The following is a 144,179-nucleotide window of genomic DNA, read 5'->3' on the forward strand; positions in this document are numbered from 1 at the left end:
AACATAGTTTCACATGAGGAATGTACCACTTACGTACCAGACACTGTTCCCGGTGCCAGGGATTCAACAATAAACCCAACCAAAGACCACATTCCTTGCCTGCCTGCAGTTTGCATTCTAGTGGGAAGAGGAAGACGATAAAGTAAATAAGAAAAGTGTACAAACCAGTAGAAAGTACTCAGTGTTGGAGAGGAAAAACTAAATTTTGGAAAGTGGTAGAGTGTTGGAAAGAAGTTGAAATTTTAAATAAAGTGCTGGAGGAATTGAGAAGATATTTGAGCAAAGAGTTGAAGACGGTGAAGGCAAAAGCTATGCTGGTATCTAGAAGAGAGAAGAGTCAGTGCAAAGGCTCCGTGGCAGGAGCTTATGAGATATATTCTAAACGAGCACAGTCCAGTCATCAGGAGCTGATGCCCTGGACAGAGATTCAGGGGTGTTATTGACAGTAGATCATGGAGACCTTTCTAGACTGTTGTTATACTAATATTTCATCCTCTGAGTGCAACAGTGAGCTACTGGAGGTTTCTGATCAGAAAGGGAGCCCACAGGAATAATTACTTCCCCTATATTACAGTGCCAGTGCACTGGCACCTCTGTTGATCTTGGTAGCCATCCGGTTGGATAAACTTGTTTGCAGTTTTTCTACCTGGTGGGTCCAATCCCATCCAAGGAAAAGACTGCAAGAGCTCACATTCTTGGCTTGGCATGTGGGCATAATATGTCATAATTTTCAAAATTGGAGGATGACGCTGTTGATCCAGGATCTTCTCTGGCATGAAGATTAATCTTCCTGTAAAAGCTTAAGGAAGATCACCTTTGAGTCTTGCTTCTTTCTGGTTTGCTCTCTGTTGATGGCTCCCAAATGGTCCTCAGTCTGATTTCTTTAAGTAGTGGTTTTCAACTAGGGGAGATTTTGCCTCCCGGGGCTTTTGGCAATGTCTGGAGACATTTTTAGTCGTCACCACAGGAGTGGGGGCCAAGGGGGGATACTGGTATCTAGGGAGTAGAGGCCAGAGACGTCTGCCAACATCCTATAATGCATAGAATGGCACCAAGCACAGAGAATCATCCAGCCTCAGATGTCATTAGTGCTCAGTTAGAGAAACCCTGGGCTTCTGCATGAGAGACTCTATCACCTATCCCTGTGAACCTGTTATCTATCATCTATCCTTATCAACCTATTATCTATCATCTAGCTATTCATATCTATCTATCTATCTATCTATCTATCTATCTATCTATCTATCCATCCATCCACACACACATATAACTCCTGGGTCCAAGCAATCTTCCTACTGAGTAGCTAGGACTACAGGCATGCACCACCACGTCCAGCTAATTTTTTTTTTTTTTTTTTTTTTGTAGAGACAGGGTCTTACTAGGTTGCCTAATTCTAGTTTTATAAATTGTAATCAAACTGTGCAGCCCATATAACAATGACCAAAGTAGATATTGACAGAGAACTCTACACATGATTAAGTGGTTTTATTTCTGGGATATGTTTAACACTTATTGTGACAAATGCTGTAACATTTACAATATGAAATATGATAATATTTACATATTATAATATTAAAATTTTTAAATAAACCATTTAAAATATTGAGCCATCAAAATTCATTCTGTCTGGCTAGAAAGAATACATCTTATTACTCTCTGGAGCCTAGAATGAGGACCATCTGTCATTACGTAAAGAACACATTTAAAGAGCAGAAAACTAAGCTAAACTTCAGTGAACATAAAAGGACAGCAAATGTTAGCAAATCCAGTCAAGAGTAAGAAAATAAAGGTATGGGATCGATATAGAGGCAAATGGTTAAAATGGCAGGTTCTTCTACATCTTCTGTGAATCCCGAAGGAGTCGGTGCTTCAAACTGGATCCCAAGTCACTCAACTGAACTAAATTCAAAACAGGGTCAAGTGGCCATTTGCTGACAAGAGCTCACACATGTGCTCTGAGTGCCTGGAAAAACCAAATATTCTTACAACATTGAGACTTTCACAGCTGTCAGTTCCTATTCATGCAGCCTGAATCAATCAATAGATGGTGACCTGTGTTAACCAATCAGAATTCAACAAGCATCAACTAGTCAGAACTCAGTAAGTGTCAACCAGTTAGAACCCAACAAGTATCAGTGAGTCAGAGCTCATCAGGTGTCGACCCATCAGAACTCAACAAGGGTCAACCCATCAGAACTCAATATGCATCAGCCCATCAGAGGCCAACAAGTGTCAAAGAGTCATAACTCATGAGCATCAAGCAGTTGGATAGAACCCAATGAATGCCAACCCATCAGAACTCAACAAGCACCAACTAATCAGAACTCAACAAGTGTCAACCAGTCAGAATTCAACAAGCATCAACCAGTCAGAATTCAACAAGCACAAACCCATCAAGACTCAACAAGTGTCAGTGTCTGAACTCAACAAGCATCAACCCATCAGAACCAACAAGTGTTGACTCAACACGTGTCAACCAGTCAGAAGCCAACACGCATTAATCAGTCACTCAATAAGCATCAACCAGTCAGAATCAACAAGCAGCACCCAATCAGAACTACACAAGTTTGCATTCCTCAGCTGCCTAGCAAACCAGTGGGAACCTTGGGCAGGAACTCCACTAAAAAAAACAAAACAAACAAAGCCCGTCTCTTTGTTCTCCAGAACTGTAGCTCTCTGGTTTGCAAACTGTTAGCTGGAATAATGTCTCTTACCATTTTTAAAATAAAAACCTTATCAGTACATTTGTTGACACTTTGTTACTGAGACAAGATGAATTCATAAGCCTACAAAATCTAAAACTCTGATGAGAAATAGTTAAGAGTTAGACACATGCAATTCCACCACCATTTCCTTCCCCTTGGAAAAGAGAACTCCAACGTCCACCCAGATCTTTCACGAGAGTTGGCAGAGTCTCTCGAATGGACTGGCTACAGTCACTGGCCGCCAGAAGCTGACACAGATATTCCACTGCCATTAGGAAAGGAGAATCCATCCAACTGGCATCCCAAACTAGCTCCATAAAAAGTCACGGCAACCTGTAATATCAACGGCAGTTTGGGCCCAGCAGTTGTTAACAACAACAACAACAGCAGCAACAAACCAAGAAGCTGGACTAACTAGTTGTCAATGTACAAATTTACAGAATCTAGAAACGGGCTGGAGAAAAAAATTGTACCGACGTAATGCTAGAATATGATCATTCTAATAAATGTACTGCAAAATGTACATCTTAGCCAGAAAGCTGCGGTGTGCCATATTGAACAATGGAAATAAAAAGGTTGTGAGTTTTAAAATCACAGATGTCATGAGAAAGCAAGCCCCAAGTTTCCTCTCAAGACTAGCTGGCATTTGCTCCCTTGTGAAATCACCAATATTGAGTCCCGTTTTAATATGGAAAAGCAAAGAGATACGGAGTGCCGAGCAGTCACTTTTCTGTTTAATAGGAAAGTGTTTTCCAAACACTAAGCAAGACCCAAGTCAGGGTCATGGATTCACTTTCACGGGTCTCTACTCGTACTAAAAATAATTTGAAATAAAAGTGTTCTATGTAACCATGACTAATAAATTCCTATCTGATAACCCTGTTTCCACTCTATTCATATTGTAAAGTTTGGATTGCCTTGTTCGGCTCAGTTTTAGGGGCATGCGTGTGTTTGCATGTATGTGAGTCCGGGTGGTTCTATAAAATATGCACAATCTATTTTTTCACTGTGGCCACGGGAAAGGTATGAACAATATTAGCTTAGAGAATCTCTTGTTAAGCACCCTTTATTTTAAAGATCATATTCTTGAAAGAAGCAGAAGTTTCCTGTATTGGATTGTTACCAGATACTTTTCTTAGAAAAAAGGTACAGTGGGGTTGGGTGGGAAAAAAGAAAAAACCCAAGACAAAAGAAAAGGCATGGAAACATCTGTGCACAATGAAATGGATACTTCTACCGTATCCTGTACTGACTACTTGGGCTGACTTTTGCCAATAATGAACGCTGCACCTTCTCCAGCGCCAGCTTTTTCCCGCTCGACACGTTCAGGCATTCTGGTCATTCTTCATCAGTTCAGTTAAAAACAAGGCCAATGTAAAATAAATGGAAGAACTCTGTAGACCAAATTACCTTTCTTCATTCCCCACTTACTGGAATGACATCATTTTTTAAACTTTGCCTTTGGTAGATTTTTTTTTCTTTCATTTTTCCAAGGCAGTCATTTTAAACAGCCTCCGTACAAATCCTATTTCATTATAAATTGTTTTCCAGCCAGGGGGTTTCCGAGACATTGCCCCCGAGGGGATTTTAAAAGCTGAATTTGTAGCCGGCTCAAAGCCAGACATTTATAACTAGATATGAAGCCATGAATCTATTCTCTGTGATGTCCTTGAGAACTAAAAATATTTCAGATGCAAGTTAAGACCCAGGCTGCAGGCTTGCGTCTTCTCTGATTTTTGGAGTATGGGGTGGTTGATGATGGTTCCCAAGGACTGAGGAGAGGGGAGAATGGGGACTTGCCGTTTAACAGGAATAAAGTTTCAGTCATGCAAAATAAAAATTTCTGGAGATCTGCTGGAGAAGACAGAGCTCATGGTGAACAGTGCTGCAACAGGCACGTAAAAATTTGTTAAGAGGGTAGATCTCACATTGTGGTTTTTATCAGAGTTTTAAACATTGAATTGTAGCTTTACACGTGTAGAAAATGGTCTCTGTAATGGACTTCTCAAAGGCAACTTGCCTAGTAAAACAAATTTGCAAGGCCCAACATGGTGGCTCGTGAGAGCCTGTAATCCCAATACTTCGGGATGCTGAGGTGGAAGGATCACTTGAGCCCAGGAGTTTGAGACCAACCTGGGCAACATAGCAAGACCCTGTCTCTACAAAAAATTTAAACATTAGTTGGGCATGGTGGGAGTGTGCCTGTAGTCCCAGCTACTTTGGAGGCTGAGGTGGGAGGATGGCTTGAGCCCAGGAGGTCGAGACTGCAGTGAGCTGTGATTGTGCCATTGCACTCCAGCCTTGATGACACAATGAGACCCTGACTCAACAAAAATAATAAAATAAATTTACAACAGATGAATGTTTAAAGAAAATATGGCGGTCTTCAATACCCATTTTTAGACTGCACTCTAGCCTGGGCAATAAAGCAAGACTCCTGTTCTCTCTCCCTCTTTCTCTTCCTCTTTCTTTCTCTCTTTCATTCTTTTCCTTCTTTCTTTTCTTTCTTTTTTTCTCTTTTTTCCCAAAAAATTAAAAAAAAAATAAAAGAAAATATGGCAGTATATATACACTCTGGAATACTATTCAGCCATTAATGAAGATTTAAATCCTTTCATTCTCATGAACATGGATGAAACCGGAGGACTTTATGTTCCCTGAAATAAGCAGAAATGGAAAGGCAGACGCCACAGGTTCTCCGCTCACATGGAAGCTAAAAGTAGCTCTTACAGAAATAAAAAGTAGAACAGAGGATACTAGAGGCTGGGAAGGGTGGAGGGAAGAGAGGATAGAGAGAGATTTCTTAAAGGATACAAAATTCCAGCGAGACAGGAGGAATACCTTCTGGTGTTCTACAGCCCTGTAGGATGACTACAGTTAACAATCTATACATTATACAGTTCTAAATAGCTGGGAGGATACTGAATATTCCCCACACAAAGAAATGATACCAGATGGAGATGACTGACAAATTCACCAATTACCATGATCTGACCACTGTACATTATATTTACTCAAACATTGGTATGTAGCCCAAAAACATGTACCAGTATTATTTGTCAATAAAAATGTAAAGTAAAAATTTTTTTAAAAATTTGATCCACAGAAGGGTTGATGGACTACTTTTAGTACATCATGGTTTCCTGCCTTATAAGAAAACATCAAATTTCCAGTTCTCTCATCAATATACTCAGTGTAGGTCTTCAGCATTTGATGATTTCAACTGTCATCCAGTATTTTCATTGGAAAATACAGAATGCTGTTCTTTGTTTCCCTAATAAACATCTAAATATATTTATTATATATACTAAATATATAAAATAAATTCTATATGTAATACATACGAAACATATATATTATATAAATTGCATTATATAGAAATACATTATGTGCATATATATCCATATATATACATATATAAACATACATGCTATTGTTATATATATAATGTATATTTAGATATATTAAAGTGCTGTATGTGAACATATTACATGAATATCTTTATATACAGTACTTTAACATATAGTACTTTAATATACATTAATATATGAATATATTGTATAAGTTAATATATTAACATATTGTATATATTAAATATGCTACATTGTATACACATCACAAATATATATTAATATAAATTACATTAATTCAATGTTATTACATCACATTTTAATATTAATATGTAATATATCTCATTATTAATGTATATTTACATATTATATTCATCTATTTATTATACGTTATGCTTATATCACACAAATTGATTACTGAAGTGTTGTTTTGTGAGCAGGAGCAGATGGAACGGAAACCCCAGCTCTGTGACTTGGTTTCCCACTGAGTTCTTGGGCCAACAGCCTGGTCTTTCAGCAGTGGTTACGGTGGGCAGGTGTCCTGTGTGTCATGGTATTTTAAGGACTGAATGCCATCTCTGTTGCACACACATGTAACAGTGTGCATCTCACTGCCCACACAAAAGGGGTGCTTCCCAAACTGTAATTCCTCACGTCTGCAGTTCCAGTGCTCTGCAGGGCCAAGGTGGGAGGATCGCTTGAGGCCAGGAGTTTGAGACCAGCCTGGCAACACAGGGAGACCTCATCTCTACAATATAAAAATAAAAAATTAATTGGGTGTGGTGATGCACACCTGCAGTCCCGGCTACTCAGGAGGCTGAGGTGGGAGGATCGCTTGAGCAAAGGAGTTCAAAACTGCAGTGAGCTGTGATTCCATCAGGGCACTCCAGCCCGGCCAACAGAGGGAGACCCTGTCACAAAACAAAACAAAACAAAAAACTCCAGCAATTCCTTTCTGTCTCTGCAAGTGAAACCTGAGACAGCTCTTCTTAAGATGACAGGGGGTCCACCTAACTATGGTTTTCCTTCACACCCTCGGAAGTTTATCTGATCCTTTCAACGACTATGCAAGATGAGCCTGCCTTCCAGGAAAGTCAGAGAGCTCCAATGCGATGTGGCTAAATATTAACACGTATCTAAGACATATAATTGACACAACCCTGGACAATCGCTAGCAATCGTACCCCAAAGTACAAAGCATGTTTGTCCTGCCGAGAGGGCTTCAGGACCCCTCCCCTAGCCTTCCAGTAAACACACAAACACATATCCTTCCCGAATCAGACTGTCATTCACCGAGAACCTATGCTATAGAAACTCCTGAGTGGCCCCTCGCCGGATTTGGAACCAGACCCTGAAGAGCCATACCACCCCATGGGAGGACTCCCTCCCTTCCCCGGGGATTCCAAGGCAGGAACGAGGGCAGCTTGGTCATAAGTAAACAGGCTTTGTGTGTAACCCTTAGCTGGGTGTAATATTTCAGCCTCTGCTAATAGCAAGTGCTATGTGAGTGTCAAAACTTACAAATCAATTGATTTTACAACGTACAAAGGTAGGATGTTTTTAGCAAGCTGAGAGTGACTCAGAAACCTAGGTGTCATTTCATTCATTCATGATGATGAGGGCATCACAGGCTACAAGAGGAATCAGCAAATGCTGGCCCTCAGGCTAAATCTGGCCCTCTGATTATTTTTGTCAATAAAACTTCATTGGAACACAGCCATGCCCATTTGTTTACATAGTGTCTACAGGGCTTTTTGATTTTTAAGAGTCAGGTTCTTGTCCTGTCACCCAGGTTGGAGGGCAGTGGTACAAGCATAGATCAAAGCCAGCTCAAACTCCTGGGCGCAAGCGGCCCTCCCGCCTCAGCCTCCTGAGTAGTCGCAGGCTCATGCTACCACTCCCGACAAATTTTTAAATTTTTGTAGAGATGGGGGTCTTGCTACATTGCCCAGGATGGTCTCAAACTCCTGGGCTCAAGCGATCCTCCTGCCTTGGCTCCCAAAGCATTGGAATGACAGGCGTGCACCTCCGTGCCTACCTATGGCAGGTTTTTTGCACTCTGTGCAACAGAGACTGTGTGTCCTACAATGCAGAAAGTATCTGCTATCTGGCCCCTCCAGACAGCTGCCCATCCCTGGATTAGACCAAAGGAGAAAAGCCACAGCTTGTCTGGAGACAGAAGCAGACCAGACTCGGACTTCTTAAAAGATACAAAGTTTTATTAAACAAACCTGGAATCAACAGTATTATTACATAAATTAGACAGCAGTAAAATTTTCCTAGGGCATATGTACAAATCACAGTGATTTCCATTGTGCAACAAATGGACAGGATTAAAAATAGGCACTCCCTTCCCCAACCCCCCAAGAGAAGGCGGGATCACCCCACGGGGTTCCCAGTTCCGGCTTGCCAAGGGGTGCGGAACCCGCAAAGGCACTCCGCCTGTGTGCGCGGCCTCCGACGGCAGTCACGGGGTCCCAGAAGCATGTTAGCAACACGCGAGGCTGCCCAGTGTTTAGCACAAAAAAGCATTCAGCTACAACAGCTGAGCAGAGCTCAACAGCAATCTCAGAGGACAAGGACTGTGAGAAGGCTTCCAATCCTATCCGCTTAAAACACACATGTAATGCCTTTCACATACAGAACAGATGTGTCCACCATGGGAGATCAAACTAAGCCTCAACAGAACTTCCCCACACACGGTAATTTACAGAGAACTGTTACAGAGCATCCACCTTTTATCAGGAAGGACTGTTCTGCTGCGTGCAAGGCCAGAAGGTTTGCAAAGCAAACTTGATGATGAAAAGGCTTGGTAAAAATGCAGCCCCCACCTTCACCAAGACACACACACACACACACACACACACACACACACACTCCAAAGAAACTATCCAAATGCATTAAGACACCTGTCCCCGTGCTTTCTTCTTGCTCAGCGAATCCCATCCATTTAAGGTAGACTAATGAGAAGGCCTCCCGGCCTCCGTCAGCAACAGGGAAAAACAGTGCAGACAACCCCTCCAATGTGTGGAAAATGTATGCTAGGTAGACTGAAGGAAAAATGAGAGGAACCAGGCACCCCATTTCAAATCTCTACAACGGGAGAAGTCAGAGGCTGCAGGGACTGTGTAGACCCGATGCAAAATTAACTGGCAGCAAAAATACAACCCAGACCTGTGCTGTCTCACACTCTGTTCACTCCGTAGCTGGAGCGAGGAACAATCGTGACATTCTGGTGTGATATTCGTGCAGCCTGAAGTGCACCCTGGCTACAGAGTTGAGCCTTGGGGTCTTTAACAGTATTAAGCCATAGTTTCACAGTTACAATGGTCCAAAGAACTAGACATCAGGCAGGGCAAACACATCCCAAACCGCTCAACTGTTTCGTTCCACTGTAGTTTTTTTAATGGGTAGTGATTTCAAATGATTTTCTCTTTTTTTTTGCTTTCTCTTCAAAGCAAACAAATGACTTTAAGTATGGACAAAAAGAAACAACGCTGAACGAGAAATTCACTAACAAGTGATTGTAAAGTTGTTTCATGGGCATGGAGAGGGAGGGGGGTTACGCAGCATTTTGAGGGGATGAAGGGTGCACTCTTACCCCACTGCTGGGGGTTTCTGCTTCTTATTCTATCATGCTGACAGCAAACAGAATTTGCCCATCGCTGGCTATAGCTATGTTTAGGCGAAGCAGGGTTTAAGCTAAGCAGGATTTAGACTTGTGTTGCGAAGGAATCAGAAGAATTCAGTAGATAGGGTGTATACTATTTGGTTGTGAATTTTCCTTCCTGGCTTTATCATTGCCTATGAAAGCAGGCTGGTGGTATTTCCCTTCAGAAAAACAAGACTTCCCCAATATACTTCTTGTTGTGACATATGCATTTCCTTTTAAGAGAATACTGTCAACTCATAAAATCACATGAAGCAAAGTAAATCTAATTTTTTTCTGATACAAATTGTGTGATTATTATGAGTTCTCCTCCATATTTTGCACAGTGATTGTTTCATGTGATCATCTATGCAAAAATTTTGGAATGCCTGCCCAGGTAAACTATTTATTTTTATTTTTTAAGATGGAGTCTCACTCTGGTACTCAGGCTGGAGTGCAGTGGTACGATCTTGGCTCACTACAGCCTCTGCGTCCGGGTTCAAGCAATTCTCGTCTCAGCCTCCCAAGTAGCTGGGATTACAGGCGCACACCACATGCCTGGTTAATTTTTGTATTTTCAGTAGAGATGAGGTTTCACCATGTTGGCCAGGCTAGTGTTGAACTCCTGACCTCAGGTGATCTGCCTGCCTCAGCCTCCCAAAGTGCTGGGATTACAGGCATGAGCCACCGTGCCCAGCCAGGTAAACTATTTTTACACTATACATGGTGACTGTCCCATGTTTTAACTCATTTTGATTAAATTCACCTCTACATGACACTGGCCATTTAAATTCAGACACCACCCCGGGCAGTTACCACGTGGCCTGTGTCACTTCAAATGCTGAAATGCGCATGACGGTGGAAAGTGGGTTTCACACCATCTCGCGTTCTTGGAATCGCTTCTAATTTCTCATTTGTTCTGTATGGCTGGAAGCTGATTACGATGTTGTAAAGAACAAAGTCATACGTGTGCTTCTGTGTTTCATTTTCCTGTGTATCTGTTCACAATTAAGGCAAGGCATTGCAGGCTTGCCTCATGCTAACTTTCGTCTCAACGTGAAATCCTGGGTAATACAACAGACGACCTAAAACAGCATATGGACTCATGGGTCTATGTATTTTTTAAAGTGTGCTCAAGAAAAGTGTTTCATTTATTGTTTTATTAATAATTTTTAAAGTAAAACGTTCAACATTATTACTGTTATTTATTTTTTATAGTCAGTGGACATGAGACTTAACGCTTTTCCTTCTAGGTCCACATCTCAGTGCACGATGTCACAGTGTCACTTTTTTCATTGTGCAGGGGGCCGTGCTCATCTCCTGTGTCGTTCCAGCCCCAGTGTACCCGCTGTTGGTGTCGGCAGCAGTTTAACCTTTTCATGTTCATGATAAAACTGAATGGAAACTGTATGCTAAGTTTTGAGACAATGATGGTCCTCAAGTTTTAATCCAAACAGGATGGTGACTGAGCACAGGCTGAAAACAGCTGCATACAGCATTTCCACATTTCACCATCTTCAACATCATTTGCCACTGAGCTATTAATTGGAAAGAGTTTATTCTACTGAACCTATGAATTACTCTCACCTACTGAGTTGACCTCCATGGAAAGAAAAGGTCATTGATGGAAAAGGGAGGCTGTGATCTGTTTCTGCAATTTCACTGTGTTTTAACATTTTTTTTTTCTTTTTACAGAGATGGGGGTCTCACCGCTGCCCAGGTTGGTCTCGAACTCCTAGGCTCAAGCAATCTTCCTGCCTCAGCTTCGCGAAGTCCTAGGCTTACAGGAGTGAGCCACCGCTGCAGGTTCACCGCCTTTTAAAGCCTTAAGGGGGACGTTCGCTCCATTCCGCCTTCAAAACCACAATGCCATTGCCGTTTTTCGTTTGTTTCCTTGAAGACAGGGTCTTATTCTGTTACCCAGGCTGGAGTGCTGTGGCCTGGACCTCCCCGGGCTCAAGTGACCTCACACCTCAGCCTTCTGAGTAGCTGAGACTACAGGCATGCACCATCATGCCCGGCTAACTTTTTTGTATTTTGTAGAGATGAGGTCTCACCATGTTTCCCAGACTGGTCTCAAACTCCTGGGCTCAAGCAATCCTCTCGCCTCAGGCTCCCAAAGTGTTAGGATTACAGGCATGAGCCACCACGCCTGACCCAGTGCCTTTCTATTTGTAGGTGAACTCTGGTCAAATCTGATTATATTTCCCTCACCATTTTGCTACTTTTTAAAAAATGTATGGCTTTGCCCAAGAGAAGCTCTCCACAGTACTAGATGTGTGTGCCAAAGACAGGCAGCAAGTGCTACAGGGAGAAATCTCTTCCCAGACCCTGCTTGGAAAAACGGCTCCAACAGCAAGAAACACACCCAGCAGCTCCAGAGACCCGGAGCTATTGAGTTTTGAGACGAGATCAGGAACCACGGGGCGCCCAGGTGTCTTCTCTCTGCATCCATTTTCACCTACACGTGCCGAGGACACTCGGCTCCCATTCTGGGTGTGGAAGGAGCTGGATGAAGGCGGACATGAGAAAGAAAACATGTGGAGAAGGTCTTGGAGGTCTGTGTGGGTATATCCCTGCTGTCCCCGGGGCATCGCTGGAAGGCTCCAGAACCTACTTCTTCAATGCACCGGCCCCTACCGCAGCTGGGCCCTGTGACCTCACGCACAGCAGATTTCAGCAATGCCATACTCGGGCAGGAACAGGTGAGGTTCCTTTCGACTCTGCCACCCACGCACATCCTACAGATCCTCTGTTTTTCACTTTTCCCAAAACTAAAGGTGAAATAAAATCTCTGCATGAAGGTCGGCCTTCTAGGTGGGCTGATCTGAAAATTATTTGTGAACTATGGGAAGTGCATTTTGTTCAAAAAGTTTCAACTGGAATTTTAACAGGGAACCACCTCCCTGTGAAGGATAAATTTTTTTTTAAGACAAGGTCTTGCGCTGTTATCCAGACTGGTGTACAGTGGAGCAATCACGGCTCTCTGCAGCCTCAACATCCTGAGCTCAAGCCAGCCTCCCACCACAGGCTCCTGAATAGCTGGGACTACAGGCATGTACCACTACACCAACTGATTTTTGGTAAATTTTGTAGAGACAGGGTTTCCCTATGTTGCCCAGGCTGCTCTGAAACTCCTGGCCTTAAGCAATCCACCCACCTCAGCCTCCCCAAGTACTGGGACTACAGGAACAAGCCACTGCACACAGCTCACATGAAATTTTTGGATGTGACACAGAAGGTTTTTTGAATACAGTACATTCCTCCAAAAACTTCGATGTCCTTGTAGATTCTCGGAATAAAATTCACTCCCGTATCTTCTCTCAGTTTCTTCTTTGAAAGTCTCAAGTTACCAGGTAGGAAGCACTAAAGATACTGAAGGTAGATCTCCCCAGGATATTTTCTTCCCCCAAACTACAAAATGCATATGAGATGATTTTTTTTTTTTTAAATGCATGCAACATACCCTTCAGATGTTGTCCCCAAGAGATTGTTGAAAAAACAAATTGAAAAATAATAATTATAGGCTCTGTGAAGTATGAACATTTATATCACTGCACAATTTCTGTGCATCTGCCACAATGACTTCTATATATACACACAGGCACGCACACGCACACAAACACACACACAAAATGTGGTTATAATTGAACAAGTCCAGTTCAAACTTATAAACAAGTCTATGAGAAAAACCAAGACATCACAGTAGGAGCACGACACTAAAGGATAAGATCAAATCTACAACGAGTTTTCAAACCCTTCCTACAGTGTGGAATTCCAGTTGCTTAAATTAACGACCGTTCCATTCATTTCAACTGTGCTCTGATGTTTCTATACATACGGGCACACAAGAAACTGGAAATGTCCTTGTCACATGAAGAAGACATTTCTTCTGGTCTGCTTAGGTGCAGTTCTTCGTTCCAGGCACATTCCAATCTTCCTGTTTCTAGCATGAAATAGGATGAAAGATTTTGTGAGTTTCTCAGTAACTGGACGAATTTTGTAATCACCATCATCTCAACGAGACCACCAGGTTTCCTTTTCCTAATAACACAGAAAACTCCCCTTTGTAATTCTTTTTGCAAGGATCCACAAGCCTGAATTCTAAGAGGAAAGGCTGTCTAATAAAAAGAAACTGAAGAATGTTTTAAAGATAAGGGTTTTTTGTTGTTGTTGTTTATTTTGAAATGGAGTTTTGCTCTTGTTGCCCAGGCTGGAGTGCAGTGGCGCAAACTCAGCTCACTGCAACCTCCGCCTCCTGGGTTCAAGCGATTCTTCTGCCTCAGCCTCCTGAGTAGCTGGGATTACATGTACCCGCCACCACGCCTGGCTAATTTTTGGTATTTTTAGTAGAGACGGGGTTTCACCATGTTGGCCAGGCTGGTCTCTAACTCCCAACCTCAGATGATCCACCCACCTCGGCCTCCTAAAGTGCTGGGATTACAGGTGTGAGGTACCGCACCCAGCCGTGTTTTTGTTTTTGAGATAAGGTCTAACAACTCACTGCAGCCTCAACTTCCCAGGCCCAAGCAAACCCCCTACTTCAGCCTCTCAAGGAGCTGGGACAAGTATGTATCACCACGCCTGGCTAACTTTTTTACTTTTTGTAGAGATGGGGTCTCACTGTGTTGCCCAGGCTTGATCTCAAACTCCTGACCTCAAGTGAGCCTCGCACTTCAGCCTCCCAAAGTGCCGGGACTATAGGTAGGGGTCACCACACCCAGCCTAAAGGTAGATTTTTAAATGTTCTATCATATGCTTATCCATAAATAGATACATGTATTCACCAGTAGATGATGAATTGCACAAGCAAAATGAAATCCCCCATTCAACATGCTTCCTCAGAGAACCTTACAGCAAGACAGAAAATATTTTCTTCCAAAGTAAAATAAAAGACATAGTGAGCCAGGTGTCCTAAATTCCTCCTCCACATTCAGAAAGGCATGTGCGGCGATTCAAACAAAGATGAGCAGCTAATGCATAGTTTTCAAGCTGTCCTCAAGTGCAGTGATTCATCCTAACTGGTGTCTACTTTACAGGAGAAGATTTGACTTCATGAAGAAGTATCTTCCTGCATGAAATTCCTGAACCTAATCCCTCTTCGCTGAAAATGCCAGGGATTGTTTGGCGTGCAAATTACTTTCAATAAAATTACTGAGATGGATTAAAATATCGCATCTGGGCTGGGCACAGTGACACACGCCTGTCATCCCAGCACTGTGGGAAGCCAAGGTGGGCGGATTGCCTGAGCTCAGGAGTTCAAGACCAGCCCGGCCAACATGGCAAAACGCTGTCTCTACTAAAAATAAAAAAATTAGCCTGGCGTGGTAGCGGGCACCTGTAATCCCAGCTACTCGAGAGGCTGAGACACGAGAATCACTTGACCCCAGGAGGCAGAGGTTGCAGTGAGCCGAGACCGCACCACTGGGCAACAGAGTGAGACTGTCTCAAAAAGGAAAAAAAAAAAAAATCATTAAACAAAGTCACAACCACTAGCCAAACTATATTAAAAATGATTCCACTTAGCAAAAATAATACTTACACATACTTTCTCAAGAATACACACCAAATTGAGAAAGGTTATTCCTATGTGTGGAGTATTTTTCAGGGACAGTAGGGCTGGCTGGGGACAAGATGTAATGAAAATTCACTAATTATAAGACAAAAATCCATCAAACGGAAGCTTTTTGGTTATTTACGTAAATTTTACACTTGAGGGGTCTCTGCTAGAGAAGTTCTATTCTTGTAGCTTATCCGTTAGGGGTCCTGCATACTAAAGCAAATCAAGTCTTTACGTCATCTTAAAGATTTCCGGGAGAGACATCATTTGTAAAATGTTATGGGGGAAAGTCAGACCAAATGAAAGCCCCACAGCAGACCAGAGAAATAAAAAGAAGTCAACGCATTCATGAACATCATCTGATTTCCACAACCTGCAACTGGATGTCATGAGCATTTATGAAGTTGATCAAGTTACATGCTCTCATGTTAATTCAAACCCGTCAGCACGGTAAAAATGTTCAGCACACACTGAGAGGTAAAGTGATGCCATGGAGACACATTACGTTCTCACGCTCACAGCACCGATTCCTCTAGCGTTTTGTTCTCTCTTATTTCAATCTTTATCCAGTTTTCCTCTTGGTACATCCATGGAAATGCCCTCACAGGATGGAGGTTTCTCATTCAGCCTGCCTTTCAGCAGGCTGGTTCCTCGCTCCCAAATCAGCAATTGTGACATTTGGTGTCTGTTTCAAATGGTGTCGGTTAGCCAATTGGCTTTCCACTTCACATAACTGGGAAGACTACAGGAAAATTATGGGAATGGAAACCAAAATGGGAAAAACGAGCTATGTCAACAAATAGGCAAATCACTGATAATATTTTGCTTCACTGGGTATTTTTCTTGCTTGTATGTTACAGGAAGAAAGAGCTAATTGAAGCCATATAACCAAGCAATTTAGAATTGAGGAGGAACTGAAAGCTCTTTCTAATCCATATTTCAAAACTAATAATAGACTTTCAAAGGCTCAAGGAAATAACAGAGTCAAAACCCTTTTTCAGTCATCTTAAATTAAAACTTAGCAAATTTCATGAGGGATTCAGAAAAATATTATTATTATTTAAAAACTAATAATAGATCTTCAAAGGCTTAAAGAAGTAAGAGACTCAACATCCTTTACCAGTCATCTTGAATTAAGCTTAGCAAGTTTCCTATGATGGTACAATTATTATTATTATTTTTTAACCAAAAAGGACCTAGAAAGACTTTTGAAAATACTTGTCAATTATTGTAAGGAAGTTCGCCTGTCACTCAGGGTTTCCGATCAGGGACCCGAAGAGCTGTACTTCTCCAATGTTCAGGCACACACAAATCGCCTAGGGGTCCCATGTAGATGTGCTCGTTCTGACCCAGGAGATGGGTTCGGGACTGTGATGCTGATGTCTCTGACCACACGCCAACCTGGAGTCACAGGCATAGCTGTGTTTATGTCGCTGGCTCTGGGAACCATTCCCCTTGGCTCTGCTGCACCGCTGACCTCTGAGTGCATGCGCTAAGTCCCACTCAGTAAACACAGCCTCATCTGGATGCGGGGTCGAGTCAGTCTCATTTTCCAGTAATTTCTAAATAGAAAGGTATACCTTCCAGATGTGAGCTCCTGTCCTCAGAAATTCTTGAAGATTTCTAAATCCTTCTGCGGCACGGGAGCGGCTTCGTCCCAGTCATTCTCGGGATACGTTTCGAAGTTGGAGGTATCGCCGTCGCCAGAGATCTTGGGCACAATGGGAGGCTGTGAGAACGGCCGAAACGCAAAGGCACGGTTAGAAAGGAACAGTGGACGCTTGGACCCTGCACACGCCCCTTCACTTCTGTCACTGTACCTAACAGTGACAGTGATTTGGAAAACACTAAAGCTGTCCTCCCATCGTTTATGAACACGGCAATCTTGGAATTAAAATATTGTGAAGGAGGCCGGGTGTAGGGGCTCACGCCTGTAATCCTAACACTTTAAGAAACCTTGGCAGGAGGACTGCTTGAGCCTCACAAGTTTGAGACCAGCCTGGGGAACATAGCGAGTCCCCTGTCTCTACAAAAAATGCATAAACTTAGCTGCCTGTGGTACAGTGCGCCTGCACTTCCAGCTACTTAACAAGCTAAGGTGGGAGAATTGCCTGAGCCCAGGAGGTCGAGGCTTCAGTGAGCCATGATTGCACCACTGCATTCCAGCCCGAGCGACAGAGTGAGATCCTGTCTCAAAATATATACATACATAGTATTAAGTAAGCTAAGGTACAGTCACGTGATGGAATACAATACACTTTTTTAAAAATGAGGAAGCTATCCAGGTATGCAGACAGGTCTCCAGATTATATAGTCAGGTGCAAAAAGCAAGACCACAAGAATGTACGTACTTTGCTACTCTAGATTTTTTATAAAGGAGTGGCAAAAATAAGAATGCACATATCCGTGTGGGTTTTTATCAGCACAAAGAAACTCTGGAAGGATACACAGAAAAGTCTAATGAAAGGTGATTACCTACAGGTGGCTTGGAGTGGGTGAGAGGGAGACTTGGTAATGTATATGTTTTAATATTGACTTGGTTTTTGACCCAAGTGGACAGATAAAATGTATTCAAACTGATTTGCTAAAATGCAATTTAATACAATAAAGTATTTGAAAAGGTAAAACTTTGATTAAAATGATGCACATCAGGCCAGGCCCGGTGGCTCCCGCCTGTGATCCCAGCACTTTGGGAGGCTGAGGCGGGTGGATCATTTGAGGTCATGAGTTTGAGACTAGCCTGGCCAACATAGTGAAACCCCGCCTCTTCTGAAAATACAAAAAAAAAATAGCTGGGTGTGGTGGTGCACATCTGTAATCCCAGCTACTTCGGAGGCTGAGACAGGAGAATCGCTGAAACCCAAGAGGCAGAGACTGCAGTGAGTTGAGATCGCTCCACTGTACTCCAGCCTGAGCGACAAAGTGAGACTCCATCTCAAAAAAAGAAAAAGTGTAGCCGGGCGCGGTGGCTCAAGCCTGTAATCCCAGCACTTTGGGAAGCCGAGGCGGGTGGATCACAAGGTCGAGAGATCGAGACCAACCTGGTCAACATGGTGAAACCCCGTCTCTACTAAAAATACAAAAAATTAGCTGGGCATGGTGGTGCGTGCCTGTAATCCCAGCTACTCAGGAGGCTGAGGCAGGAGAATTGCCTGAACCCAGGAGGCGGAGGTTGCAGTGAGCCGAGATCGCGCCATTGCACTCCAGCCTGGGTAACAAGAGCGAAACTCCGTCTCCAAAAAAAGAAAAAGTGTATCCTTGGGTCTGAGTTGAGGCCTGGAAATAAGCATTTCTAAGGGTTCTCCATTCCTTTGACTCTGAAGTGCAAAGGTGAAAACGCTACCACTGAACACTCCAATCAGTAGCACATGCAGTTCAGACTGTTCACGACAGCCAAGATATGGAATCCACCTCAGTATCCACCAATGGATGAACGGATAACGAAAACTCAGGAAGCAAATGTTGCCTGACACAGAAAGACAAACACCAGGGAGACGGTCAGCACTAAGACACTCACAGAGTAGGGAACTCTGCTTATGAACAGTTTTAGACAAATGTTTGTATTACATAAATTAATTGCATGTCAGCCATCAATAAAGAAGGCCCAGGATTCAGAGGCTGTCCCTCCTAACGGGAGAGCTGGGGCGTGCCGAGTGACCCACGGATATTGCTTACCTTCAGTTTTCTCTGCGGAACAGCTTCCCAGTCCACGGACCGGAACCACCGATGGCGCTTCACGTCATTCGCCCCGTTCTTCAAAAGAAACAACACGTGTCGTCAGTGTGAGGAATTTTGACAGGGCAGGAAAGAAAAACACCCCCAAAGAATCTCTGCATTATTTTAGTATCGAAACGAACAGAACAAGTTTGCTGCATTTTGTGTAACTGTGCCCGGAGGGTGAGCTGCTAGGAAAACCTGCGAGCAAAGCCCTTGGTGTTTCGTTCGCCCTTTTTTATGGCAGAAGCAGGTCCAGTCGTTCCGCTCCTGTGCAATGCCTTTGCGCTCCAGACCAAAGACTAAAAAGATAAACACGATTTCATCTCTCGACATTAAAATTGGACACCCGTTCGTTTCTCAGTCTGTCTCCTGTTTTCATCCTGGCAAACTTACTCAGTATTTTTACAGACAGAGAAATTAGGGTTCACTGAAAGATGTTCATTTGCTTAGTATGATCCAGCAAGTCAACAAGACTGAGAACTCAAACCAAGGACGCCCAATTTAAGAGATCTTAGAACCCACACTGCACGGCCTTGCAATTAACAGTGTGTGTTTAAGTCGGCCTACTTCATGCTCAAGGGCAGCACCAGGCATCAGCTGGCTCACACTGCGGCCATCACGACCTCTGAAACCCCTCCCTTAAACCTCGCTCAGCCTGAAATCTCACTCTGCTTCCTTGTTTTTAACTTGTAGTGATGTTGTTATCAATTCAATGTGGGACAGCAGAAGAAATAAACATGTGGGTTCCATGAAATAGACGCCAGTACGTATGAATTTAACACGTCCGTCAGCATTTTTGTAGTTTTAAATTTCTTATTCTTAAAGAGGAGTATGTCCATGACTGTATCTTCAAAAGCAATCAGTGATGCGAATTTTTCCTACTGTTTTCCATCCAGTTGTTTTGACAACTTCTTTTTTTATTGCAAAACAGGTATTTTTTATCTACAGCTAAGTCAGGCAACAAACAGCTATTGAGTTTTACCTTTAGCAATGCTGTGAATAAGAGTAAATAAGAGTGCTGTGAATAAAATAAGAGAATAAAATAAATTTTATCCATCAGATAAAATTCTAATTTGGATACTAAAGGATGTGTGTGTCTGTATATACTTGCATGCATATATAATATATACACACAAACATATTTTTATATATACACGTATATTTATATATACACACACTTACATACACGTTTATATATACATGCATATATTTACATATACACACACATACACACTTCATAAATACTTTATATGTAAAATATAAAGTATCTGTATATACCAAGAATCACACTGGTATCCAAACTACTGAGTGTGTGTGTGTTTGTCTGTCTGTTTGTTATATGAAGTCGGGGTGGGGGGTGTTGGGAGCAATGGCTCACATTTCTATTCCAGCACTTTGGGAGTTTGAGACTAACCTGTGCAACAAAGTGAGACCTGGTTCTCTCCAAAAATATAAAAAACCAGCCAGGCATGGTGGTGCATGCATGTAGTCCCAGCTACCTGGGAGGCTGAGGTGGGAGGATCACTTGAGTCTAGGAGGTCAAGGCTACGATGAGCTGTGATCATACCACTGAACTCCGGCCTGGGTGACAGAGCAAGACCGTTTTGAGAAAAAAAAGAAGTGTGTGTGTGGGTGTGTGTCTACAGTCATGAGCCTCAAAATGACGTTTCAGTCAACAACGAATGACACATACAGTGGTGCTCCCATAAGATTATAACGAACTGAAAAACTCCTATCCCCTAGTGACATCTCGCCACCACACCCAGCTAATTTTTGTATTTTTAGTAGAGACAGAGTTTCACCATGTTTGCCAGGCTGGTCTTGAACTCCTAATCTCAGGTGATCTGCCTGCCTCAGCCTCCCAAAGTGTTGGGATTACAGGTGTGAGCCACCGTGCCTGGCATCACACTTTATATCTACATACCTGTATTATATATCTATATATAGGCATACATATATATCTATTATATAGATTTATAGACAAATCTACATATATGTCCAATTATCTATTTATATAATATATAAATTCCTTTGACCTTTTTGTATGATGGTTTGTAAAGTGTATAAAAATGTGATGTGTGTATACGGATACACACTTTATATTATATAAATAAATCTGTATATATCTCTGTATATAAATCTCTGTATATTGTTTGTATTATATAGAATTGCCATGGCTCTATTAGCTGCTTGAAGGGGAGGGGAGGCAAGGTGTAGACCCAGTGTGACGTTGTGTGCCCAGGACCCCAGATTTCATAGAGCTTTCCTGGCGGTTTCAAGTAAAATAAATAAATAAATAAACAAAACGCCGGATTTGAAATTTGGGCAGTGATGACATGCGACCACTAGGCCTTGGTTTCTATCTGCACGTGTCAATGCTGGTGTTAAGATGACAGACACGCACATCGAGTGCCACTTAATACTCACGGGATCAAACGCTCACCTTCATGTTTCCTAACCGCCTTGTTCTGTCAACCACGAGCAGCTTCTTAATGAGGTCTCTATTTAGGGGAAGGAGACAAGAAAAAAAAGTGCACAGATTACATTATCAACATCAGCAAACAAGGGCCACAGAGATAACGTGTACACACGATGAGAACCAATACTTTCTAGTGCTTATTTCCTACTGTCGGCAGCTCTTAAATAACTTACGCAAGGCAGGGTTGCCCACGCACTGCTGAAGCTGAGGGAATAGGGTTGATCACATCTTTGTAAAAAAAATACACCTGTGAGTAGGAAAGGGTGAAGTTGACATGTGACTGGCAGGCTGTCCCTGCAAAATAGAAGACATCTGCTTCCACAGCCACTCGGTGCCCTGGGGGGCTGCTTGTTTATGGGGTTCCTGTTTGAAAAGGCTGGCTTTCCCATAAGCACACAAATATCCAAGGATGAGTCTCTTCAGTCTGCTTCTTTACTCATCATCTTCCTTTTAAGCAACAGACCATCTCAGAAGTACAGCAAGCAGGAGGCCAAGCACACTGGCTCACATCTGTATTTCCAGCACTTTGAGAGGTCGAGGTTAAGTGGATCACTTGATGTTAGGAGTTCGAGACCAGCCTAGTCAACATGGTAAAACCCCATCTTTACAAAAAAAAAAATTAGCTGGGCATGCTGGCACATGCCTGTAGTCCCAGCCACTTGGGAGGCCGAGGCACAAGAACCACTTGAACTCAGGAAGCAAAGGTTGTAGTGAGCTGAGATTGAGCCACTGTACTCCAGCCTGGGCAACAGGGCTAGACTCCATCTCAAAAATAAATAAATAAATAAATAATAATAATAATAATAATACAGCAAACTGGTTCAATTAGGATGGGTAGTTGGAGATGATGCTGAAGATTTTCCCAGGAGATTAGGCAAGTTCTAAGATGTATATTTATAGAAGTAGAAATGATAATGTGTGTCTGTGTGTACACATGTAACACACAGAGTATATCATGTGCAATAATATACATAGTATGATGTAATAATGTAATATATTGAAGTCTCCCAAAACAATCCAATACCCATGACCCCAGTTTAAGTGGCTAGGCTTTCCTGGCATAAACTATGCCCCAGGGCGAGTAGCACAAACTTGGACTGGGTCACTCCTGGGTTCTGTGATGGACTGCAGAGTCTCCCACAAGCCAGGTGATGCCCCGGGTCAGACTCCACCATCAAGACTGCGAATCTTGCCAGTCCTGTCTAATCGGAAATTCTGGCAAGCAGTACCTATAGCCAGAGTCTCCTAAAGCCATGCTTCCTGAATTACGATGGGATGCTTGTCAAAGTTTACTGCTTCTCTGCCTCAAAGTAAAACTCAGAGACCATCTGTCCGCCCAGCTAAGGCTGAGCTTTTGTATCCATCCTGTAAGGCTGAAAAGCTTTGAGCAGGGTGTAGAATATAACAATCACTGAAAAGGTAGAAACCTGTCCACTACCTAGTGAGTTTCTCCTTCATTATTTTGACATGCTCCCCTCTGCCAAAAAAAAAATCAAGGTCATCAAACACTGTACCCCCAAAACATTCCCAAATAAATGTGGGGCTTTTCCCCCATATGATTTACACCACTGCCCACCCCCTTAGCGCACACACTTAAAGCTCACTGGAGTAGACTATAAGAAAGGTTTATTTATGCTTTCATATTTTAAATAAACCTCTGTTTTCTTATAATCCCAGTTTTAAGTGTGTACGCTAATGGGGCAGGCAATGTTGTAAATTATGGGGAGGAAAAATCCACGTTTATTTCAGAATGTTTTGGGGATCACCTTAATAAACTTCTATTTTATTTATTTATTTATTTATTTTTGGAGACGGAGTTTCCCTCTCGTTGCCCAGGCTGGAGTGCAATGGTGTGATCTCGGCTCACCGCAAACTCCACCTCCCGGGTTCAAGCAATTACCTTGCCTCAGCCTCCTGAGTAGCTGGGATTACAGGCGCCCGCCACCGCGCCCGGCTAATATTTTTGAATTTTTAGTAGAGACGGGGTTTCTCCACGTTGGTCAGGCTGGTCTCGAACTCCCAACCTCAGGTGATCCACCCGCTTCGGCCTCCCAAAGTGCTGGGATTATAGGCGCCCCCAAGCCACCGCACCAGGTCAACTTCGCTTTTATTTATTTACTTTTTTGGGGCAGGAGAAGAGGGCTGTTTGGCATGTAAGAAAGCAAAGTGTTTGATGACCTCGAATTTTTTTAAAAAGTTTTTTGGTGTTTGGCATCTAAGAAAATCAAGATTTATTTAAGATATAGGGCACAATGGCTTGTAGTCCCAGCTATGCAGGGGGCTGAAGTGGGAAGATCACTTGAGACCAAGAGTTCAAGACCAGCGGGGGCAACAGAGTAAGACCCCGTCTCTACAAAAGGTCAAAGCATTAGCCAGGCATGGTGGTGCATGCCTGTAGCACCTGCTACTCGGGAGGTGAGTTGGGGGCATCACGTGAGCCCAGGACATCAAGGCTGAAGTGATCTCTGATTATGCCACTACACTCCAGCCTGGGTGACAGAGCAAGACACCCGTCTCTTTAAAAAAGAAAAAAAAAAAAAAGTAAAATACCAAAGCAAACTCTTATAAAGCAGTTTAGAAAGTTTAGAAAGTAACGAGTGTGGCTGAGAAGGGCCCCCCAAAGACGCAAAGCCCTATAAAGGAACAACAGAAGTGTCCACAGCTGTAGATGGGTCCACGGACCCTGCCAGGATAGGCGACACATCTGCTGGAACTCTCTCGATATACTACAGTGAAAATTCTAAGTTGTACTTATGATCCTGGCGCCAGCTGGCCGCTCTCGGATGCAGGTACTTTCAGGCGTGAAAAAAACACCAGCAGATAACCTCTACTGAATTGGCAACCAGTCCCAGAGCTTTGTTTTGGCGTTTTTCTTTTCTTTTAAATGATATTTATTTCTATAAGAAATCCCAATTTTGACGTGCCATTTGCCCAGGCGACGTGCTTAGCTGGTCAAAAGTTGCAGAAACCAACATATGACTTTAAAAAGCTAAGAATCAAAATTCTAGCCTCATGGACAACCAGGACGGTGATTTGGATAAGAAAATGCATCTTTACGGCCAAGTGCAGTGGCTCACGCCTGTAATCCCAACACTTGGGAAGGATGATCACTTGAGCTCAGGAGTTCAAGACCAGCCTGGGCAACGCAGAAAGACCCCCATACTAATCTCTACCAAAAAGAGGAAAGATAACGAGTCACTGAGATCTTGCTTCCCAGCCAATTTGATAACATTCAACAAATAATGGGAAGAAGTGAAGTTTTACTCAATTAACACTGTTCCTGCTCTTGGTGGACCCACACTGGGTATGTGAAGACACAGGGGCGTTGTGGGAACACTGGAAGGGGCTGCGAGCTGCGTAAAGAGAGGCACGTGACATCAGACAGTACCAAGATGGCCACTGCTGGTTCCCTACTCTCAACGAAGGTACACTAGGAGACGAAGAAAGAAAAGTGGCAAGAGACCAGATTGATCACGCTTCTCGTTTCTTCTATTTCTGTAATTCACGTTTTTTTTTTGTTTCCACAGAACACTGGAAACCTCTCTCTATATCTATATATGTACGCACACACATATACACACACATACATATGCATACACATGTATATATACACACAGTACGTGTATATATATTTACATATATATAAATATAGGTAGCCAATATACATAGATATATTTATGTGTATATTTATTTTTTAATTCTAATTTTTTTTTTGAGACGGGGTCTCACTCTTTCACCCAGTCTGGAGTGCAGTGGCATAATCACAGCTCGCTGCAGCCTCGACTTCCTGGGCTCAAGGAGTCCTCCCACCTCAGCCTCCCTAGTAGCTGGGACCACAGGCCATGCTACCGTGCCCAGCTAATTTTTTAATTTTTTTGTAGACATGGGGTCTTGCTACATTGTCCAGGCTGGCCTCAAACCACTGGCCCCAAGCAATCCTGCCACCTCAGCCCCGTGAAGTGCTGGGATTACAGGCATGAGCCTCTCACCTGGCCAAACTCGATCATGAAAGTGCTTTGCCATCCACTTGATATAATGTCACTCAACTCAGATGGGATTTGGGGCCTGGGAGAGAAGGTCTATATAAGCTTTCTATTTCCTTTCAGAGCAGCTGGCTTCTGAAGCGCTGTTTCCCCTGCCTTCCCATTCGCTGGACAGGGTGTCCCTTCTAGGTGACTCATCGTTAAGCAGAGCCTCGTTTTCTCGCTAAAGCATTTTAAAGCTTGCCTCTAGCGTGTCAAAGCACAACAAAAGCTCAAGCCAATAAAAACACGACCCTATCTTCTATTCAGACTAAGAAGCTCTGCTTAGGATGCGGAACATTCGCCACCAAGAAACTCAACTGAAGGGAGCCAGGGGCCCCATAAGGGCATATTCAAAACAGCCTGGTCCAGTGCCCCGCCCGGAAACAAGTCTTCTCTGAACTGAACTTCCACCAGCTCCTAAACAAATAGCCCATGGAAAAGAAGAGTTTAATTCTCAACTAGATGCCTTTAGCTCTTGTTTGTGCCTGGGGGGCTGGTGCACACATCAACTCATCTGAAAAATACCGTGAAACAAACAGAAATCAGTGCTTATTACAGCAAAATTGGCTTCCAGGTGACCACATTGAGTAGGGTAGACAGAAAACCAAAACCATTCTTTTTTTTGAGATGAAGTCTCACTGTGTCGCCCAGGCTGGAGTGCAGTGGCACCATCTCAGTTCACAGCAACTTCCACCTCCCGGGCTCAAGCTATTCCCTTCTCAGCTTCCTGAGTAGCTGGACTTAACGGGTATGTGCCACCCTGCCCAGCTAATTGTTTGTATTTTTAGTAGAGACAGGGTTTCACCATGTTAGCCAGGATGGTCTTGATCTCCTGACCCCGTGATCCGCCCACCTCGGCTTCCCAAAGTGCTGGGATTACAGGTGTGAGCCACTGCACCCGGCCGCATTTTTATATTTAAGATATAAGCTGTTATCTTATATCTTGTACAAAATATAAGAAAAAGATATTATTTTCTTAAACATAATATCTTCTTTCTCTACTGCCACAACCATAATAAAATGTGCATCCAAAGTTGCCAATATCCAGCAACTGTAAATGTTCCTGAAGCAACATGCTCAGAATTGAACATGTTGACATTAAAAAGTACTTAGGCTGAGCATAATGAAAGCAGGAGAAGAGAAAGCATAAGACTCTGCTAAATCCATCAACAGTTCTGCTAGCCACAGAACTAGGAGGATCCTGCTTGTCAAATTCCAAAACTGCTCTCTTATAAAATTCGATGACAAATTTGTTCATTGGCTCATTTTAAATATAACATATTACCAAAAGAATGAAATACGGCCCAGAGTCATAAAAATATGAAGTTATCATTAAAGTTGAATACTTAAAATCTTTTTCTTTTTTTGTGGAAAAGACAACTGTCCAAAAGAGTTTATGCGCAGCACATTTAATAATGCAATATGGTATCCTGCTGAGTGCGTGTTTTCATGGTGATTTTAGACACTTTAAAAATAAACACACCCCATGACGAGGCAAATGGTTTACTTACTTTACGCTGAAATCCAAATGTCTGGGGAAATCTATTTTGCCTGCAAGAATTTTCTGATAAATGCCAAATGGGTTGTCATCAAAAAATGGAGGAAACCTGTTAGAAAAACAAACACGTATTTTTAGTGGGGAGGAAGCATGGAAAAAATCCCTGCTTTGCAACGATAGCTATTTCTGCTTAACACAGGCAGGAGATAATCTATTCCACATGCACTCCTCCCCCGCACATTGAAGTCGGCCCGATCTGAAAGCACGTGACAGTCAGATGTTCTGCCAGCAAGGCACCGTGTGCTGCACCCCAGTGCAGGGCAAGCTCCCTTGGAGAGGACAGAAAGACCATTTGAGGGGCGGCTGCTGAGCAGAAGGCAACTCCTTCGGGCATCTTATTCAGAGAGGCCACCAGCCCATTCCTTACCTGTGTGTTAACACTGGAGAGAAAGGCTCTCATGTTTATCCGGGTGAATCCACCACCATGACCAAGCATGGAAATCAAACGTCTCAATCGCAAAGTCAAGCAGTCCAATTAAAAAACGGACAGGTGGTCTTAACAGACATTTCTCCAAAGAAGACATGGGAAAGGCCAACATGTATATGAAAAAAATGCTCAACTCGCTAATCATCAGGGAAATGCAAATCAAAACCCCAGTGAGGTAGCAATCATCTCATCCCAGTTAAGATGGCTATTATGAAGAAGACACTGTAATCCCAGCACTTTGGGATGCTGAGGCGGGCGGATCACCCGAGGTCAGGAATTCGAGATCAGTCTCGCCAACATGGTGAAACCCAATCTCTACTAAAAATACAAAAATTAGCCAGGTATGGTAGCGCATGCCTGTAATCCCAGCAACTCTGGAGGCTGAGGCAGAAAAATCACTTGAACTTGGGAGGTGGAAGTTCCAGTGAGCCGAGATTGCACCATTGCACTCCAGCCTGGGTGACAAGAGTGAAACTCCATTTCAAGAAAAAAAAAAAAAAAAAGACACATGCACACAAAAATAACAATTGCTGGTGAGGATGTGGAGAAAAGGGAACTCTTTTTTTTTTTTTCGAGACAGGGTCTTGCTCAGCTCACTGCAACCTCTGCCTCCCAGGCTCGAGCAATGGACCTGCCTCAGCCTTCTAAGTAGCTGGAACCACAGGCGCCCACCACCATGCTGGCTAATTTTTGTATTTTTTGTAGAAGTGTGGTTTCGCCATGTTGCCCAGACTGGTCTTGAAGTCCTGGGCTCAATCGATCCACCCAGCTTGGTCTCCCAAACTGCTAGGATTACCAGCGTGAGCCACTGTGCCTGGCCGAAGAGGGAACTCTTATGCAATGCTGGTGGGAATGCAAACTAGTAGAGCCACCATGGAGAGCAGTATGGAGGTTCCTCAAAAACTAGAAATAGAACTCCCATATGACCTAGCCATCACATCACAAGGTATTTATCCAAAGGAGAGGAAGCCATGATATCAGACAGACGGGAGCACGCCCATGTTTACCAAAGCACTATTCACAACAGCCAAGATAGGGAATCAGCCTGGTGTCTATCAACAGATGAACAGATAGGTAAAGAAAGGGAGGTATCTGTATAGTAGAATACTATTCAGCCATAAAAAAGAAAATCCTCTGATTGGCAGCAACATGGATGAAACCGAAGGACATTACGTTAGGTGAAATAAGCCAGGAACAGAACATTAAACACCACTTGGGCTTACTCATACGTGGAAGCTAAAACAATGCTGATCTCCTGGAAGGATAAAGAGGAACAGAGGATACTAGAGGCTGGGAGGGAAGAACTGAGACATAGAGATACGTTTGTTAAAGGATACAAAATTACAACCAGATAGGAGGAGTACAGTTCCAGCACTTTATAGCCCTGTAGGATGACTATAATTAGCAATAATATATCGTATGGTCTCAAACAGGTAGAAAGATACGGAATGTTCCTAACACAAAGAAATGGTAAATGACTGAGATGATGGATATGCTCATTACCCTGATCTGATTACTCCGTTCTTTGTATCAAAGCATCACTGTGTACCCCATGAATATGTACAATTATTATGTGTCAATTTAAAAAATAAGCCTGGAAAATATGACAAAACCCAGTCTTTAAAAAAAACACCCACCTGGGTGTGGCAATACACACGTGTGGTCCCAGCTACTTGGGAGGCTGAGGTGGGAGGTCAAGGCTGCGATGAGCTGTGATCAAGTCACTGCACTCCAGCCTGGGTGACAGAGTAAGACCTTGTCTCAGGCTGGGCGCGGTGGCTCAAGCCTGTAATCCCAGCACTTTGGGAGGCCGAGGCGGGTGGATCAGGAGGTCAAGAGATTGAGACCATCCTGGTCAACATGGTGAAACCCCGTCTCTACTAAAAATATAAAAATTAGCTGGCCATGGTGGTGCGTGCCTATAATCCCGGCTACTCAGGAGCCTGAGGCAGGAGAATTGCTTGAATCCAGGAGGCGGAGGTTGCGGTGAGCCGAGATTGTGCCATTGCACTCCAGCTTGGGTAACAAGAGCGAAACTCCATCTCAAAAAAAAAAAAAAAAAAAAAAAAAAAAAAGACCTTGTCTCAAAATAAAATAAAACATAAAATACGCCGGGCGCTGTGGCTCATGCCTGCAATCCCGTACTTTGAGAGGCCGAGGCAGGCAGGCCACTTGAGGTCAGGAGTTCCAGACCAGCCTGGCCAACATGGTGAAACCCATCTCTACTAAAAATACAATAATTAGCTGGGCATGCTTGCAGGTGCCTGTAATCTCAGCTACTCAGGAGGTTGAGGCAGGAGAATCGCTTGAACCTGCGAGGCAGAGGTTGCAGTGAGCTGAGATCACGCCACTGCACTCCAGCCTGGGCAAAAGAGCCAGATGGAGTAAATAAATAAATTAAATTAATCATAAAATAATTGTTCAAGTTTATGTGGTGAATACGCCACTATATCCAAAAACAGGACACTTAAGGCTTTCTTCTGTCTACAGTACAAGCAATACCTAATAGACTCCACCTTAGAGAGCTCGGTATTGAGCCTGCTTACATAGCAGTATAAACGGCACCCTCAATAAACTGCACGTGAATGTCAGTGAACTACTTTTGTTTGAGCCAGGGTCTTGCTCTGCTGCCCAGGCTGGAGTACGGCAGTGTGATCTTGGCTCGCTGCACTGAACATACCTCCAGGGCTCAAGCTTTGCTCCCACCTCGGCCTCCTGAGCAGCAGGGGCTACAGGTGTATACCATCATGCCAGGCTGCTTTTTCGTTTTTAAATTTTTGGTAGAGATGAGGTCTCACTATGTTGCCCAGGCTGGTGTCAAACTCTTGGGCTCAAGGGATCCTCCCACTTCAGTCTTCCAAAATACTGGGACTACAGACATGAGCCACCACACCCAGCAGTGAACTTTTTTACATTCCTCATTCACGGAACATTATGTGGCACACAACAGGTGCTCAATAAACGTGTATAGGCCAAATCAAAGAGCCTGAATTATACTAGACCATATTTTTCTTTCTTTTTTGAGACAGGTTTTGACTCTGTCACCCAGGCTGGAGTGCAGTGGTGCAATCATAGCTCGCTGTAGCCTTGACCTCCTCCAGGAGGTGACCCCCCTCACCTCTGCCTTCCAGGTAGCTGGGACCACAGGTGTGTGTCACCATGCCTGGCTAATTTTTTGACTTTATGTAGGGATGCGGTCTCACTGTGTGACTACTTTTAAGGTGCACGAGCAGAGTCCATACTTGGAACTGAGACTGGATGGTCTGCAAAGCTGACCAAATCTCTTTACCCAAAGAAAACCATTTCTTGACACCTGGAGACCAGAAGAAAGGTGGAAATACATGCAAATACAGCCTTGAAAGTAGTGGTATAAAAAAATGAGATTGTCATACTATGCTTTCTTGACTGTAGTAAAAAGATCGTAGTCCTGCTGCAGAAACCAACAGACTTATCTTTAGTAATATCTAGAAATTTTAAAAATATGTGAAATAAACTAAAAATATATATATATACCTAAAACTGCAAAGACCAAGCTAAATCCAAGAAAATCTAGAAGTCAACTGTATTAGTCCACTTTCAGTCTGCTATAAAGAACTACCTGAGACTGGGTAATTTATAAAGAAAAGAGATTTAATTGACTCACTGTTCCACAAGGCTGGGGAGGCCTCAGGAAACTTACAATCATGGTGGAAGGTGAAGGGGAGGCAAGGCACACCTTACATGGTGGCAGATGAGGAAGAGCGAGCAAAGGGGAAAGTGCTACACTCCTATACCCGCAGATCTTCTAACTCCATCACAAGGCAGTACTAGGGGGTGTGGCTAAACCACCAGAAACCACTCCCATGATCCCATCACCTCTCACCAGGTCCCTCCTCCAACACTGGGGATGACACTGGAACATGAGATTTGCGTGGGGACACAAATCCAAACCATATCAACAACCAGTGAACGTATACTAGATACCTACATGTCCAAGGCACAAGTTGTACTTCTGAGATTTTCTCATATTGACCAGAACAAAGACTCATATTGACTCAAAGTCATGCTTTCTATTTAGGCTTCTTTTGACTTGGATATTCTAATTCAGGGATGCTAGCAACGGAAATACCTTATAAAATGGAGCTTTCAAATGACACACTCATTGATGATCAGAAATGTCAATGAGCAAAAATAATTCTCCTGTAGATTTCAGATCACTTCCTGACCTAAACAAAATTCAGTGGAGTGGGTGGAATGAGACGTCCCCAAAAAGATACATCCGTGATTTTGCCCTAACAACCTGTGAATGGGACCTTACTGGCAAATAGGGTCTTTTCAGATAGAAATTAACTCGAGGAGTTTCAGATGAGATCATCCCGGAATCGGGTAGGCCCAAATCCAATGGCAGGTGTCCTCATAAGAGACTGAAGCAGACACGCACACAGGAGAAAGCCACATGGAGGCGGAGGCAGAGACTACAGTGACGCGGCCACAAGTCCAGAGACGCCTGGAAGGACCCAGGAGCTGGGACAGGCAGGGGGGACCCTCCCCCAAAGCCTCCAGAGGGAAGTAGATACATTTGCAGTGGATTCAACTGTGGCTCCAGAAATATCTGTCCAGGTCCTAATGCCCAGACCTGGAATGAGAACTTATTCAGCAAGAGGATCTCTGCAGATGTGATTAAGTGAGATGAGATCGTCCTGGAGTAAGATGGCCCTAAATCCAATGGCAGGTGTCCTCATAAGAGAATGCAGATGAGATACAGACACAGAGAAGAAAGCCACGTGGAGGCGGAGGCAGAGACCACAGTGACGCGGCCACAAGTCCAGGGATGCTGGAGCCCCCAGGAGCCGGGAGATGCAGGAAGAAGCGTTCCCTGCAGCGCAGTCCTGAGACACTTTGATCTCAAACTTCCAGTCTCCAGGACTGGGAGAGGATAATTTCTCTTGTTTAAACCTTCCCACCTGTGGCAATCTCTAACAGCGGTGCCAAGACATTCATACCTAGAACCACACACATGAACTGTCCAATCCACTGCAGTGAAGAAAAATTCAAAGACAAACTAGAGAAACGCGAACTATAAAAATGGAAATGAATGGGAGAGGTCACAGAGAAGCAGTGAGTTACATGAGGAAATGAAAGACACTGAACGAACGTAAAGCATTAGGTGTGTGCGATGTGGCCCTAACACAGCACTTGTTCCTTCTGAAACAACATTTCAGTTGCTAAGTTTTGCTCTTCAGCATGAAGGTGGCTTTTCCATTAGAGCACCTCTCTGGGCGGCTAGTTCTGGAGTTACAAGCCATCACATATTGAAAAACCACCCAGGCCAGGCTGGAAGCAGAGCTCCGAGTACAGACACTCATCTGATCCTCGCCAACACTGATACCTCAGATGTTAACTACCCCGCAAGCCCGTCCTCCCTCATCCGCCAGCAGCGTTCCCTATAACGGTAGCTGGGGGAGATGCATTCCCGTTTCTTTCTCGGTTTGGATGGCGACCCTGTCTGAATACATTCAGCTGTGTGATTTCATTGGGGAAATGTACAGATACAGGACTGGAACATTAAACTCCAGGAGGAAATGTGTCATAGACACCTAAAAACATTTATGGAGAATAATAAATGAAATGCTCTTGGTCAGTAGACATTACATGACAAGATCATGCAAAAGATATTTAATATGTAGAAACAAATAAATAATAGGTGAGCACTAAACTGATCATCTTGCCCAAAAGAAAAAGCACAGAGACAGAGAGAGAGTCTGTGCGTGAGTGTGTGTGTGTGTGTGTGTGTGTGTGAGAAACACACTCCCCGGTGTGTATGTGTGTGTCTGAGAAACACACTCCCCGGGGTGTGTGTGGGGTGGGGGGTATGTGTGAGAAACAGCACTCCCTGGATGCCTGGGCAGCGCCCTCTCAAACCCTCACATTTCTGTCTCTAAATATAGAGACTGCTTCCAATTCTTACCAAGTGAGGAATAAATTCTCATTATATGGCATTCGGCATATTAAGCAAGTTAAACTGATTGGTGGTGACAGCTCTACTTGCAAGGGTGATCTGCTAATCAGCATGAATGCAAGCTCAAGATTTTCACCTTAAAAATGCATGCCCAAGCTAGGCATAGTGGCTCATGCCTGTCATCCCAGCACCTGGAGAGGCCAAGGTGGGAGGGCTGCTTAAGCCCAGGAGTTCAAGGTCAGCCTGGACAACATAGCAAGATCTCATCTCTATAAAAAATTAAAAACTAGCTAGGTGTAATGATGTGCACCTGTGGTCCCAGCTACTCAAGAAGCTGAAGCGGGAGAATCACTTGAGCCCAGGAGGTGGGGGCTTCGATGAGCTGATTGTGCCACTGCGCTCCAGCCTCTCGCTCCTGGCAACAGTTAAGTGAGAGCCTGCCTCAAAACGAAAAACACTGGACACAGTGGTGCATGCCTGTAATCGCAGCGCTTTGAGAGACCAAGGCAGGAGAACTGCTTGAGCCTAGGAGTTCAAGACCAGCCTTGACAACACAGTGAGACCAAAAACTTTAAAAATCAGTTGGACGTGCTGGTATGTGCCTGTGTTCCCAGAGACAGCTTTCTGTAGTCCCAGGAGGCTGAGGCAGGAGGATCGCTTGAGCCCAGGAGGTGGAGGTTTCAGTGAGCTATGACTGTGCCACTGCAGTCGTCTGGACACAGAACAAGAACCTGTCTCAAAAGAAAAAAAAACACTCACGCAGTGGGTCATGGCTGGAAAAAAAAAAACACTCACGCAGTGGGTCATGGCTCTCTCATCCCAGCACTTTGGGAGGCCAAGGCAGGTGGATCTGTTGAGCCCAGGAATGTGAAACCAGCCTGGGTAACATAGCAAAACCCTATCTCTACAAAATATTTTTAAGAAGTTAGACAGGTACAGTGATGTGTGCCTGTCATTCCAGCTACTCAGGACGCAGAGGCGGGGGGTTTGCTTGAGCCCAGGAGGTCGAGGCTGCAGTGAGCCGTGATTGCACCACTGCACTCCTGACGGCAACAGAGCAGGACTGTCTGCCAGAAAGAAAAAAAAAAGAAGAAAATGCATGCCAATTGTGCCCCTAGCTCTATTATCTGCCAGTAAAATTTTAATGTAACCATTAAATTTAATGCAACCATGTAATATAACCATCAATTTTAATGTAACCATGTACAGGCTCATAACTGTAATTCCAGAACTTTGGGAGGCCAAGGCAGGTGAACCACTTGAGGTCAGGAGTTCAAGACCATCCTGGCCAACACGGTGAAACCCCATGTCTACTAAAAATACAAAAAGCCAGGTGTCGTGACACGCACCCGTAATTCCAGCTACTCAGGAGGCTGAGGCAGGAGAATCGCTTGAACCTGGGAGGCGGACGTTGCAGTGAGCTGACATCGTGCCACTGCACTCCAGCCTGGGTGACAGAGCAAGAGTCCCTCTAAAATAATAATAATAATAAATGAAGTGTGTGCTCCTCAGATGAAGCAGACTGAGGTGGAAGATGAGAAGGGGAAGTGGAGGGCCAGGAAGCGGAAGCGGCAGCACACGGGGCGGAGTGGAGGGTGAAAATAGTCCTGGGGCCCCTCGCCTGGGCCATCACAGCAGTGGCTCTCAAAGTGCAGTCCCAGGATGGTTTCCGACCTCAATTCAGGGATGGGTGAAGTCGTTTTTCTGACCCCAGTTCTGAATAGTGACACATTTTCTTCCTATGCCTCAGCTAAACAACACGCTACGCAGCACGGCAGACAAAGGGAGAAGCCAGCAGCCCTTGTGAAAGCTGGACGCTAAAGAGATTCGAAAAACGCAGAAGATGTGGCCAACCTCCTCAAGAATGTTTTTCTCTCTTTTTAGAGACAGGGTCTCTGTCACCCAGGCTGGAGTGCAGTGGTGAGACCACAGCTCACTGCAGCCTTGACCTCCCAGCCTTGAGTGATCCTCCTGCCTCAGCCTCCCAAAGTACCCGGACCACAGGCATGCAACACCACCACACCCAGCTAATTGGTCTAGTTCTTTCATTTTATTTTTTGTAGAGATGGGGGTCTCACTATGTTGCCCAGGCTGGCCTCCAACTCCTGGGCTCAAGTGATCCTCCCGCCTCAGCCTCCTGAAGTGCTGGGATTATGGTGTGAGCCACTTTGCCCAGCCTGAATGGTTTTATTTCTACAACTGTGGTTACACATTTTTTTTTCATTTAAAAATGCTATTTATGTTCACCTCTGTGACTATCATTTAACTTCTCATATAATTTATGTATTCTGTTTGTTTATATTTCAGTCTCCACTTTAATTTCAAGTGCAGTCAGTGTGGAAGTTCTGTGGCTTGTTAATAACTCTGAGGTGTGTGTTGAAGGGGTCCCGAGGCCAGCATGTTTGAGAACCACTGCACAGTGCCCAACGCTCCCCGTGGAAGGGGCTCCATTCGCAGACAGATTCCGCCTTCCGTAGAATCTTCTGCACCCTGTGTGCTATGCTGTATTGTTTTAGTTGATGCCCATAAAGAAAATTCATCACTATTGGAAAAATGATCTCACTCATCTGCTAAAACACACTTTAGGAACCCCAGGGTCCCCTGGATGCCACTTTGAGAATCACTGCTGTCATAACCAAGACAGGACGCCCTGGGGGCTTTCTCTTACCCTACACTGTGCTCTACGCCTTGTGTGCCCGTGTTTTATTCTTTACGCTTTAGCTGATTTTTGTTTTCTTTTTCTGAGACAGTGTCTTGCTCTGTTGTCCAAGCTAATGTGCACTGGTGCATCTCAGCTCACCACAGCCTCAACTTCCTGGGCTGAAGCAATCCTCCCACCTTAGCCTCCTGAGCAGCTGGGACTACAGGCTCATACAACCACACTCAGCTAGTTTTATTTTTATCTTCTGTAGAGATGGGGGTCCCACTACATTGCCTAGGCTGGTCTTGAACTCTTGGGCATAAGCAATTTTTCGGCCTCAGCCTCCCGAAGTGCTAGGCTGACAGGGATGAGCCACCATGCCCAGGCTTTACCTGACTCTTGAATTAAACTCTCTGGGAGATAAGAGAAGAGAACAGGATGGGAGAGATTGGAGCAGAGCTTGGGCCCAGGGCAAGTGCATGAGTGATTTTATTCCAGAACGTGCCACACAATTTTCATCTGACCGAAACATGTCTCAGTCCGTGAAAATAAAACCTGCATGATGATATGATCTCCTTCCTAATCACATGGCAGATTTTACCAAACAGACGGTTTTCCTTGTACTTGGTGGAAGACTGAGATAATCGGTAGAAGCAATAAAACAGACAAGGCCCAGCCTCACTTGACCCGCTAAGAGTGAGAACACAGCAAACGGAGCTGTCACAGGGAAGGTGCAGCCGGGCCGGGGAAGGAGGCAGGAGGACCCCTGACTGCAGGCCATCTCCATGCGTGTGTGTTGCAACGCCTCCTTCCAGCCACCAGAAGCTTCTGGTGAGGAGAGCAGCTTGGGGTGTTGGTTTTAGAGGCAGTCAACACAACACAAAATCAAGATGGTTTCAGAGCTGCTAAGCGGTATAAATAAAACAGATGGGCTGGTCAGACAGGGGGTGACCAGGAGAACAGGGGAGGCCCCAGAGGGCTCTGGGAGCAGGTGGCAGATGACCCTGCAGCATGTGCAGTGGCAGAGAAAGGGCCAGCCTGGCTGAGTGCGGTGGGTCATGCCTGTCAGCCCAGCACTTTGGGAGGCCAAGGCAGGCAGATCACTAGAGGTCAGGAGTTTGAGACCAGCCTGGCCAATATGGTGAAACCCTGTCTCTATTAAAAATACAAAAATTAGCTGGGCATGCTGGCACACACCTGTAATCCCAGCTACTCGGGAGGCTGAGGCAGGAGAATTGCTTGAACCTGGGAAGCAGAGGTTGCAGTGAGCCAAGATTGCACTCCAACCTCAGCGACAGAGTGAGACCCTGTCTTTAAAAAAAAAAAAAAAAAAAGGGCCAGCCCTGGGGGTGCCTGCGGGCAGGGGACAGGTCAGGCTTCCTGGCATGTTAAAAAAGCGGTAGAAAGAAACAGCTCGGCTGCTGTTTAAGGAGGTGGATCACCCACAGACAGTCTCAGAACCTCATATGAAAACGAGCCTCCGATTCCGCTCGGCACCCGGGAAGCAAGAAGTGGGCTCCCAGGGAAGAGAGACACAGCTGGTGGGGACATGGGTGAGACGCCTGCAGCTGCTTCCAAGGAAACGTACTGTAGGCAGGAGTGGGTGCAGGAGACAGTGAGAAAGCCTGGGGTGGAGCAGGCGGGAGCTCAGGCCAGAGGGGCTGGGGAAGAGCATGGAAACCCCTGGGGAGAGCTGGGGCTGGAGAGGCAGGCCACTCCCGAAACACAGCCATGGGAAAAGAGAGCGCGCTGCTGAGAAACTGAAAACGCAACATTCACCCAGAAAGACTCCAATTAGAGAAAAGGAAAATAAAAATAGGCTGTGAATCAATAGCTCCCTGCCTCACGAAATGCACACATCAGCAGACTGGGCTTTAATTAGGAAACCATTGTTCATTTAATTATTCATTTGCTTTTTTTTTTTTTTTTTGAGATGGAGTCTCACTCTCTTGCCCAGGCTGGAGTGCAGTGGCACAATCTTGGCTCACTGCAACCTCTGCCTCTTGGGTTCAAGCAATTCTCGTGCCTTAGCCTCTCAAGTAGCTGGGATTACAGGCACGCACCACCATGTCCAGCTAATTTTTCTGTATTTTTAGTAGAGATGGGGTTTCACCATGTTGGCCAGGCTGGTCTTGAACTCCTGACCTCAGGTGATCCGCCTGCCTTGGCCTCCCAAAGTGCTGGGATTACAGGTGTGAGCCACCGTGCCTGGCCTAATTATTCATTTTCAATTAGCCTAATGATATATTCCGTTATAATTAGGTTATTTTCTATTCTATTATATTCTAATATATCAAATATTCCAATATGTTACAGCCTACTAACAATTCTGATAACTTTAGATAATAACTGTAATACAGTCATTTTGAGTGTAATATTCTATTCTTTTAAAATTTATTTTTATGTATTTTTAACTTCAGCATGCCCTGAGACTAATACTGTTTTAATTATATTCTAATAAGTCTATGTTATATTCTAACAATATTATGTTCTAATAGCATATTGTATTCTCTATCCTATCATCAATAAAATTTGGGGTACATGAACCTCACTCTATTTAAAAGTATTAGACTCCAGGATACAAAGATCCTCAGGCAATGCTGCCCTCGTGTGGTCAGTGTTACCACCGACGGAAAATGTGCTTTTCCTTGGGTAGACACCGATCAATATGCCTCAGTTGTTTTTAACCTTTTGGGTTTACCTAGGACATCACAGGCGAGGGTGCATATTGAGAAGTTTGGTTCTATGTGATTTGCAGGCATTTCTCAGCAAACAGTAATGGAAAAATCAAAACACCAACAGGTAGATAGGTAGGTAGATGACTGATAGCTAGATAGAAAAGTAGATAGATACGTAGGTAGGTAGGTAGGCAGGCAGGCAGATGATTGATAAATAGGTAGATAGATATATAGAAAAGCAGATAGATGAATAGGTAGATAGATGACTGACAGATGGATAGGTAGGTAGGTAAACAGTTACACAGAAAGACAGATGGTAAGTAGATGGATAGGCAAATAGAAAGCTAGAAGAATAGGAAGTAGATAGATGGATACATGAATGACAGATTATAGGTATATACACAGATGACAGGTAGCTAACGAGATAAAAAGATCACAGAGATAGAGAGATGGATATATAAATATATAAATGACAGCTAGCCTTAAACAGATGACAGATAAGGATAAATGGATAAACAGATACATACATAACAGGTAGACAGACCACAGAGACAAAAAGGGATAGGTGTGTGGGTGGGTGGGTGGATGAATAGATGGATGTGTAGATAGACAGATGGATGAAGGGGTGGGTGGGTGGGTGGATGGATGGATGAAGGGGTGGGTGGGTGGATGGACGGATGAAGGGGTGGGTGGGTGGGTAGACAGATCAAGGGGTGGGTGGGTGGGTGGACGGATGGATGAAGGGGTGGGTGGGTGGGTGGGTGGATGGATGGATGGATGGATGGATGAAGGGGTGGGTGGGTGGATGGATGGATGAAGGGGTGGATGAAGGGGTGGGTGGGTGGATGGATGGATGAAGGGGTGGGTGGGTGGATGCATAGATGGATGAAGGGGTAGGCAGGTGGAGGATGGATGGATGGATGGATGAAGGGGTGGGTGGTTGGATGGATAGATGGATGAAGGGGTGGGTGGATGGATGGATGGATGGATGGATGGACAGATGGATGAAGGGGTGGGTGGATGGATGGATGGATGGATGGATGGATGAAGGGGTGGGTGGATGGATGGATGGATGGATGGATGAAGGGGTGGGTGGGTGGATGGACAGATGGATGAAGGGGTGGGTGGATGGATGGATGGATGGATGGATGGATGGATGAAGGGGTGGGTGGGTGGATAGACAGATGAAGGGGTGGGTGAATGGATGGATGGATGGATGGATGGATGAAGGGGTAGGTGGGTGGATGGATGGATGGATGGATGGATGAAGGGGTGGGTGGGTGGATGGATGGATGGATGAAGGGGTGGGTGGGTGGATACATAGATGGATGAAGGGGTAGGCAGGTGGAGGATGGACGGATGGATGGATGAAGGGGTGGGTGGGTGGATGGATAGATGGATGAAGGGGTGGGTGGATGGATGGATGGATGGATGGATGAAGGGGTGGGTGGGTGGATGGACAGATGGATGAAGGGGTAGGTAGGTGGAGGATGGATGGATGGATAACATACAGACATAGACAGACAGGTGGGTAGACGGATGGATGACAAACGACATACATGGATAGCCAGACAATGAAATACAGGTTTTCACGGGCTCCACTCTCCTCCTCTGGAATCTCATGCTCCAGTTTTGTGCTGGAATTCTTCGGCAGTGCTTGTTCAACACCGCTCTGATCCCTAGACTAGTGTGAGAATTAAAGGATTTGCTTTCTTTATCAAAGACAGCAGAGATAAGCACTTGGGAAAATGACCCCTGCCTGCTCCCCAACCAAAGTCAGTGACCTACTGGATTTCCTAAGGCAGATGTCAGAATGTTCCATGCCCCACACCCCCAGGAACAAGCATTTGGTGCTCCCCACCAGCAAGATCCGGCTTAGACACGCCTTCCCGGCAGGAGAACACCTGTCTTCCTTCCCTCCTTTGTTTCCAACTGAAAGGGAAGGTTTCCCAGAGAAAACCTGTGGTCTTTACCCCCTGCAGGGAATCAGAGATGTGACAGAGGATCTGGCTTATGTTCTGACAACGGGGAGCACTCAGAGGATACGCTGGTGTCTGTCTTTGAGACTCAGAGGCAAGCAGAAGATGGACGCACACAGGAAAAGAGAGACCTAGGAGGCAGCGTCGGCGGTGGCGAAGCACGGCAGAGGATCCCCTAGTGGTGTTCTGGGCCTTCCTCTCATCTTCATCCTGTCTAGAGGCACACAGTACAACACCTTCTCTGCACACATGGCTCACTCCTTCCTACGGGTTCCTATCTGGAAAAGCGGCACGCTACTGAGTTGTCCTAGGGAATTAACAGGCACGCCAGGTACTAACAACCGAACGAGGAGGACACCAGCGTCCTGGGCTTCCAAGTGCTGCATGCTTCCTTTGTGTCCTGGGCAAGTCATGGTGGAGCTGTCTCAGGCATACGCTGGCCTTCAACACCGAATCATGCTGACATCCCGACGGATGACTGACCTCTCTGTTCTGTGGTCACAGGGAGGATGGCACCTCCCCTGACTTCCAAATCTCTCCCAACACAGGTATCACGGGCACTGGAACCAGGGCAACTCCATCTTGAACAGGGACTGGGTAAAATGAGGCTGAGACCTACTGGGATGCATTCCCAATGCTGAAGTCATTCTAAGGATGACACAGGAGGATGTCATTAAGGATGACATTCTAAGTCATTAAGGATGACACAGGAGGTCAGCACAAGATACAGGTGACAAAGACCTTGCTGATGAAACAGGCTGCGGTAAAACTGGCCGAATCCCATCAAAATCAAGGTGGAGACAATGGTGACCTCTGACTGACCTCACAGCTCATTAGACATTAATTATAACGCAGTAGGTACTAAAGGACACAGTGCCATGACAGTTTACAAACGCCATGACACTGTCAGGAAGTTACTCTCTATCGTCTAAAAGGGGAGGAACCCTGGGCTCCAGGAATTGCTCACCCCTTTCCCAGAAAACTCACAGAAAATCCACCCCCTGTTTAGCATAAAATGAAGAAATAGCCATCAAAATAGCCAACCAGTATCCTGGGGGCTGCCCTGCCTATGGAGTAGCCGTATTTTTATTCTTTTACTTTATTTTTAATAAACTTGTTTTCACTTTACTCTATGGACTTTCCCCAAATTCTTTTTTGCAAGAGATCCAAGAACCCTCTCTTGGGGTCTGGATCAGGACCCCTTTCCATAACACAGGTATGGGGTTTTAGAAGAAAAACACATTCTCGCCTTCTTTGCACGATGTTCATCAGTAAATCAATTGTATTTGGCTGATTTACCTTGACTCGACCTGTGCCCTCCTGAGCTCTGCAGGTTACTTCAGAAAGGCTGTGTGCGGAAGATTTATTTAATTTTTAAATTCATGAAGTGCAGAAGTGAGAAGCACGGGAAAGAGTGGAGCAAAGAGTTCAACCTGTAACTATGGAAATCGACTGAGATAACTCGCTACCTTCAGACCAGCCCAGAACGTGAATTTTAATTTAAGGAAGATATAGATATTTAGACGTAAAAATCTCAGCAGGCATGCGTGGGTGGCTCCTTCACAACTTTGTGATTTTTGCCTCTTATTCAAACAAGCTCAACTGCCAATTCACACTGCCAGCCTCAGCAGAGCAGCGGATGTGTGTGCGGCCACACTGTGTGTTTGCGACACTCACGGACTGTTTTCAAGACTGCAAAAATGCCGAGGGATGAATGGATGGGGGAAGGGGTGCTGGCCTGTAAGATGAAGATTCTCTACGGAGACTCTACTTACCCCGAGAGCATCTCGAATATCAGGATGCCGAGGGCCCACCAGTCCACGGCCCTCCCGTGGCCCTTGCTCTGAATGACTTCGGGGGCCAGGTACTCGGGTGTTCCGCACAGGGTCCACGTCCTACATGGGCGACAGAGACAGGGCCCACAAAATTCAGTGGTGCTTGGCTCATGAGCCACCTTAGAAGCTTTAATTGTTGCAATAACTTAGTTGAGTAACACCATGCCCCCTTTCCCTCCTGTGCAGTATTTGACTGGACAGAGACAGTAACATTGTTTTCGCTGATTCCTTTCCACAGAAATAATTCTTAACGGGCTTGGAAACTAAGAATTGGTTTTCTCATCCTTGCTACTGTGGCTGGTATTGTTACCATTGCTCCTCAGAAGCAAAAAAACTCTGGTTTTTTGAGTTACATATACCTGCCTTAGTATAAATCATAAAGAATAAAATTAAAATTAAAGGAAAAAGAAGATCATGCCCCAGGCAGCAACATAGATGGAGGTGGAGAGGCCGTTCTCCTAAGTGCACTTACATGCCAAGCACCACGTTCCCACTTGCATGTAGGAGCTAAACACTGGCTACACGTGGACACACAGACGGAAACAAGGGACACCGGTGCCAGAGGGTGGAGGGTGCGGACACAGAGAGGGGGAACCACACACACCGGGCACCGGAGGGTAGAGGGGGGCGGACCCAGAAAGAGGGAGAACCAGACACCGGGCACCGGAAGGTCGGGGGGCGGACACAGAGAGAGGGGGAACCACACACACCGGGCACCGGAGAGTAGAGGGGGGCGGACCCAGAAACAGGGAGAACCAGACACCGGGCACCGGAAGGTCGGGGGGCGGACACAGAGAGAGGGGGAACCACACACACCGGGCACCGGAAGGTGGGGGGGGGAGCGGACACGGAGAGAGGGGGAACCACAGACACCGGGCACCGGAAGGTCGGGAGGCGGACACAGAGACAGGGGGAACCACAGACACCGGGCACCGGAAGGTCGGGGGGCGGACACAGAGAGAGGGGGAACCACAGATACCGGTGCCGGAGGGTAGAGGGGGGCGGACACACAGAGGGGGAACCACAGACACGAGGCACCGGAAGGTCGGGGGCGTACAGAGAGAGGGAGAACCACAGATAGTGGACCCCGGAGAGTGGAGGGTGTGGACACAGAGAGAGGGGGAACCACACACACCGGGCACCGGAAGGTCGCGGGGGGCGGACACAGAGAGAAGGGTAACCACAGACACCGGGCACCGGAAGGTCGGAGGGGGAGAGCGGACACGGGGGGGGTACCACAGACACCGGGCCCCCGAGGGTGGAGGGTGCGGACACGGACACAGAGAGAGGGGGAACCACAGACACCGGGCACCGGAAGGTCGGGTGGCGGATAGAGAGACGGGGAACCACAGACAGTGGGCCCGGGAGGGTCGGGGGGGCGGAAACAGAGGAGGGGGGAACCACAGACAGCGGGCCCCGGATGGTGGAGGGTGCGGACACAGAGAGAGGGGGAACCACAGACACCGGGCGCCGGAGGTTGGAGAGAGGTGGAGAGAGGGGGAACCACAGACACCGGGCACCGGAAGGTCGGGGGGGCGGATACAGAGAGGAGGAACCACAGACAGCCCGCCCCGGAGGGTCGGGGGGGCGGACACAGAGCGGGAACCACAGACATCAGGCACCGGAAGGTCGGGGGGCGGATACAGAGAGGGAACCACAGACAGCGGGCCCCGGAGGGTGGAGGGTGCGGACACGGAGAGAAGGGGAACCACAGACACCGGGCCCTGGAGGGTGGAGGGGGGGCGGACACGGAGAGAGGGGAAACCACAGACACCGGGCGCCGGAGGGTGGAGGGGGGTGGAGAGAGGGGGAACCACAGACACCAGCACCGGAAGTTGGGGGGCGGACACAGAGGGAGAACCACAGACACCGGGCCCCGGAGGGTAGAGGGGGGCGGACCCAGAGAGGGAACCACAGACACCGGGCCCCGGAAGGTGGAGGGTGTGGACACCGGGCGCCGGACACAGAGAGGGAACCACAGACACAGGTGCCGGAGGGTGGAAGGGGGCGGACACCTGGCCGGAGGGTGGAGGGTGGAGGGGGAACCACAGACACCAGGCGCCGGAGGGTGGGAGTAGGGGCGGATAGAGGAAGAACCACAGACACCGCGCTCCGGAGGGTGGAGGGGGGTGGACACAGAGAGGGGGGGAACCACAGACACGGGGCGCCAGAGGGTGAAAGGGGGCGGACAGAGGGGGAACCACAGACACCGTGCACTGGAAGGTGGGGAGGGGCGGACAGAGTGAGGAGAACCACAGACACCGCGCGCCGGAGGGTGGAAGGGGGCCGACACAGAGGGGAACCACAGACACCAGGCGCCGGACAGGGAGAGAGAGGGAACCACAGCCACAGGTGCCCGAGGGTGGAAGGGGGCAGACACCGGGCCCGGAGGGTGGAGGAGAGAGGGGGAACCACAGACACCAGGCTCCGGAGGGTGGAGTGGGGGCGGATAGAGGGAGAATCACAGACACCGCGCCGGAGGGTGGAGGGGGGCGGACACAGAGGGGAACCACAGACACGGGGCGCCAGAGGGTTAAAGGGGGCTGATAGAGGGGGGAACCACAGACGCCGGAGGGCGGAGGGGGCGGACACAGAGAGGGGGGGAAACCACAGACACCGGGCACCGGAAGGTCGGGGGGCGGACACAGAGAGAACCACAGACACCGTGCCCCGGAGGGTGCGGACCCGGGGGTGGGGGGAACCACAGACACCGGGCACCGGAAGGTCGGGGGGCGGACACACAGAGAGGGAGAACCACAGACACCGGGCGCCGGAAGGTCGGGGGGCGGACACACAGAGAGGGAGAACCACAGACACCGGGCGCCGGAAGGTCGGGGGGCGGACACAGAGAGAGGGAGAACCACAGACACCGGGCGCCGGAAGGTCGGGGGGCGGACACAGAGAGAGGGAGAACCACAGACACCGGGCGCCGGAAGGTCGGGGGGCGGACACACACAGAGGGAGAACCACAAACACCGGGCGCCGGAGGGTGAAGGGGCGCAGACACAGAGAGAGGGGGAACCAGAGACACCGAGCTCCGGAGGGTGGAGTTGGGGGGCGGATAGAGGGAGAACCACAGACACCGCGCGCCGGAGGGTGGAGGGGGACTGACACAGAGAGAGGAGGAACCACAGACGCCGGGCCGGTGGGTGGAGGGGGACGGATATAGAGAGGGGGATCCACAGACACCCGACGCTGGAGAGTGAAGGGGGGCGGACACCGGAAGAGAAGGAACGAGACACCGGGCGCCGGAAGGTGAGGGGGCAGACACGGAGAGGGGGAACCACAGGCACCAGACGCCGGAGGGTGGAGGGGGGGCGGATATGGGGGGGAACCACAGACACGGGGCGCCGGAGGGTGGAAGGGGGAGGACACAGAGAGGGGGAACCCCAGACACTGGGCGCTGGAGGGTGGAGGGGGGGGGCGGACACAGAGAGAGGGGAAACCACAGACAGCAGGCGCCGGAGGCTGGAGTGGGGGTGGATAGAGAGGGGGGAACCACAAACACTGGGCGCCGGAAGGTGGCGGATAGAGAAGGCGGGGAACCACAAACACCGAGTCCCGGAGGGTGGAGGGGGGCGGATACAGAGAGGGGGGAACCATAGACACCGGGTGCCGGAGGGTGGAGGGGGCGGACACAGAGGGCGGATCCATAGGCACCTGACGCATGAAGTTAGAGGGGGCGGACGCAGGGAGGGGGAACCACAGACACGAGGCGCCGGAGGGTGCAGGGAGGCAAATACAGAGAGCAGGGGAACCACAGAAACCACAGACACCCGGTGCGGGAGGTGGAAGGGGATGGACACAGAAAGAAGGGGAACCAGAGACGGCGCCGGAAGGTGGAGGGGGTGGACACAGAGGGGGGATCCATAGGCACCCAGATGCATGAAGTTAGAGGGGGCAGACACAGGGAAGGGGAACCACAGACACCGGGCACTAGAAGGTGGAGGGGGGACGGGGACGGGAAGGGGACAACAGACACCGGGGACTGAAAGGAGGAAGTGGGGAGTAGAATGAGGATGGGAAATCTACCTGTCACGTATGATGCTTACTATCTGGGTGGCAAAATCGGTTCACCAAGTGGCATGCAGTTTGCCCATGTAACAAACCTCCAAAGGTACCCCTGAACCTAAAATAGAAGTTTTTAAACAAAAAGAAAATTCTTTATACCTCAAAAAGGAAAAAAAAATGGCACTGAAAAGAATAATTCAAGAACTCATTTAGGCCACGCGCGGTGGCTCACGCTACTCATCCCAGGACTTTGGGAAGCCAAGGCGGGCAGATCACTTGAGACCAGGAGCTCAAGACTAGCCTGGCCAACATGGTGAAATCCCATCTCTACTAAAAATACAAAATTAGCCAGGTGTGGTGATGCGTGCCTATAGTCCCAGCTACTCTGGAGGCTGAGGCAAGAGAATTGCTTGAACCCAGGAGGCGAAGGTTACAGTGAGCTAAGAATGTGCCACTGCACTCCAGCCTGGGTGACGGTGGGAGACGCTCTCAAAAAAATAAAATAAAATGTGCAAGAGCAGAGTCTATACTTGTAACTGAGACTAGATGGTCTGCAAAGCTTACATATGTTCTCTGGCTCTTTACCACCCCCTGCAAAAAAAACATATCTTGACCCCTGGAAACCAGTGGAAAGACGGAAATACACTTCCTGCCCTGTCTGGCATTTTCCTTTAAAAGTACCTGCTTTCTGCTCCAAAAGCAAAGTGGCAGCCTCCAGCAGGAAGCCTGTACTTCTTCCCCTAAGAAACCTTTGAAATAAACAATCGTTTATTCTTTATACCAGACCTCGCTCTTGCTAATTGCACTCTGCACATGGTGAGAGCTGAACCTGCATACAGAAGTATCTGCTAAACAAAGTCAAGGCAAGATAACAAGGACTGCAGCAGAAGTTGGAGACTCATAGGCTTGGAAAGGAGCTGAGGAGTATCAGTGACCCTAGAGCGGGGCCAGGTCTGGGCGATACTCCATTGGCGGTCTGCTGCTGGGTAGAATGTCACTTCAGGCTTTCAGCAATTCAGAGCGGTAGCACACCTCCAAACCACATCCACCCTTCCTGCCAAGTGCTGTCCTGGTGTATGGAGCCTGTCTGTAGACAGGAAGAAAGAAGCAATACCCTTGGAAGAGAAAAAATCTAGATGCTTTGCAAAAGACCCTTCTCTCCTACCACTCAAATCAATGAAAGAAAAAAACTGTAAGTTGGATGTAAAGAGAACAAAAAACGAGTTACATAGATTCTGGTAATGTACATGTTTATCCACTCTCAAGTGCTTTGCACAACGTATCACATGCATAAAGTCTGTTTTATACCCAGCACACCTTGCCTGAGTCTGCCCTGTTTGCAGTGTTGTGGGCCTACATTTTGGCTTCAGCTCAGCTTCCTGCTTGCAGGAACCCATCCAAAATGCTGTTACTGTTATCTTTCCTTCCCTTCCTTACCACACCCCCATACCCACACCTCTTTCCGTGTGACAGACTTTTCCACATTAATATGTAAAGCCGTGGGATAACAACAAACTGGTTGCCATCCACATTTCAAATTCTGTCGTCCATCCATAAAATAAAAGTACCACAAGGTCAGGCATGGTGGTTCACACCTGTAATCCCAGTACTTTGGGAGGTTGAGGCAGGAGGATTGCTTGAGGCTAGGAGTTTCAGACCAGCTTGGGCAACATAGCCAGACCACTTCTTTACCAAAAAAAAGAAAAAAGTCAAGTGTGCTCAAGTATGCCTGTAGTGACAGCTAGTCAGGAGACTAAGATGGGAGGATCACTTGAGCCCAGGAGATCAAGGCTGCTGGGAGCATGATAGTGCCACTGCATCGCAGCCTAGGCAACTGAGCAAGACACTGTCTCAAAAAAAAAAAACAAACCAAAAACAACAAAAAAAAAAACTGCAGGCTCTAGCAGATACAGTCAGGAAAACAGGGAAGACGACAAGGGGAGAAAATGCGTTCTATTCCCACGAAGAATGTGGAAGGGAGTGACTCTGCAGGTCTCTGAAGTTAGAGCTAAGTATGGAACAAGGATCACCTTGCGGTCCTATTAAGTGCTTCTCACTCATTAGACTGAAGTCTGCAAATGGAAAGTACAATGCACACTATTTTAGAAACTTCCTCCCCACTGCCTCGCCCAGCAGAATCAACTCCAAGTACATGCTGGCTGTGTCGATGCAGGACGCTTCTGTCATTCTGCAAGACGATCGAGTTACTGGCCTGCTAGTTTTGTATTTCCACCTTGCTAGCCCATCCAAAGTGGCCTGAAAGTAGCTAAAAGCCTCGATCTTAGCTGATACGAAGCCCAAGCAGCGGCGGCCACAGGTCATCCTATAGGCCTTAGCTGCAGCTTCTCCGCTTACCCTTTGAAAGACGAGGCTCTTTTTGGCTTTGTGTTAGGGTAAGCACACATACCTAAGGTTGTATACATTTCCGGGTTCTAATTTGCCTCAGGAAGACATCTGTCCTGTTGGTCACTCCTGCAAAAAGCCCCAGTGCCTAGCTGGATGGACAAAGCGACACACAAGCCGCTGCAGAGAGACGTAGAGTGCCGTGAACAGGAGATGACACAGCCTGAGTGTTATGCCGAGACCACTGGTCCGGCAGGGAGTGATCCACTTCCTGTTCCTGTCTCCTTGTGCTCACCTGGCTTTGGGGTAGAAGGAAGGTCACACCTGCTGCTCTCTGTTTTCTCACGGCTCTCGTTTCACTATGGCCGGGGGGAGGGGAGGGAGGAGGCCATGTTAACGCAGGAGAAACAGAGCCAAGAGGAGGATTCTCTGAAGTAGAGATATCCAATGACTCCTGTGTTCCTAATGCCCCGCCTTCCACCACACCTGCACTGGGCTGAACTGTGCGCCCACCAAAGTCGTAAACCCGGTATTTGTGAATGGGACCTTATGTGCAAACAGGGTCTCTGCGGCCGCCGTCAAGTTCAGATGAGATCATTCTGGCTCAGGACAGGGAATAATTGCTTAACAGGTGCAGGGTCTCTTTGGGGATGATGAAGTGTTCTGAACTAGAGACAGGTGATGGCCACAGACATGGTCAATGTAGTAAATGCCCCCCAACTATGCACGTTAGAATGGCTCCAACAGGCTGGCTACGGCGGCTCATGCCCATCATCTCAACGCTTTGGGAGGCCAAGGCAGGTGGCCCGGGCAACATAGCAAGTCCCTGTCTGTACAAAAATATTTAAAAATTAGCCAGGCATGGTGGCTCATACCTCTAGTCCCAGGTACTCAGGAGGCTGAGGCAGAAGGATTGCTTAAGCCCAGGAGTGGAAAGCTGCAGTGAGCTATGATCACACCACTGCACTCTAGCCTGGCTGACAGCAAGGCTCCGTTCCAAAAAATAAAAAATGTAAATAGGTACATTTTAAGTGTAGTTTACCACAATAAAAAGAGAAACAGAGGTGGGCACGTAGCTCACGCCTGCAATCCCAGCACTTTGGGAGGCCAAGGCGGAAAGATCACGAAATCAGGAGTTCAAGACCAGCCTGGCCAAGATGGTGAAACCCTGTCTCTACTAAAAATACAAAAATTAGCAGGGCACAGTGGCAGGTGCCTATAATCCCAGCTACTCGGGAGGCTGAGGCAGGAGAATCGCTTGAACCCATGTGGTGAAGGTTGCAGTGAGCAGAGATTGTGCCACTGCATTCCAGCCTGGGTAACAAAGTGAGACTCTGTCTCAAAAAAAAAAAAAAAAAAAAAAAAAAGAGAGAGAGAGAGAACTGGATGACATCTCCAAGTTGGGTATGAGTCAAGTCCCTCTTCGGTCCTTCCTAGCAGCATCACTTTCTGTCTCTTCTCATGGCTGTGTTTATGACGTGGTGAGCATGTCACTCAGCTAACAGGGGCACGGTGGGGCTCAGCAGGAAGGACAGCTGATGAAAGAGGTTTTACACAAGTACAGAAACAAACGCAGTTTTTTTCCTTTTTATCAGAAAAGTATGAGACAGTGTTGCGTGTAGGTTTGGTAATGCAGGAATAGATGTTAGCTTTGTACTCATGGTGAAAATCCTACATTGCCTTTCCTTATGGGATCTTGGGCTACAATCAAGAAGCAAGGTGTGGGGTTTTTCATAAAAAGGGAAGTTTTTTGTCATTGTTTTTTCGGGGGACACAATCACAGTTCCTAGAACTGTCGGATGGGAGCAAACAGTTGAGAATTTCAGGCCTGTCAAAGGAGAAGGTGCATGTCTGCGAGCACGGGACAGCTTCTGATGGCCAGCCCAAGCCCAGCAAGGGGTTTCCTCGGTGACAATGGCTCCTAGACACAACTGACCAACCTCGGCACAGGAATAACCACCTCCCGTATGAAATCCAGCAAAATTAAACAGGGCGCAAGGGAAAGTAATGATGCCACCTACAAACAGTCTTTAAGACTTGACACCTCAGGTCCTCCTGGGCTTCTGTGAAATACTCAAAGTACGAAGCTGAGGGAAAAGGTCTGAAGTAACTAGAAACATTTTTCTGGTATTACCAAATATACAGAAAACAATTAGGTATTTATAAATATATACATTTAAGTTTGAATTTACAATCTAAACAGTAAATGGGTAACACATACTAATATATAAATTTAAATATTATATATATAAAACTATGGATAATAATGTATAATTATAGCTACATATAACTTTCTAAATATATGTTTATATCATAATTTAGGAGCATACATAATTTGGAAGTTACGTTTATTATATAAATATGTAATATTAAGTTTAAAATTATTTCAGTTTATTATATATTTAATTGTATTAAATATGACTTATTTTTAAATTATGTTTAATTAAAAATTGTTATATTTATCATAATCCTAATATGTTATATTAATATATTAATGATTATATATTAATATATACATACATTACATTAGTAAATAACATTACATTGATATCCTTATATATTAAATTTATATGTGAACATATTAAAATATTTAATGTATTAAAGAGATAAATATATTTAAATATATAAATTTAATATATTTATGTATAATGAAATATTACAATTATATAGTTATTTGTAATTATATACATAATTACGATTTTATATGTATAATTTGCTATTGTAGTAAAACACACAATCATAGCATTTTCCATTTGAGCATTTTTAATTGTGTGGTTTGGTGGCAGTAAGTATCAACCTCAGTGTTCAACCCTCCCCTCCATCCGCTGCTGGAACTTCATTAGCAGACACACAGCTTTATTCACAGACACACAGCAGGCTGGAATACTTAATTACAACATGCTTAAGTATGTTTTTACCCCATGCTTATGAGAAAAATGAGAAACACACTTCTTTCTGGGATACATTCGAAAATGTTACTCAAGGCCAGGCGCGGTGGCTCACACCTGTAATCTCAACGCTTTGGAAAGTCGAGGCAGGTGGATCTCTTGAGGCCAGCTGTTTAAGACCAGCCTGGGTAACATGGGGAAACCAGATCTCTACTAAAAATACAAAAATCAGCCAGGTGTGGTGGTGAATGCCTGTAATCCTAGTTACTCGGAAGGCTGAAATCGGAGGATCACTTGATCCCAGGGGGCCGAGGTTGCAGTGAGCCAAGATCCCACCACTGTACTCCAAAAAAAAAAAAAAAAAAGCTATTCAAGATGAAGCCTCCCTGTTTAGGTCCATCTATTCGGTAGTGGTCCACAGTACAGTGAATTTCCTTGAAGTTTTATTCAAAAAGCATAGGTATTGTTTGAATCCTGAACCAGAGGCAGGGCCATGTCTCTGCCCCCATGAATACAACTTCCCTGGGGCCAGGCTAGAAGAGAGGCTCATAAGGTCAAAAGAAAAGGAGAAAAAAGCAGCACAAAAAACAGTTTTCAGAAGCTGCACTACCCATACAGGGTGAGATGCAGTTCTCTGTAAAAGCAATATATCAAGATGGTAATGAGGCATTTCCTAGGATTTTCACAAGTTCATGAAATAAAATAATTGCTACATGTTATACACGAAACCATTTTCATCCATTTAATCTTTTTTTTTTTTTTTTTTTTTGAGACGGAGTTTCGCTCTTGTCACCCAGGCTGGAGTGCAATGGCGCGATCTCGGCTCACCGCAACCTCCGCCTCCTGGGTTCAGGCAATTCTCCTGCCTCAGCCTCCTGAGTAGCTGGGATTACAGGCATGCGCCACCACGCCCAGCTAATTTTTTGTATTTTTAGTAGAGACGGGGTTTCACCATGTTGACCAGGATGGTCTCGATCTCTGGACCCCGTGATCCACCCGCCTCGGCCTCCCAAAGTGCTGGGATGACAGGCTTGAGCCACCGCGCCCGGCTCATTTAATCTTAAATAGGCATCATGAATTCACTGGACACCAATATGGTTTGTCAAACTTATAAACAAATAAATATATAAAATATTTTATCTCTGTTTTGTTTGAATTAGACTTGCAAATAAAATGACTTACAAAGAATGTACTAATATACCGTGTGCTGCCAAGAGGGGGCAGCACGGATGCTAGAAACCACTATTTAAAAACTCCTGCGCCTTTCCTATTCCATGTAAAATGCACCTAATTTTCATGTGCCTTATTTTTGGAAATGTAACACAAGAAATTCTCCAGGGGAAAATCAGATGAAATTTAAATGCATCATAAGATTTTCCTAGGAAAGCCCTTTTCTAAAAGCCACCAGAGAAGAGAGTCATTTAGTGTGAGACTGTCCCCATATCAAGTTTCTCAAAAATGCAGACGGTTCTACAATGTGAGGAGTATAATTAGTGTAATTATCACCTTACCCAACCCCACCACATCAAAGAATACGAAAACAGAAGATGCTTTTCTAGGCTTGCCTGACCAAGACAGAAGCCGCTAGCCATGTGCGATCCTGGGTGTCTGAAATGTAGCCTGTCTACAGAGGAACTGATGTCACTATCTAATTCTACCTTAATTGATGTAATCTAATAGAAAAACTGACAGTGTAGTTACCAAAAATCTTTCTGAGTATTTTTCAGGAGCTTGGGCGTGTGAATTTGCTTTTTATGAATGTCGATTTTATGAATGTCAGTTAAAGATCCACTGGGAGCTAAGCTATGAGGACGCTGAGGCATAAGAATGATACAAGAGACTGCAAGGACTTGGCGGAAAGGGTGGGAGGGGGTCAAAGATACAAGACGACACACTGGGGCCAGGCACGGTGGCTCACGCCCGTCATCCCAGCACTTTGGGAGGCTGAGGTGGATGGATCACCTGAGGTCAGGAGTTTGAGACCAGCCTGGCCAACATGGTGAAACCCCATCTCCACTAAAAATACAAAAATCAGCCAGGCATGGTGGCGGGTGCCTATAATCCCAGCTACTGGGAGGCTGACGATGGAGAATCACTTGAACCCGGGAGGTGGAGGTTGTAGTGAGCCGAGATCACACCACTGCATTCCAGCCTGGGTGACAAGAGCAAGAGTTCGTCCAAAAAAGCAAACAAACAAACAAAACAGAAGGATAACTGTTTTCTCCTCAGTGGAGTATACGCATGTATGGAAACATATCTATATATAATTGTTCAAGGCCGAAATGTGTCCCCTTAAACCTTATATGTATAATAGTATAATAATATATAGCATGCCTATATGATACTGTATAATACATAGTATAATGTATTCTATACATATATAATAGCATATCATATGTATATAAAATATACTTTATCTTGTTATATAAAATAATATAGTATTAGATATATTTCTATTTAATATACATATAAAATGGAAATATATATATACATAATAGAAATATAGATACCAGAAAAAAGTAAATGCCTGTGTATGAGCAGTTATGTGTGAAATATTCAATTTGGTTTTTTTTTTTTTTTTTTTTGGAGACAGGATCTTGCTCTTTCACTCAGGCTGGAGTGCAGTGATGTGATCACGGCTCACTGCAGCCTCGACTTCCTGGGCTCAAATGATCCTCCAACCTCATCCTTACAAGTAGGTGGGAGTACAGGGATGTACCACCATGCCAAACCCTTTTATTTATTTATTTTTTCTGTAGAGGCGGGGGTCTCACTATGTTGTCCAGACTGGTCTCAAACTCCTGGGCTGAAGTGATTGTCCCACCTCAGCGTCCCAAAGTGCTGAGCGACGGCACCCGGCCTTTCATTTTCAGAGATAGTGCATGCTAATCAGTGCAGACCTATTTCATACTCGGGGCAACTCAAACTTGCATATCATTTATTTCCTCATCATTTCGGATCAGCAACGGAAGTGTGTCGTTCCGGTTTCCTCCACAGTGGGGGTGAGGGAGAGTGACCTGGTATTCACCGGCGCCTTGCCAGCAATCACAGCCCACCTAGAGACAGGGGTGGGTGACACCCGGCTCTCTCAGCCCTGCTCGCCGGTGTCCCCACACGTGGGAGTGAAACTCTGGTTCCCGAGCTTTCCCTGCCTGCCCTGCCGCCAGTCCCATGACCTCTGTCCTTGCCAAGCGGCGCAGATCCCCCCGCAGTCCGCGTTCCTCCTACCTGTCTACCAGCTTCTTGGCGAAGCCGAAGTCCGTGAGCTTGATGTGGCCATCCCTGTCCAGCAGGATATTCTCCGGCTTCAAATCCCTGTAGACGATCTCCTTGGAGTGCAGGTACTCGATGGCACAGATGATCTCCGCTGAGTAGAAGAGCCCCGCGCTGCTGGAGAAGCGGCCCCGGTTGCGCAGGTAGCTGAAGAGCTCGCCGCCCGGCACGTACTCCATGAGCATGTAGAGGAAGCGCTCGTCATGCCACGTCCAGAACCTGTGGGGACGGCACACGCTCAGGGCCCCGCCAGGCCGGGGCAGCGCGCACCACACTGCCTGGGGGTCAGCACACGCTCAGGGCCCCGCCAGGGCGGGGCAGGGGGAACGCTGTGAGGTACATGTTGGGATACAGGTACACCTACACACCAACATGTGTGTACAGACAGAGTAATAGCTCCCGACACATGTCAGGACATGGAGCACACACATAGCGGCACACGGGTAAAGGCAGATGGTAACATACAGGTATACGCAGGTGTCACAATGCACGCACACCTAGATGTTACAATGTGCTTAGAGACAGATGTCAGGACGTGGGTAGAGATGGGGGCTGATACACAGGTGTAAACAGCGTTACAACATGGTATTGAATATGAATACAGATATGTTAGCATATATGTGTAGAAAGATGTTCATATGTAGTTATAGAAAGATGTTAGGATATGGGTGTAGATGGATATTACAACACGGATATAGACAAATGTTAGAATATAGTGTAGGCAGATGTTAATATGCAGGTACAGAGAGATGTTAGGATATGGGTGTAGACAGGTGTGGACAGATGTTAATATATGGGTGTAGATGGTTGGGATATGAGTGTAGACAGATGTTAATGTATGGGTGTAGATGGATGTTAGGATATGGGTGTAGACGGGTGTAGACAAGTGTTAATATATGGGTATAGATGGATGTTAGGATATGGGTGTAGATGAGTGTAGACAGGTGTTAATATACGGGTGTAGATGGATGTTAGGATATGGGTGTAGACGGGTGTAGACAAGTGTTAATATATGGGTGTAGATGGATGTTAGGATATGGGTGTAGAAGGGTGTAGACAGGTGTTAATATATGGGTGTAGATGGATGTTAGGATATGGGTGTAGAAGGGTGTAGACAGGTGTTAATATATGGGTGTAGATGGATGCTAGGATATGGGTGTAGACGGGTGTAGACAAGTGTTAATATATGGGTGTAGATGGATGTTAGGATATGGGTGTAGATGGGTGTAGACAGGTGTTAATATACGGGTGTAGATGGATGTTAGGATATGGGTGTAGAAGGGTGTAGACAGGTGTTAATATATGGGGGTAGATGGATGTTAGGATATGGGTGTAGACAGATGTTAATATACACGTAAAGATGGCTGTTAGAATATGAATGTAGACAGACATTCTCATAGCGGTACAGAGAGATGTTAGGATATGGGTGTAGACAGATGTAGACTAGTGTTGCTCTGTGGGTGTAGATAGATATTTCGATATGGTTATAGGTAGATGTTGATATACAGGTGTAGACAGATGCTAATGTATGCGTTAGATGGTAAGCTGTGCATACAGACAGATGTTAGGCTATGCGGTGTGTAGCTGTTACTCTGTGGGTATAGGCAGGTGCTGAGGTCTGCATATAGCCAGATGGTAATCCGTCGGTACAGGTAGATGCTAAGACACGTGTACATGTTAAGATAGGTGTATTATCAGGTATTAGGATAAGCATATAGATGGATATTAAAATATAAACTACATAGATGTTACATAGATGTCTTAGTCCATTCTGGCTGCTATCACAAAAATACCATATACTAGGGGGCCTGACAAACAGGAAACACGTATTCCTCTCACTTCCGGTGGCTGAAGTCCAAGGTCAGGGTGCGTGCTGATGAAGTGTGTGGCGAGGGCGCATTCCTGAGGGAAGGGGGGTCCTCGCCGTGTCGTCCCATGGACCAGGGGATCAAGCTCCCTCAGCCCCTTCACCGAGGAGGGCACTAGTCTCATTCGCCAGCTTCACCCTCACGATCTCATCGCTTCCCCCAAGGCTCCCCCTTTTAATTCCATAGCTTTGGGGGTTACTGTCTCAATACATGAATTTGGAAGGGACACATTCAGACAACAGATGTTACAGTATGTGCAGCCTGGGAAATGGATAAAGGTCTCATTGTCTTGGAATGAATGAAGAGTCAATATCATGGTCTCGCAATAAACCAGCGAACAGAGTGCTATGGGACGAACTATGTCCTCCCATATTCATATGCAGAAGTCCAAACCCTCAGGATCTCAGAATGTGAGTGCATTTGGAGACGGGGCATATAAAGTGGTGAGTAAGGTCAAATGTGGTCACTAGAGTGGGCCCTAGTCCAACAGGACTGGAGTCCTTCTGAGAGGAGGGCACAGACACACACAGCGGGACAACTACGTGAGAACACAGGAAGGCAGCATCTACAGGCCACGGACAGAGGCCTCGGGAGGCCCCGGCCCTGTCAATACGTTCTTCTCAGAATTGTAGCCTCAAGAATTGTAAAATAAATAAATAAATAAATAAATCAACGTTGTTTAACTTACCCAGTCTATGCTGTTACGGCAGCCTTAACTAGCTAACCTACAACACACAGATCAGCGATCACACCCGATTCGGTAACCTGGAACTATCACTAAGCCCGGGAATTAACAATAAACTAGCAGGCTGCATCCCAAACCTGCTGGGAAAAGGCAGCCCTTTCAAAACGCCCCAAATGAGGTATTCCTAAGCACTTGCTCGTGGGAGCTTGCCCGAGTGCTTCTCCTTACAGAGGTGTTGATTAATAGAAGAAAACGCAGTAATGAGAGACTGAGGAAGAGGGAGGGGTAGGGAGGAAAGAAGGAACGCCAAGACACTGGAGTGGGTCTGCGCATTCAACATTCCAGGACAAGTTATAAATAAGGTCTGCAGAGATACACACTGATGATGAAAGAGTGTTTTCACCTAAAGATGTCAGGGGAAAGGGCAAGATTTGGAACTAAGAGCCTTGGATTTTTTTGTTCATTTGGGGTGCGTCTTTGCTTAGTTTTGAGACGGGGTTTTGCTCTTGTTCAGGCTGGAATGCAATGGTGTGATCTCGGCGCACTGCAACCTCCACCTCCGGGGTTCAAGCGATTCTTTTGCCTTAGCCTCCCGAGTAGCTGGGACTACAGGCATGCGCCACCATGCCCAGCTAATTTTTGTATTTTTAGTAGAGACAGGGCTTCACCATGTTGGCCAGGCTGTTCTCGAACTCCCGACCGCAGGTGATCCACCTATCTCAGCCTCCCAAAGTGCTAGGATTACAGATGTTAGCCACTATGCCCGACCTGTTTGTTTTTGAAACAAGCTCTTATTCTGCCTGCCAGGCCGGAGTGCAGTGGTGCCATCGCAGCTCATGCAGCCTCAACTTCCTGGGCTCAAGCAATCTTACCACCTCAGCCTCCCAAGACTATGGATGCACGCCACCACGCCTGGCTAATTTTTTTTTTTATTACTATTACTATTATTTGTAGAGATGGGGTCTCACTGGGTTGCCCAGTCTGGTCTTGAACTTCAGGGCTCAAGCAATCCTCCCGCCTCATCCTCCCAAAGTGCTGGGATTACAAACATGAGTCACCGTAGCTGACCTGGGCTCTGTTTTTGCAGAGGACTTAGAAGACACCAGCAAGCCCATGTTTCCATAAGTGCATAGCCGTCACCAGGAGAAGGCACCCAGCGGAATCAGGAGCATAAAGGTCCTTAACCGTGACCAGGACCCATGCCCGTTACGTCTCATCTGATCATGATGCTATCACAGATGCTCCCTTGCAAACTCGTTCCAGTGAGCTGCACCGTGCCGGTGTATAAAGAAAACGAGGCAATGCCCAGGAAACCTTCCCTGCAGACAGGAAGGGACACTCAAGGTCGACCAGATGGTGCTGTCTGCTAGCACGGGCCATTCCACCAAAACAACGCAGAATGAAGGCAAGGACGTGAGAGGCAGCTTGCAATGACAGAGATTAATGCTAAGAAAAGTCGTAGGCTGGGCACGGCAGTTCAATGCCTGTCAAGCCCGCGCTTCGAGAAGCCAAGGCAGGAGGATCACTTGAGGCCAGGTGTTTGAAAGCAGCATGAGTAACATAGCAAGATCCTGTCCCTACAATAAAAGAATCAGCCAGGCATGGTGGCATCCCAGCAATTCAGGAGGCTGAGGTGGGAGGATTGCTTGGGTTCAGGAGTTGGAGGCTACAGTGAGCTATGATCACACCGCTGCACTCCAACCTGGGTGACAGAGCAAGACCCCATTTCTAAAAGAAAAAAAAAAAAGGATAACATGCTACTACTATGAATTTTAAATAAGCGTTTATTTGACTAATCACTAATACTAATATATGTATCAGCAAAATATGGAACATTTCTATAAAAGGCTCTTAACCTAATGCAGTTTTCAATTTGCAGCTTCTGCAGCGCTGCTAGAGTTGGGAGAGGAAGGACCCACAAGCGCAGGCTGTAGGAACGCTTCCCCTCTCCACCTGTGCTGGTGGCTGAAGGGAGCTCAGGAGGCTCAGGCTGACATTTCTTTTTCTCTTTCTCTCAGTGACTGAAGGCTGCGCATCTGCGTCCCACCTCGCCACTGACTTCTGACAGCTCGGCAAGCTCAAAACGTGTGGTCTTAAGGCATAAAGGATGCAGGAGAGTGCACGGGGGGAGAAGGGTTTGGTTGGAGTGGGTTTTTGTTTGTTTGTTTCTTTTTTGTTTTTGAGATCGTCTTGTTCTGTCACCCAGGCTGGAATGCAGTGGTGCGATCTTGGCTCACTGCAACCTCCGCCTCCCGGGTTCAAGTACCTGTCCTGCCTCAGCCTCCCGAGTAGCTGGATTACAGGCGCCCGCCACCACAGGCATTCTGGTTGTTACCTGTGTAGTGGTTGTTTTCTAGAGCAACCTGTTGGTGTTCTAAAGACCTACCACATACCCACCTCCTTCCACCTCACAGTTGCATCTATAGCCATTTTCTTGCAGCTAAATGCCCTACGTTTCTGCTTTGCACCATTACTGGTGGGCAAGAGTGTTCGTCTCAGTCATATCTCATGATACGCGCATGGTCTCTCAAATGCATGACAGTCAAACTGTACTCTGTGGATGAGCTTAGAAGACAACCATGATTTCACTGTTCTGGTGGGGAAATATTTTCCAAGGTCCAAATACTATCTTACCAGTGAACTTTTACAGTAAACTTCTGTGTCAGCTGCTGACTTTCTAAACTTCTTCAGGGCACAAGGTGGAAGGAAAATTTAGCTACGACTGACCAGCCGAGGTGTGGTATTGAAGATTCGGGGGTTAACACTAAGCTCTTGAAAATACCATAAATGGTCAAAGCAATAGCAAGACCACTGTCTACAACTGTCAATCTGGCTGAAGAGAAGATACACAGCTCCATCAGCTATATTTCCCTATGGCTCAAATATGCAAGGAAAAGACGCATGCCTACACACACACACACACACAGACACACAGACACACACACGCACTCAAATATGCAAGGAAAAGACACATGCCTACACACACACACACACACACACACATAGACACACAGACACACACACACTCAAGTATGCAAGGAAAAGATGCGTGCCTACACACACACACACACACACACACACTCACTCAAATATGCAAGGAAAAGATGCGTGCCTACACACACACACACACACACAGACACACAGACACACACACACACTCAAGTATGCAAGGAAAAGATGCGTGCCTACACACACACACACACACACACACACACACATAGACACACAGACACACACACACTCAAGTATGCAAGGAAAAGATGCGTGCCTACACACACACACACACTCAAATATGCAAGGAAAAGACGCATGCCTACACACACACAGACACACACTCTCTCTCTCTCTCTCTCTCTCTCTCTCTCTCTCTTTTTCCCTCCTCCCCACATCAAATAGTTTGCAACACATTCTTTGGATATATCCTGTATCTTCTCCCATCTACCCCCCTCTAGGATAATAATCTGCACAGATCTTCTTAAGAACAATGCCTCACCTTGCCACAATGCGGCAGCAGCTCACCCTTCAGGGACATCAGAGATAATCAACCGAGGTGGGAGATTACGAGGATTTGGGGAGGCTCGAAGCAAGGAACGAAAGAACTTGCAGGACTAAGCAGGTATCTGGAATATGCCAGCCCCTGACAGCACAAAAATCTCCACTTCGGTCACCTGGCTTGCCGGGGAAGCTGCAATCTCAACTTCAGCTAGGACGAGCTGCAGTGCAAGACAATTAGGGCTTTGTATCAAATGAGAGGCGGGGGGAGGGGAAAAGGGGAGGAGTGGAGGGGGGAAGAGGTGGGAAGAGGAAGAGGGAAGGGAGGGGAGAAGAAGGTACTGAATGAGAGGGAAAGCTACTGTGATGTGTAAGGCTGTATGAAAATACATTTGTTCCACAAGTGCCTCAGGAAAATCAACATCCACAAACCACAAGGCTTAAGAAAGTCACCTAACCAGTGTGTATGAAGTGGACACATCATTTTTGCCTATACCCATCAGCACCTATACGAAGTAACAGTTTACAAAGAGAGGTAAGCAAGCAAAAACATATTCCTATAAGAAAAACAAACATCTAGAAAATTGGGATTCCCTCGTCCTTCCCCAAATCCGTAAGATTAAGTAAATACTATAAGAAAAAAAACAGTTCTCTTGACACATCCTTGCTTCAAATCTTTATCACTAAGTCAGATTTTGCAGGAGAGTGTGGTAGCTTACACCTGCAATCACAGCACTTTTGCGAGACTGAGGCAGGAGGATCGCTTGAGACCAGGAGTTTGAGAGCAGCCCGAGCAACCTAGGGAGACCCTGTCTCTGCAAAAAACAAAAAGATTAGCCAGGTGTGGTTGCGCAGGCCTGTAGTCCCAAGTACGTGAGAGGCTGAGGCAGGAGGATAGCCTGAGCCCAGGAGTTCAAGGCTGCAGTGAGCTCTGACTGAACCTCTGTACTCCAGCCTGGGTGACAGAGCGAGACCTTATCAGGGGGAAAAAAAAAAAAGAGAGAGAGAGAAAGAGACTTTGCTTACATGGACAGAATTTGTACAGAGCGGGGTATCACCAGCGATAAGTAACAAAATGTTTAAAGAGATAGTGACTTCACTATCTCAGAAAAACATTTACAAAACTGAAGTCATCATGCGCGGGGATTGTGGGATGGATGACAGGACGGAGTCTACTGACCACAGATGATTCCAAATCTAGTTTAGAAAATAAGAAGCCAATGCATCGGTTCAATGTATCCAGTTAACTGCAGGACTCTGCCCCAGCAGCAAGTCTATAAAAGTTCAGAGGCAATGAAAGACAAGAGGGTTTCTCACTGTGGCTTTGAGAAGCATGGTCAAGATCTAGCCCTCACCGTGCGTACCAGCCTCAGGAATCGATGAATTCATCAACACATTAACCTGTAACTCACCGGCCACGTTCTTACTGGTTTCCACGTGTTCTGGACAAGGGCACCTAATGTGCCAAGCAATGTCCTGGGTAGATGATAACAGGAAGGGCAGATCTTGTGACTGCCGTGAGCTTTGCAGGCTTGATGGGGAACAGACATTACGCAGTCACTTGGAAGGATGGCTGGAGGGGGTCGTGCAAGAGCAGGTAGAAGGTGGGGACAGGGAGGCAGGGGGCATCTCTGTCCCCAGAGCTGAAGGCCAAAGGAAGACTGGGGAGGCACTTAAATAAGGCTGGAGGCCAGGTGCCGTGGCTCACATCTGTAATTCTGGCACTTGGTGCGGCAGATCACTTGAGCCCTGGAGCTCAAGACCAGTCTAGGCGACAAAGCAAGACCATGTCTCTACAAAAAAATTCAACATGAGGTGGGCCTGTACTAGCTACTTGAGAGACTGAGTAGGAAAATCACTTGTGCCCAGGAGTTCAAGATCAGCCTGGGCAACACAGCAGGACCCCTAAAATTTAAAAATTAGCCAGGCTTGGTATTGCAGGCTTGCAGTTCTAGCTACACGGGAGGCTGAGGAGAGAGGATCACATGAGCCCAGGAGAATGAGGCTGCAGTGAACTATGACGGCACCACTGCACTCCAGCCTGCGCAACAGAGAAAGGCCCTGTCTTTAAAAAACGATTAGAGAAGGGGTCGCACTATGATGCCCCGGTTGGTCTCAAACTCCTGGCTTCAAGCAGTCCTCCCACCTCAGCCTCCGAAACTGCTGAGATTACAGGCATGAGCCACTGTGCCCAGCCTGTTTTCACGTCAGAAAGGTTTGGGCTGATAGGGGAGGAAGGGACGAGCTCTGCAGAGCTGGGAGACCCATGGAGAGACGTGGCGGGAATCTAGCTGAGCTCTGGTGGCTGCTGTGAAGACAGTGTTGGCGTGGATGGGCTCTGGAGATGTGTTTTACATTTGGCAAGGGGCAAAGCATGGGGTAATCTTAACTCCTTAGGAGGCCAAGGCAGGAGAATCGCTTCAAATTGGGAGTTTGAGACCAACCTGAGCAACAGAGTGAGACCCTGTCCCTAGACAAAAAATTTTGAATTAGCTGGACATAGTGGTGCACACTTGTGGTGTCAGCTACTTGGGAGGCTGAGGTGGGAGGACCGCTTGATTCCACTCCAGCCTGGATGATCGAGCAAGGCCACATCTCTTTCAAAAAAGAAAAAAAAAAAAAAAAAAGACAATTAAAAGGGCAGGACTGAGGATTCGAGTGAATACAGAGTTAAAGAAAAGGAAATAGAAAATGGTTCCTGGGTGAACCCCGAGAGCGGAAGGGCCACTTATGAAATGGGGAAGTTCAAATGAGGAACTGGCTAGGGCTGGGGCCGAGGAAGGGCAGGCACTCATTTTTGGTGGGAGGCAGCTGGGCAGAAGGCTCAGAGAGTGGTGAAGTGGGTGCACACGTCTAGCGCGGCAGGCTGTAGTCGGGGCTGGAAGCAGCGCTTGGGAATCTCGAGACCAGACAGGCAGCCAATGTCAATTCAGAGCAAGAGGCATGAGCGGGCAGAGGGGCTCCTGTTTCCCACTGTGGGGTCCAAGGAAATGTCACCGGGAAGCACAAGCCTTGCTGTTAGGGTCACACCCACCCTCCCATCCTCTGCAACTCGGCCTTGCACAGCTGAGCTCTCCAGGAGAAAGTGAGATCGCCTCCACCCCTGCTGCACGCGCTCGAAGGCCTCCTACGCACCGGCAGCGCGGCCGCGCCCTCTTTCCTCCACTTTCACATCAACATCTGTTGTTTCGTTACTTTTCCCCTGAGATAGGGTCTCACTCTGTTACGCCGGCTGGAGTGCAGTGGTGCGATCATAGCTCACTGCAGCCTCTAACTCCTGAGCTCAAGCCATCCTCCCGCCTCAGCCTCTTGAATAGCTGTAACTACAGGCATGGAGCACCATGCCTGGCTATTTCTTTGAGTTTTTTTGTAGAGACAGGGTCTCGGCACATTGCACAGACTGGTCTAAAACTCCCGGGCTCAAGCAATCCTCCTGCCTGGGTCTCTCCAAGTACAGGGATTATAGGCATGGGCCACCGTGCCCGGCTTTGAGTTTGTAATAATAGCCATTCCAACAGATGTCTGGATAAAGAACATTTAGCAAATAAAAGCCATAGAAAACGCAGTATATCAACACTGCCATAAAAAATAAAATCATGTCTTTGGCAACAATAGGAATAGGACTGGAAACCACTCCCCTAAGTAAAACAACCGAGACACGGAAAAGTCAAACACGCATAGTGTCGCTCAAAAATGGGAGCTCAACACTGGGTCCACACGGACATAAAAATGGAAATAACAGACACTGGGGGCTCCCAAAAGGGGAGGCTGGGGGCCGAGAAATTACCTACTGGGTGCAACATTCACTATTCGGGTAAGGGGTACACCAGAAGCCCAAAGCTCACCATGACCCGACACGTCCATGTACCAAACCTGCACACGTGTCCTGAAGGCATAAAAATCAACAATACAACTTTTCCTCCTCAAAATACCCCAGACGGATCTCCAAGGAAACAAGTGACAAAAAGCGTGTATACTCTAGTGGCATGATGCCAAAACTGCATGGGGCACGTGTGCTTGTGTGTGTGCGTGTATGCACATAGGTGCGTGTGTGTATGCATGCATATGTTCGTGTGTGCGCATGCATGTAAACATGTGGGTGCATGTGTGTGCACATGCACGTGTGCGTGCTTGTGTGTGCGTGTGCACGTGAGTGTGTGTGCGAAGGGGTTTTAACACAAAAAAAGTACAGAAGGATCCACACCAGGCTGTGAAATACAGTTACCTGGCAATGAGGGACGGTGAGTGGAAGAAAGGGAAACCCGAGACAAGCCTCAAAAAAAATACATAACTAAAAACACTGCATGGCACCCTGCACCCGTGGGCAAGGCATCTAATTATAATACTAAAAATGTATTCAAGGGGCTAGGTGCGGTGGCTCACGCCTGCAATCCCAGCACTTTGGGAGGCCCAGGTGGGCAGATTACCTGAAGTCAGGAATTCCAGATCCGCCTGGTCAACAAGGTGAAAACCCCTATTTACTAAAAATACAAAATGAGCTGGGTGTAGCGGGGCATGCCTGTAGTCCCAGCTACTCAGGAGGCTGAGGTGGCAGAATCGCTTGAACCCAGGAGGGGGAGGTTGCAGTGACCCAAGATCACACCACTGCACTCCAGCCTGGGTGACAGAGCAAGACTCCATCTCAAAAAAAAAAAAAATAAATTACTGTAATTAAAACAACGTATTCGAGCAGCTGAAAGCAGGCACCGGAACAGATGCTTCCGAACTGTGTTCATAGCAGCGTTATTCACTACAGCCAAGAGGTGGAAGGCACCCCAGTGTCCACGGATGAAGGAGTGGACACACACACACGCTGTGTCCTCTCTACGATGGAAAATGACTCAGGCTTAGAAAGGAAGGAAATCCCTTTCTGCAGCATGGCGGAATCTGAAGGACATTTCAGAAAGTGGAAGAGCCTCACAAAAGGACAAATGCTGGATGACTCGACCTATATAAGGTTCCTAGAATCACCAAATTCATAGACGCACAGAGTACAAGGGAGGTTGCCAGGCGGGGCTGGAGGGAGGGGCATAGGGCGATGCTGTTTCACGAGGATGGTTTCAGTTGGGGAAGATGAAAAGGAATTCTGGAGAAGGATGGGGGTGATGGTCACATAGAAACATGAATGTGTTCCGGGCCACTGAAGTGTGCATCATTTTTTTTTTTTTGAGACAGTCTTACTCTGTTGCATTGCCCAGGATAGAGGGCAGTGGCACAATCTCAGCTCACTGCAACCTCCGCCTCCCGGGTTCAAGTGATCCTCCTGCTTCAGCCTCCTGAGTAGTGACCTGTATATTTTTAAAATGGTTAAAATGAGGCCGGACACGGAGGCTCATGTCTGTCATCTCAGCACTTTGAGAGGCCAAGGCGGGAGGATTACCTGAGGTCAGGGGTTTGAGAACAGCCTGGGCAACAAAGCAAGATCACATCTTTGCCAAAAATTTCAAAATTAACTGGGCATGGTAGCACGTACCTGCAGTCCCAGCTCTACTTGGGAGGCTGAGGTCACAGGACTGCTTGAGCCTGGTAGTCGGGAGACCAGGCTATGCAACACAGCAAGACCGTGTCTCTACCAAAAACTTAAAAATTAGCCAGGCGTGGTAGTGCATACCTGTAGTCCCAGCTACTCGGGAGGCTGAGGCAGGAGGATCACCTGCGCCCAGGAGGTTGAGGCTGCAGTGAGCCATGACTGCACCAGTGCACTGCAGCGTGGGCAACAGGGCAAGACCTCATTTCTTTAAAAAAAAAAAAAAAAAAAAAGCGGGGGGGAAGCAAAAATAGGAAAATCTTATGTGATACATGTTAACAAAATAAAAGAAAATCTTAAAGAATGTATTCCAGCACAGAGAGCCATCTATGAATCCATGAACAGGAGGTAAAGTCAACATGAAGAAAGAGTGTATGTCGTCAACAATGACTGAGGCAAGGGAGGTTTCCATGTCCCCTTCCCCGGCTCCAGTGACCTCAGCTGAGCTGCTCCGTTCTCTTAGCAGAAAGCAGCGCTTTCTACCTGGAAGCTGATCTGCTGTCTTTTATTTGCAGATTCTGCGGGGACGGCTTCTCCTCTAAGGAGTTTTTTTTTTTTTTTTTTTTTTTTCGCTTTTGTTTTTGTTTTTATGAACAGGCAAATCAGCCTCACTAATTTGGAGACGCCTGACTTAGAAGGTGGTCCTCCTCCCTCCAGAGGCTGCCATAAAGCTGGGCTCTCGTCACGAGAAGCAGCAAATGAGCCGTCAGCATCTTGTCTCCTCCAGCATCGCGCTACGCCATGCAACCGGGCCTTAAGCCAAGGTGACCCAGCAGCCACCCTGTGGCTTCCTTCCTCCAAGGACCCTTCCTCGGGATCGCTTCGGAGACCATTGCCTGCAGACGCTTTGCCCTCAAAGGTTCCCAAATCGGAGTGCACGCTCTCTGCCTGGATTTCCTCACTGCCCAGCAGCGCAAACGCACGGCTCCGCCAGACCCACCTCTTGCCCAGCCCCCCTGGCGGCCTCCTGCACACCTGAGCTCACTGCATTCCTGTGTCCGCCCCCTAGTGGAACCCAGATTTCAGTTCTTCCCCATGTCCTTCCTGTCCCCGTAGTGGCCCGTGGCTTCTGTGTCATTCCCTGTCTAGAACGATTTCCCACCACCTACCGCTTTCGGCCAATAAACCCTCCTCCTGCAAAACTCTCGGTAGGTGTCCAGTGCACCTGCACCCCCACCTCCTGCCCTACAGAGCTGGTAACTCCGCTTTTCCATGTGTCGTTGGGACTCTTCTCACCCAACGCAGGTCTCCTTAGGCCCAGGCACCCGAACGCTTGGCATCTAACAGAAAACTCTATTGAGAAGACACTGCAGTTGCATTCGATTGCAAGAAGTTAGACCTCCCTTTTCGTACATAGAAAAAGGGAAGGAAGGTAAAAAAAAAGAATAAAAAGAAAAATATAGATAATAAAAAATAAGCCTCCCTTTCTGAAGCATCTGCTTTGCCCCAAACGCTAGAAATGCAGTTTCTCATTATCAGAGGAAGAGAAGGTCTGGGAGCCACCTGCCTTCACTCTGTGGCCTCTGTCCTTTGCAGGCAGTGGGTGGGGGAGGAGAGCTACTTCTACATTTTTGCTTTTACAATTCAAACACAGGGCAAAAAATAAAAATAAAAGGCGAGAACACAGTGTTCTTTCTCCCTGAACTCTCAGGAAAACAAAGGAATGGTTTCACTCCTACCTAACAAGTACCAGTGAAGATGGCGACCACACTCTGGTCTGCAGACTTTCAAAAAAGGTGTTTCCAAGAGATGCATCCACTCTCCCTGAAGAAGAGGTTCCAGCATGAAGTCCTCTCCATGGTGAAGCGAGCAGCCATCCAGGAACGGCGGGCATGTGCCGGAGGGGAGAGACCGCCTGCCTTCCACATCCTGCAGAATAAAACTGGCTATGCCCTGCAATCACAGACCAAACCCGCTAGCCTGGCTCGGCTACTGTGCCACAAGTAATATGGCACTGGAACCACTGTTTGGCTCATAAGCCCACCAATCACGAGAGAAGAGTGGGGCTGCAGGCTCAGGGGCTCGGGCCGAAAAGGGAGAAAGGGACCCGCACACACAGGAAGCTCATCCTGTCTGTGCATGTGCTACAGCGGGTCAAGACGCCTGGGGGTCAGCTGACTCTGCTCCCCGCAATAGACACTGGACAGTGTCTGGAGCCATCTTTGGCTGTCACACTGGGGTGGGGTGCTACAGGCATCTGGAGGGGGAGCCCAGAGACACTGCTCAGCACCCTACAGTGCAACGACGGCCCACCAGAGAACCCTCCAGCCCGAATGTCAGCACCGCTGAGGCTGAGAAACTCTACTCATATATTCCATCATCCATCAGTCAGTCACCTATCTATCTCAATGCCTATCAACCATCTATTGTCTATAGCTATCATCTATCAATCAATCGTCTATCGCAAGATCTATCAGTCACCTATCATCTACAGCTATCGTCTACCTCAGTATCTGTCATCTATCAATATCCATCTCAATATCGATCTCTATCAATCCATCCATCTGTCACTTATCTATCACGGTGGTTCACAGCTGGAGATACCTGTCTGTCCCCCACAGGGGCATCTTCACAGTATCTAGAGACATCTTCGGTTGTCACAGACAGGATGGGTGCTCTTGGCATCTGCTGGGTAGAGCCCAGGGACGCTGCTCAATACCCTACAGCGCACAGGACGCCCACCAGAGAGACCTCCATGATCCCGCCCCATATGTCAGCACTGCTGAGGTTGAGATACTCTCTTTCAGCATGAGCACTCTGTCCATATGCAATCGGTCATCAATCTGTCAATCACCTATCTGTCTCAGTATCCATCATCTAGACCTATCTGCCTATATTAATAGCTATCAGCTATCACTTCTCTTAATATGTGTCATCTATTAGCTACCCATCATCTATTCACCTATCAATCACTCATCATTTACACCTATCGTAACATCTATCATCTATCACCTATCCACCTCACCATCCACGCGTACCTATGGTATCTACCTATCAGCTGTCTGTCTGTCTGTCTGTCTGTCTGTCACACTGGTTTGCCAGAGGAGATAACACTGCCCTCCCTCCGCGAAGGAACACTGGTGATGTCTGGAGGCATTTCTGCGCTTCCGACCTGGGGTTGCTGCTCCTGCCCCTGGTGGGTGGAGCCCAGGGACACGGCCCAACACTGCAGTGCACAGGACGGCCCCACCCCAGAGACTCATCCAGCTGGAAATGTCAGGCACCTCTGCTGAAAATGCTCGCTTAACACCCTCATCAAGAAAACGTCCTACACCTGAGACCGCCAGTAAGTGGCGGCGGCAGGCGGGCACCTTTAGCCAATCCATCCATTCTGTGCTGCCTTCGTGCAAGTCAAGTCAGCATCGCAACGGGGCTACCCAGAACGCCGCACAGCGGGAAGCCCCATCCCGAGGGGCCGGGAGCCTGGCCTCAGCCATGCTAAGGCACACGCTCTCCCCAGGAGGATGACGATTTTAAACTGAACACGGATTTGCCCTCATGGCAGGCGGCAAAATGTATCTGTAACCGGCAAAAAAGAGCAATTCAAAAAACCACCACCTGAGAACTGGGTGCGGTGGCTCACGACTGTCATCCCAGCACTGTGGGAGGCTGAGGCGGATGAATCACTCAGTCAGGAGTTTGATACCAGCCTGGCCAACATGGTGAAACCCCATCTCTACTAAAAATACAAAAATTCGCTGTGCATGGTGGTGAACACCTGCAATCCCAGCTGCTCAGAAGGCTGAGGCAGGAGAATCACTTGAACCGGGGCGGTGGAAGTTGCAGCAAGTTGAGATGGCGCCACCGCACTCTAGCCTGGGAGACAGAGGGAGACTCTGTCTCAAATAAACCAAAAACAAAACAAAACCTCCCACCCGGCAAACAGTGACCAGCGACTGCGGTCTCATCTCATCCATGTTCAGAGAAAGCCCCACCAACCAGTGAGAGGCAAAGCCAAGTGCTTTTAGGGTTTTAGAGCCGTGCCCATCACTCAAGGGGCATGCGATCCAAGACCCCCAGGGGCTCCCTGAAGCCACAGACAGCCCCAGTCCTGTATGAACTGTTTTCATAAAATCTGATCTCCGACTGCAAAGTGACTAACAGGTGGGCAGGTATACAGCGTGGAGACCCGGGACGAAGAGATGAATCACGTCCCGAGCAGGACAGGGCAGGACGGTGTGAGATTTCATCAGGCTACTCAGAAGGGCATGCGACTGAAAACGTACGTACTACTTACTTCTGGAATTTTCCATTTAGAATTTTCAGACAAGCCCTGACCGCAGGTAACTGAAACTGCAGATAAGAGTGAACTATGGTTGGTCAATATAAAAATCTATGAACCTGTCACCTTGTGGTGAGTTTCCCACTACAAGGAAAGCACAACTTTTATTGTACCTGTTATCTGTGGAATCATCAGCACACAGGAACGGTTGATTCAAAGCGAAATCTCTATAAAGGAGTTCCCTCCTCCAGCCACTCACAAAAACCCTGGCTGTGTAGCGCTCTCTCAACCCTTACCTAGCAAGTTCACAAAAATATACTCTTAACATTTAACACAAGAAATCAATCATTTCAAAAGAGAATCAACTCTAGGTCCTTTAGAACAACAGCCGTCGACAATGTTCTTATTGAACATTCGCAGCATAAAAATGCCATAAGGGCCGGGCACAGTGGCTCACGCCTGTCATCCCAGCACTTTGGGAGGCCGAGGAGGGCAGATCACCTAAGATCGGGAGTTCGAGACCAGCCTGACCAGCACGGAGAAACCCTGTCTCTACTAAAAATACAAAATTAGCCAGGCATGGTGGCACATGCCTGTAATCCCAGCTACTCTGGAGGCTGAGGCAGGAGGATTGCTTGAGCCCAGGAGGTTGGGGCTGCACTGAGACAAGATTTTGCCACTGCACTCCAGCCTGGGCCACAGAGCGAAACCCTGTCTCTAAATCTAAATATATATACACATATATGTTTTTTATATATAAAAGATAAAAATAAACCAGCATAGATAACTTTGGATAGAATTTCTAGTCTTGGACTTTATAGGAGACTTAAGAAATATCAGTGACTTTGTTCCTTAATTGAAAGCAGGGAACACGAAAATCAGAATCCATTCCCCGCAGGAATCCACCTTATCTGCTATGGAAAACAGGTGTTGAACTATCCCAGCTTGAAGGGAGAACTTTCTAACTAAAGCTCTTTTTTGCAAGCTCCTCCCTATTTTTCAACGTGCCGGAGCTCAAGAATTCAGTTGTGGGTAATTCTCGGACTCGCACCCTCCACTCACTCCCATGGCCGTACAGTTCTTCCGTGGGATTTTCAATTTCGGAAGTGTAAAGTACTCGAGAGCCCATCATCTAGGCTGCTGTCGTGCTCCAGGACATGCGGGGGCTGTGTATGAGTCCCCAGGGCTCTCATAACAAAGTACCACAAACCGGGATGGGGGGAAGAGGCAAGAGACGCGTATTCTCAGTCCAGGTGTACTGGCTGACTCCTGCAGTCCCAGCACTGTTCAGCCTGACGGTGTTGCCGGGATTTGTTCTTCTGCAGGTTCTGATGGAGAATCTGCCCTGGACTCTCTCCCAGGTTCTGGGAGTAACTGGCAACCCTTGGGGTCCCCTGGCTTAGAGATGCACCATTCCTCCAACCTCTGCCTCCATCCTCACGATGTGTCCTCCTCACGGTGCTCTGCTGTCTCTGTATCTGCGTCTCCTTCCTTTGCTCGTAGACACCAGTCATACAAAGTTAAAAGCACACCGTATTGGGAGGCTGAGGCGGGCAGACACTAGGTCAGGAGACCGGCATGGCCAACATAGCGAAACCCCGTCTCTACTAAAAATACAAAAATTAGCTGGGCGTGGTGGCAGGTGCCTGCAATCCGAGGTACTTGGGAGGCTGAGGCAGGAGAATCACTTGAACCCGGGAGGCAGAGGTTGCAGTAAGCCGAGATTGTACCACTGCACCCCAGCCCAGGCAACAGTGCGAGACTCTGTCTCAGAAAAAAAAAAAAAAAAAAAAAAAAGCACAGTGTACAGCAGCATGACTCCATCCTACTTGCATTTCATTTTTATTGTATTTATTTGATTATTTCATTTGTTTTTACAAACTGGGTCTCGAGGGCAGCAGTGCCGACAGCGCAGCGCAGCCTTGACCTCCTGGCCTGAAGCAATCCTCTCGCCTCGACCTTCCTAGTAGCTGAGACCACTGGTGTGCGCCACCACACCTGGCTAATTGTGTAATTTGTTGTAGAAACTAAGTCTTGGTATGTTGCCGAGGCTGGTCTCAAACTCCAGGCTCAAGTGATCCTTCCACCTCTGCCTCCCAAAGTGCCACCGTTACCGGCATGAGCTGCGATGACCCCTGGCATTTTAACTGTATCTGCAAAAACCCTGTTTCCAAATAGCATTCCAATTCCATTCACAGGAGCCGAGGTGAGGATTTCAACATATCTTTTCAGGAGACAGAATTCGACCTTCAACAGGGAGGAATCCCCAGAACTGGAGCCCCTCCCCCAAGATTTCAGGCACACCCCACAGTATCATGCTTAGGATACCTGCAAGCCACAAAAAGACGCAACTTAGCAAACGAGAAAGGGAAGGGTCCCACTTGCAAGCCCAGCCTTCAGCAGAACTCTTTCGCTTTTTTTGAGACGGAGTCTCACTCTTGTCGCTCAGGCTGGGGTGCAGTGGCATGATCTCAGCTCACCACAACCTCCACCTCCCAGGATCATGCGATTCTCCTGCCCCAGCCTCCTGAGTAGCTGGGACTACAGGTGTGCACCACCACAGCCAGCTAATGTCTGTACTTTTAGTAGAGATGGGGTTTCACCATGTTGGCCAGGATGGTCTCCAACTCCTGACCTCAGGTGATCCACCTGCCTCGGCCTCCCAAAGTGCTGGCTGACAGGCGTGAGCCCCTGCGCCCAGACTCTGCATGTGATTTTGTTCAGAGCTCAGGCAGCGCTGGGTCAAAAGGAGAAGGCAGACAGGTGCGCTTGCTCGGGTACACACGCGTTGCTTCAAGAAGATGATGGGGGGCACCCCGTGTCCCAAGGGCAGCAGGTGAATGAGGGAAACAGGTGGGTAGTTTCTTAGGTGGGCGAAGTGAAGGACAACGATGAGAGCGAAGAAGAAGGCCTGTGAAAGAGGGGTGGCCTAGGAGAAGCCCTGGGGACAGTGTGTCGACAGCGCCTTCCACCTTCTCTTGCAGGGAGGTGGTGGCCGGAGGCCAGCGGCAGAGGACGCTGCATTGCTGGGGCTTTATGTGGGGTGCTTCAGGAGCTCACGGAGGATGAATGCAGAGAGGCAGGTCATTGCAGAGGTACCAAGGCGGCCGTCAAGTGAGGGATGTCTTCAAGGAGAGCAAGGCTGGGAGGGAAACAGCAGGTAGGAGGGAGGCCAGTGCAGAAAAGCAGGGCAGAGAGACGGGACCCGGATAAGGCAGAAGATGGACAGGCGGACGGGGGAGAAGCGGTAGCAAGACGGCGAAGGGCAGACGTGGGAAGTGGATGGAAGGCAGCCCCGAGGCACGCAGACGTCCTCGTCTGAGACGCCTGGGTGGAAACGGAATCACCCTGCTGGCACGGGCTGAGTAGCTGTGTCCTCCTGAATCCCTATGTTGGATCCTCACCCCCGAGGTGATGGTGTTAGGTGGTGGGTCCTCTGGGAGGTAATGAAGCCAAGAAGGTGGGGTGTCATGAATGGAATCAGTACCCTTATAAAAGGGACCCCAGAGAGCTCCCTCGCCTCTTCCACCGTGGGAGGACACAGCGAGAAGGCGCCGTCTGTGAACCGGGAAGCGGGTCCTCGGCAGACACTGAATCCGCCACATCTTGATCTTGGACTTTCAGCCTCCAGAACCGTGAGACAAACGTCTGGCATTTGTAAATTACCAAGTCTAAGATCCTTTGTTATAGCAGCCCAAACAGACTAGCACACCTACCCTAGGACACACCATGAGCTGGAAGTGCGTGGGCTGCGTCTCAATGGAGATGTCTCATCTACAGTCAACCAGAAACCCATGAACTGACGGGAGTTCCTAAAGCCCAGCCCCATCCATGTGACTGTGGTCCCTGAAAAACCAACGGTCCCGGCCCACCACCCTGTTTCCTACAAGAAGAGACACCGAGGGGCCTAGGGAGGGTGAGCGGGGAGAGGCCCGAGCAGGGGACTCACAGCCTGATGAGGAACGGGTGGCTGACTTCCTTCAGGACGGACTTCTCATTGTGCACGTGCTGCTCCTGCTTCAGGCGGATGACGTCGGGAATGCTCATCACCTTGAGGGCGAAGAAATGCTTGGCGGTCTTCTCCTTCACCAGGTGCACCCGCCCGAACGTCCCGGTGCCTGGAGAGAGAAAAATCATCGGAGCCCATTAAGTCCCCTGACAAAGGGAGGAGGCGCCGCAGCCACACGGCCCACGCCTTTCAGAGACTTGGTGTCACGGCGCACCTGGGCTGAGGCATTTCCTGGAATTTTCCACTGAATACAGAAATTGCAGGGGGGTGGGGGAGGGGGAGGGTAGAGAGAGAGACAGAGAGAGAGAGAGAGAGAGAGAGAGAGAGAGACAGACAGAGAGAGAGCACTATCTGCCTCTGAATGGTTCTTCAATCTGAGGACAAACTGGCCATAATTTCTGCAGGTAAAGTCTTTGCAGAGACCACACCCACGCGCACCACACTCCCACAAGGAGAAGCACTAGAGTCATAGTAGATGGGTTTATGCAACGTGGCTTTTCCTCTGCAGGCCCTCTGGCTTTATCAGAAATCCAGACAGAGTGTAAAACACACACATGGCTCTTTCCTTAACGCACACTAATGCCTGCTCAAAGCACGGAGTCTGTATTCGAAAACCTGCCATGGATTCAGACGAAGTGCAATAGGTGCCCACAAACAACAACAACAACTGCAACCACTACAAACAAAAGAACACCAGCGCCTCCCTGTGCGCGGCTGGGACATTTCCAGTCCCAACACGCTCTTCTTCCCCTCCCCCATCTCGTCCTTCTCTGTTTTTCTCTTCCTCCATCTTCCCCTCCTTCTCCTCCATTTTCTTTTCCACTTCCTCTTCCTCCAACCCCTCCTCTTCCTCCCACTGGGGTGCATCTAAATGAAGAAATCTAATAGTCAATAAGATATAAAAGGCTCCCACCTGTCATCCCAGCACTTTGGGAGGCCGAGGTGGGTGGATCATGAGGTCGGGAGACTGAGACAGAGACTGAGACCAGCAAGGCCAACATGGTGACAACCCATCTCTACGAAAAATACAGAAAGCCAGGCATGGTGGAGGCGCGTGCCTATAGTCCCAGCTGCCCGGGAGGCTGAGCAGGCAGAAGAATAGCTGGAACCACAGAGGCAGAGATGGCAGCAAGCCGAGATCGCGCCACTGCACTCCAGCCTGGATGACAGAGTGAGACTCTGTCTCCAAAAAAAAAAACAAAAAAAACCCAAAAAACTACTGTATCTTGGGGCACGTTTTCAATCTAAACACGCTTTGCCTGCTCCTCTTCCTTCTTTCTCCTCCTCCTCATCCTCTTCTTCCTCTTCATCCTCCTCCTCTTCCAGTAACACACTGATCCTATAAGGTGTGCATGTGTTCACATGCGTATTGAAATATTCTTCACGTAGCATAAATGTTCTTGGGTTAAGGGAGAGAATGAATTTGCTCTGTCATCCAGGCTGGAGTGCAGTGGCGCCATCACAGCTCGCTGTAGCCTTGACCTCCTGGGCTCAAGCCATCCTCCCACCTCAGCTCCCTGGTTAATTTTTGCACTTTTGTAGAGAGGGTTTCACTATGTTGCTCAGGCTAGCCTTGAACTCCAAGCTCAAGCCATTCTCCTGCCGTGGCCTCCCAAAGTGCTGGACCTACAGGCATGAGCTACTGCGACTGTGGCAGGATTTCTAGAGCCTCTCTAAATTGCCTTTCATCTACCTCGATCCCAGCGTCAGCAGGCCCTTACTGGCACGCAGGTCATGACTCAGCCGTATTTTAAACAATCCATTCACAGCTTCAGACTGAGATGAGCCACTAAAACAAAAACTGCCCTCCTGTGTTATGTGATCGCATCCATCCCAGACAGCAGATGAAGCTCCTGAGAAACTGACATTCAGAGAGAGGATGGGTTGGAAGTGTATCCAGGAACCAGCATCTGTTGATGAGCAAAGCTCCACTAATCAATATTGATCCATTTACCTCTCTGTTCACTTGCTGACAGTTCTGTGCCTGCATATGCTAGCTTGCAAGACCCAAGAGAACCAGGATCTTGTGGAGACACCTGAGCTCCCATGTTTATGCAGCTCTATTCACAACAGCCAAGATGTGCAAACAACCGAAGTGTCCATCTAAGGGCAAATGGATAAAGGAAACATGGGACATGTACGTGACGGAATACTATGCAGCCTTAAAAAAGAAGGAAACTGTCATTTGCAGCAACATGGATGGAATTGGAGGTCATTATGTTCACTGAAATAAGCCAGGCACAGGAAAACAAATATTAAATATCACGTGACCTCACTTATACAAGGAAACTGACATAATTTGACTATGTCCCCATCCAAGTCTCATCTTGAATTGGGGCTCCCATAATCCCCACGTGTCGTGGGAGCGACAAGGTGAGAAGTAACTGAATGATGGGGGTGGGTTTTTCCTGTGCTCTTCTCGTGATAGCAAGTCTCACGAGATCTGATGTTTTTATAAGTGGGAGTTCCCCTGCATGTGCTCTCTCTTGTCTGCCGCCATGTAAGATGTCTCTCTGCTCTTCCTTCATCTTCCGCCATGACTGTGAGACCTCCCCAGCCATGTGCAACTGTGAGTCCATCAAACCTCTCTCCTTTATAAATTACCCAGTCTTGGGTATGTCTTTCTTAGCAGCATGAGAATGGACTAATCCAGAATCTAAAATACTCAAACTCATAGAACCAGAGAGTAGAGAGACAGTTATCAGAGCATAGGGCTTGAGGCGGGAGGGGAAGTATATTGGTCGAAGGATACGAAGTTTTAGTTGAGCGAGATAAATAAACCACGGAGATCTACCATACACACAATTCCAATAGTTAACAGTACTGAACTGATATATGAAATTTTATATATATAAATCTCATGTATACAATAGCGAAACTGTATATGTGAAAAATCGCTTAGAGACTAGATGACGTCATGCTGTTTCGTTTTGAGACAGGGTCTCTCTCTGTCACCCAGGCTGGAGTGCAGCGACACAATCACAGCTCCCTGCAGCCTTGACCTGCCAGGCTCACGTGATCCTGCCACCTCAGCCCCCCAAGTAGTTGCGACCACAGGTCTGTGCCACCAAGAGCAGGTAATTTTAAAAATTGTGACTGGGTGTTTTTGACTGGTTTGAGAAGAAAAAAGACCACCACAACCATACAACAGATTTCCTTCCAGGAGTCCGGAATGCCACTGATGGCACATGGTAACACGAAAAGAAAAACAAAGTTGTGCGTAAGCTACCAATTTCAAGTATTTGCTGTAAACTGAAACCCCCATTTTGCACACTATATAAGCTCATGAATGATGAATCTACTAGCTTACAGGGCAGATTTGGAAGGGAGGAGAAGTAACCTTGGCTTTTAAATGAAGTTTCCAATAATGAATATTTTATTACGGCAGAAATAGAAAGTGAGCTACAAGGTAAAGAAAAAGTGTAACAAGTAAACCAACAATGTCAACAGCTGACAGGTGGTAACTATTTCTTCAAAAAAGGGAAACAATGAAATAGTAACACATTTTTAAAGTATATTATCTTGGTGAACTTGAAAATAAAATAGTTTTTATTAGAATACAATGCTTTATGGACAAAATTAGGTGGGATCAGGTCAAAGACAGGAAGTGGGAGACGGGCTTTGAAGACTGGAAACTGATAAGAGTTAGGCGCTTGACTGGGGCCACTGATGTTTCAATTGGATAAAACACAATTAGGAATCAGGAACACTGGCATCCAGCCCCAGCTTTGCCTGGGACTGGCCCTATGAACTGGGCAAGAGAGTAACCTTTCAGTCTCCTGTTGCTCTTCCTTCCAAGAGAACACGCAGATCATTGGGAAACGTTCAATTCTCGTCACACCCTAGAATTCTAATAATGCAATGAATATCGTCCTTGACTTTTCTTCCTCTGTCTGGTTCCTTCCTCCTTATTTATCTTTCTCACCCACTCCAAGGAGCCCGTTCATGACTCGGCTGTGTTTCCTGTGTAACATTCAGTCTTCTCGACACTTGTACTTGACCCTCAACAGAAGGAGTTCTCCATGCCTACTGTAAGAACAACAGCTATGACTCAACAGATGTTGTACACTGCTGTGACTTCTTTAAAGCTTTCTTTGAGCTGTGGGAGTTGTCAACACACAAAACTCAAAACACGTTACTTTCGCACTACGGCGGATCTTTGCACTACCCTGGGAGATGTGGTCAGTCTGACCAAAGGCATAACCAGATTGCAGAAGTATGTGGGTAAACAACCTTATGCAAAGCAGACAGAAGTGGCGTGTGGTAATGTTGAAGTTTTATCCGCTTAAGAGCACAGAAAACAAAGGCAGCGTGTAGCGGTGCTGGTGTTAAGTCATTGCAGCAGTGAAAACCAGAAAGGCAGAGTTGACTTGGTGCTGGGAGGCTCTCCAGTACACATTCCCCAGTCACCATTATCCCACTTGAGTAGAAAATGTCTATTTTTAGCCTTCTCTGCAGCTTAGGGTGGCCATCTGACCCAGCTTTGCCCAATCAGATATAAAGAAAGAGTCTTTTCAGTGTTTCTAGGCAGGTCAGATCTTTCCTCCCTGATAAGACAGATCTTGAAGGTAAGTGGTCTACTACCTACTCTAGAGACCCCCTCCATCTCTCTCCAAGCTAGGGAGTAGTATTAATCAGGAGGGAAATCTGATGTGGAGTTTATGTCTTTTCTTTCTTTTAATTTTAGATTCAGGGGTACATGTGCACGTTCATTACCTGGGTATATTGCACGATGCTGGGGTTTGGGCTTCTGATGATGCCATTGCCCAAGTAGTGAACAAAGTTTCCAACAGGAAGTTCTCCAGCCCTCTCCTCCTCCCTCCCTTTCCCTTTTTGGAAATCCCCGATGTGGATTGTTCCCATCTTTGTGCCCATGAAGGACCCAATGCTTAGATCCCACTTTTAAGTGAGAACGTGCAGTATGTGGCTCTCGCTCTTTTGCGTGCGTTTGTTTAGGACAGTGTCCTCCACCTGCGTCTAACGTGGCTGCGCAGGGCACGATTCTGTTCTTTTGCGTGGCTGCAGTGTGGAGATCAGAAAGTCGAAGCTTGACGGCAAAAGCTCAAGTGTGGGTTCCACAATCCCTTACCCACAATGGCTGAAGCTCGAGGCTCTGAATACTCAAAAGTGTCTTCACCAACACACCTGGCTGCAAAACTGGACCTCACCTAACATGACACTATTCCAGCCTGATCCTCCTCCGGGTGAGTATCTACTTATGTCACAATAGAAATATTCTCGTCTTGGTAACAACATCCAGAGCAGACTCTGCTGAAGGGTGTTGGATAATTTAAAAGTACATGCACCCATTCTCATCTCAAATTTAGAAAAATCCCCAAATTCCCAAATGTACCTGACCTGTACATTTCAGAGACTTAAAGGGCCCTGACAACCCTGGGAAGGCGTGGCTGCTTTTAAGGTGGGCACGCCCTTTTTATAGCAGGTGCAATGCGGCAGCTTTTCCGCCAACATTCAAAGAGTGACTTGTTTCTCCAGCCAAGTTCCAGATGAGGAAGGTGGATCAGATTTATGGGCCATTCTGTGTGTGCAATTCTGATCTTTAAACATTAATGTGGGGTGGACTTGGGTCTCCTCTCTTCCATGAGAGAGAGAATCTCCTGCTTTCTGAGAGCCTCTGACAGTGCGGCCACTGGCTCTGCATTCCCTCATCCACCCATCCCTCCTCCCCATCCCATCCATCCCTCCCAAGACTTTGTGTCCGACTCACACACAAACCCATCGGGCCTTTTTTTTTTGAGACAGAGTCTCACTCTGTCACCCAGGCTGGAGTGCAGTGGAAAACAATCTTGGTTCACTGCCACCTCTGCCCCCTGGGTTTAAGCAATTCTCCTGCCTCAGCCTCCCGAGCAGCTAGGATTACAGGCACCCGCCACCATGCCTGGCTAATTTTTGTATTTTTAGTAGAGACAGCGTTTCTCCATATTGGCCAGGCTGGTCTCGAACTCCTGACCTCAGGTGATCCACCCACCTCGGCCTCCCAAAGTGCTGGGATGACAGGCATGAGCCACTGCGCCCAGCCACATCCCAGCTTTCTGTCTGGAGGGATGGGGACACGGAGAGAGATGACCTCCACACTCCCAATAGTGAGCAAACATCCCAAACCTCAACTTTCCCAGAAAAATGCCACGGGCATCTTCTGAGCTACATCCAAGGACAGGCATGTGTAACTGTAAACATATACATACACATTACAGTCACCGAAAAATGAGCGCCTTTATGCCACATGTTTAGACAACTCGGCAGAACTAAAATATTAAGTGAATCACCATGACCACGGAAAATGCTGAAAGGTTCCCTTGTTAGTGAAGATTCACAGGGGCGGGGGATCGTGGCATCCACAACCAGGTACTGTAGCTCACAACTGTAACCCTAGCACTTTGGGAGGCCAAGGCAAGAGGATGTCTTGAGGCCAGGAGTTCTCGACCAGCCAGGGCAACATAGCGAGAGCCCCTTGTCTACAAAAATATAGAGATTCAACTCTATTAAAAGAAATTAGCCGGGAGTCATGTGCACTCCTGCAGTCCCAGCTACTACAGAGGCTGAAGTGGGAGGATCGCTTGAGCCCAGGAGGTCGAGGTGGCAGTGAGCTGTGGTCGCCACCACACTGCGGTCCAGGCAACAGAGTGAAACCCTGTCTCCAAAAATAAATGAATATAAAACAAATAAGGCCAGGCACAGTGGTGCACGCCTGTAATCCCAGCGCACTGCGAGGCTCAGGTGAGAGGACTGCCTGAGCCCAGGAGTTCCAGACCAGCCTGGGCAACATAGTGAGACCCCTATCGCTACAAAAAAATACAAAAATTAGCCAGGCATGGTAGTGTGTACCCGGAGTCCCAGCTGCTCAAGAGGCTGAGGCAGGAGGATTTGAGCCCAGGAGGTTGAGACCAGCCAGGGCAACATAGTGAGAACCTGTCTCTATTGAGAAAATAAATAGCCCGGGTACAGTGGCTCATGCCTGCAGTCCCGGTGCTTTGGGAGCCAGAGTGGGAGGATCACTTGAGCCCAGGAGTTTGAGAACAGCCTGGGCAACATAGTGAGACCCCGTCTCTACTAAAAATACAAAAAAAAAAAAAAAAAATTAACCAGGCTTGGTGGCAGGTGCCTGTAATCCCAGCTACTCAAGAGGCCGAGGTATGAGAACGTCTTGAACCCAGGAGGCAGACGTTTCAGAGAGCTGAGATCCCGCCACTGCACTGTAGCCTGGGCGACAGAGAGATTTTTGTCTAAAAAAAAAAAAAAAAAAACCATAAATAAAAATAAATATATCTCTCTTGGTGTAAAATCTAAAGAAAAATAATTTTTTTTAAATGTACAAAATGAGGTATGAGAAAGAGCAGAAAACACGTTTCTCGCTGCGAAAAGAGATGGCCTTTTCGTCTTCCTCAAGCCCAGCAAGCCCGAAGTCCCTCCTGCCTGTGACTTCGGACAGAAGGAAGCGGCCAGCAGAGACAGAAGGGAAGGCAGTGCTGTCACGTTCATCACCACCAAGCCCGTTCACAGGGAAGAAGTGGCCAGAAAGAGGAGAGGCGTGGATTGAAGTTTCCTTTGGTTATATTTTTAAATACTGCTAGAACTCAAAACACTTCAGGAGATCTGCATGGGATCAACACAAGGACCGTGCGGTGGAATGCCACACAGTCGCAAAAGGGAAAAGAAACCAAGCGACTCGGAGTACTTTCCTCTGGGGTCCGTGGGCATATGGGATGGGGTCAGGAGGGTGGCGGGAGAGGAAGGACCGAGTCTCGCTTCAGCACATTTCCGGGGAGCAGATTCACGGATGATCTCAGACACTAACAGTCTGAGCCCAGCTCCACCTCTGTGCTGGAAGAGCTAGCCCGGCTGTTCACGGGTCACCTAAATCCAGCCGATTTCCCCTCTCCCCGCTTTCTGTGGGTTGAATTGCGTGCCCTGGAAAAGACACGCTGATGTCCTCATCCTTGGTACCTGTGACTGGGACCTTATTTGGAAATAGGGTCTTTGCAGATGAGATTCGGATCTACACAAGGGCTGGGTGCAGTGGCTCACACCTGCCATCCCAGCACAGGAGTTCCAGCCCAGCCCGGGCAACAGAGCAAGACTCTGTCTCCGCCTTTTTTAAAAATGAAATTAAAAGAAAAAAAAGATATACATGAAGGTGAAGTCATCCTGGAGGCGGTCCAATATGAGTGGGGAACTTAATAAGAAAATACAGACACAGAGGAGAAGGCTACATGGAGACAAAGGCAGAGACTAGCGATGCGGCCACCAGCCCAGGGACGCCTGGAGCCCCCAGGAGCTGAGAGAGGCAGGAAGGGACCCTGATGTGGAGCCTCCGCAAAGAACTGGATACAACCGCAGTGGACTGAAGCAGTCTCCCAGAGAGATCTGTCCACGTCCTGCCCCACAGAGCCTGCAGATGAGACCTCATTTGGAAAATGGGTCTTTGCAGTGGTGATTAGCTCAGGATCTCAAGGCGAGGTCATCCAAGATTGGAGTGGACCTGAAACAAAATGACAGGTGTTCCTGTGACAGACAGAAGAAAAGAGACAGACACAGAGGAGGAGGCCATGAGGAGGCAGAGACTGCAGTGATGCGGCCACAAGCCCAGGGATGCTGGAGCCCCCAGGAGCCAGGAGAGGCAGGAAGGAGCCTCCCCTAGAGCCTCCAGAGGGAGTGCGGCCCTGCCCACACCTGGACTTTAGATTTGGTCTCCAGGATTGTGAGACGATTAACTTCTGTTATTTTAAGGCACCCAGTCTGTGGTATCTGTTACCGAAGCTAATATGCCCAGAAGGTACAAATTCAACCAAATAATGGCAAATTCAGCCAAGTACCTTCCCTAGCAATGTGGAGAGCTCACAGTCAAAGGTATAATTCCACTGTCTCTGAGAACCTGAGAGAGGCTCTCAGGGTGGTCCGAACTGTGCAGATCTCAGCAAACAGAACCACCCGGGAAAGAGAGGGGCTAAGGAGCTACTGATCCCATTCCTCCAGAGGCAGCCCAGACATGCCTGAGCCTTCCCAGACCAGTCACTAAGGAACATGCACAATGCAGAGCTGCCCCAAACATGGGGGAAGACAGAAGCCTTCAAAGGAGCCAAGATGAAAAACCAAAGCCGGGCGCAGGGGTTCATGCCTGTAATCCAAGCACTTTGAGAGGCTGAGGCGGGCAGATCACAAGGTCAGGAGTTTGAGACCAGTCTGGCCAATATGGTGAAATCCTATCTCTACTAAAAATACAAAAGTTAACTGGTTGTGGTGGTGTGCGCCTTTAGTCCCAGCTACTCGGGTGGCTGAGGCAGGAGAACTGCTTGAACCCAGCCATTGCACTCCAGCCTGGGCGACAGAGCGAGACCCCATCTCAAAAAAAAAAAAAAAAAGAAAAGAAAAGAAAAACCAAGTTCAAATTGGAAACTAGGCTGGGCGTGGTGACTCATGCCTATAATCCCAGCACTTTGGGAGGTGGGATTACTTGAGGCCAGAAGTTCAAGACCTGCCTGGACAACATGGCAAGATGCCAGCTCTAAAAATAAAAATAAAATAGTAACTAGGTGTGGTGGTGCACAGCTGTAGTCCCAGCTACTCAGGAGGCTGAGGTGAGAGGACTGCCTGAACCCGGGAGGTCGAGGCTGTAGTGAGCTATGATTGCATTACTGCACTCCAGCCTGGGGAACAGAGCAAGACCCTGTCTCCAAAAAAAAAAAAAAAAAAACTCGGAAACTAATGGCGGATATTTTAGTCATTTGTACATAAATCCCTTCATAGTCTCTACTGATGTAAGCACCACATTTCATCAACAAAAACAAGGCAGTTAAGCAAGAATTTGGTAGGAGTGGTCACAGGGAGAGGTATTTTCAGGGTCTCAATCTTGCCCCCTATCAAGTGTTGGTTATTTCTTTTAATTAGTACAAATATTCTGAGGTGCATAAAGATCTGACTTAAGCTGTCATCTAATTCAGTTTCGTCAGTCATCTGCAGTATTCGTTACTCTCTGTTGGAAAAAAAAAAAAAATCTAGTGGCTAAAAGCAAATGAAAAACAGTACCTATAAATTACACTCTATCTGACCGCGGTTCATCCTGGAGAGGGTTTCAGGGCTCATAATTCTGGCAGACTTCTACGTAAATAAAGTGCTTTGCTCGGACTACTGTAATCACATAACGCACACTGGGGGACTTCAAGAGAACTTTATGCTCCCACAGTCCTGGAGGCTGGAAGTCCGAGATCCAGGGGTGGGCAGGGCTGGCTCCTCCTGAGGCCTCTCTCCTGGACTTGTAGGCGCTGTCTTCTGTGTCCTCACAGGGTTGTCCTGTATCTTCACCTCTGCTTTTTTTTTTTTTTTTTTAATTTTTATTTTGTGAGATCGAGTCTCGCTCTGTGGCCCAGACTGGAGTGTAGCGGCACCATCAGTCCTGGGCTCAAGCAAGCCTCCCACCTCTGCCTCCTGAGTAGCTGGGACTACAGGTGCATACCAGCACACCCAGGCGTTGGAGGCTGCAGTGAATTATAACAGCAGCACTGCATTCCAGCCTGGGCCACAGAGCATGTTCTCCATCTGTTTAAAAAAACAAAAGTGAAGCCCTTCTCCATAAGTGATATTTGCTTCTATCTGTAGAAAAGACTCTGGAGAAATATACAAGACACATTACTCTGGGTGCCTGGGTGGGGGGAGAGGGCAAATTCTGCACAGGTGAGGCACAAAAGCAGGGAAGCATTTCACTACGTAACTCTCCCACCTTTTCAAATGTGTGACTGTCGAAACAGTTCATCTACATACGTTCAATTTGTGCTAAATTGATAAATAAAACTGATACACTGCATTAAATAATTGCTTCAAAATAATGATGATATCAGAATGGACAAATTTATCATCATCAAATTCAGTTCTTTTCCTTGACATTTTCCCCCCTGGATAAAAGCAATAAAAGAACATTAAATACTACAAGGTATGAAATATGTGTGTGAAACATGTAGTTCTCCTTTACAAAGTCGATTTTTTAAATTACTGCTGTAAACAAGTATAGTAACCTTCTATTTTATAGAAGCAAAAAAGCTTTTAAAAAGTATTTTTAAAAAAGAGTATGTGAGACCAGGAGTGGTGGCTCACGCCTGTAATCCCAGTACTTTGGGAGGCTGAGGTGGGCGGATCACCTGAGGTCGAGAGTTTGAGACCAGCCTGACCAACATGGAAAAGCCCTATCTCTACTAAAAATACAAAATTAGCTGGGCGTGGTGGTGCACGCCTGTGATCCCAGCTACTCAGGAGGCTGAGGCAGAGGAATCGCTTGAACCTGTGGGGCAGAGGTTGCACTGAGCCAAGATCATGCTTTTGCACTCCACCCTGGGCAACAAGAGTGAAACTCTGTCTCAGAAAAAGAAAAGAAAAGAAAAAAGAAGAGTCTGTGTTGGCCAGGCATGGTGGCTCATGCCTATAATGCCAGCACTTTGGGAGGCCAGGGAAGAAGGATCACTTGAGGAGTTCTACACCAGCCTGGGTAACATAATGAGACCCCCGTCTCTATTTTAAAAAAATCAAAAAATGAGCAGGGCATGGTGCTGCACACCTGTGGTCCAAGCTGCTCGGGAAGCTGAGGCAAGAGGCTCACTGGAGCCCGGGAGTTCAAGGCTGCAGCGAGCAGTAATCACACCCCTGTGCTCTAGCCTGGGTGAGAGAACAAGACCCTGTCTCAAAAAATGAATGAATGAATGAATGAAGGAGTGTGTCAACTGTGAATAAACTGAAAACTGAAGAACTGTGTGTTTTTCAAGGGTGAATCTTATGGTACAGAAATTATATCTCTATAAACAATTTAGAGAAGAATGTATGCTTTGGATATTCTTGGGAAGATGCTTTTTTTTTCTATTGCTGCCATACCCAGTGGGTGGGGGAGGAAGAAGATATGTTTTAAAGCTTGGAATATTTACTTCAAACTTCAGTTAAAAACAGTAGAGCCAATCCAGCTGAGCGCTGTGTGGCGGATAGTTTTGTGAGTTCACTGGTCTAGACAGCTAGAAACAAACAAACAAACGCCCTCAAAATTTTGCTGAGTCAAACATTCCATTCTGACACTGCCCTATTTTAAAAGATAGACAGAGATGTTTCAGAACTACACTCTCTGATTTACAGTGTATTAAATTATACTTTCTCATCAGAAATGCAAAATGTGGCTGGGAGCGGTGGCTCACGCCTGTAATTTCAGCAGTTGGGAGGCAGAGGTGGGCGGATCCCTTGAGCACAGGAGTTCAAGACCACGCTAGACAACAAAGGAAAACTCCATCTGTACTAAAAACACAAAAAGCGGCCAGGTGTGGTAACAGCGACCGTGGTCCCAGCTACCTGGGAGGCTGAGGCAGGGGATGGGGGCTGCAGTGAGCTACGATCACATCACTGCACTCCAGCTTAGGTGACAAAGCAAGACCCTGTCTCAAAAAACAACAACAAAAGACACAAAATGTATAATCACTGAAGTGAAAAGAAAAACAGGAAATTCTCACCTTCTCCCACAACACTAACAGATGTTAAGCCAGGGAAAGGTTTGTGATTTCTGGCTCAGTGTATTTACACAAGCACAGTACGTGCAGCTTTGAATAACATTTGGGTGTGGCTCTACCAAGAAAAACAAGGGTTAGTTTTCACACATCCACCATGCAGCCGGGTTAAAAACACAACCCCTGCCTACCTCCAGGACAGGGGGTGGGGAGAGAGAGAGACAGAGAGAGAGAGAGAGAGAGAGAGAGAACGAGACTCTAATGCTAAGGCAGGTTCTCTCGGCCCCAGCGCTGCTGACATTTGGGACCGTATGATTCTCTGTGGGGCCGTCCTGTGCACTGCAAGGTGTTGAGCAGCGTCCCTGGGCTCCACTCGCCACATGCCATCAGCATCCACCCCCAGAAGTGACAACCACGACTGTCCCCAGACACTGTGAAGTGCCCTGTGGGGGAAGGCCAGCCCCCAGCTGAGACCTGCTGTTTTGGAGCTAAGGCTATGGAGAGCAAGCAGCTGAACTTTTACTACATTTAATGTTCGATAGCTTTAGAGTTCCTGCTAACCAGACACACTGAATTATTTTATCAGGTGTCAGCTTCTAACACTCCATCTTGGACGATGAAGTGATTTATGCAGTCCAGGTTTTGAACACAAAATAGCTTTCTGGAAGAAAAAAAAAAAAAAAAGGAGTCAATATAATAAATGAATGCATCACTTCCATCATGACTGATATTTTCCTGTGTTTCTGGTACTGTCTGCCTCTGAGTAACTGCAATGAACACGAGGTTGCTCCCTCATTTAGTTTGGTTTAGCTCCAGTCAGGCTGGAAGGAGGGGAGGAGGCATGAATGACAGTAAGTCTAACAACTGGGTGCCCTCACGTGAGTTCATTTCGACTCGAGGACTTCAAACAACATATCCATAGGAGAACATCAGGATGCAGCTAACCTCGGTCAAGGGGGTCAGGGAAGGCCTCTTTTAAGAAGTAAAAATTTCCACTGAGAACGGGAAGGTGGTGAAGAGGGAGGGGTAAACCTTGTTTACAAGGCGCTTGGGCAGAGAATGGGCTGGAGTGGCCTGGAAAAGGGAGGGTGGAGATGATCACAGCTCAGGGTTTAGGCATCTCAGCCGTGAGTGCTGGCGACTCAGGCAAGGTGTGCAGGTGCACAGGGGTCTCGGGTTGTTCCGTTTGCGGAAGGGGACACATTTCATGCTGAACTCAGTGGACGTATCGAGGTTGAGGGACGGACGAGGTTGAATGGTGCCCCCCACAATATGTCCACATCCTAACCCCTGGTACCTGTGAATAGGCCTTATTTGAAAATAAGGTCTCTGTAGTGTCTATTGAGTAAACAATCTCCAGATGAGGCCATCCTGGATTGAGGGTGGGACCTAAATCCAACAACAGGTGTCCTTCTAAGAGACAGAAGAGAAAAAATAATAAAAAATGGCCGGGCGCAGTGGCTCATGCCTGTAATCCCAGCACTTTGGGAGGCCAAGGCGGGCAGATCACCTGAGAACAGGAGTTCAAGACCGGCCTGGCCAACATGGTGAAATCTCATCTCTCCTCAAAATACAAATATAAGCTGGGCGGGGTGGCCGGCACCTGTTATCCCAGCTACTCGAGAGGCTGAGGCAGGAGAATCACTTGAACCCGGGAGACGGAGGTTGCCGTGAGCTGAGATCACACCGTTGCACTCCAGCCTGGGCAAAAGACTGAAACTCCATCTCAAAAAAATAAATAAATAAAATATCAAATAAATAAATAAATAAATAAATAAATAAATAAATAAAGGGACAGAAGAGGAGACACAGACACAGAGAAGGCCACATGGAGACAGTAGCAGAGACTGCAGTGATGCGGCCACAAGCCCAGGGATGCTGGAGCCCCAAGGAGCTGGGAGAGCAGGAAGGAGCCTCCCCTAGAGCCTCTAGAAGGAACTGGATACAACTCTAGTGGATTGAACTGTGGTTCCCCACAAAGGTATACTCACATCCTCACGTTCAGAACCTGGAAAGGGAACTTACCTGGAAATAAGGAACTTTGCAAATGTGATTAAGCTAAGGATCTTGAGATGAGATCATCCTGGAGTATGGGGAGCCCTAAATCCAATGACCAATGTGCTTCTAAGAGACGGAAGGGGAGACACAGACACAGAGGGGAAGGCCACGTGGAGACGGAGGCAGAGACTGAAGCGATGTGGCCACAAGCCCAGGGATGCTGGAGGCCCCAGGAGCTGGGAGAGGCGGGAAGGAGCCTCCCCTAGCGCCTCCGGAGGGAGCGCGGCCCTGCCCGCACTTTGACCTCAGACTCCTGGTGTGCGGGGCTGGGAGAGCATACATTTCTGCTGCTCGCGTTCCCCGGTTTGTGGTCATTTGTGACAGCGGAGCAGGACGCTCATTTCAGAGTGTTGCTGGATGTCTTGGGAAAAATGAATCCTCCAACAGGCACCCTTCAGGGCTACTAAGAAACGTCTCAACTAGACACGTGCATTGAGAGCCAAAGCTGTAAGATGATAACTGAAGTCACTGGCTTGGATGAGGTCACTCTTGTCATTTATTTAATGCAGTGTTTTTCTCCTAACCCTCGCCAGTCCTATATAAAGCTCTTCCTGTTTCTCTTTTACTGTAACATCCTATTTTTGTGGATGGAGACGATATCCTCTCCTACTCTTCTAAAAAGTTATCTCAACGTGAGGGTTTTTTTCTTTTATGTTCCCCTTTTGGACTTTTTGGCTTCGTTTCGCTCTTGTTTTTGAGACAGGATCTCGCCCTGTCGCCCAGGCTGGAGTGCAGGGGTGTGATCTTAGCTCAGTGCAGCCTCGAACTCCCAGGCTTAAGTAATCCTCCCACCTCAGCGTCCTGCGTAGCAGGGACTAAGGTGTGTGCCATTACACCTGGCGAATGTTTGTATTTTTTGTAGAGATAGGGTCTCCCTGTGCTGCCCAGGCTGCTTTCAAACTCCTGGGCTCAAGCGATCCTCCCACTCGACCTCCCAAAGTATGAGTCACAGCGCACATGACCCCCTTTTGGTTTTCATTTTCTCTTGGGCTCTCCGAGTGATCTGTCATTTCTGGGACATGTCGTTACTTCCATTAAGCTCTCTCACAGTCTCACTGATAGCTAAGTGCCAGATTCCTGGTGGTTTTCCTAAGAATGATACATCAGAAAGGCTGCCTCAGGTTTCTTCGGTGTGAATGGCGCTTGGGCACCCCCTGAGTAGGAGACCGTTACCCCGGAGTGCCACTACCGTGCGGTCTTCCCTAGTTCTCGCCTACCTAGTGTCTGCCTTTCCATTTCCTTCTATTTCTTTGCAATGAAAACCCTACTGGTGAAAGCCTGCACCCTCCAGAAATTCCCATGTTGAATCCTCACCCCCAAGGTGATGGTGTTGGAAGGTGGGGCCTTTGGGAGTGGATGAGGTCATGAGGACGGGGCCTCATGAATGGAACCAGTGTCCCTATTAAAGGGGCCCCAGAGAGCTCCCTCGTCCCTTCCACCATGTGAAGACACAGCATGAAGGCGCCATCTGTGAACCAGGAAGCCCTCAGCAGACACCGAATCCGAAACACCTTGATCTGTGACTCCCAGCCTCCAGAACTGTGAACAATAAATGTCTGTTAGAGCCCCCTAGTCTATGACACAGACACTCCTCAATTTACGATGATGACATTACACTCCCATAAAGCCCTTGTGAGTTGAAAATGTGGTAAGCCAAAAATGCATATAATACACCTAACCTACAAACATCACAGCCTAGCCCAGCCTCCCTAAACGTGCTCACAACACTTACCTTAGCCTACACTGGGCAAACTCACCTAACACAAAGCGTAGTTTACAATCAAGCACTGAATGCCTCGTGTAATTTACTGAATACTGCACTGTAAGCTAAGAACAGAATGGTTGCATGGGTATTCGAAGCACGGTTTCCACTGACTGTCTCTCTCTTTTCCACTGCTGTAAAACTGAAAAATCATCAATCAAACTATCGTTAACTCAAACCATCAGAAATGGAATCATCATAAATTAGGGATTTTCTGTATAAGACAGACTTTTTTCTTGTTTGGCTGGATGAGGTGGCTCACACCTGTAATCCCAGCACTTTGGGAGGCCGAGGCAGGCGGATCACTTGGGGTCAGGAGTTCAAAACCAGCCTGGCCATCAAATCAAAACACTGTCTCTACTAAAAATACAAAAATTAGCTGGGCATGGTGGCATGCACCTGTAATCCCAGCTACTCAAGAGGCGGAGGCATAAGAATCACTTGAACCCAGGAGGCGGAGGTTGCAGTGAGCCAAGATTGCACCACTGCACTCCAACCTGGGCAACAGAGTGAGCCTCTGTCTCAAAACAAACAAACAAACAAACAAACAAACAAACAAACAAAAAGCCACTTACTCGCCAGGCACAGTGGCTCATGCCTGTAATCCCAACATATTGGGAGGCCAAGGCAGGAGGATCATTTGAGGCCAGAAGTCTGAGACAAGCTTAGGTAACATGACATACCATCCCCACCCCCTCCGTCTCTACTAAAAATACAAAAAATTAACCAAGTATGGTGGGTGGTATGTGCCTGCAGTCCCAGCTACTTGAGAGGGTGAGGCAGGAGGATTGCTTGAGCCAGGAGGAGGTGAAGGCTGCCGTGAGCTATGAACACGTCACTGCACTCCAGCCTGGGTGACGATGTGACGCCCAGTTGCTTAAAAAAAAAAAAAAAAAAAAAAAAAGGAAGAAGCCACTTGCTCTGTCTTCACTGTCCTGCTATTAAATGGGAGACCTGCTTCCTGCAAACTCTGTTACTCCTTTGTCTGCTGGGTCACTAATCTGAGAATCCTACTTCTGACTTTCCTTATCGCCAGGCAATATTTGTTTTCATTAATCATAATGTTCAGGGTTTTCTTTCTTTTTTTTTTTTTTTTGAAGATGAGATCTCGCTCTGTTGCCCAGGCTGGAGTGGTATGATTATGGCTCACTGCAGCTTCACACTCCGAGGCTCAGGCAACTGGCCCACATCAGCCTCCCAAGTAGCTGAGACCACAGGTGCTCCTCATCACAGCCAGCTAATTTGTTTTTCTAGAGACAGGGATTTACTGTGTTGCCCAAGCTGGTGTCGACCTCCCAGGCTCAAGCAATCCTCCGGTCTCAGCCTCCCAACGTGCTGGAGTGACAGGCGTGAGTAACCACACACAGCCATGACTCGTTTTCTTTGTGCAGTCTGGGAACTCCAGCGGAGAGTCACACTGAGCACGGTGCCTGGAACAAGGGCATCTCAAGGGAACGATTGAGTAAATCACCTTTTGGAGCACACGCAGGTGTACCCAGGGGCACTGTCTGCTCTGCTCACTCCACAGAACACCAGGCAGGCAGCTAGGGAACAGAGGGACCCTATCTCACACAAGGCAGCCATTCCTTCCTCAGCAGGTGGGTGGGCCAGCGCCTAGTTTCATCTGAACATCTGCCAAAATCCAAAGAATTACAGTGCTGTCAGCGGCCTTAAGCATTGTCATGAAATCAGCCAAAAACCTGTGAGTGTGTATGGCTGTGGGCACAGTGTATCTTCTAGTGATTGCCGTGTGTGCAGGCACACCACAGAACCACAGGCGCAGGAAGACGGGCAAAGCCTGCGCCAGAAGAACTCACCCACCACACAGAAAGAAGCAACTTTACAGAGAGACAGCTCTTGCTGTGTTGCCCAGGCTGGACTCGAAATCCTGGGCCCAAGCAGTCCTCCTGCCTCAGCCTCCCAAAGTGCTGGGATTACAGGCACATGCCACCACACCCAGCTAATTTTTTGTAAGGAGGGGGGGGGTCTTGCAATGTTGCCCAGGCTGGTCCCGAACTCCTGGGCCTTGAAAGGAGAGAGTGATCCTCCCACCTCGGCCTCCCAAAGTGGTGAGATTACAGTCATGAGCCACCACGTCTAGCAAAAGAAGTAGGTTTTCATTTTTGTTTTGTTGCTGTTGTTATTTTGTCTTTGTGGGGTTTTTTTGTTTGTTTGTTTGTTTTAGACAGAATCTGTCGCTCAGGCTGGAGTTTACTCGTGTGTGCAGTGGCACGTGCAGTGGTACAATCTCAGCTCACTGCAACCTCTGCCTCCCAGATTCAGGCGATTTTCATGCCTCAGCCTCCCGAGTAGCTGGGACTACAGATACCCACCACCACGCCCAGATAAGTTTTGTAGTTTTTGCAGAGACAGGGTTTTGCCATATTAGTCAGGCTGTCTCAAACTCCTGACCTCAAGTGATCTGCCTGCCTCGGCCTCCCAAAGTGCTGGGATTACAGATGTGAGCCACCGTGCCCAGCCGGGTTTTCTCTTTTAGAGAGGTGGAGAATCTATCCTAGAGCACACACTCACCCATCGTCCCACAACTTCCAAAATTCTTTTTTTGTTGTTGTTGAGATGGAGTCTCGCTCTGTCACCTAGGCTGGAGTACAGTGGCATGATCTTGGCTAACTACAACCTCCCCCTGCAGGGTTCAAGTGATTCTCCTGCCTCAGCCTCCCGAGTAGTTGGGATTACAAGTATGTACCACCATGCCCAGCTAATTTTTGTATTTTTAGTAGAGACAGGGTTCAGCCATGTTGGCCAGGCTGGTCTCAAACTCTTGACCTCAAGTGATCCTCCCTCAATGGCTCCCAAAGATTACAGGCATAAGCCATTGCGCCTGACCAGGTTTTCACTCTTAGAGCGTGAAATGGTCCATCCCAGACCACACGCTCACCCACCATCCCACAACTTCCGAAGTTCTAAATGAGCATTTGCAACACTAAAGCCTAGATGCCACTCAATTGAGAATGCTTTCGCTGCAACCTTTCTGTTATTTTTACTTTTCCCTTTGAAGGAAGACAAGCTCCCGGAACTCACACAGCTGTCCTGAAATGCATCGCATTTAAGGACACGCTTCTGTAGCAGGTGGCGGCTGACTTGTTTCTCTGCACTTATTTCTGTGGCTTTTTGGGTAAAGAGGCGACTGGGGGTGTTGATTACACAGAGGAGGAAGCCGGAGCTAAAACAGCACCAGCTAGCTGGGTAAGAGAATCTTTAAAAACGCAGAGCTCAATCAGAGTCTACCAGTTACAAGCTATGAACACATCAGACTACGAACCACCAAAATTAGGCGGTGCACCATGGTGCTGCCCTGGAGACCTCTGAAGGTCGGAAGGGATGGGGTTTCCTAACAGTTTTCCGCGGTTACGATTCTATTTCTTCTAGGACCCTCTGGCTTGTGACAGCCAAAGCAGCAGCTCAGAATCTGTATCAAAATACGGTGCTTCAGGAAATTCCAGAAACCTAAAACGAACAGAAAAAAAAAAAAACGAAAGAAAAACCAGAGCAAAACGCCATGGAGCTGAAAACAGGAAGTCAATGGAGAAACATCAAGGAAACCCAAAGCTGTTTCTTTGCAAAAACTGATGAAACTGATAAACCAGAATCTAGTCTCAAAATGAAATACTAAATGATTTAAGGATGAACTAAATAAAGCCTGAATAAAGTCACGTCCAACAACTATTTGTATTCAACTATCCAGGGAATATTTTGAGTCGTTACTGATTTTTTTCTATATATTTCTCTTTTACTTGTATCTTCTGTTTCCTTTTCCTTCTTCTTTCTCTTTTCTTTTTTTCTTTTCTTTCATGGTCTCACTTCGTCATCCAGGCTAGAGTACAATGGCGCTATCGTAGGTCAGTTTAACCTTGACCTCCCGGACTCAAGTGATCCTCCCACCTCAGCCTCACAAGTTGCTGGGACTACAGGCACACGCCACCATGCCCAGCTAATCGTTGTGGGTTTTTTGTTGTTTCTTTTTTTTTTTCTTTTTTTTTTTTTGAGACGGAGTTTCGCTCTTGTTACCCAGGCTGGAGTGCAATGGCGCGATCTCGGCTCACTGCAACCTCCGCCTCCTGGGCTCAGGCAATTCTCCTGCCTCAGCCTCCTGAGTAGCTGGGATTACAGGCACGTGCCACCATGCCCAGCTAATTTTTTGCACTTTTAGTAGAGACGGGGTTTCACCATGTTGACCAGGATGGTCTCGATCTCTCGACCTCGTGATCCACCCGCCTCGGCCTCCCAAAGTGCTGGGATTACAGGCTTGAGCCACCGCGCCCGGCCCCTTTTGTTGTTTTTTTTAAAGATAGGGTTTCACCATGTTGCTGAGGTTAGTCTTGAACTCCTGGACTCCCAAAGTGCTGGGATTACAGGTGTTAAGCCAACACACCCAGCCTGAGAATCTGTTCTCAGATTCTGTTCTCAGAAAATACTCAGAAATACTCAGAAAATCTAAATGGTTTAAGGATGAACTAAAGAAAAACTTTAATAAACAAAATAATGTCTAACTATTTCTATTCCAGAGTCCAGGGAATATTATGAGTCATCACAGATTTTTTTTCCTTATAAATTATTCTTTTTCTTTTTTCTTCTCTTTTCTTTCTTCTTTACCTTTTACTTCCTTTTCTTTTTTCTTTTCTTTCAGAATCTTGCTCTGTCGCTAAGGCTGGAGTGCAGTAGCACCATCATAGCTCACTGCAGCCTCCAACTCCTACGCTCAAATGATCCTCCCACCTCAGCCTCCTGAATAGCTAGAACTGCAGGTATCCGCCACCATACACGGCTAATTTTTTTTTATTTTTTGTAGAGACAGGGTCTCACTATGTTGTCCAGGCTAGTCTAGAACTGCTAGCCTCAAATGATTTTCCCTCCTCAGCCTCCCAAAGCACTGGGATTACAGGCACGAGCCGCTGTGTGTCGCCTGTTTTTCCTCAAGGTGTCACTGTAAACGGAATCAACAGCCCATGAAGAGGGAATTCTAGGCAAGTTGCTTTCTCAACAGCCTTTTGATATTTGGAATCTCATTCAAGCTGCATTTTGCAATCTTGGAGAATAATTCCCTATGACGCTGTCTCCAACCGTAAGCTAGCTCTGTCAGTGGCATTCGAACCAGAGTAACTCCGACTTGAAGAGGGTCTGGGTAAAATGAGGCTGAAGCCTGCTGGGCTGCATTCCCAGGAGGTTAGGCATTCTAAGTCACAGGATGAGACAGGAGGTCAGCACAAGATGCAGGTCATAAACCTTGCTGATGAAACAGGTTGCAGTAAAGAAGCCTGCCAAAACTGCCAAAACCACCAAAACCAAGATGGTCCTCACTGCTACACTCCCACCAGCCTCATGACGGTTTACAAATGCCAAGGCGACGTCAGGAAGTGACCCTATATGGTTTAAAAAGGGGAGGCATGATTAATTCACCTTTCGTTTACCATATAATCAAGAAATCGCCATGAAAACGGGCAACCAGCAGCCCTCGGGGGGAGCAGCCATGCTTTTATTCCTCTGCTTTCTCAATCAACTTGCTGTCACTTTACTCTGTGGGTTTGCCCTGAATTCTTTCTTGCACGAGATCCAAGAACCCTCTCTTGGCGTCTGGATCCAGACCCCTTTCTGGTAACAGCTCTGTTCCCTCCACGCTTGTCCTCTGATTGCCAAGACTCCAACATAACCATGCATACCCAAACACACGCAGGCAGGCTTGCACAGGGTCCCCCTCTGCCTGCCCGTCCAAAGAGATCCCGGGTGCCCGAAGCATTACAAAGCCCTTCTTTTCTTCTGTGCCAAGGTCTCTCTGGCCACACCTGCGCACAACCCCTTTGTTCTGCAAAATGACTCCCAAGGGAATGATTCATCACCGTGAAAACAGCCACCAAATTAGCTGTCAACGATTTTAAAAGAACCCTCCACAGGTTGCCCTCCAAATCTCTTTGAAGGAGTGCCTCCCCAATAAAACATCCAAAATAACCACCTCGGAATTCACGTAATGCCCACACACAATGCGCGTGCTAGGCAGCATGGGTTGCAGGGAGCTGTGGACTCGCACAATGTCCCAGGACCGTGGCAGACGACTTCCTTTTTCTATGTCCGGGTGGAAAATGGATTTTTAAACAGGAAGGAGGGCACGAAGGCCAGCAGGGAAGACACTGTGCAGAAGGAAGGTCTGTTTTTCTTTCTTTCGTTTTTAAAATTGAGACAGGGTCTCACTCTGTCACAAAACTAGAGTGCAGTGGCACAATCACAGCTCACTGACGCCTCTACCTCCCAAGCTCAAGCAATCCTCCCATCTCAGCCTCCGGAATAGCTGGGACCACAGGTATGCACCCCCATGCCTGGCTCATTTCCTTTTTCCTATTGGTAGAAGTGGGGTCTTCTTATGTTGCCCAGGCTGGTCTCAAACTTCTGGACTCAAGTGATTCTCTCACCCTGGCCTTCCAAAGTGCTGGGATTACAAGTGTGAGCCACCGTGCCCTGCCCTATTTTGCAAACATATTAAAGAATGACCAGGGTCTAACCTTGACAGTTCTGGATTAAGCAGGATGCAAAGGCTCAAGCTAGGCAAACGGACAGTTTTACATCCTCCTCTCTTGTCTTCTCTCCACCTTAACAGAGAAGGAGCTGGACATGGTGGTGTGTGCCTGTAGTCGCAGCTACTTGGGAGACTGACGCAGGAGGATCACTTGAGCCCTGGAGCTGGAGGCTGCGATTGCACCCCACTGCACTCCAGCCTGGGCTACAGAGCAAGATCCTGTCTCTAAAAAAAAACAAAAAACAATCAAAATAATGATAATCCCTTTACCCGGCCACCGTATCATCTGAAATAAGACATGAAAGGCCGGAAGAACTGCCGAGAGGTGTCCCACAGGAAACTCCTCCATAGGGGACTCGCCAGACTGGCGACAGCCTCCCAGGCTGAGAAGCTCTGCGTGGTCTCTCACACCACAGGAAGGCAGAAACCATCAGCGCGGGAGGCGGAAGGAATTTCCATCCTGGAGCCTGCGCCTCCTCTGCAAGTCATTTTCATCCTAGCCGAAGGTGTTCAGACAAGATAGAGTGCGTCTCCTGCGTGCCTTTTCTGCCATCACGGCGGAATTGCTGGGCGGCTTCCAGTGAACCTAATGGGTGTGTGTGTGTGTGTGTGTGTGTGTGTGTGTGTGTGTGTTTGAGATGGAGTCTCACCCTGGCGCCCAGGCTGGAGTACAGTTGCACAGTCTCGGCTCACTGCAACCTCTACCTCCTGGGTTCAAGTGATTCTCCTGCCTCGGCCTCCTGAGTAGCCGGTATGACAGGCACCCACTACCATGCCCAGCTAATTTTTGTATTTGGTGGTACAGACAGGGTTTCGCCATGTTGGCCAGGCTGGTCTTGAACTCATGACCTCAAGTCATCTGCCTCGGCCTCCCAAAGTGCTGGGACTACAGGCGTGAGCCCAGGGGGGCCAGCCTCTAATGGCTATTTATCACGTTTTCTCCTACTCAGATCAAATGCAAATGCCAACTGGACTTCCACTGAAGACCCTACTGGGGAAGCAAAATGTGCAACGTCCCGTCTCACCCAACACAGCACAGAATGGGAGATGCCAGGAAAACACACCCACCCGGGAAATGCAGCCTGAAAACGTTCTAGAAAGGAGAAGCTTCTTAAAAGTATTGATTGCATTGGTTTCATTCTTCTTCCACAAGGGAACCTCGGAAAAAAAAGGGGCCTGCCAAGTTTACCCACACCCGCGTGGATGTTACCAAATGTACCCAGACACTCAGGCCTCTGTGCAAACACTCTTCCCTCTAGCACCTGTGTTCCTGTCTTGCTCCTCTGGGAGGATACGCGATTTGCTTCTGGGATTCTAAAGTACATAGGTCAGGCTGGGCGTGGTAGCTCACACCTGTAACCACAGCATTCTGGGAGGCTGAAGCAGGAGAATCAATACCAGCCTGGGCAACATAACGAGACTCTATCACTACAAAAAATTCAAAACAAATAGCCTAGCGTGGTGACGCACACCTGCAGTCCCAGCTACTCAGGAGGCTAAGGTGAGAGGATCCCTTGAGGCCGGGAGGTCGATGCTGCAGTGAGACCACGTCACTGCGCTCCAGCCTGGGTATCAGAGTGAGACCCTGTCCAAAAAAAGAAAGGAGTGAGATAATGCAGTATCTGTCTCTCTGTGCCGGGCTTATTTCTTGAGCATAATGACCTCCAGCTGCATTGACACCGTTGCAAATGACAGGACCTTATGCTTTTTACAGGCTGAATCGCACTCCATTGTGTGCAGACTGCATTTTCTCCACCCAGTCATCCACTGACGGGCACGTGGCTTGCTTCCCTATTTGGCTGTTGTGTGAGTCTTGCCGGAGGGAGTGCAGGTCTCTCTTCACTGTATGGGGTTTGAAGCCACTGTATTTGTGGTCCTTCCTTCCGGCAGCCATGCGAGACTCAGACAGCGTGAAGGAGCATGAGAGAGACCCCGGAAGTCAACCAAGAAGGGGGATCTTCTAAGAAGCCAGGTCTAGCTGGGGCGACACTCCAGTACCGCATTAGGAGGACTTCCGGGGTGTGCCTGGAGGCATTACCATTTTCACGGGGGCTATGGGCTGACTGTGTCCCCCAAACATCATACACTGGTGTGCTAGCCCCAGACGGCAGCATGTGACTGTGTTTGGAAATGGGCTCCTTGAGGAGTTACCAAGGTAAGATGAGGTCTTAGGGTGGATCCTGACGCAATAGGATTGGCATCCTAATAAGAGGAGTCGGCTGGGCCCGGTGGCTCACACCTGTAATTGCAGCACTTTGGGAGGCTGAGGCAGGAGGATCGCTTGAGGCCAGGAACTTAAGACCAGCCTAGGCAACAGAGGGAGACTCCATCTCCAGGCAAAATACATAGAGAACAGCTGGGCATGGTGGTGCACGCCTGTGCTCCCAGCTCCTCAGGAGGCTGAAGCGGGAGGGTTGCTCGGGCCCAGGAAGCTAAGGCTGCAGCGAGCTATGATTGCGCCACTGCACTCCGGCCTGGCGCCGAGCGAGAGCCTGTCTCTAAAACAATAAACATTCAGAAAGAGGAGGTGAGGACACAGACACACACAGAGGCATGATCCTGTGAGGACACAGGGAGAAGACGGCGTCTCCAAGCCCAGGAGCGAGGCCGCAGGAGAAGCCAGCCCTGCCCACACCTGGATCTCAGACCTCCAGCCTCCAGGACGGCGGGGGAAATTCATTTCTATTGAATTAGCCAGTCAGTCTGCGATACTGTTATGACAGTCAGAGCAAACTAATACAATGACACCCTGCATTCGTTCTCGAAGGGACTCCTACGGCTTCAGCCTCCAAAACAGACCAAGAATCCCACCACTCACGATCTCAGCGTGGTGAAACCCCATCTCTGCTAAAAATACAAAAATTAGCCAGGCATGGTGGTGCATGCCTGTAATCCCAGCTACTTGGGAGTCTGAGGCAGGAGAATCACTTGAACCCAGGAGGCAGAGGTTGCAGTGAGCCAAGGTCACGCCACGGCACTCCAGCCTGGGTGACACAGTGAGACCGTCGCAAAAAATACAAAGAAAAGTCTGCCAAGCTCTGCGAGATCTGGCAGCATCAATCTCCATCTCTTTCCTCGAAGAGTCCTGGGATTACAGGCTCTAGCCACCAAGCCTGGCTCCCTCTACTTTCTTTCCCATCGAGGTGAAATTCACTATAACATGAAACGAATCATTTTAACATCAACCATCTAGGGGCGTTTAGCACATTCACAGTGCTATGCCACTGTCGTCTCAATCTAGTTCCAAAATACGTTCATCCACCCAAAGGAGACCCGATAATGCATTCAGCGGTCCTCCCCAGTCCCATCCCTGCTTCTCCCAGAGACCCGGCAGCCAACGGGCAGCTTTCTCCGTCTCTCGGGATCCGCGTGTTCTGTGTTCCTCTTCACGGTAGAATTTTTTCTTCTTCCTCACTTTCCATCACCAAGGAGACGAGCGGCAGGTGGGACGCAAGGTGAGGAGCCCAGGGCCAGTAGCATCTTGTTCAAGAGGAGGGAGAAACGGAGGTCCCTGGAAAACAAGACTTCAAAAGAGGCCAGAGACAAGAGGAATCATGCTGAGAAAGTAAGAAAATACGGCATGGAAAAGTGGAAGAGAACAGAACAGAGAAGCCGAGCTGTTCGGGCTGCAGAAAGAGGGCAAGACAGAGCAGCTGCCTGTCCATGGAGCCTGCGGCGTGGGGTGAACAGAGCCCCACGGAAATCCATCTGTGCTGCCATCACAAAACACAGTCGACTGGGGGCTCAGAGCAAGAGACGTTCACTGCTGTTCAGTCCTGGAGGCTGCAAGTCCAGGATGAAGGTATGGGAGACTCAGAGTCTGGTGCGGACCGGCTTCCTAATTCATAGATGGTGCCATCTCACCGTGTCCTCATATGGCAGAAGAGAAGGGAGCTCTCTGGCGCCCCATTGTTAAGGGCACTGATCCCATTCATGAGGCTCCACCTTCACAACCTCTTCACCTCCTGAGTAAGAGCCCTGCCTCCTAACGCCATCACTGTGGGGATTAAGGTCCTGACATAAGAATCTTGGGGTGAGGGACACAAATATGATGATGGTGGCCCTAGACCTGGTTGTGGGACTGGACCCACCACAGTACAAGACCACGGGGGGAGGGGGCCACCTGTAGAAACAGGCAGAGGGAACCTGTCACACAGACCAGAAACATCGGTGCCACCTCTTCACCCTGCACTTACTAGGAAGTTCCTAAGCACACACTTTTCTAACAGGTAAACACACGTCACAATTCTAAGTAAAGCACTTTCAGCTTTTTGGAAGGAATGCCTTGGGGCTTTCCCTGTATTTTCCCAAAGGCTTTTTTTTTTTTTTTTTTTTTAACAACCACAGAGCCATCAACATTACTATCTTTTTAAAAGATTATCTCGTTCTCTTTCTTTGTTCTTTTCAGCTGTACATACGCAATTGCCTGCTGGGGAGAAGAGGATGCTGAGGATAGGAAGGTTCACTTTTTGCAGCCCTACAGTGTGCCAGCACTGAGCCATCATCTCCCTTGATGTTTTCTTTTCTCTTTTATTAAGCTGGCGTCTCCGCTCTGTCGCCCAGGCTGGAGTGCACTGGTGCAATCTCGGCTCACTGCAACCTCCACCTCCCTGGTTCAAGCAATGCTCCTGCCTCAGCCACCCGAGTAGCTGGGACTACAGGCTCCTGCCACCACACCCGGCTCATTTTTGTATTTCTAGTAGAGACGGGGTTTCACCATGTTGGCCAGGCTGGTCTCGAACTCCTGACCTCATGATCTGCCCACCTCGGCCTCCCAAAGTGCTAGGATGACAGGTGTGAGCCACTGTGCCCAGCCAGTATTTTCTTTTCTTTATTTTTGACATAGGGTCTTGTTCTGTGGCCCAGGCTGGAGCACAGTAGAGCCATCATGGCTCACTGCAGTCTCCACCTCCTAGGCTCGAGTGATCCTCCTGCCTCAGCCTCCCTAGTAGCTGGGACTACAGGTGCATGCCACCACACCCAGCTACTTTAAACAAATGGTTTTTTAGAGATGGGGTCTTGCTATATTGTCCAGATGGATCTTGAGCTCCTGGGTTCAAGCGATCCTCCCACCTCAGCCTGGGTGACAGAGACCTTGCCTCAAAAAAAAAAAAAAAAAAAAAAAAAAAAAAAAAAAAAAATTCAAGGAAGGCCAGATGTGGAGGCTCACGCCTGTAATCCCAGCACTTTGGGACAGTGACGTGGGAGGATCACTTGAGCCCAGAAGGTCGAGGCTGCAGTGAGCTGTGACTGCACCACTGCACCCCAGACTGGGCGACAGAGTGAGACCCTGTCTCTAAAAAAAAAAAAAGAACAACAACAACAAAAAATACCACTAATGTTGGCATGGCGGGGCTTCTGCCCACAGAGAAACTAACGTACATACTGTACCCAGCTAGTACTTGGCATCAGTAACAACTGCTGATAATGCCATCATCCATTCATTTGTTCAGACACAGAGTGACCAGCTTGTCTCCGTCTCCACCTGGGACTTTCCCAGCTAGCACTGAAGGCTCCTCACCGCAGGAAACCCCAGGCACATGAGGAGGGCTGCTCTCTGCATTCACGCGGTGGATGGTCTTGGGCACACACTAAGCGCCAGGTCTGTTCTGTGGATGTGGGAGATGAAAGTGACCCCAACACACAGAGGTCCTCACACTCTCGGCCTTCATGTTCAAGCAGGGGAGGTAGGTGGAATGCCTGAGCCCAAGAGTTCAAGACCAGCCTGAGTAACACAGTGAGATCCTGTCTCTTTTATTTAAAAAATAAAATAAGTCCTGCACATGTATCCTAGAACTTATAATAATTGAATTAAATTTTTAAAAATAAAATGAGATAAACGATGAAGAGGAGAAACGGACAGGACTTCTATATTTGGAAATGTTCTCTGACGCGTAATATTTGATCTCATCTCTTCACATTTGTGTGACGCACTGAAGTGGAAACTGTCATTCACTCATGCATGAGCCAGATTCACACAGGGCACCCACGCCAGATAAATAAGATTAAAGGGCTGAGCTCCACTTTCTGTGTATTGTTAGGCCGCCGACAGCACTCCTAATTGCTCTGTCAACACTGCCCACAAGGCTGCTGATTTATGCGCACAGTAAAATCTCACCAGTTCAGATGCCACTCGTTCCAGCAGCATGCTGGTGTGATAGGGTGGGGACGCCCGTGGACTCAATGTCTGTGCCTCCCCAAAATTCCTGTGTTAAAATCCTGACATGTAAGGTGATGGTGTCAGGGGCTGAGGCCCTAGGGAGGTGATGAGGTCGTGAGCGTGGAGCCTCATGGATGGGATCAGTGCCCTCATAAAGGGACCCCAGAGAGCTCCCTCGCCCCTTCCACCCCGTGAGGACACAGTGAGACGCGCCATCTGTGAATCAGGCAGCAGGTCCCCACCAGACACCGACTCCGCCATACCTTCATCTTGGACCTCCAGCCTCCGAGAACCGTGAGCAATAAATGTCTGTGGTTTGTAAGCTACCCAGTCGGTGGGGTTTTGCTACAACCTGAATGGACTGACTTGGGGCATTAATAAGAGCCCAGCGACACGGAGAGGAAAGGAAATTCTGGCCAAATCACGCAAACCAAGTACAGCAGAAACCTACCAGTATAAGCACTTTAGATCTGAGAACCATGTGTCATTAATTATTAAGATCTCCTGGCTTTTAAGAAAATAAAATATTTTCAGATCGTATAGGTGTGAAAGTTTCTTTTAAAAAAAAAGTATCTAGACAGGCACGGTGGCTCACACCTGTAATCCCAGCACTTTAGAAGGCCAAGACGGGAGAATCACCTGAGGTCAGGAGTTTGAGACCAGCCTGACCAACATGGACAAACTCTGTCTCCACTAAAAATACAAAATTAGCCGGGCATGGTGGCACGCGCCTGCAATCGCAGCTACTCAGGAGGCTGAGGCAGGAGAAATGCTTAAACCCGGGACGCGGAGGTTGTGGTGAGCCAAGATCTCGCCATTGTACTTCAGCCTGGGCAACAAGAGCAAAACTCTCAGGGGAAAAAAAAAAAGTATCGAGCAAGATGGAGTGGTCTGTGGTGGGGGAATTCATTCTGCACCATGGTTTACAGGATGGTAGCTGCCCAAATCCACACACTGGGTGAAACTGCACAGAACTCTACACGTACACACACTCGCAAACGGAAGCCAGTGCGATGGCTCATGCCTGTATACGATCCCAGCACTTTGGGAGGTTGAGGCAGGAGGCTCGCTTGATGCACCAAGAGTATAAGACCTGGACAACATAGTGAGACTCTGCCACTAAGCAAATTAGCCAGGTATGGTGATGCATGCCTGTAGTTCCAGCTACTTGGGAGGCTGAGGTGGGAGGATCACTGGAGCCCAGGAGTTCAAGGCTGGAGTGGGCCAAGATTGCACAGCTGCACTCCAGACTGGGCAACACAGTGAGACCCTGCCTAAAAAAAAAAAAAAAAAAAAAAAAAGCTGAACGAGGTATGTGTTCTCTTTAATAGGGACATACCAATGCCAATGACATGGTTCTGACATTGTCCCACAGATATGAAGAAGTCACCGTGGGGAAGCTGGCTGAAGTACATGAGACTCCAGGTCCTGTTCTGAAATCTGCTGAGTCTGTATTTCAAAATACATATACTTTTCATAGGGATCCGGGAACTTTGCAATCTTACTCATAGAAACCGTGTAGGACAGGTTGTTAGTATTTCCCTTTTTTTTTAGACGAGGCAGTGCAGAAGTAGGTTGAGAAAAGGAAAGGGAAATGTGGACCCGAGGACTGGCCACCGTCACCTGAATGACTCCCTCCTGGCAGGCTAACACGGGGTGCCCAGGAGAAGTGAGCACTGGCTCGTAGATGCCAAATGATTCGATAAGGAGGTTTTTGGAATAAAACCTAAGTATTTTTTATCTGATACATAGAGAAAGTAATTCTCAAGTGGTCATCGTAAGTAGGAAGACAAAATAAGGCTGAGTGGCGGCTGAACGGAGAGTCATCCCCTTCTCTCTACGTAGCGTAAGTTTCTCATTTCCAAAATATAATTTTTTTAATTTTATTTTTTAGAGAGAGGATTTCACTCTACCGCCCAGGCTGGAGGACAGTGGTGCGATTGTGGTTGGCTGCAGCCTTGACCTCCAGGGCTCAGGTGAGCCTCCTGCCACAGATTCCCAGGTAACGAAGATAACAGGAGGTAGGTACATGCCACCATGATCAGCTAACTATTATTACTATTTTTTTTTTTTTAAGAGATACAGGTCTCGCTATGTTGCCCAGGCTGGTCTGGAACTCCTGGCCTCAAGCCATCCTCCCACCGCGACCTCCCGAATAGCTGGGACTACAGGCACGCGCCACTGTAACCTGGCCCTCAATTTTCTTTTTTTAAAGCACAATTGTTCTCTCTCATAGGAGCAAGCATGGCTTGGTTATGTGAACAAGAAATCTGAATAACCAGATTCGAAACCATTTTTTCCTCTAAGGAGTAGTATGGCTGTTCTGATGCAAAGTTCCTAAAACTATTAAATCAGCCTTTAGACCAGACATACTCCAGAATCCCTTCATGCACGAAAAAGAAAAAAAAAAAAAAAAAAAAAAATCCCATTATCAGATTTTTCACAACTGCAAACTGCACTTTCTTCCTAGCTCCCTGAACTTCAGGAAAACTGGTCAATCTTTTTGTTTTCCCTCCAACACCCAAGGCTGGAGTGCAGTGGTGTGATCTTGGCTCGCTGCAATCTCCACCTCCTGGCCCTGCTTCAGCCTCCCAAGTGGCTGGGATTACAGGCGCCCACCACCACGTCTGGCTACATTTTTCTATTTTTTCATTGGAGACAGGATTTGGCCATGTTTCTCAGGCTGGTCTCGAACTCCTGAGTGAAAGTGATCCACCTGCCTTGGCCTCCCAAAGTGCTAGGACTACAGACATGAGCCACCAGGCCCAGCTTGTGACTGGCTTAGAAAATAGGATTGCTCAACTGGCAGTCTGCGTAGAGATCCCCTCTGCCCACTCCTCAAAAAGTTCAGTACTCCCGGGGGGTAATTGTTTGGGGCCTGAGAGAATCAGGAATGAGGAGAAAGAGCACTTCAAAGCGAACTTATGTTCCTGCGGCGACAGCTCAGGATGAAGAGAAGTCACGTCCACCCAGACTGGTTCCACCTCCAGACTGAGGCTCCAGCTCGCCCTCACTCTTCCCCATCACGCCTTACAAAGCACTCCAAAGGCTGCTGTCGATTGTGGCTGAGAGACACAATCGCAAAGGCTCTTAAACGGCTTAGGATTTTTAAAAAATAAGTTATTCTAATTTTTGTAGGTGAATCACTCGCAGATTGTTCTTTAACCAACAATAAAGAAAGGGGCTCGGATAAAAGGCCGCAGACAATGTCACCAAAGCTGTGAAGTTGTCATGAGAGTGTTCCAGACATGCACATGCACACACACACACACACACACACACACCCCGGGTCCTGGTCCCCTGTTGTCCAATGAGTGTGGAATACCTAGCTCTCCTGTCACACCCTTGGAGCCCACAGGAAGTTATCCTTGAGAAAGGAGCATCATCCTCATTAAGAGAGCACTGACTGGGACTGGGAGAAAAAAAAAAAAGCTGATTTCCTCGCTTAGCCAGCTTGGTCCCTAGAGGCAGTGACACTCTATTTTTAAGGATGAGGTTACCCGCTGGGTACCCTAAGCTGACAACGTCACACTGAGTGGTCCCCTGTGGCACCAGAACCCCTCACCTCTGCCGCCCTCCTGCCCACATCCTGCTCTCGAAGCCGGCCACCAGCCTGGGGAGCTGGGGCGCTCCACCTTTCCCAAGGGACCCATGTGGGCAGCCCCGAAGAATGACGAACGCTGGTGCTGCGTGCCAAGGAGCAGCTGGACCTCATCAATTTTCCACTGTTGAGTTGGATTTCCACCTACTGTGGCAGCTGCACCAGTCAGGGTTCCCGCCCCGCCCTTCTCCCCCCCCCCCCCCCCCCCCGCAAAGCACACCCTGCTCTCAGATTAGCCCAGGACAGCTTTCGGGGGCACCAAGAGAAGGGGCAAGGCAGAGAGAGAGGAGGGAGGGAGCCAGAAACAGAGACAGAGAAACCAGGACAGGAAGGGGACAGGGAGAAAGACGCAGAGAGACAGAGGAGGAGAAATGCTGAGAGACACGAACGGAGAGACAGACAGAGGGAGAGAGAGACAGAGAAACCGAGAGAGAGAGAGAAAGAGGCGGGGAGGGAGGGAGAGGTGAAAGAGAGGGGGCCTCCTGCCACTCTGTCCTTCCAAACTCGGGCTTTCCTCGTGGGCCCTTCCTCAAGGCCTAGGTGGCAAAGAAAGAGGCCACTGAAGGAAGCAAAGCCTCCTCTTCCTCAGTGGTTCTGAAGGCACCTGAGCTATGCCCGCTGGTCTTCCTAAGCCAGAAGCTATGACCTCGAGTCCTTAGGCTTCCCAGTCCAGTTTCCTCCTTTGCAAACGGGAGGACAAACAGCAGTCAGGGGCCTGAGACCGCCACCGCACCACCACAGCCAGAACACCCCCCTCCGCTCTCCATTTATTTTCTTGCCAACCAACTCCCCACGTAGCCATACGGAGTCCCTAAGAGGCATTGGCCGACAGGTGTCAACCGTTTAAATCCAGCGCCCACTGTTCGGTGGGGACATTCTGACGCAGTCGGGGCTGCCCCATAAACAGCGCGGGTCCGGATCCAAGCGCACAGAGAACTCGAAACCTCTTCGTCAAGCTGCCCGTTCGGGGTTAAGTTCAAAGGCAGAGGACAAAGGAAACGGAGGAAGTCTCCAATACAAGAATCACCCACTTCAGACGCACGAGACCAAAAGCACAGGTAGTGTCAGGAAATGTTAGGATCCGTCCCCAACGCCACCGTCCAAGTCCCCACAGAGCCACGGGACACCCGTCCCCCGGAGCCCAGCTGCTCCCGAAGACCCTGGAGAAATGTGTGCATTCTCCACCGAGGACCCTGCCGCTGGGCACTCGGGGAGGCTGGCCTGGGGGACGCCCGCTGGGGCCTTCGGACCCAGTCCGTGTCCCTGGGGCCGCTGCCTGGGAGGGCGCACGAGGTCCCCCAGGCGCGGTGACCCGCAGGAAGTTTTGTGACGTCGGGTGGTCCAGGCCCCGGGGTGCTGAGTGTGCTGGGGGTGGAGGGTGGTCTCCGAGAGGAGCCGTCGGCGTTCCAGGAAAGGCACCGGCCGGTCGGGGGAACTGCCTGGGCTGGGGGGTGCGCTCCACTTCGCCGAGCACCCGCCGGGGAGACCCAGGGCGCAGGGGCAGCCCGAACGGGGACCCCGAGCCGGAGCGGCGGGGCAGGGCCCTCCCCATGAGGCCGGCACCCGGGGCCCTTTGTCCTACGACGGCGTCCCGGTCGCGCCGCTCGCCCATGCGGGCCCGAGTCCCCGCGAACACTCACTCACCCACGGTGGCCAGCGTGTCGAAGTCCTGCAGCCGGTAGGCGGGCGACTCTGGCGACCGCGCCTCCGGGCTGGGGCAGAGTGCGGGCGCCCCGTCGGGGCTCCCCCCCGCCACCTCTCGGGGGTCGCTGTCCGCCGCGGCCGCCTGGGCCAGCCCGGGCGCCTCCATGGGGACGCACTCAGGTCCGGGGCGCTGAGCCGGGCCGGAGCGCTCAGGGAGCCGGGATTCCCGGGAGGCAGCCTCGGAGGGCGGCGCGGCGGCGGCGGCGGCATCAACGGAGGCTCCCCATGCGCGCCCTCGCCTCCCGGTGCGCGGCCCGGAGCGGCTGACGGAGTGGCAGGGACAATGGCTGGGCGGTGCTCACGGCACAAACATCAGCAGCCCCGGGTGGGAGCAGCCGCCGGCCTCGAGGGGCGGGCACGGAGCGCCGGGCGGCGGCGGGGAAGGCGGGGGCCGCGGCCCGGGCTGGGGGGGCGAGGCGGGGGCCCTGCGCATTCCCGAAGTCGCGTCCGCGCCTCCTTCTGCTCAGCTGCCGCGTGAGCGCTGATGGGGCGGGCGGAAGCCGCCTGGGCGTGACCGCGCCTCTCCCCGCCCCCACCCGGCCGCGGGGGTTGGGGGCGTCGCCTTCGCGCGCGCTCCGCCCCCGCCGCGACCCCGCCCAGGAGCCGGAGACCCGGACTTGCGGGTGGCTCTGGCCACCGAGGGTAGGCGCTGCGCTGGCTCCTCCGCTCCCGGGGCGCCCCTGGGGTGGCACCCAGGCCGACCTCTCCCTGGGGACGCGCAGGCGGGCCACCCGGGTCGCTGCGCCCAAGCCCGTAAGATGGGGAGGCGACAGGGCCGGGGGACCGGGAGGGCCCGGGAACGGGGAGTGCGTGGCTCAGCAAAAGTAAAGTTAAGAAATTAAAAACTGAAATTGACGTTTGGTGAGGAGAGGGGCTCTGCTTCGCCTGGCACCTCAGGAGGCGCGCTGCGCGCGGATCTTCACGAGGGGCTGCGGGGTCTGGGGGACGAGGTCAGCGTCCTGGTTTTGCTATAGGACTCTGGTGATTCCAGATTTCTACTTGGAAGGTGCGGGGAAGGGTGGGTGTGACCCGGTGCGTTTCTTTGCAGCTTCCTGTGGATCTAGAATTCTTTCCAAATAAACATTTCTTTAAAGAACTGGGGAAAGGCAGATTTGAGAGATCGCCCGACCAAATGTAGTACGTGAAACTTGATTGGCCACTGGTTTAAACACCCAGGCGACAACTCGTTAAAGAATTGTGCAGACGCATTTCCATTTTAGAAACGCAAAGATTTTTTTTTTTTCTGGCTTAAGTGTGGCTCAGGCAATACTTGGACATACTTATATTTTAAAACCCTATGCGTGTGGATTTGAAATGAAAATATACCTAGACATTTGGGCACCCCTTTCCTTAGGGAAATACAGACAGTGCTTCAGCGTTCGGGCCTGGCACGGCCCGGACGCTGCGCTCCTGACCCGCGACCAGGGCGGCTCGGGCTGCCGGTTCGAGGAACACACTTTGAGCAGCAAGGGGTCAAACTGCAAACCCCCTTATTTTGAGGAATCTCAGCGATTCTACGACTGGAGGGGATCTCCAGTCCCTCAGTCCTCTGGTCACAGGGGCTTTCCGAGAGGCGAAGAGACCTCTAAGTCAGAATGGACACATTTTTAAGGGGACCAGGCCGAGCCATTTTGCGCGGCGAACAGGGAGGGGGCTTCAGAAAGTCTGAACGCGGCTCAGGGTTTGGATTTCTGACCCCTGGCTGCCAGCCTCGCCTCAGCCCGCACCTGCATTTAGTGGGCGGCATTTCTCCGCCGGGGTGACACCCGCTCTCCATGCTCTGCAAAATCCTGAGCTGGAATGCAAAACACGTGCGACACCAGCAGGCCCCCGCCATCCCCTGAGCCTGGTTAGGACAGGACACAGCCCTGCCAAGCCCTGCCTGGCCGAGGGGTTCAGGGCCAGCCAGGAACTTGCACTCAGAACAACTTCGTGTTTCCCCGCGGAACGCGCGCCCTCTCCACGAGGGCCTCACCTTGGAAACGCAAGCTGCGGGCTCACAAAGTCCTTTTAATCATGGCCGGGGTTTCACACCCAATTAAGCACATGTCTTTGCCTGCAAATTGTACCCAGGAAAAAGTGTGGCACAGAATTGCAGCGTTAAACTCTGCTGGGGCTGCTGGCTAGTCTGATTCCACCGATCCCACCCTGACCTTGACCACATGGCTACCTCTTCTTACAAATATGCCCTGCACGTTGCACACCTTGCTTCACAAAGCAGCTTTCATCTGGAAGGATCACAAAAATCCTTGAGAAACCACAGCCTATTACTTGAGAGACAAAAAAGAAAAATCCCTGTAAGTTAGGCATGGAAGGGTCATTACTGCCTTAATGAAGCAGCATTATTTTTCGGTGGAGTCAGGAAATGCTGACCTCTGCCATTCTGGAGGAATGAGTCCCCAACCCAGTGAGCTATAAATTCAATACAATGATAGGTGCAGGTGTTGTTAAATATGAGAGGAATCAAAATTGTACCATCTGGCCGAGCGCAGTGGCTCACACCTGTGATCTCAGCACGTTGGGAGGCGCAGGGCTTTGAGATCAGTCTGGGCAACATTGGAAGCCCCCCCCATCTCTGCCAAAAAAAATTTTTTAACTAGTCAGTTGTGGTGGTGCTCACCTATAATCCCAGCACATGCAGAGACGAAGGCATGAGGATGCCTTGAGCCCAGGAGGTCAAGGCTGCAGTGAGCTATGACTGTGCCACCGCCCTTCAGCCTGGGCAACACAGTGACACCATCTATGAAGGGAGCTGATCACTCTTTAAGCATGTATACTGTGTGTGTTTGTGTATGTATGTATGTGTGTGTATATAATGTATATATAATACCAATTACATATAACATATACTGAGTTAAATATATATTTGTGTATGTGTATGTGTATGTATTTTGCATAAATGATGTATAAAATATATATATTTCTATATATGTCGAGATAAAATCTTTTTTGTTCTATTTTTAGTTTTCATTTTTATATATTGAGGAGGTACAAGTGTAGATTTTCTGTTTCTCAGTAATTTTGCTTAAGATAATGGCCTCCACTTCCATCCATGTTGCTGCAAAGATATATTTCATTCTCTTTTACGGCTGCATAGTATTCCATGGTGTGTGTGTGTATAAAACATATTCTTGTCCAAGTGCGGTGTTTCACGCCTGTGATCCCAGCACTTTGGGAGGACAAGGCGGGTGGTTCATCTGAGGTTAGGAGTTCAAGACCAGCCTCGCTGACATGGCGAAACCCCGTCTTTACTAAAAATACAAAAATTAGCTGGGCATGGCCTGTAATCTCAGCTACTACGAAGGCTGAGGCAGGAGAATTGCTTGAGCCCAGGAGGCGGAAGTTGCAGTGAGCCAAGATCATGCCACTGCCCTCCAGCCTGGGCAACAAGAGCAAGACTGCCTCAAGAAAAAAACAAAACAAACAAAAAAACCATTTTCTTTATCTAGTCATCCATTGATGGACACTGGGGTTAGTTCTATATCTTTGCTATTGCAAATAGCACTGTGATTGACATCCAGGTGGTGAGACATAGTGGCTCATGCCTGTAATACCAGAACGTTGGGAGGCCAAGGCAGGTGAATCACCTTACGTCAGGAGTTCAAGACCAGCCTGACCAACATGGTGAAACCCCATATCTACTAAAAATGCAAAATTAGCTGGGTGTGGTGACACACGCCTGTAATCCCAGCTACTTGGGAGGCTAAGGCAGGAGAATCGCTTGAACCCGGGAAGCAGACATTGTAGTGAGCTGAGATCACACTATTGTCCTCCAGCCTGGTTAACAGAGCAAGACTCCATCTCAAAAAAATAAATAAATAAATACAAGTGCAGCTGTCTTTCTGATAGATGATTTCTTTCCCTTTGAGCAGATACCCAGTAGTGGCATTGCTGGATTGAATGATAGTTCTCTTCTTAGTTCTTTGAGAAATATATATACTGAGATAAAAAAATAAGAAAGTAGGCAGTTACTATCACAAACTTTACAATTGATGTATATGTATAAAAAAACATGTAAATGTATATTCTAGTATATTTTATAGAATATATATTCTAATGTGTGTATATATATATGAAGTGTTTAGCCACCTTCACAGACATGTATACACACATACATATATATGTATTCTGAGTTAAACATATATATCATATATGTATATGTGTGTATATATATGTGTGTGTGTATATGTATATATTTATGTTGCAACTTATCAACCTAAACATATGCTTCAGCTTCCTTTTTGATCTGCCATCTGTGGTGAAGCTGCCACCAAAATGCAGATTTTCGTGAAAACCCTAACAAGGAAGACCATCACCCTGAAGGTTGAACCCTTGGATACGACAGAAAATGTAAAGGCCAAGATCCAGGATCAGGAAAGAATTCCTCCAGCAAAGACTGATCTTTGCTGGCAAGCAGCTGGAAGATGGACGTACTTTGTCTGACTGCAACATTCAAAAGGAGTCCACTCTTCATCTTGTGTTGAGACTTTGTGGTGCTGCTAAGAAAAGGAAGAAATCTTACATTACTCCCAAGGAGAATAAGCACAAGAGAAAGAAGGTGAAGCTGGCTGGCCTGAAATATTATAAGGTGAATGAGAATGGCAAAATTAGTCCTGTTCTGATGACTGTGGGGCTGGACTGTTTATGGCAAGCCACTTTGACAGACATTATTGTGGCAAATGTTGCCTGACTTACTGCTTCAACAGACCAGAAAACAACTAACTGTGTATGAGTTAATAAAAGACATGAACTAAACAACAACAATAAAAACATATGCTTCAGAAATACGGAGTGCCTCAATACTTTGTTATTTGACCAAGCTGGAAGAGGTCTTCCCAGGGCATCTGGAAAGGGGTCCTGCAAGCAATATAGTGATCAATTCCTGTCTAGATTGAGCCAGGGATGGAATCTCTATCATTGCCTGAGGATAAACCCACCTATGATTTGGTCTTAGAAGGCAGGCAGGGAATTCTGATAGTTGTTTAGTTACAGTAATACGGTTTCAAATTTCAGTACTCAGATCTTATCATAATTACGGTAATGCCCTTGGTTGCGTGCCAACTGTGTTCCAGGAATAGAATCGGTCTTTTCTCATGCTCAACATAGTTCGTTCTCATTTTCGCAGATGAGCCATTTATTGGGGCTTGAGTATTTTCATGCATCATTGAGTCATCCCCCATGCCTAGCATGTTCCTTACAAGGACTGACTCACTGTTGTTAGCTTTGCAATCTTTCCTTCTTGTTTTGTTCCTTGTCACAGGATGGTACCATCATGGATTTGTTTTGGCTTTACATGTTTGGACTTCGCTATAGCCTAGGAGTTGGCTACATTCCAGTACAATCCTCTGTACTTCTGCCTCTGCTGATGGGGTCAAGCCCAGTGTGACTAATCAAGGATGATGAAATTGATTTTATAATTGTATGTATAACCACAGTTTTCGAAACCTGCTGTGGTCTTAGCCCAGCTGAAACACCATCATTCCCAATTTTAGAAGCCACCTTCTCTGCCATTTTTCAGGGCCTGATTCTCCAGAGATATAATGTCCAATGGGGCTGGGCGTGGTCGCTCACACCTGTAATCCCAGCACTTTGGGAGGCCGAGGCAGGCGAATCACTTGAGGTCAGGAGTTCAAGACCAGCCTGACCAACATGGTGAAAACTCATCTGCACTAAAAATGCAAAATTAGCCGGGCGTGGTAGTGCATGCCTGTAGTCCCAGCTACTTGGGAGCCTGAAGCAGGAGAATCGCTTGAACCCAGGAGGTGGACATTGCAGTGAGCCGAGATAGTGCCATTGCACTCCAGCCTGGACAACAAGAGCAAAACTCTGTCTCAAAAATAATAATAGTAGTAATAATAATGTCCAGTGGGACACCTTTTTAAAACAACTCAAACTCTACTTGTGGAAGGAGGGCCCTGATCCTTCCCACATGTGTTTTCAAGCTGGACAACCTCTTTAGGCTGAGGCTCATTTAGAAATGTCCTCTTGGATTGCTTGAGGCCACGAGTTTGAGACCAGCCTGGCAGACATGGTGAGACTGCGTCTCTACAAAAAATTTAAGCATTAGCCAAGCCTGGTGGTACACACCTATTGTCCCACCTGCTTGGGAGGCTGAGATGGGAGGATCACTTGGGCCCGGGAGGTCGAGGCTGCATGAGCTGTGATTGTGCTACTGCATTCCATTCTGGGCAACAGAGTGAGACCGTGTCAAAACAATAACAACAACAACAGCAACAACAACAACAAGATTATGTCCTTTGCAGGGACATGGATGGAGCTGGAGGCCATTATCGTTAGCAAAGTAACCCAGGAACAGCAAACCACATACTGCATGTTCTCATTTATAAATGGAAGCTGAATGATGAGAACACACAGGCACGCAGAGGCAAGCAACAAACACTGGGGCATTTTGGAGTGTGGAAGGTGGGAGGAGGGAGCGGATCGGGAAAGACAACTAAGGGCCCTAGGCTTCATACCCGGATGGTGAAATTATCGGTACCGCAAGCCCCCGTGACACAAGTGTACTTATGTGACGAACCTGAACATGTACCTCTGAACTGAAAAGCTAAAAGAAAACAAGACAAAACAAACAAAAAGCGACTTTTGAAAAAAATGGAAAATTACAGAACGGTCCTTCCTTCTGAGTAACATGAAATTTTCCATGTGGGTATTATACTGTTTCCAAGTCAGAGGGTCTTGAATTCTAAATGGGTTTATAGGGATTAATTCATCCATAGTGAAACCCTGGGTGGCCAAATAGTATAGTTGGACAGAACATCATTTAGTTAAAATTCATAATGTAAAACAAAACCCTAAGCCACTCTTTCTACAAACTGAAGTTTTAAAAATCTGCATAGAATGCAATCAAAGCGATTTTATTCATGTACCAAGCTCTGACTTCTAAAAATAATGTTTCTAAACATGCCTGTTTATTTGGAGGCTTTTCTTGAGCGATCCCAAAGAAAATCCAATAGAAAGCTTTGAGGATGGAATCGTTGTCTTCGCTGGTAACCATTCATTAGGAAATGCCTAGATGAGCCTGTAATTAAAGTGGCCTGAGTTTACTCTGCATCCAAGAGACACATGAGTGTTTTTACTTCTGGGATACTGGTGAAGTTTATGGAAAATGTACACTATGGTATTGAAGGAATGCAGGTGAATAATTTTTCCAAAGTGGTAAACAGAAACACTAGGAAGAAAAATCCTTCTTCAAAAGGGAAGCTAATGGCATGTGTTTGTATTGTTGGTGAACTGGATTGCCACATTTGAATGTCACAGGTAACATTTTACTCAAAGAATGATGTGTAGGGAAGTAACTCAGTAAGCAAGATGACGAGAGTGAATGAATCGCAGCATGGCTGCAGCGGCTCCCTCCTGTCATCCCAGCACTTTGGGAAGCCAAGGCAGGAGGATCGCTTGAGCCTAGGAGTTTAAGACCAGTCTGGGCAACACATACCAAGACCTCATCTCTACAAAAGAAAATTGTAATTAGCTGGATGTGGTGGCGCTCGCCTATAATCCCAGAGACTTGGGAAACAGATGGGAGGATCAGTTGAGGCCGGGAGTTTGAGAGTAGCCTGGGCAACATAGTGAGACCCCTTCTCCACTTCAAAAGGAAAAGACAGTAAGTTAACCGTGGGCACCCATCACTGTGTTCTGTACTATGTTAATGAGGTTTCCTTTAAATGGTTACATCCCTGTAATCTCAATGTGGGAAAGCAAAGAAGTGTGTGAAAACCCTTAACCGAGTCTCCTTCGGTGACATAGCGAGACCCATATTTACAAAAAATAAAAATGAAAAGAATTAGCTGGGTGTGGTGGTGTGTGCCTATAGTCTCAGCTACTCGGGAGGTTGAGGTGGGAGAATCACTTGGGCCCAGGAGGTCAAGGCTGCAGTGACACCTGATTGCACTACTGCACTCCAGTATGGAAGACAGAGCAAGACCCCCGTGAAAGAAAAAGAAGGAAGGAAGGGAGGGAGGGAGGGAGGGAGGGAAGAAAGCTGCCAAAGAAATGCAACTAAGAACAAATGTGGCAGTTGTTTCTTTGTTTGGAGGGGAGGGCCACTCTTTGTATCTTTTAAAGCGCTCCTGTTTTTTTGTTTTTTGTGTTTTTTTTGGCCAGGCGTGGTGGCTCACGCCTGTAATCCAAGCACTTGGAGGCCAAGGCGGGCGGATCACCTGAGGTCGGGAGTTCAAGACCAGCCTGACCAACATGGTGAAACCCCGTCTTTAAATTAAAAAAAAAAAAAAAAAGAAAGATGAAGTGTTCCACACTGATGACAGATTTGTATACCCTTCTGGTTGTAATGTTAGTTAGGACAAAGCTTCGGGCATTAGAAGTAATTATTATGTGTTAGTTCACTCATTTTATATCTAGGAATTTGTTTTTCATAACTGAACTCCAGAATACAGCAAAAGTTTCATGGTTATAATTACCTTTTTATTTATTTATTTATTTATTTATTTACTTACTTATTTATTTATTTTGCGACAGGGTCTCGCTCTATTGCCCAGGCTGGAGTGCAGTGCCGTGGCCATAGCTCACTGCAGCCCAAACTCCTAGGCTCAAGCAATCCTTCCACCTCAGACTCCTGAGTAACTGGGACTACAAGCATGCACCACCACACCCGGCTTTTTTTTTCTTAGACGGAATCTTGCACTGTCACCCGGGCTGAAGTGCAGTGGTGCGATCTCGGCTCACTGCAATCTCCATCTCCCGGGTTCAAGTGATTCTCCTGCCTCAGCCTCCCGAGTAGCTGGAATTACAGGCACCTGTCACCACGCCCAGCTAATTTTTGTATTTTTAGTAGAGATGGGGTTTCACTATGTTGGCCAGGTTGGTCTCAAACTCCTGACCTCACAATTCCCCCACCTCAGCCTCCCAAAGTGCTGGGATTACAGGCGCAAGCCACCACGCCTGGCCCTACACCTGGCTAATTTTTAAAAATTTTTTAGTAGAGATGAGATCTTGCCACGTTGCCCAGGCTGGTCTAGAACTCCTGGACTCAGATGATCCTCACCAAGTGTTCAAATGACAGGTATGAGCCACCGTGCCCAGCCTAGTTACCCATTATTCAACTTAGTTCGTTTGTTCGTTCATTTGTTTGTTAGTTTTTTAAGGCCAGTCAGATTTAGCAGTGGGGCAAGACAATGCCTTCAGCACCTTAAACTAGGAGAAGGCATGCATTTCTGCTGGTTTGTTTATGTGAGGAAATCCTCAAACTCTTCATAAACAGTGAACAGAGTGAGAAAACCATGGTTACATCTTAAGATATATAGGCAGCAATCCAAATTTTATAATACACTCCTATCTTACAGATATAAAAAGATAATGTAAAATGATGAGAAAATATAAAAATAGTGGCAGATGGAGTTCCTAGAATCTTCATTTTTTAATGTGATTCTCCTTCTCCTACAAGCATGAATAATTTTCTTGTAATGATGAACCGGACTTCAGAACACACGATAGATAAGTTCATAAAAGATACCAATTGAGAGATTTGGAAACCAGTGTGTATAAAGTGACGGATGGGTTAGAGTTATCTTAGGACTTGCTCAATTGCTGTGATTCTAGGGGAGCGATCAGAGGGTATGTCTCATCCATGAATCACAGTGTTTCACAGCTCCTGTCCAGTTAGTCATCAATACTTATCGGATGGTGCTCATACGAAGGAAACTGAAACCCGCTGAAGGACATGGGAAAAGCAAACGCCCTGACATTGGAGGAAAACCCGCGCTTCAGCAGCTGGTTCTTCATGGCTGAGTCCGTGGCATCCTCCCGTCAAAGTGAATATGGGAACTTGGCCGAGTGAAGTTCAAGTTTATCTGGGAGAATCAGTATGAGACACAGAATCCTAACATTTTGAAAACAAGACGTAATCAGGTGGGAATTAGCGTTTTTCCTGACAAAGTCAGAGTTTTAAAGATAGTTGTATTTATTTATTTATTTATTTATTTATTTATTTATTTAGAGACAGAGTCTCCCTCTGTTGCCCAGGCTGGAGTGTGTTGGCACAATCTTGGCTCACTGCAACCTCCGTCTCCTGGGTTCAAGCAATTCTCCTGCCTCAGCCTCCCAAGTAGCTGGGACTACAGGCACGCACCACCACGCCCAGCTAATTTTTGTATTTTTACTAGAGACGGAGTTTCACCATGTTGGCCTGGCTGGTCTCAAACTCCTGACCTCATGTGATCCACCCACCCCGGCCTCCCGAAGTGCTGGGATTACAGGCGTGAGCCACCACTCCTGGCCCTGAAGATAGTTTTATATTGGAAAGAAAGAGACTGAGAAATACATTATGTTTGAGTCCAGAAGTCATTCAGAAAGCACATGGCATTTTTAAGTCTTAGAAAGAACAAATCTTTCCAAACAGATGCTATTGAGACAGCCGCATACTTAGTTAAATGTTTTGAAAACATGTGAATATTGTAACATTATTACAACCACGTTGACCCTGTTGGAAGAAGTAACAGCACATTCCTGGAAGCACTGACATGGTCACTGGTAGGAGACGGACTTACTGCCACTGTGGCATGTGAGACATCTGTGCAGTCCTGAGGTCCTATTGCATCTTTGAGGTTGTCTGCATGCCGAGAATACTGCTACACTCAGCCGAGCGCAGAATATCTTTGGGAAGAAGATACAGCGGTGGAAAAGGGACAGTTTGTGAGTTTCGTGTTTTGTTTCCTATGAAAGTTCCAAAAGTTATAGCTGTACCTGAGCATTAGAAAAGGACTATCAGTGAATGATTTGCCTGCAAAGCGCAAGAGATATTACTAGAATTCAGAACAGTCTTAACCAATAAGGTCATAGCCCTGCATAAAGACAGAAAAGACCATAGGTATCCAAAGTGTGCCGAAAACATTCCATCTGGTACTTGAACAGCAGAGATGCCAATAGCTGCAGAAGGCAGGAATGCTGGGAGATACAGACACAGATAACCCAGAACTAAACTGAACGTCGGATAAGGAAATGACACACAAGCCAGGAAGTCCTCAGCTTGCATTTCTCTGGTGCTAACAGTCACAGAAGAAAGCTTTTACGTCATCAACTGGAGCACTCTATACAAATGAAGCGTTCACTGTCATTTGTCTGGGGTTTTGCTGAATGAGTTCATCCCAGGTGAGAAGAAACGGATGCGAGTTTCACAAACAGGCCTGATGCTACACACGAACGGCAAGGGACCTTCATGGAGTGGGGACGCTCAGCGATATGAAGGCCCTGACAGATACAGAACAAAGCCAAGTCTAGACAGGAATTTAACCTGCTGTCTACAGCTGTCTAGAACCGAAGTCTGCTGAACATTGTACAGGCGTGCTTTATTAGGGAAACGGGAAGCATGTCTGTGGGCCTGTCCAGAGAAACTGGAAAGAATTTCAGATTTCCAAAAGATCCCCAAAGGGCCACTGAATGAACTCAGACACGCAGATTTGGGGTAGAGCAATTAGTGGAGGCATCCAGCCTTCTGTCACATGAGAGGAGGCATTTTATTTTTATTCATTTCTTTGTTTGTTTCTATATTAAAAACTACTTTCTGTAGAGTGATTTCAACAATGGGTATCTCGGCCAGGCATGGTGCCTCACGCCTGTAATCCCAGCACTTTGGGAGACCCAGGTGGGCAGATCACCTGAAGTCAGGAGTTCGAGACCAGCCTGGCCAGCATGGCAAAACCCTGTCTCTACTAAAAATACAAAAATTAGCTGGGCTTGGTTGTACTTGCCTGTAGTCCCAGTTACTTTGGAGGCTGAGCCAGGAGGATCGCTTGAACCGAGGAGGTGGAAGCCGAAGTGACCTGAGATCTCGCCACTGCACTCCAGCCTGGACGACAGAGCGAGACTCAGGTGTCGTGGCTCATGACTATAATTCTAACACTTTGGGAGACCGGGGCGGGTGGATCACCTGAGGTCAGGAGTTTGAGACCAGCCTGGCCAGCATGACGAAACCCTGTCTCTACTAAAAATGCAAAAATCGGCCAGGTGTGGTGGTGTGTGCTTGTAATCCGAGCTACTCGGGAGGCTGAGGAAGGAGAATTGCTGGGACCCGGGAGGTGAAGGTTGCAGTGAGCCAAGACTGTACCACTGCACTCCAGCCTGCGTGATAGGAACCAGACTCCATCTCAAAAAAAAAAAAAAAAAAAAAAAAAATGGATTTCTTGCTATACTATTTTCTATGCAAATATAATCTGTTTCCCTCAATGGAGTCTCTTTCCTGGGGGTAAAAAGACAAGCTTGAGACAAGTTTGGTTTTTGGTTGTTTTTTTTTTTTTTTTGAGACAGAGTCTCACTCTGTTGCCCAGGCTGGAGTGCAGTGGCACAGTCCCGGCTCACTGCAACCTCCACCTCCTTGGTTCACGAAATTCTCCTGCCTCAGCCTCCCGAGTAGCTGGGACTACAGGCGTGTGCCACCATGCCCAGCTAATTTTTTTTTTTTTGTATTTTTTGTAGAGACAGGTTTTCACCGTGTTAACCGGAATGGTCTTGATCTCCGGACCTCATGATCTGCCCGCCTTGGCCTCCCAAAGTGCTGGGATGACAGGTGTCAGCTGCTGCACCCGGCCAAGACAAGTTTTATAAAACATGTAGGTTAGTGGTCTCTAGCATATAGATTATAGATTGTTATAGAATCCACATCTTCTTGCAAAATATACAGCTGTAAAAATAATGTTGGGTCCTTTCTCAGGAGTAAGAATTACTGCATCTCTCACCCCCATAAATATCTATATATGGCTCTATTTGCGGTTTTTTTTTTTTTTTTTTTTTTTTGAGACGGATTTTCGCTCTTGTTACCCAGGCTGGAGTGCAATGGCGTGATCTCGGCTCATCGCAACCGCCGCCTCCTGGGTTCAAGCAATTCTCCTGCCTCAGCCTCCTGAGTAGCTGGGATTACAGGCACGTGCCACCATGCCCAGCTAATTTTTTTGTATTTTTAGTAGAGATGGGGGTTTCACCATGTTCACCAGGATGGTCTCGATCTCTTGACCTCACGATCCACCCACCTCGGCCTCCCAAGGTGCTGGGATTACAGGCGTGAGCCACCGCGCCTGGCCCCTCCATTTGCCTTTTAATTGATTTCTTTTATTTGTGTTTTGAGACAGGCTCTCATTCTGCTGCCCAGGCTAGAGTGCAGTGGTGCACTCATGACTCATAGCAGCTTGCACCTCCCGGGCTCACGCGATCCTCCTGCCTCAGCCTCTTGAGTAGCTGGGACTGCAAGCGCACACAGCCCTGCCTGGCTAATTCTTGTGTGTTTTGTAAAGATAGGGGTATTACTATGTTGCCCAGGCTGGTCTTGAACTCCTGGCCATCCTCTTGCCATCCTCTTGCCTTGGCCGCCGAAGTAGCTGGGATTATAGGCATGAGCCGCTACCCCTGACTGGCAAAACAATCTGAATTGTCCCAGACGAATTTTCCAGCTGAGTGCGAGCAAGGCGATGTTCTGCCTTCTTGTTTCAGTTCTCGTACTGCGAGCACATGGGTATGTCCGTGATGGGAACTTTAGATCATTCAATTGCCATTGGCATTCATGGTAGAAACTGCGATTACTTTTGCACCAACCTAATATTTCGCACCTACCTCTTAAAGGAAACACATTTCCCCATCTGATAAAACCATCACTAGAGCCAGGCACAGTAGCTCACACCTGTAATCCCAACAATTTGAGAGGCCGAGGTGGGTGGATTATGTGAGGTCAGGAGTTTGAGACCATCCTGGCCAACAGGTGAAACCCTGTCTCTACTAAAAATACAAAAATTAGCCAGGTGTGGTAGTGGGTGCCTGTAGTCCCAGCTACTTGGGAGGTTGAGGCAGGAGAATCGCTTGGACCTGGGAGGCAGAGGTTGCAGTGAGCCGAGACTGCCCCTGAACTCCAGCCTGAGCAACAGAGTGAGACCCTGTTTCAAAACAAACAAACAAACAAAACCCCCATAATTACTACTGTGAATATAATGGCTCCCCATGATGGCAGAGAGCCAGGTGGTTATAGGACAGCAACAGTTAATAAATTCTGCCCCTGACGCTTTTCCTCTGGAGGTCCTCTGTGACTCTGTTTGAAATCTCATTCCTTGTTGGTTCTTCGGGATTACAGTGATATCGTTTTCATGCCACCTTTTGTAAGAAAATTACAGCTAGATAGAAGGAATACGTTCTAGTGTTCTGTAGCACTACAGAATAACTATAGTTTAAAAGGATATATTATAGGCCGGATGAAATGGCTTACACCTATAATCCCAACACTTTGGGAGGCCAAGGTGGGAGGCTCGCTTGAGGCCAGGAGTTAGACACCAGCCTGGGGAACATGATGAAACCCCGTCTTTACAAAAAATACAAAATTAGCCAGTCACGGTGGCTTGTGGCTTGTGTCTGTAGTCTCAGCTACTTGAGAGGCTGAGGTAGGATTGCTTGAGTCTGGGCAGTTGAGGCTTCAGTGAGCCATCATGGCACCACAGCATTCCAGCCTGGGTGACAGAGTGAGACCCTGTCTCAAAAAAAAAAAAAAAAATACACACATACACAGACATATATGGGCCAGGCACCATGGCTCACGCCTGTAATCCCAGCACTTTGGGAGGCCGAGGTGGGTGGGTCACTTGAGGTCAGGAGTTCCAGACCAGCCTGGCCAACATGGCGAAACCTCGTCTCTACTAAAAATACAAAACTTAGGCACAGTGGCACATGCCTGTAACCCCAGCTACTTCGGGGGCTGAGGTGGAAGAAAGAATACATGTTAGAGATGATGGATGTGCTAACTACCCTGATCTCATCACTATCATTATATGTATCAACACCGGTACTCCATGCATATGTCCACTTATTATTTGTCAATCAAAATAAATAAAATGTAAAAATGTTTTAGGTGCCGACACTGTTGGCGACACTACTGTAAGCGAGCAGCATGTCTGTTTCTGGTTTTGCATCTGCAAACCTTCTATTTTCTTCTGTCACTTCAGGAGCACAGAATCAACTCTTTGCACATCAAAAAACATTCAAAAATGTGTTTTCTGATGGGCTTCCCTTTGTGGGTAATCCGACCAGCCATCAAAAACGATGAGTTCGTGTCCTTTGTAGGGACATGGATGAACCTGGAAACCATCATTCTCGGCAAACGGACACAGGAGCAGAAAATCAAACCCCGCATGTTCTCACTCATAGGCGGGGGTTGAATAATGAGAACACATGGACACGGGGAGGGGAGCGTCACACACTGGGGTCTGTTGGGGGGAAATGGAGGAGGGACAGCGGGGGGTGGGGAGTTGGGGAGAGAGAGCATGGGGGGAAATGCCAGATATAGGTGAGGGGGAGGAAGGCAGCAAACCACACTGGCACGTGTGTACCTATGCAACAATCTTGCATGTTCTTCACATGGACCCCCAAACCTAAAATGCAATTTAAAAAAAGGTAAATAAAACAAAAATGTGTTTTCGGCTGGGCCTGGTGGCTCATGCCTGTAATCCCAGCACTGTGAGAGGCGCAGGTGAGAGGACTGCTCGAGACCGGGAGATGAAACCACATAGGTAACGTGGTGAGACCCGGTCCTTTAGCAATTTTGCAGCTTGCGTTTTTTTTCTTTCTTTTTCTCTGCCTGTCTCTCTCTCTCTCTCTCTCTCTCTCTCTCTCTCTCTCTCTCTCTCTCTCTTCATTTTTTTCAGCTCCTTACAGGAACAAAACCTTGCATTTCTCTTTGTTGAATGAAGAGGCTCGGCCAGGGACCTACCGACGTCTCAGTATCACATCCTAGGCTGCTGCTACTGCTGCAGGAAAGCTCTGGAACACACTATCCCCACGATAAGGCATGAGCTTGCCACCGGATGTCCGCCTCCAAACTCTGACCTCAGCTGGAGGTGTTGCTTGTGCTCAAAGTTTTTTCTAGAACTGCATCTGCATCTACATCTGACAATAAGACCTACGCCCAGTCTACAAAGACAGCAGCTCCCATCTCTGTACTAGTTGAAATTAGTCATGAAAAAGAGGCAGTATGATTTTCTCAGGGACGTGGTCGGGTATCTGCAGGGCTTAGGGCTCCCATGGTAGGAGTTTGTTCCTCTGAGTGTGGTATCGGCTGAGATGCTTGAGGGTCCGCCCTACTTGGCATAGGTTTATAGGACCAGACGGGCTCTGCTTTTTCATGCTCACCCCTCCTTTCCACTGTTGAGCTTGGGAAAATTAAAAGAAAGGTCCCTGAGACCAGGCAAAGTGACTCACACCTGTAATCCCAACACTTGAGGAGGTTGAGGTGAGAGGATCACTTGAGTCCAGGAGTGGGCAAGAGCAGTCTGGGCAATGTGGCAAGACCTTGTTTCTATAACAAATTTAAAAATTAGCCAGGCTGTTTCTATAACAAATTTAAAAATTAGCTGGGCACAGTGGCTCACGCCCATAATCCCAGCACTTTGGGAAGCCAAGGCGAGCAGATCATGAAGTCATGAGTTCAAGACCAGCCTGGCCAACATGGTGAAACCCCCATTTCTACTAAAGATTAAAAAAAAAAAATTAGCTGGGCTTGGTGGCACGTGCCTGAAATCCCAGCTACTCAGGAGGCTGAAGCAGGAGAATCGCTTAAACCTGATAGGTGGAGGTTGCAGTGAGCCAAGATCAAACCATTGCACTCCAGCCTGTGCAACAGGGCAAGACTCTATCTCAAAAAAAAAAAAAAAAAAAAAAATTTTTTTTTTTAATTAGCCAGGCATGGTGGCACATGTCTGCAGTCCCAGCTATTTGGAAGGCTTAAGTGAGAGGATGACTTGAGCTTGGGAGGTCAAGGCTGCAGTGATCTGTAACAACAGTACTGCACTCCAGCCTGGGTGACAGAGCAAGAACCTTTCTCAACAAAAAGTTTTTTTCAGTTAAAACATTTTTTCACTGGCCGGGCGCAGTGGCTCAAGCCTGTAATCCCAGCACTTTGGGAGGCCGAGGCCGGTGGATCACGAGGTCAAGAGATCGAGACCATCCTGGTCAACATGGTGAAACCCCGTCTCTACTAAAAATACAAAAAATTAGCTGGGCATGGTGGCACGTGCCTGTAATACCAGCTACTCAGGAGGCTGAGGCAGGAGAATTGCCTGAACCCAGGTGGCGGAGGTTGCGGTGAGCCGAAATCGTGCCATTGCACTCCAGCCTGGGTAACAAGAGCGAACCTCCGTCTCAAAAAAAAAAAAAAAAAAAAAAAAAAAAAAAAACATTTTTTCAAAGGGGCAGGTGCGGTGGCTCACGCCTGTGATCCCAGCACTTTGGGAGGCTGAGGCGGGCGGATCGCCTGAGGTCAGGAGTTCAAGACAATCCTGGCCAACATGGTGAAACCATATCTCCACTAAAAATACAAAAATTAACCTGCTGTGGTGGCGGGCACCTGTAATCCCAGCTACTTGGGAGGCTGAGGCAAGAGAATCACTTGAGCCCGGGAGGCAAAAGTTGCAGTGAGCTGAGATTCCACCACTGCACTCCAGCCCGGGAGACAGAGTGAGACTCCATCTCAAAAACATACATAAATAAAAAATTCCAATTAAATAAATAAATGTATCTGAAAATAGAATCAAGCAAAGGACTGGACAAAATTGTTTGGTTAATAAACTCAATTTCTTTTGGTGGTAATGAATAAGAATTTAATAGCATAAACTTGGCCTTCTGCCTTCCCATGGAGGGTCAGGGTTATTTACATTTTTCCTTTTCCTTTTTTTTTTTTTTTTTTTTGAGTTTAGTTTTCTGTTTTAATTGTTGCAAGATGCAGGTTAACCTACAATTTACCATTTTGGCCACTTTGTGCGACTGGATTGTATTTAGTGCATTTGCAACAGTGAGTTAGTGTTTAGTGCACCTCAGTGTTGTGCAATGATCATGCCAATCAATGATCAAACACTTTTTTTTTGAAAAGTGTCTCACTCTATGGCCCAGGCTGGAATGAGCGGCACCATCTCGGTTCACTGCAACTTCTGCCTCCCAGGTTCAAGTGATTCTCCTGCCTCAGCCTCTGAGTAGCTGGGATTACAGGCGTCCGCCGTCATACCCGACTAATTTTTGTATTTTTAGTGGAAATGGAGTTTCCCCATGTTGGCCAGGCTGGTCTTGAACTCCTGACCTCACGTGATCCACCTGCCTTGGCCTCCCAAAGTGCTGGGATTACAGGCATGAGCCACCGTGCCAGGCCCGACATTTCTGATTAACCGTGATGAGAGCTGGATCGCCTTCTTTTCTGAAAGAAAAATAAGAGAGTTGACAAATTGCAAGCTTTTCCTTCTGAGAGATTCACGCCTGCTGTAAATGAGCTACATCCTTACTGATGGGCTTGGGAGGAAAACAAGTTTGAAAAGATGAAATCAGCCAGCCGTGGTGACACGAACCTATAGTCGCAACACTTCTAGAGGTAGAATGGCATGAGACCAGCAGTTCAAGACCAGCCTAGGCAACATGGCAAGACCTCACCTGTACGAAAAATAGAAAGCTTAGTTGGCATGATGGTGCGCCTGTAGTCACAGCTACTGGAAAGGCGAAGGTGGGAGGATCGCTTGAGCCCAAGAGTTCGAGGCTGCAGTGAGCTGAGATTGCACTACTGCACTCCAGCCTGGGCAAAGAGCTAGACCTCATCGCTAAAAAATAGAAATAAATAGATAAGTGAAAGAGATCAATGAAAAGGCAAATCGAACCATACATAAATTTTTATGGGGGTGAGAGATGCAGTAATTCATGTTCCCAAGAAAGGACCCAACATTAGATTTAGAGCTGTACATTTTGTAAGAAGATGTGAATTCTGTAACAATCTGTAATCTGTCATGCTAGAGACCACTAACCAGCATGTTTTATAAAACTTGTCTCAAGCTTTTATTTTTACCCGAGGAAAGAGACTCCACTGAGGGAAACTGAAACTCTATTTGCATGGAAAATAGAATAGCAAGAAATCCATTGCTGAAGCCACAGCGAGGAGAAAAGAATGTTGTGTTTGGGGGGTTTTAACGTCGTAAAAGCTCTATAAATCTAAGCAGTTTTCACCTATTTTTGTTTGCACATGTTTAGGTAACATTACGACAATTTTACAAATGCTGGGATTGTGGCATTTGCAAGATGTTCTTGGACAAAACTGGGAAGACAAGTAGGCTGGAGTCCTCTAAAGCCTTAAGCTCATTCGGCACATCTTGACAATGTTACCGGAATAGCTAAGAACATCTTCGTTTCTTGGGGAAAGTATCATCAAACATAGCTTTTCTCCAGAAGTAGCAGCTTCTAAACTCCAAAAATCTTTCTAAGGCAACAGTTCTCTCCAAAGTAATCTTGCCTCAGTGAGGAAATTACTTTGTATCAACAGTTTGACACTAGGCGAAAGCAAGCTAAGATTGTTTTTCAAAATATGTAGACCATGCTGCTGAATGTTTTTCTTAATGTTTAAAGATATTTGAGCTGATTCACCCCTTAGCATTTAGTCACCCCAATATTCTGCTTCATGTGTGTGCACTCACATGCATTTTAACTGAGCAATCAAGATTTCAGTGAGGGGAGAAACAATATTCATTGCACGAACTTCTGATCTTGTCAGAACAACCAGACCTGAATGCGAGTAGCTTGTCCAGTTCCAGGCGGCTGGGTGTTGAGGTTCAGTGGGCGTCAGCAGCTCTTACCATTACGCCATTTCTTATCTCGGAGAGATGTCGTTGGAACAATTTAGTATCTCTCCTCTAACTCATCCGATGTTCATAGACCTGAAAATTCTTTCAACATACTGACATAAAGCCAATTGAAAAGCATCCCAAATGTAATTTAATTGTTTTTTTTTTTTTTTAAAGAGATAAGGTCTCATGCTGCTGCCCAGGCTGGAGTGCAGTGGTGCGATCATGGCTCGACCTCCCAGGCTCAGCCTCCCAAGTAGCTAGGACTACAGGCACTTGCCACCACACCTGGCTAATTAAAAAAAAAAAAGTTTTTATAGAGTTGGAATCTCGTTGTGTTGGATTTGAATTCTTGCGCTCAAGCAATCCTTCCACCTCGGCCTCCAAAAGCGTTAAGATCACAGGCGTGAGCCACTGCACCTGGCCCTAAGACAGGAGTAAACAAGGCAAGTGGGATCAGAAATACGGAATTAGCAGCCACAATGAATACTCCCTCATTGATTTAATAAGATGGAATTCAGGCCAGGAACAGTGGCTCATGCCTGTAATCCCAGCACTTTGGGAGGCCGAGGTGGGCAAATCACTTGAGGTCAGGAGTTCAAGACCAGTCTGGCCAACATGGTGAAACACCATCTCTGCTAAAACTACAAAAATCAGTCAGGTGTGGTGGCGCACGTCTGTAATTCCAGCTACTTGGGAGGTTGAGGCAGGAGAATTGCTTGAATCCAGAAGGCAGAGGTTGCAGTGAGCTGAAATCGCACCATTGCACTCCAGCCTGAGCAACAGAGACTCTTGTCTCCAAAAAAGGGTGGAATTGAAATTTATTATCAGTTTAACCCAGAGTTTAGTCTTTATCCTATTAATTTTCCTAAAATGGCTGGTCCCCCAGTAGTCACTCAATCATTTCCCAGATATTCGGTGATTTCCCTTTTTTTTTTTTTTTTTTTGAGGGTCTTGCTCTGTCACCCAAGCTGGAGTGCAGTGGTGCAATCTCAGCTCACTGCAAGCCTCCACCTCCTGGGTTCAAGTGATTCTTCTGCCTCAGTCTCCCGATAAGCTGGGACCGGTGCACGCCATCACGCCCAGCTAATTTTTGTATTTCTAGTAGACATGGGATTTCACCATGTTGTCCAGGCTGGTCTTGAACTCCGGACCTCAGGCGATCTGCCCACTTCGGCCTCCCAAAATGCTGGGATTACAGGCGTAAGCCACCGCCCCTGGTCATTCTGTGATTTCTTTAAGAGAGCATGGTCATTTATTTTTACAAACAGAAATACATTCATGAGATTTACTCCAGACACACATCAATATTATGAGACATATTTGAAAACTCAAATATGTTCCCTAAAATATATTCTGAATATTTGAGTCACATGAAATTCGTTAAAATCAAGCAAAATATATGTATATATGTATACACATGCATGTATACACACATATGTAAATTGTGTAAGGTTAAGAATTCAAATACTTAAGTCTCCCCTGACACTAAAAAAAAAAAAGGCACTAAAGTTGTAAGTATTTTGTATTTTCCATTTAAAAGGCATTTTCTGCCTGGGTGCAGTGGTGCACACCTGTAATCCCAGCACTTTGGGAGGCCTAGGTGAGCAGATCACTTGAGGCCAGGAGTTGGAGATCAGCCTGGCCAACATGGCAAAACTCTGTTTCTACTAAAAATACAAAAAAGTTAGCCAAGCGTGGTGGCATTCCTGTAATTCCAGCTACCCGGGAAGCTGAGGCAGGAGAATCACTTGAACCTGGGAGGCCGAGGTCGCACCATTGCACTCCAGACTGGGCGACACAGCAAGATTGCTTCTCGAAAATAAAATACAATTTTAAAAAGGCATTTTCTGATTCAACTGCTATCTGCGTTTATGTTATCTGGCAAGTGATAAAGGAAATTACACAAACAGTTTTATCTCTGGACAAGAAAATCTAAAATACAATACTTAGCCAAGAGAAGTGAGGGCAGAGGAATTTCAGAGAGCTCCTCTCCTTGAATGTGGCACTAATTTCCCTGCATGTGAAATCACTGTCTCGTAATCCAAGGTCTCATGACCTCAGCACTGTGGACATTTGGGGCTGGGAGAATCTCCATGGTGGGGCCATCCTGGGCACCTTAGCCCCCTTGTTATTCTCTTGACCAGCATCCCTGGGCTCTACCCACCAGATCCAGGTGGAAGCCCCCACTTCCATAGTTGTGACAATTAAAATGTCTCCAGACACTGACAGATGTCCCCTGGGGGCAAAATCACCCTCCAGTTGTAAATAATTGCTCTAATTCAAAGAAGTGAGACTAATGTTCAATCTATCTGAAAATTGTAAATTCTGACAAACAGCTATTAATTAAAACAATGGAAACGTGATGTCCACATATAATGGAATCGTATTCAGCATTTAAAATAAAAGCAAATCGCCCCGGCACGGTGGCTCACACATGTAATCCCAGCACTTTGGGAGGCTGAGGTGCGTGCATCACCTGAGGTCAGGAGTTTGAGACCAGCCTGGCCAACATGGTGAAACCCCATCTCTACTAAAAATTCAAAAAACTAGCCAGGCATGGTGGCAGGTGCCTATAATCCCAGCTACTTGGGAGGCTGAGGCAAGAGAATCGCTTGAACTTGGGAGGCAGAGGTTGCAGTGAGCTGAGATCGAGCCACTGCACTCCAGCCTGGGTGAAAGAGCGAAATGTAGACATAGAAACGTCTAACAGTCATGTAAAAAAAATGCTTGACATCACTAATCATTAGAGAAATGAAAAAGCCACAATAAGATACCATCCTACAGTACTCAGAATGGTACTATTAAAAATGCCTTAAATCATAGATGCTAGTTGGCGTGGATGTGAAGGAAAGGGAATGTTTCTACACTATCGGCGGGAGTGTTGATGAGTGCAGCCTCTACGGAGGTTTCGCCAAGAACTAAAAATAGGGCTGGGTGCCGTGGCTCATGCCTGTAATCCCAGCACGCTGAGAGGCTATGGTGGGATGCCGGCTTAAGCCAGGAGCTTGAGAACAGCCTGGGACACACTGAGATCCCATCTCCAAACAAATGAACAAATTAGCTGAGCATTGTGGTGTGTGCCTTAGTCCCGGCTACTTAGGAGGCTGACGTGGGAGGATGCCTTGAGCCCAGGAGCTCAAAGCTCTAGTGAACTATGATCACGGCACTGTACTCCAGCCTGGGCAACATAGCAAAACCCTGCCTCAAACACACACACACACACACACACACACACACACTCACACACAAATAACACACACTGGAGACTTGGAAGTGTGGGAGAAGAGGGAGGGATGAGAAATTACTTAGTGGGTAAAATGTTTGCTATTTGAGTGATGGTTACTTCAGTGTATCCATCTGAGCTTTTAGTGGCTGAGACTTCACTATGCAATATATCCATTAAAAAAAAACTGTACTTCCTATGCCCCCTAAATTCATAAAAATATATATATTTTTTGAGACAGGGTCTCACTCTGTCACCCAGGCTGGAGTGCAGTGGTGTGATCACGGCTCACTGCAACCTCTGCCACCTGGGCTCAAGCGATCCTCAAACCTCAGCCTCCCAAGTAGCTGGGACCACAGACACACACCACAATGCCTGGCTAATTTTTGTATTTTGGGTAGAGATGGGGTTTTGCCGTGTTGCCCAGGATGGTCTCAAACTCCTAAGCTCAGGAGACTCACCGCCTTGGCTTCCCAAAGTGCTGGAATTACAAACAGGAGCGACCGTACCCGATCTGTTTTTACGAAAAGATTAGGTGAGCAGCAGGCACCAGCCTCAGGGGTCAGACTCAGTCAGCAATGAGTGACAGGGTAGAAAGACGCAAGAGAATTTGGGTCCAGTTCAGAAACTTGAGAAAGACCTGGGCACCAGCCTCAAGCAGCGAGCTTGATTCTGTGGCGGGCAGGAGGGCGTTCCTACCTGCTCTCTGCCTCCAGGTGGGTTTTGTCATGACGCTGCAGAGGCCTCGCAGAGGCCGGGAGGAAGCTGGTCGCAGGTGCGCAGGGTTGCGGAGCAGGAGGCACTGGCCGATGCCAAGGCAAAATGCAACTTGCAGGGCCGGGAGCTATCCATGTGGGCAAAACCTTCAACAGGTCTGCGTTTCCATTGCTATGTCTGTCCGTCGACGATTGTCCACTTGCCTTTTCTCACGGTTATGGAAGAGAGAATTAGGTCTGAGTAAGAGCTGGCAGTTGGAAGTGACCTGCCGTACATCCTGCATTGCTTGACAGAGACTCAAAGTGAGTCTCCCTTCTCGGAAACGGTCATCTCAGTGATTTTGTCAGATGGAGAAGGGATGCGAGATGCATAGGGAAAGGACAAAAGATGATGACGCGATCCACTGTTCACACCGCCTTCAGCGCTTTAAAGGAAGGTTGTGCTTTTGTGAGTTCGGCTTCCCTCAAAGCAGGGACCATGGTATTGATAACACGGGAAAATAACACTCAGACAATTTGCCGGTCTCACACCCAGTGAAAGGTGTAGGTCACACGGAGACCAATCTTTTCTTACTTTATTTTATTTTATATTTTTTGAGACAGGGTCTCCTTCTGTCACCTAGGCTAGAGTGCAGTGACACAACCTCAGCCTTTATCTCCTGGACTCAGGTGAACCTCCTACCTCAGCCTCCCGAGTAGCTGAGATGATAGCAGTGCCACTATGCCCAGCTAATTTTCGTAATTTTGTTTTTTTATAGAAATGGGGTTTCGCCGCGTTACCTAGGCTGGTCTCGAATTCCTGGGCTCAAGCGATTGCTCCTGCCTTGGCCTTCCAAAATGCTGACATTATAGGCATGTGCCATTGTGCCCAGCTAGAGATCAATCTTTTCAACTGCAAAACAACAAACAATCAGAAGCAAGTTATTATAATTATTATAGAGGCAAGTTCTTGACGTGTTGCCCAGGCTGGCCTCAAACTCTTGGCCTCAAGCCATCCTCCCATGTCGGCCTCCCAAATTGCTGCGATTACAGCTATGAGCCACCATGCCTGGGCCCAAAAGCAGGTTATAACACCACATCATGCAAACAGGGAGGTTTTAAGCCTGTGTCATTCTTTATTTACTTATTTATTTTTAGAGTCAGGGGTTTTGCTCTGCTGCCCAGGCTGGAGTGCAATGGGATGATGATTACAGCTCACTGCAGCCTCCAACTCCTAAGCTCAAGTGATCCTTTCACTTCAGCCTCCTGAGCAGCTGGGACTACCGAAGCGTGGAACCACATCTGGATAATTTTTAGATTTTTTGTAAAGACAGAGTCTCACTGTGTTACCTAGGCCGGTCTCAGACTGCTGGTTTCAAGGGATCCGCCGCCACCTTGGCCTCCCACCATGCCCAGCAACCCATGCAATGCTTAATTCGTACATTTAACTCTTTTTTACTTATTTTGGATGCACTCATGCTGATCTGATGTTGGTTTTGGTCTACAAAGCAGCTGCTAATTAAAACCCAATTAGTGGCTGGGTGTGGTGGCTCACACCTGTAATCCCAGCATTTTGGGAGTCTGAGGCGGGCAGATCACTTGAGGTCAGGAGTTCGAGCACAGCCGAGCCAATAGGGTGAAACCCCGTCTCCACTAAAAATACAAAAATTAGCCAGGCATTGTTGCCCGCACCTGTAGTCCTAACTACTCAGGAGGCTGAAGCAGGAGAATCACTTTAACCCAGGAGGCAGAAGGTTGCAGTGAGCCAAGATTGTGCCACTGCATGTCAGCCCGGGCGACAGAGTGGGACTCGGTCTCAAGAAAAAGAAAAAAAACAATTAGCCCAAGTAAGAAGTAATTCTGCCCCATGTGTGTTGGGCCGGATACCATAGCCCAGGTATATCCGAGCTCCAAAGCATTCACCAGCATTCGATAACGTTTCTCCATCGGGGCAGACCATGGATGCTTAGAACAGTGAACTCACCACAACTGTGAGTAGTTGGTGCTTCTAATCATCCTGCTGAAGGTGATCACCTGGGGGCTTGTTAAAAATAGCCATATCCTAGGAGATTCAAATTCTGTAGATTTGGGGTGGGGCCTCGGTCTACCGGTTTAATGAGCTCCCTGGGTGAATCTATTGCGCACGAAGTGTAAAACCTGCCAAATTAGGCTATCCATGCAGTTGCTTTGGGTTTCAGTGTGGAATTATTTTACCATGGAAAGGGCTCCTGAAACGTGCTTTGTTATGAGTCCCCAACACCGCCTTTGTTCGGTGGCAAGGCTGTATATATTAAGCTGCGTTACGGGCTGAATCCCGTTCCGCTCTCCCAGACGCATATGTTAAAGTTGTAACTCCTAATGTTACCAGAAAGGTGTCCAATCCAGACGCCAAGAGAGTTGTTGGATCTGGCACAAAAAAAATTCAGGTGAGTCAATAAAGTGAAAGCAGGTGAACAAATAAAAGGATGGCTGCTGGTTGCCCATTTATATGGTTATTTCTTGATCATATGCTAAACAAGCGGTGGGATTATTCCTGAGTTTTCTGGAAAAGGGGTGGGCAATTCCAGGAACTGAGGGTTCCTCCCTTTTTTAGGTCAGGGTTAGGGCGGTTGTCATGGCATTTGTAAACGGTCACGGCGCTCAAGGGAGTATAGCAGGGAGGACAGCTGGAGGTCACTCTCCTGGCCATCTTGGTTTTGGTGGGATTTGCCTGGCTTTCTCACTGCTACGTGTTTTTATGACCTGTATCTTGTGCTGACCTCCTATCCCCTCCTGTGACTTAGAATGCCTAACCTCCTGGGAATGCAGCCCGGTAGGTCTCAGCCTCCTTTTACCCTGCTCTTATTCAAGATGGAGTCACTCTGGTTCAAACACCTCTGATGCTAGGACCTCAGAATGTGACCTCATTTGGCAACCGTCATTGAAGTTGTAATTCATTCAGGTGAGATCATGATCGTGGCTCTAATTCAACATGACTGGTGTCTTTATAAAAAGAGGAAAATTAGGCCCAGAGACACATGCGCGGGCAGAACACCATGTGAAGATGGAGGCAGAAATCGCAGTGCCGCAGCTACAGGAAACTACAGGGATCTTTCGCAACCTCCAGAGGCTCAGAGAGAGGCATTGAATACATTCTGTCCTACAGTCTGTCATCTGCCATTACCAGAAAGGGGTTCCGATCCAGAACCCAAGAGAGGGGTCTTGGATCTCGCACAAGAGTTCTGGGCAAGTCCACAGGGTAAAGTGAAAGCAAGTTTATGAAGAAAGTAAAGGAATAAAGAATGCTACTCCATAGGCAGAGCAGCAGTGTGGGCTACTCAACTGAGTATACTTATTGTTATTTCTTATTTCTTCTTCTTCTTATTATTATTATTTTGAGACGAAGTCTCGTTCTGTCACCCAGGCTGGAGTGCAGTGGTGCGATCTCGGCTCACTGCAACCTCCGCCTCCCGGGTTCGAGCGATTCTCCTGCCTCAGCATCCCGAGTAGCTGGGATTACAGGTGCTTGACACCACACCCAGCTAATTTTTGTATTTTTAGTAGATACGGGGTTTCTCCATGATGGCCAGGCTGGTCTTAAACTCCTGACCTCAGGTGATCCGCCTGCCTTGGCCTCCCAAAGTGCTGGGATGACAGGCGTGAGCCACCAGGTCTGGCCTAGCCACCTGTGTATTTTTTTTTTTTTTTTTTTTGAGACAGGGTCTTGCTCTCTTGCCCAGCCTGGGGTGCAGTGGCATGATCTCAGCTCTCAGCCTCTGCCTCCCAGGCTCAAGAGAGTCTCCCACTTCAGCCTCCTGAGTAGCTAGGTCCTTATAGTTATTTCTCGATTGTATGCTAAACAAGGGGTGGAATTATTCATGAGTTTTCCAGGAAAGGGAGGGGCAGCTCCCGGAGCTGAGGGCTCTTCCCCTTTTAGAGCGTAGATGGTCGTCTCCAAGCATTGCTGTCGTAGGACTTTCTCCTTAGTTCAGATGAAAGCCAGGTCTTGCCACACGGCCATGAGAGAATAGGCTTGTGGACACTTTGAAGGGTGAGAAAAATGGAAAAAAAGAGAAACAGGGACCCTCAGCAAAGTGAGAGTCCCTGCTAGCTGGTCTCCCTGTCAGGGATTGAACCCTAGGTTCCACCTGGAGTGGCAGTGCCCAGGCTCGTCCTGCTGCAGAGGGCGTGAGCTTCCACGGCTGCAGCCTGTTCTGCCAGTGCCCGCACGGTGGTTGGAGCTTCTCTGGGGACCCCTTTCTAGGGACTTTCTCGTTGCCACGGCATTTGCCAACTGTCGTGGTGCTGGTGGGAATGTCTTTTAGTATGCTCGTGTATTATTCTTAGCTCAGAATGAGCCGTGAGGACGACCAGAGGTCACATTTGTCGGCACCTTAGTCTTGGTGGGTCTTGACATGCCGTTTTCTCGGCAAGGTCTTTAATGACCTGTATCTTGCCCGGACCTCCTTTCTCACCCTGTGACTAGGAATGCCTAACATTCTGGGAATGCCACCCAGTAGGCCTCAGCCTGATTTTAGCCTGTCCCTTTTCAAAAGTTGCTCTGCTGAAACACCTCTGACACTGAGACAGAGCAGGGCTCCCTTTGTGAGGCCCAAGGGCCTGTGGAGCATGGATATAAAGAAAGAGCTTGAGTTCCTTCAAAGAAAATGCCAGGCACCTAGCTGGCCCTGAAAAGTCAGTGAGCAACTCGGTGAGTAAAAAGGTAGCAGTAGCTTAAAGCACTCACCCGGAAGCTAGAGTCACGAGATGCTCGGCTTCCTACAGAAACTGAAGACAGCATGTTCGCATACATCCCAAAGTTGTTCTTCGGAAACTCAGACCCCACCAAACGGATCTGCTGGCACAGACCTCAGGTAAGGGGAACTCAGGATTGAACCCGGACCAGTGGACTTTCTTCTAAATCCTTCCTGAGGGGCCTGGGGGACGCCATGCCCACAGACCAGAGCTAACATTTTTGTCTCTGCTGACTCCAGACTTGTAACAAAGCTTCCCTTCCTCAACCAATCACAGATCAGAGAATCTTTGCTGTGTCTATGACCTGCAGATCCCCCTTGCTTCGTGATGTTCTGCCTTTTTAGGTGAAATCACTATATAACCTCCGTGTGTGGCTTTATGACTTTGCCTGTAACTTCGGCCTCGCAACTTTAAAAACCTTCCACTGTAATCCAGTGGGGAGGGCGGGTCTTTTTTTTTTTTTTTGGCAGAGTCTTGCTCTGTTGCCCAGGCTGGAGCGCAGTGGTACCATCACAGCTCACCACAGCCTTGACCTCCCAGGCTCAAGTGATCTTCCTGCCTCACCCTACGGAGTACCTCGAACTACAGGAGTGTGCCACCACACTCGGCTAATTTTTTAATGATTTATAGAGACAGGGCCTTAGTACGTTGCCCAGGCTAGTCTTAATCTCCTGGGCTCAAGTGATCCACCCACCTTGGCCTCCCAAAGTGCTGGGATTACAGCCATGAGCGACCTTGCCCAGCCAGGAGATCAGCTCTGAAACGTGCCCCACGTGATTCTCCTGGCTCGGCACCTGCAAACGCCTGGCATCCTTTCTCGCGCTGCAAACCTCAGTGTCGATGTTTGGCCTTATTGTGCTGGGCTAAACCTTCAGAAGGAAGCAACCCCACCCACACTTCGGTTTCAGACTTCTTCTGGCTTCCAGAACTGTGAAAACAGTAAGTTTCTGTGGCAGAGGTCACCCAGTCTGTGGTACTTGGTGAAGGCAGCTGTGGGAAATGCATGCAGCTCATTTGCTCCGAAGGCAGAGAGTTTGAATAGTTTGTAGAACTGGAAATAGGGCTTCCTCCGGGTGGCACTGCTTGTGAAAGTTGGAGGTGCAGAAAGGAGAGAGGGCATCGGCAGTGTCTTTCTGAGTGATGCTAAGGACAGATACTAAGGAAGACTGAAAAAGACTAACTACTCACAAGACGTGAGGAAGATAAGAAGGCAAAGGATGATCAGAGTTACTTTTCCACACGAGAGTCAGACTCAGATTTTTTTTTTTTTTTTTTTTTCCCTGAAACAGGGTCTCCCTCTGTCTCCCAGGCCGGAGTGCAGTGATGCGATCACAGCTCACTGTAGCCTCGAATACCTGTGCCCAGGCAACGCCCCTGCCTCAGCCTCCCAAAGCGCTGGAATTACAGGCATGCACCACTGCATTCAGCAGAGACTCGGAACAGTAAGTGGGAACTGGAGTCCCAGGTGCTCCGTGGAGTTGCTGGTGGCAGCTCTCAGGCAAGCTGCAGAAGCCGTGGACATGGCTTGAGGGCACGTTTGGGAATTTTACATTTTAGGTCATCTCGGCCATGTGGTGGGAAAAGGCTTCAGTCCCAGCAGGCCACCAGGATTGGCCTTCACGAAGCAGAAGGCTGGAGAGTTGAGGATGAGAAGCGAATGTAGGGCTATGTCAGGGACGGTGGAAACCCATGATGCCATTCTTTCAAATCCTAAAGGTGGCCAGGCGAGGTGGCTCATGCCTGTAATCCCAGCTCTTTGGGAGGTCGGGGTGGGCAGATCACTTGAGGTCACGAGTTTGAAGCCAGCCTGACCAACATAGTGAAAACCTATCTCTACTAAAATTGAAAAAATAAAAAAAATAACCAGGCATGGTAGCACATGCCTGCAATCCCAGATGCTGGGAGGTTGAGGCATGAGAACATAGTGAAACCTTGTGTATACAAAAATTAAATTTAAAAAAATTAGCCAGAAATGGTGATGTACGGCCGTAGTCCCAGCTACTCAGGAGGCTGAGGGGGGAGGATCATTTGAGTCCAGGAGGTGGAGGCTGCAGTGAGCTGTAATGGGGTCACTGCACTCCAGCCTTGGTGACAGTGAGACCCTGTCTCTAAACAAACAAAAAATGATACTGTGTGTCAACAACTGACAAGACAGTTACACTGTATTAGGTATTATACATAATGTAGAGCGGGTTTAAAGCGTATGTGAAGATATGCACGGGTCATATGCAAATACTGCATGGTGTGATATAAGGAATGGGCGTATCCTTGGATTTTGATATCAGTGGAAGTCCAAGAACCAACTCCCTGAGGATATTGACGGATGGCGGCACACGGATGAGAATGAATCAGGCCCATCCGTCAGTCTTCTCCTTTAGCCGGAAAGGCAAAGCTGGTGTGTTCTCATGTGACAAGACCCTCCTGCTCCTCTCCCTAGAGAGAGCAGACCTGGGTGCCTACCCCCTTGGAGTCAGTGTTCTTGCCTGTGCTCTTTCCCGGGGGCTCTCTGCCCCAGGCCCCTCCTCCTCCAAGCCAGCACAGGCCATGCACCCCCTCCTCTGTGCAGAGGAGCCTGGGATGCAGGGGGAACGGTCAGAGAGTAGTCTAAACCACATGCCAAAATGCAGGCCCGGTGACTTCTGCCCCTCAGGGCTGTCTTCCCACATGGGATTTGTTTGTGCCGTGTTTGGTCTTTTAGCCATGTGGTTGGAGATACTTTGAGTCAAAAGTCAAAGGGACTCACTTCCATGTGCCTGTTTTGTCTTCAGCAAGTGGCTGGATTCCCTGTTCAGGATCTGAGGCATCTCGTTCTTGCTTCCAGCTCTCCAGTGCACGGATACTTTCCTAACGCAAACAAAATGTCAGTTCTTTCCAAATTCACTGCGGAGAATGGAGGAGAACAGAGTGGCCCTCCCACACAGAGAAATTTTCTCTTTGACCCTCGCCATCCATTGTATTGACATGGACAGTTTTGGTTTCCCAAGAAAACATTTTAAGCTGCTTTAATGACTCCTTGGAACTCAGACCCGCATCTCAGAAGCCACAGGATGCAGCTGATGTGTCACTAGAGGTACTTGAAAACTTAAGTAAGACGCTTATCCTAAAGAAAAAGAAATGGCACAGAAAAATGTGCTAAGCATCCCACTCAGGAAGTCAGAAAATGAACAGCAGAATTACATGGAAGAATGGAAGGAAATAAATGAAAAACAGTAGAATTAACTAAATTAGAGAAGAAAATGAAAGAGAGAAGATCGAATTAGCCAAAGTTAGAAATCTTTTTAATTTTACTGAAATTAATTTTAGAATTGCTTTAAATGTTAAAAAGCATTTAAGCATTTAATTGCTTCTTTTAAATATTAATTTAAATAAAAATTAGGTTAATTATGCAGATACATTTATTTTTTGAGATGGAGTCTTGCTCTGTCGTCCAGGCTGGAGTGCGGTGGTGTGATCTCGGCTCACTACAACTTCTGCCTTCCAGATTCAAGAGATTCTCCTGCCTCAGCCTCCTGAGTAGCTGGGATTACAGGTGCGCACCACCACGCCCAGCTAATTTTTGTATTTTTAGTAGAGACTGAGTTTCACCGTGTTGATCAGGCTGGTCTCAATCTCCTGACCTCATGATCTGCCCACCTTGGCCTCCCAAAGTGCTGGGATTACAGGCATGAGCCACTGCACCTGGCCAGTTTAATTATATTTAATTATTTATTTTTATTACATTAGTTAATTTTTTTATTTTATTAATTTTATGTATTTTCAATACAATTAAATTTTATTTTTATTAACATTTAATAAACTTTAAATTTTAATTTGTAATGTTAAAAATAAACTACAATAAAAAGAGTAAAATGAATAAAATCTGCTAAGATTGCTGATAAAAAGACCAGCCTGGCCAACCCTGTCTCTACTAAAAATATAAAAAATTAGCCAGGCGTGGTGGTGCGTGCCTATAATCCCAGCTTCTTGGGAGGCTGAGACAGGAGAATTGCTTGAACCTGGGAGGCAGAGGTTGCAGTGAGCGGAGGTCATGCCATTGCATTCCAGACTGAGTAACAAGAGCGAAACTCCATCTCAAAAAAAAAAAAAAAAAGAAACAGAATATGCCATTGAATAATATTAAGAAGAAGAAAGAAATATAACTCCAGATATAGCAGAGTTTCTAAAGAAAATAAGATGGTATTAGGAATAACTATCGCAGTGTATTTAAAAACTTCGCACACAGTGGACACATTCATAGAACAATCTCCAGTAGATATAGAATATCCAAATGGTATTGCAGAAATTTAATACATTGGGTGAGTGGTTACAAAGCTTCTCACCAAGAAAATGCTAGACCTAGCTGGTATTATCAGGCAGCAGTAAATTCAAGTATTATCTAAACTCCTCCAGACAAAACCAGAAAAAGCAACATCTGCAAACTATTTTGAGGCCGAGAATATTTTGATATTCAAATTCGGCAAACTCAACAAAGAAAGCATGGGAAAAGAAATTACAGACCGATGTCACCCTTTGTGAGGTACAAATGTTAAGCAGGCTTCAACAATAGACAATCTATGATTGTACTTTAAATATTTACAGAGTAAAGGATAAATGAAAACAAAATATTTCTTTTATCAATTGATGCAGAAAGTAGCTGTGGTAAAATTGAACACCCATTCGGGACTGAACAAACTAAGACAAATAAAAACTTCCTTAATCTGATAAGAAGCTCTCTATGGAAAAATGTGTGTCATGCTCGAGTGGGATATTAAAAGTGGCCTCCTTAAAGTCAGGAACATGTGGGGCATGGTGGCTCATGCTTGTAATCCCAGCACTTTGGGAGGCTGAGGTGGGTGTACGGCTTGAGCCCAAGGGTTTGAGACCAGCCTGAGCAACATAGTGAGGCCCCATCTCTACAAGAAATACAAAAATTAGCTGGATATGGTGGCATGTGCCTGCAGTCCCAGCTACTTGAGAGGCTGAGGTGCGAAGATTGCTTGAACTTGGGAGGTCAAGACTACAGTGAGCTATGATCACGCCACTGCACTCCAGCCTGGGTCAGAGAGACCCTCTCTAAGAAAAAGAAAAATCAAGAACAATTCAAGGAGGAACATTCAGAAGAGGGCATCTAAATTACAGATAAACGAATGAAAGATGCCCAGTTTAGTAGCAGTCAAGGAAGGAAAGTTAAAACCACAATTGCCATCTCCCAGTACCAAAGCTGAGCAGACAGAGATGCTCTGGAACACATACACTCTGCTGGTAGATGTGGAAAGTATTACTACTGCTTTGAGATTACTTAGTAAAGATGAGGATGTGCAAATGACACAGCGGTTCCACTCTGGTTTCTTACCACAGAAAATTTTATACAAATGTGTAATAGAAAATATACATGAAATTAAATTGCATATAATGTCATTGCTTATATTATTAGAAGATTGGTGTATCAGTCCATTTCCATGCTGCAGATAAAGACATATCTGAGACTGGGTAATTCATAAAGAAAAAGAAGTTTAATGGATTCAGTTCCACCTGACTGGGGAGGCCTCACAATCATGAGGAAGTCAAAAGGCACATCTTACATGGTGGCAGACAAAAGAGAATGAGACCCAAGTGAAAGGCTTTTTCCTTATAAAACCATCAGATCTCTTGAGACTTCTTCATTATGATAAGAACGATATAGGGGAAATTGTCCCTGTGATTCGATTATCTCCCACCAGGTCCCTCCCACAACACAGAATTATGGGAGCTACAATTCAAGATGGGATTTGAGTAGGGACACAGCCAAACCATATCAACGGGAAGCAATCCAAATGTTCATGATGCTTAAAAAAAATGTGGGATATTCAGACCATGGAGCAATATGCAGCAAAGGACAAGAGTGAAATACAGCTACCTACTGCAACGGTGTAATTCTCACAAACAAGGTTGAAGGAAATAGATAGCTTGGAAAAAACTCCATGCAATGCCATGATGTTTATATAAAGATCGAAAACAAGCAAAGTGGGAAAATGCAAATTAAAACAACAGTGAGATACCAATACACATAGGTTAAAATGGCCAAAAGCCAGAACACTGACATCACCAAATGCTGGTGAGGTCATGGAGCAACAGGAATGCCCATTCATGGCTGCTGGGAATGCAAAATGGTGCAGCCACTTTGGAAGATAGTTCAGCAGTTTCTTACAAAACTAAATATACCTTTGCCATATGACCCAGCAATCACTCTCTTTGATAGTTACCCAAAAGAGTTGAAAACGTGTGTACACACGAAAACCTGCACATGGATGTTTACAACAGCCATATTTATAATTGTGAAAACTTGGAGACAAGGAAAACATCTTTCAGTAGGTGAATGGGCAAATAGACCATGTTGCATCCAGGTAATGGAATATCATTCAGCATTAAAAAGAAATGAGAGACTGGGTGCAGTGGCTCAGGCCTGTAATCCTAGCACTTTGGGAGGCCAAGGCCAGCAGATCACCTGAGGTCAGGAGTTTCAGACCAGCCTGGCCAACATGGCAAAACCCCATCTTTACTAAAAATACAAAAATTAGGTGACACAGTGGCGTGTGCCTATAATCCCAGCTATTTGGGAGGCTGAGGCAGGAGAATTGCTGGAACCAGGGAGGCAGACGTTGCAGTGAGCTGAGATCACACTACTGCACTCCAGCCTGGCTGACAGAATGAGATTCCATCTCAAAAAATAAATAAATAAGTAAAAATAAAAATAAATGAGTATGACGACAGCAAGAATGAGAAAAATAATAATAAATAAAATAAAATATAAAGAAATAA

General features: G+C 47.3%; 1 protein-coding gene and 1 pseudogene across 1 annotated transcript; one reads left to right on the plus strand and one right to left on the minus strand.

Annotated features, from left to right (window-relative positions):
- Nucleotides 1-8,253: 8,253 nt before the first annotated feature.
- Nucleotides 8,254-109,503, minus strand: LOC101042624 (protein kinase cAMP-dependent X-linked catalytic subunit). Its single transcript, XM_039475430.2, has 9 exons — nt 109,099-109,503; nt 74,800-74,968; nt 55,012-55,275; nt 42,482-42,601; nt 26,997-27,092; nt 21,425-21,482; nt 18,940-19,017; nt 16,845-16,993; nt 8,254-13,650 (listed from the first exon to the last, which is right to left on the minus strand). Exons 1-8 carry the CDS (start codon nt 109,262-109,264, stop codon nt 16,868-16,870), a joined length of 1,077 nt encoding a protein of 358 aa, XP_039331364.1. The 5' UTR covers nt 109,265-109,503; the 3' UTR covers nt 8,254-13,650; nt 16,845-16,867.
- Nucleotides 109,504-113,251: 3,748 nt separating this feature from the next.
- Nucleotides 113,252-113,936, plus strand: LOC101042929 (ubiquitin-ribosomal protein eS31 fusion protein-like; annotated as a pseudogene).
- The last annotated feature ends 30,243 nt before the right edge of the window (nt 113,937-144,179 follow it).

Source organism: Saimiri boliviensis, chromosome X (assembly GCF_048565385.1).
Source record: "Saimiri boliviensis isolate mSaiBol1 chromosome X, mSaiBol1.pri, whole genome shotgun sequence".
Classification (NCBI taxonomy): Eukaryota; Metazoa; Chordata; class Mammalia; order Primates; family Cebidae; genus Saimiri; species Saimiri boliviensis.

Excerpts from the sequence above, each read along its gene's own strand:
- LOC101042624 (XM_039475430.2), bottom strand. The coding sequence starts at position 109,264 with ATGGAGGCGCCCGGGCTGGCCCAGGCGGCCGCGGCGGACAGCGACCCC. Across the intron at positions 42,602-55,011 it reads GCCAAGAAGCTGGTAGACAG|GACGTGGACCCTGTGCGGAA; the intron begins GTAGGAGGAACG and ends TCGCCCATGTAG. Across the intron at positions 19,018-21,424 it reads GGCGGTTAGGAAACATGAAG|AACGGGGCGAATGACGTGAA; the intron begins GTGAGCGTTTGA and ends TTTCTTTTGAAG.